At 38.1% G+C, this 144,179-nt stretch overlaps 1 protein-coding gene across 1 annotated transcript; it reads right to left on the minus strand.

The window, feature by feature from the left end:
• Positions 1-39,587: 39,587 nt before the first annotated feature.
• Positions 39,588-112,043, minus strand: C32H8orf48 (chromosome 32 C8orf48 homolog). The gene is made up of 3 exons (XM_043893744.1): positions 110,406-112,043; positions 43,644-43,739; positions 39,588-41,775 (listed from the first exon to the last, which is right to left on the minus strand). The coding sequence occupies exons 1-2, from the start codon at positions 111,187-111,189 to the stop codon at positions 43,672-43,674; spliced, it is 852 nt and encodes a 283-aa protein (XP_043749679.1). The 5' UTR covers positions 111,190-112,043; the 3' UTR covers positions 39,588-41,775; positions 43,644-43,671.
• Positions 112,044-144,179: the final 32,136 nt, after the last annotated feature.

Here is a 144,179-nt window from a genome sequence, read left to right on the forward strand (position 1 = left end):
TGGACTGAACTGAACTGAACTGTTTTAGATGTCAAGGCTCTCATACTTAAAAATAAACATATTATTTATACATATTATTTGCATATTTGTTATCTTGTGACTAATTCAAAGCTGAAATTATAAAAATTTTTTAATCAGCTATAAGTTAGATCAATAAATCTCATACACTAATTATTGAATATAAATATGTAGAGAAATTCATTTTTATGAAGTGAGTGACCAATTTTCCAAAGCTAAGGCTTGAAAACAGAAACTGTAATGTTATTATCCCTTTATTATGACAGATTAATATACAGGTATAAGTTTTCAATTTCTAAAGAAGAATACTAACATATTGTAAAGGTATTTATCACTTTTTTAAAAAATCTGTAATACAGATTTATGATTGAATTAAACTTTTTATGACATTATAGTGTATTGAAAAGTGAGTAAAAGAAGACTTTTAGTCTGCTTTTTTATTTCATTTCATAATTATGATTGAAAATAGTAATATGTTTTAGAGAAAATGTTAAGTACATTAGGAATGTTGTTTGTGAGGTCTATAACATGCTTTTAGTAAAATTCTTTTTCTCTTTAAAATAGAGTGGATTCTGTTATTTGCAATTAAGAACTCCAATCTATAAGAAAGGAGGATGAAAGGGATTGTTTTAAGAGATTTCAAAGGCCCAGAGGCCACACTGCAGAACTGACCTAAAATAAATACACAGAAGAATAACAAGAGTCTTGGGATTATTATGTCACGTCTCTAAGACTCAAATAATATTACAATTTCACGTCATATTTATTTTTAAATGATAGCAAATACTTCAGTGTCTACACCGTCCAATTTCCTTTTATTTGCAGGGCCTCCATTCAACACATATTGATAATAATGCTAAATGTATTGAGTCTCATTTATGTATCATATGTTAAAACAGCTACAGAAATGGAAATAAAGCCTACACTTTTGCCTTCAATGAATTTACTGTGTCATTTGATCAGGAAGACACATTAAAAAGGAAAGCTGCACAGCTCAAAAGTCAATAACACAAAAGATGATAGGACTGTTCTAAGCATATTAAAATACTGAGTTTTAAAAGTATGTATTATTAACTTTCCTACTGTTCAACATTTAGCATGCCATTAGGTACAAAGTGGTATGAATGCTTGTTTTGAGTTATAAGTAATAATAACAAAAAGAAGAGCTGACATTAGTGGTTTCTTTTGTGCTGGACACTTCTGGGTGCTGCATTTGCTTGAAATTATGAACTGAGATTTGGAAACTTGAGCTGGCTTTAAACCTTAAAAAAATCATGAAATAAATACAACTCAAACTTATGGGATTGTAATTTATCAGGGGTAAATAAAGTTATATTCTTGTGTTTTTTTTTATTTTTTTAATTGTTTAAAAATATAATGCATTTCACCTTTCTTGTGTTCTTGTTTCCTGTTCTCTTCTATGTACAATCAAAGGCTTCTTCCCTTCCACAGACATGGCATTCTAGATATGCACCACTGCACATGTGACCCTACAGAACCATGCACACGGCACGCTCCCCTGTGTCTCTGGGCTGTCTCCGTCATTAGTGAAAGTACATGCATTATCACACAGTGCAGAGGATATAAACTACCTTAGGTAGGAACGAGCTAAACTGCCATCTGCATCCTAAAAATCATTTTTACCAGGTGAAAGCACTTCTTTAGGTAACTGATGTTACTTAATTGTTCATTTGTTCTCCACTATGGTATATTAAATAAAGCAGCTCATAAAGTTTAAATAAAATGTATAAGTGTATTGACAGTCTTCTCAAATGCTTTTTAAAGGTAAAGCCTTTTGAAACCAGTATTATTAACTAATTTCTGTAAGAGCTTGATGCATTATGAATTCGTTTGATGTTAATATAGGTGCCATTTTCTTCTGGAGAGCAGTGATAAACAATAAGAAAATGAGCAGGGTATGTCTGAAGAGATAAACAGATTATAGCTTTAATAAAAACTATATGTCTCTTTAGTAGCACACTAAAGTGGAAAGATTGAAGGCAGGAGAAGGGAATGACAGGATGAGATGGTTGGATGGCATCAGCGACTCAATGGACTTGAGTTTGAGCAAGCTCCGGGAGTTGGTGATGGACAGGGAGGCCTGGCGTGCTGCAATTCATGGGGTCACAAAGAGCTGGACACGACTGAGTGACTGAACTGAACTGAAAGTGGAGATACTAAATGCTACCAGACACCAGAGGCTAAAATTTAGAAATAACTAAGAAGTAGAGAATAGCCAGTCTTTGAACACCTCTGCTCATTCTCTCACACCTAAAGCTTAACAGTCCTATGTAGAAGTAAATCATATCACACCTAAATGTGTGTTCAGCAATTCGGACGCCGCCTCCTGTAACATTCTACCACCTCACACTGGTCCTTCTCCACAAGGGGCCTAGTGCCTTTGAAATCCTAGTTCTGCTTGCCCCTAACCCCACCCCAAAGTCTTTCATCACAAAAGCAACAGATTACTGTATTAATTCAAAAGATAAAAATGATAATGATAATGGATTCCACCCTCATATAGAATATGTGCATTTTTTAATGTTAAAAAAATAAATCCATTAAGATTGTTCCAAACCCAAAATTACAGTCTTCAGACAAGGAGAAAAAGTGCAAAAAATTATAAAAACCTATCATTCGAATTTCAGAACACAGCAATTAGAGTCTTACTTCACTGACCATTACCTTTGCTTTACAGATTTAACCAGAATCTGATTCCCATGTTCACGCCCATTCTCAAAACTTTCAACTGCCTTGAAGCTTTTGCATCACCTGTATACAACAGGAACACCAACCACCTTTCCTGGCCAGTTACACCGAGCGTTAGTCCACCCCCACGCTGCTACTTTCAGACTCTTATTACTCACACAGTGCCCTTTACCCTCCTCAGCAATATCATCCTTTTACTGAGAACTCATGGGCTTTCTCTTTACCTAATTTCCAGCATCATCATCAGTGACTTCAATATCCAAATTTACTACTGATACATAAGCCTGACCTTATAGTCCTGTGATTTCATCTCCTCTAACCTTCAACTGTACTCCATCCAGTCACCTACTCACATGGTCACCCTCTCATTATATTTTTCTCCTTATCATAAAATTTGTGTCTCTATTAATTTATAGTCACTGACCTCAACAAAGGAACACTTTACAGCAACTCTTGTTTCCAACTCGAAATCCCTTCAAAGTTCTAATCCTCATCACCTTTCCAACCAGCCTCAAATTTTAAATAACTATTTTTCTCAAATAAAATCTTATATAAACACTAACACAGAAAACAGATGATGTATATTTACATATTTAATGGTATACATTTATTTTTTATAAGCTTATATTTACCATTTTGTCAACCTCAAATTTTATCTGACTTATTTTGATGCAAAATATGCAACGTATCAGAAGATAACTTCTACAGTTCTTGCAATAAGCATGCAAACCTATTTGTATCTATCCCTTCCTGCCTCTCTGCTTATGAGAGAAGGGTTTACCCTCTTCCCATCCAAAACTTTCATCTTGGGCTTATTATCCTATTTTCTCCAACTCCACATAAACCTATTCAATTCCGGAAGTGTCACTTTTCAACCATGCCTTCCCTCTTCTCCCTGCTGGTTTCTCCTCATTAGCATTTACATTGCCTCAATTCTTCCTCCAACCCAAAACAAAGTATATCCTCCCCATCTCTCCCCTCCTTTCATGATCAAAGCCTTTCAAGGATTTTTTTTACATGCAGTGATTGTAATTCCTCACTGCTCATGATTCCCCCATTCTGCCTCTCCTTCCAGGTTTCTCAGGGATATAAAGAAACAAGCAGGCATCCATTCAAGAGAGCCAACTATGTGCACCTTTCCCCAGCTTCACAAGGATGTAACACTGGTAGCTCAAAAGTAACAGCAGGGATGCCTACCCCATGCAAACTGGCAAATGCTACAACTCCATGAATCGGCTTGTTTCCTTATTTGCCAGCACACTGCTGCTTGTCTTCTGCGCCTGCTGCTGCTGAGTCGCTTCAGTCCTGTCTGACTCCCTGCAACCCTATGGACTGTAGCCCGCCAGGCTCCTCGGTCCATGGGATTCTGCAGGCAAGAATACCGGAGTGGGTTGCCATGCCCTCCTCCATATCTTCTCCTACAATTCCCCAGATGGCATGTTTTTAGCACTTCTTAGATGCTGCTATAGAAACACTAACTTCCCATTCTTCTTTTCTTTCTCAGCAATTCAAATATCACCAATGTACTGAGAATTCTCACATTATGCCACCAGCCCAAAACTCACTCCATAAATCTACCCAAATTCTCCATGTTCCTCTTCATTTAAACTGTCTCATGCTCATGTCAACCTTAAAGTTTCTTTCAAAAGCTGAGTGCCTCTGCAATTTTTCAATGAGTGACTCACTTGGTTGCTCAAGCAAGAAAACTGGGTATTATCCTTGACTCTTCAACCTTCCTGTACCAGTGCATTCTATCTCCTAAACATTTCTCAAAATCACAAACTTCTTTTCTTTTGTTGTTCTATAGCCACAAGCCATAATTTAAGTTACTTGAACACCCTTCTAACTCATTTCTTTGCATCCAGAATTGTTCCAGCTCAATCCATTAGCTTCACTACAACAAGAATAGTGTTTTTAAAAAAAACAAATATCAAGGTTATGTTATTCTCCTACTTAAAACCCTAAATGCTTCTGATAAAGTCCAAAATCTTTTCACAGTTCACTAAATACTTTCTAACCTGGCTCCTGTTGCCCTCCCCAGGCTCACCCCTCTCTTTTCTAGTTTTCTGTATGCTACAGCCATTTCAAATGACTTCAGTTTCCAAATTTTAGCATGCTTCCACCTTCTGCACCACTTTCTACCTCCCAAAGTTCTCTACTTCATCTTGGGCTATTAGTTGTTGCCTCTAACTTTTAATTCGGTAATGATTTCTCCTTCTACACCTTTACTTTTGAATTCTGTAGTCGTCCTTCCGTGTCCTTCAAGGACTGGCTCCAGGATCTCCCTCAGATACCACAATCTCCAGATGTTCAAGACTCTTGTATTAAATGGGATAGTATTTCCACATTTCATAACTGTTTTCAAAGAATTACATTACCACATAGTATGCCTCTCTCTCTTGTAAACAGAGACACTGCCTATCAGCACCGGTGTTTTGTCTTTAATGTAACAAAAATTTAATACATTTAGAGACATGACTATTAAACTACGTGCCATAAAAACTGTATGAAGGTTCACTCAGTGTATAGTTCAGACTACTGTGAAGCAATCTTATCCATTGAACTGGGCTACCATTAAGCAATCACATTGCTGCTTCTTTAACTATCAATGTACAAATCTTTATATCTCTAAGTAAACATGACTCCCTCTTTCACATTATCTTTTCACCTTTGATGTGAGATTAGCAATATGTATAACATCCACATTATAAGACAATACTGATGAAGGTACTAAGACACAAACGATTCACTTTCATCTTTAAACAGATGAAACAAAGTTAGGCTATTAGATAAATACAGTTCATACTATAAATGTATTTTCTCTTTATGATTTTCTTTTTTTTTTTTTTTTATGATTTTCTTAATAACATTTTCTTTTCCCTAAGCTTTATGTAAAGATATAAAATTGAATGTTGTTGCTGTTGTTTAGTCATGTCTGACTCTTTATGACCCCACGGACTCAAGTCTGCCAGGTTCCTCTGTCCATGGGATTTCCCAGGTAAGAACACTGCAGTGGATTGTCCCTTCCTTCTCCAGGGGATCTTTCTGACCCAGTGATCGAATCTGTGTCTCCCGCTCTGGCAGGCAAATTCTTTACCAGGGAGCCACCAGAGAAGGCCATATTATTGAACATATACACAATATATTGATATATTAGTATGTATCAATACACAATATATTAATACATAATAATGTATTAATAATAATACATGTGTGCTAAGTCGCTTCAGTCATGTCTGGCTCTGTGTGACCCCATGGACTGTAGCCCAGCAGGCTCCTCTGCCCATGGGTTTCTCCAGGCAAGAATACTGGCAAGGCTTGCCATGCCTTCCCTCCAGGGGATCTTACCAACCCAGGGATCAAACCCACGTCTCTTAAGTCTCCTGCACTGGCAGGCTGGTTCTTTACCACTGGCACCATCTGGGAAGCCCATACAACACATGAAAGTGAAAGTCGCTGTCGTGTCCAACTCTTTGTGACCCCATGGACTATACAGTCCACGGAACTCTCCAGGCCAGAATACTGGAGTGGGTAGCCTTTCCCTTCTCCAGGGGATCTTCCCAACCCAGGACCGAACCCAGGTCTCCTGCATTGCAGGCAGATTCTTTACCAGTTGAGCCATAAGGGAAGCCCATATAATACATATTACATACAAAATATGTGTTAATCAAATGTTTATCAGTAAGGTTTCTGGTCAACAGTAGATTACTGACAGTTACATTTTTGTGAACTAGTTAAAAGCTATATACTGATTTTCCACTGTGCAGGGGGAGCAGTGGTTATTGCCATTAACCCCGACATTGTTTAAAGATCAACTGTAATGTGAAGACTAGGAATATCATAAGAACAAAATTCTCTTTTGCAAAGTACAATAATCTGAGCCAATAGTCCCTGCTGCTGCTAAGTCGCTTCAGTCGTGTCCGACTCTGTGTGACCCCATACACGGCAGCCCACCAGGCTCCCCACCCCTGGGATTCTCCAGGCAAGAGTACTGGAGTGGGGTGCCATTGCCTTCTCCAAAAGACTTCAAACATATCTTATTTTATCTTATTTATGCATAATATAAAAATATCAAAGCACAAAGAAAGGTACATCACAGGTCTCTATCAAAGTCTGCTTACCCTGAATACATGCTAGATATATAAAGTTACAGATTTGTAGAAATCTGTGAGCATCTTCCTAAAGATAAGTGAATGATTCCCCTCTTCATTCAAAAAAAAAAAAAAAACTTTTCAAGTATCTGCACATATGAGGCCGTGTGCATCCCACACTGACCTGAGCAGACATGTGGAAAAATGAGACAACTGTTCAAGAAAGTTCTGCCCCCAGATGCTGTGTCCTGTGGTTTGCTGGCCAAATGCTGGTAATCTTCCACTTACTCATTGAGACTTCAAATGCCACAATTAAAAGTGCTTTTACTTTCAAAATGGAGAGTCACAAGAAACCATCGATTAACCACTGCTGCCCTTATTGGTCTCAGTTAAAACACTAAGCTACCTAGGAAGACATGCAAGACTAAGGACAATGAGAAGTTTCAGAGTGAAAAGTTTGGGAAAGAAATAGAGTGGAGTGAGAGCTGGTCAACGGGGCCAGACGAGGCCACAGAGACTGGAAGGGCAGGGAGCGCTTCCGAAAGGGAAGCAGAGGGAGCTGGTCGATGCCACAGTTCAGTCAAGAGCTGTTCCAGCCAGGGATCACTGTATTTTCTTTCCTCCTTTAACAGAGTCTAAAAAACATAAAGGATCTGGTCTGGCCCAGGCCTCTTTCAGGCAGCAATTTTTTTCCTAACAGAACACAGTGTGTGTGCAGTAGCCACCCCTGTAGAGAGTGTGAAATATCTCCAAAGGGGACAGTACACTCAGGGCTGCTCCATCTCTTCTTCTCCAGATTGGCCAGAGGAAGTGAAGAAAGGTCCTCTGAAAAATCTTTTAAAGTGGATAGTACTAGGGGTTTTTACTCAACTTTATTGAACTATAATTAACACACGCTGTGCTTACTTCCCATTTCAGACTTTTTCTTTTTTAAAGGAAAGAGTCAAGACAAGACATAAACTGAACATTTAAACCTAACAACATCTCTTTCCTTTAAAAAAAAAATTAACCAAATAAATTATTTTTTAAAAAACAGATACATTTTAACCTGCTTACTATGGCTTAATGAAGAATCATTTCCCTGTAATTCAAATATTTAAATGGTACATTTTTTTTTTCTAAGCAGTCCCAGAACAACTTAATATGAGTGGATTCAAGTGATTTTCAAATATCAGAATCCAAATGTTCACACACAGCTTTCTGGACCTTTTTTGGTAATGTTTTTAATGTTTATTGTTGTTGCTTAGTTGCTAAATCATATCCAACTCTTTTCGATCCCATGGACTGCAGCCTGCCAGCTCCTGTGTCCATGAGATTTTCCAGGCAAGAACACTGGAGTAAGTTGCCATTTCCTTCTCCAGGGGAAACTCCTAAATTTAATAGCTATATAAAGCCATATTTTATGTAACTAAAAATTTGTATTCAAATGCTATAGTAACTTTCAGTTCAGTTGCTCAGTCGTGTCTGACTCTTGGAGACCCCATGGATTGCAGCACGCCAGGCCTCCCTGTCCATCACCAACTCCTGGAGTTTACTCAAACTCACGTCCACTGAGTCGGTGACGCCATCCAACCATCTTATCCTCTGTCGTCCCCTTCTCCTTCTGCCTTCAATCTTTCCCAGCATCAGCATCTTTTCCATCAGGTGGCCAAAGTATTGGAGCTTCAGCTTCAACATCAGTCCTTCCAATGAATATTCAGGACTGATTTCCCTTAGGACAGACTGGTTTGATCTCCTCGTTGTCCAAGGGACTCTCAACAGTCTTCTCCAACACCACAGCTCAAAAGCATCAATTCTTCTGTGCTCAGCTTTCTTTATAGTCCAACTCTCACATCCATACATGATTACTGCAAAAACCGTAACTTTGACTACAAGCATCTTTGTTGGCAAAGTAACTTTAATGAGTATGAAATTCTCAAAGTGCTTTTATTTATTCTCCTAGAACTTCCATAGTTACTTTAGAATGCCATGAAAATATGGTTTTAAAATTCAGTCTCAAAAACTTTCAAAATACCCTGAAATATTTATGTATATTTATATGTACAGACTATATAAGCACATAAATATGTATGTGTGTGTGAGCTCAATAGCTCAGTCCTGTCTGATTCTTTGTGATCCCATGGACTCTAGCCTGCCAGGCTCTTCTGCCCATGGAATTCTCCAAGCAAGAATACTGGAGCGGGTCACCATTTCCTCATTCAGAGGATCTTCCCTACCCAGAGATCAAACCCACATCTTCAGAATCTCCTGCATTGGCAGGTGGATTCTTCACCGCTGAGCCACATGAGAAGCCTAGTATGTATGTATATATGTATAATATATGCATATACCTATAATATGTGTATATAAAATATATTGTGTGTGTGTATATATATACTTCAAGCTGTTTTGAAATTCTTTTTGAGACTGAGAATTTTAAAAACATATATACACATACATATACATATTTATATACACACATACTGTGGAAAACAGTTGTTTGATACTGAAATAAAGGACAGTCACTGAACTATTTACACACGATGTATACTTCTTTTCAAATTACCTAAGGACATGGTATTTCAAACACTGAGTCTAAAGGTAATCTGAGTGAGGAGATTAAGTCATTGTACTTAAGAAAAGCGAACAGATTGTACATCACTGTAAAATATTCAGATTCATTCAAATGACTCTTTCACATTCCCTTATCAATGATAAATGTTGTCTCTAAAGGAATGTTGTCTATATATTTTTTCTGATGACAGAATTGTCCAAATTAGAACAAAAGTTTGAATCTAGTCATAAGAGTCTATCATTTTCAGACTGCAAACAATGATTGGGAGATAGGACAATAGTGTTAGTGTTGATATCCCTTTGGCAAGTCTTTCTTTTTTGAGTATATTTTTTTTAGCTTTTTGTATTGAATGGTACAAACTTTAGAATAAATCATCTAAATAACGGCATCACTCTTTCACTTATTGCCTGACGTTTGTTGAAGTAGTCACAAGGCTGAAAATTCTGTAAGACTTATCAGGTCAATATATTACAAGATTCAAGAAGTGGTAAAATAATAATGTAAATCAAAAGTGAGGAAGAAAACATTATGAATTTTTTTTTAGGTATAATGTTAACATTATCAACTCATTAGACAACCTATAAATGGAAATACTAAATTTTGGTATTATTTGCAGAATGCTTCTTATAGAAGTGAGATCTCTTTACAATCTTTAACTTTAGTAAGGGAGAATAACTTGAGGTCTTTTTTCCTTTTTTTTTTTTTTTTTTACTGAATCTTCAAGTTTCTACTTTGTGATTTCTCCTCAAGTTATAAAACATTAATGAGCATTACAAGCACTATTTCACAAACTACAAATTAAAGTTCTAAAGCATTTAAAAAGGCTACATTTAAAGGCTTAAGAGCCTACATTTCTGATTACATAGACGTTATCCCATGGGAGGTTTCTAAGTAAGGGTTGGCCAAAAAGGTCACTCGGGTTTTTCCATAAGATCTTCTGGAAAACCTTGAACGAATTTTTTCAGTCAACCCAATAAAATCATAATGAAAACAAGGTAAAAAGTAACTGCATGATTCTAGCGTGGCCTGATGATAGCTGCTACTGTGTCCTGACAGCCATTGAAAACACCTCCAAGGAAAAGCAGACTTTAAGGTCTCCCAGCATTGAATTAGGTCCCCTTGTTTCTAAAATAATCTTTCAGAATCAATGAGCTATTAAAAGTGGGCACATATCCCCCCAGAAATTGGTAAGATTGTTTTTGGCAAAATTATATCAAATAATAAAAACAAAACTTTATTTTGCATTCTGCCTCCTTTCATGGAATTTGCAATCCAATAGGAAACATGCAAACAATATCTGAAATACCAAGTTACAGCAGGATATAACAGAGTTATGAAACTGGGTTGTTTTCTCTCCTCCTATGTTCCTCGTTTCTGACAATACAAATGGTAAACTGAGGATTTCTTAAAGTAAGGTCTACAGCAAGGCAGAAAAACAAAGGTGGCTTTGAAATATCTTCATTTCTAGCTATTTTCTCCAAAATCCTAATAGTTCAGGGAACTCAAAAGAATTCTCATTTTCATCAAAGGCAGTAGATTCAAGGAAAGGGGATTTTCCACTGTATAAAATAATTGCCCTAGCCTTTTGTTGATAAGGGGAGGGATGGTGAGGCAGGAATAAAAAACAAAAGAAAAAAAAGGAAAATCAAAATGACATTACAAATCACAGCAAGAATGTCCAGAGTAAATGGTGAACAGGTTCACATCAAGAAAAGACAACCATGAGAGACAGTTGTTCTTGATCAAGGACAAAGTTGTCCCACAGGACTACAGACAGTAGCGCACACAATCAAGTTTGGCTCAGCGAACAACCATTATCGTCTGATACCATCTACAGGAGATTTCAATTTATTATCAGCTAACACCTTGCCCAACAGCCAAGCAGGAGAGATGCCTGCGTCACAAATTGTATACACAGCACCTGAATCTCTTCCTGATACCATCTCTCCACACAAAGCTTTAGGATCTTTCACCTGAAGCCAATACAACTTTGTAACTCAACTATACTTCAATTAAAAAATCTTTTTAAAGCTGAAGGATTCTTTCAAGCCCAAGAAGAAATAGGTGATACACTGAAAACCAAGTAGGCACCATAAGGCTGGCAAAACTGAAATTTCAAGCCACCTTGAATCTGTGTTTAGACTCTTCCCCAAGAATACAGTCACTATGTATCTTAAGAGGGAATTTACACTTCTGGGGGAGTTTAGCCATGCACTAGGATGTAGAAAGTCACACTTAAAAGTCACTGCTTAAGAAAAAAAAATTACTGCAAATCATGTATGCCCTCCTAGGGCTTAAATATTAATGTCAGGAATTTTAAGGAAAATATTAAGCAATTTAATGGTAATTCAAAACATAATTTTTACACATTAAAACAGAATAGACTCATTATGGAACAGAACATAAAATTAACTAAAGTATTAAGTATTATAGCCTTTACCTTCTAATTTAAAAATATTCCCTTCGACTCTGCCCTAGAGTTTTAGCTCCCTCTCCTCTGGGAATAAGATTCTTCAGTAGTAAATGTAATAAACGCTGTTACACAATATCATATGAAATTCATTGTGAATCTTTAGGGTTATCTATATCTTCGGGGGTAAAAAAAAAAAAACTTTAAAAACGAGATTGCATCGACAAAGTATGTTACAAACTACATACTGAAAGAAGCAAATACTTATATAAACATAGGTTATTTAAATAGATATGTAGAAGGATTTCATACTTTGATGTGGTAAGCTGCCCCCTACATCTTCATTTAGGTAAAAAGGATTTTGGTTATTTTTTTCCTGACTCACCAGCTCTACGCAGCCGCATCCCTCACCCCTTGCGGCCTCTCACGGTTTCTTGGTTTTCCTCGCAGAAGAGGAGCTGGAGATGATTCCCATCGCTTCCTCGTGGACGATGGTGCGATGATGGTAGACGATGGTGACCTCGCTGGGATCAGGCCCCAGGCCAGGTTCAGGGTCCACCCGGGGCCGCACCGTCGCTGGGGTGGCGGCCTCGCAGCGCCCGGCCGGGGCCCGCACCCGGGGCTCGTCCTCACGGGCGGCGCCATCCCGCTCGAGCGGGTCCACCTGCACCAGCTCGGGCCGCGCCTCGCTGAGCCTGCGCACCAACCCCTCCTCCGGCCTCAGCTCCACACCCAGCACTGGTTCCAGGCCTTGATATTCTGTCCCACAGACCCTCACAGCTCCATCTGCTAGGGTAGTCATGCCGGTAGTCTCAGGAACAACCTGCTTCTTGGCCCCTTTTTTCTGACGGGACTGCGTCAAGAGGCCCTTGCTGGGCTGACGTGTCACTAGCCGTCAGAGGCTCCCTCGCTCCCGACGGCGCTGCTTCTGCCGGGACTAGATCTGGAGCAGCTTATATAGTGGGTACTCATCCGCTATCGCATGCTTACCGGCAACTTACAGCTCTGCTTCAGTTGTTCCTTCCGCCGTCGCCAGTGCCAAGCATCGAACACTGGTACCCCGAGGTCAGTGCATTGTCCAGACCTCGGCCTAGACGTTGCCCGGCTTGGCTCAGACGCGGTAATACCGCTCCTTCAAGTCCTCCACAGGCGGCTCCGTCAACTGCTGGCGATCATCCCAGGCATGGCGAACGACAAAAGGGAGACCAAAGCAGCGGCTGAGGTCAAAGAGGTGGTCAGTTTCTGCCTCTGTTCGAGTGTCGTGGTGAAGCTAGAGCTGGTACTCCTGCTCTGAATGCAGGGGCACCGACAGTCTCATTGAACGTGGGCGAGGGGGGCAGTCTTGCCCTCCTCAGCTGCCTGTCGCCAGTGGAAGAATGGGCTCCATCCTTGCAGGCTGGGTTGGTAAATGGCATCCGCTTCCAGGGCCACGTCTTCTTGGAGCCCAATTTGGCCCTCATGGTGCGGTGGCCTTGCCCAGTATCACTGGATAGCAGTGGGGCTAAATCCTTCTTGTCAGAGTAGAGCAGCGGATAGACTTCCTGGTGCACGTCTGCAGACTTCTGGAAGGCCAGGCCCTCGCAGGACTTCTTGGACATTTTCTTGTCTGGTTTGATAATGTCCTTTTTGCTGATGGTCCTGGAAGCCCCATGCCTCTCTGATCCCCAAGTTCTAGGATGTCCTACACATTTGCGCCCACAGCCATGGCGCCGGGGAGATGCGTGCCTGGATTTCCAAGCTGCAGCCAGGTGGCTCCTCCATAGCCGCAAAACCATGGACCATTTTTTTTGTGGGGAGGAGGAGGAAGGGATACAACAACCTTATTGAAATAAAATCTAATGAGAGCTTAAAAGGGAGCACTTAGACACCTCCTTTCAAGCTCAGGACCGAGTGCTAAGAATGGATTCTTTCAGGATATTGTGGTCACAGAGGGCGAACCCATCTTCCGGCTTTTTCCCAGTGCTTGTATGGTGTCTGTATCAGCCAGTGTCGGCTCGCAGGCAGTAATCAAACCAGTCGTTTGAACTGGAAAATTTGAATATGAAGAATTATCCATTCATTAGAGGGAATTTACTAATAAAAAGGGTAGAGAGAATCTAAAGAATACAGAAAAAGCAGGTGTAAGTGGCAGCCACTCCCGCTAGGACTAAAACAGTATTTAAGGAAGAGCATCTTGGAAGAAGGTCTCCCAGACTGAAGCTCAGAACCAGCTGGAGAAGGTGCAGCTGCCTCCCACTGCAGGGAGAGAATTTCCCTGCGGTGTTGAGCACCAGGCCTGGCCAGCCAGAAACTAGCTGCACTAGGGAATTCCTGCAGCACCACTAAGAAGCCACCAGCTGAAGAGAAAGGGGAGCAGGTCGCTGAAACTTGCTGGAAAGCCCCCTCTCAGGTGAGAACAAATCTCACTGAAAAGCTGCATCTGGAGTTCTGATAAAACTTTCTAAGAAGCCACCCACAGGGGGCGCACTTTTGAGTGTCCCCTCAAGAGAAGGGCAGTTCAGCTGCGTATCCCTGGAGCAAAAGAGGAAAACCATTGGGTTCAGGAAGAAGAGTGTCCTTTCTCCTGTGGGACCCTTCTAGAGCCTTCTACCATAATGCCAAACATTATCCCAAGTGTTAAGTGATGACAAGGTCCAGCTCTGATAGTACAAAGGAGAACAGTTTAGGGGCTGAGGCTATACCTTGAAAACAGACTCATTGTCCTTCCAGACAACTCCAATTATAATCCTTTAGCCATAAAAGAAGACCAGCATCCACTTCAAAACTCTGCATGTCCATCTCTCACCTATACATAAACATTTTGGGGTCTGTGTCAGGGGTTGGATTAATATCAAGAAACATTTGCTTCTGGCCGTTTCATTTCTTAGATAAAGCTGCAAATCAATAAGTAACAGTAGGTAATATATGAGCATTAACAAAAACATTTAAAAGGTAAAAGAATGGCTGCAAGCTCTTTTTCTGACATACTAGGACACTGATGGGGAAATCAGTCCTGAATATTCACTGGAAGGACTGATGCTGAAGCTGAAACTCCAATACTTTGGCCACCTGATGGGAAGAACTGACTCATTGGAAAAGACCCTGATGCTGGGAAATACTGAAGGCAGGAGGAAAAGGGGACAACAGCAGATGAGATGGTTGGATGGCATCGCTGAATCGATGGACATGAATTTGAGTAAGCTCCGGGAGTTAGTGATGGACAGGGAAGCCTGGTGTGCTGCAGTCTGTGGGGTTGCAAAGGATCAGACACAACTGAGCGACTGAACTGAACTGATTATCCTGTGCATGCATGCTAAGTTGCTTTAGTTGTCCAACTCTTTGTGACCCTATGGACTGTAGCCCACCATGCTCCTCTGTCCTTGGGATTCTCCAGACAAGAATACTGGAGTGGGTTGCCATGCCCTTTTCCAGGGGATCTTCCCAACCCAGGGATCAAACTCATGTCTCTTAGTCACCTGCATTGGCAGGCGGGTTCTTTACCACTAGCACCACCAGGGAAGCCCCTTATTATCCTGTATAGGTCATTGTATTGGTTTGGTACAGTTTGATATCTAACTAAGTACATATATAGATGGATAGATAGAAAGACAGTTAGATATAGATATATAAAGTGATTGGATTGTTTTCTTTATCTACATTTAATTATTTATTGATAGAGTTAGATTATATCTGGCACAGAGTTTTTGTTTTCTAAATTTTTTTATACCTCTGTTCCTCTACATTAAGTATTTTTGCACTAAGTACATTTTTAAATGTAACATTGTAGTTTCTTTAATATATTTTCACTTTTTTAAAAAAGGATTTTCTTAGTTGTTGTTCTGGGGATTTTTTTATATATTTTATTAGAATATACTCTAGATTTATATTGGAATAATTCCATTGAGATATAGAAACATTAATTCTGAAGAGCTTGAGTTTTTGTGGTATTATTGTTATTGACACTGCATCTATACATCATGCCAATCCAACAATAAATTGTTCTAATTTTATTAATTAAATTTTATTAATTAATAAATTTAGTGTTAATTTATATTAATAATTTAATTTTAATTTAATTAAATTAATTATTAATTAAATTAATAATTTAATATATTATTAATTAATGGTTTGATTTATATTTATAAATATATTATTAATTAAATTAATGATATAAATTTATTAATTAATTTTATTTTTTAAAAGGAGCTGAGAAAAGAAATGAGAGCAGGTATAGATTTATAGCACTTATCATATACATATTTATATCTCCTCATGTACCTTTTCTGGTTCTCTACACTTGTCCCTGTAGCTTTGAATGACCACCTGGTATCATTTCCTTAGCCCAATACAGCTTTGTTCCCACCCACCTCCTTTGTGATGTTGGCAAATAACATTTCTATATGTTCTTGACCAAACAGTACAATTATATACAATTATACTGCTTTATACAAGTTATTTTGTAGTCCTTTAAGAGAAGAGAAAATAATCACTTTGCCACTTTTATATTTCTCCAAAATTCAAGGGTGAAATCATTTTTTTGTATAAACCTTTAACTTTGAGTGACTTAGAAGCTGGAAATTCATAACTAGATCTTAATTAAGCAGGACTAACTTGAGCAATGAAGATTCAAAAGAAAATGTGCAAGTGTCTCCTTTGATTGCCCTCAAAGCATTAAGGAAATTACAATTTGAATGTGTTCAGGAGTTCTGCTCAGTTACTATTTTGTAGTCTTTTTTAAAAGTCCTATATGTGGAAAGTATATTCGAGAAGAGCTATTTAAAATTATAAAAGATGATACTGTTAAAGTGCTGCACTCAATATGTCAGCAAATTTGGAAAATTAAGCAGTGGACATAGGACTGGAAAAGGTCAGTTTTCATTTCCCATCTCAAAGAAGGGCAATGCCAAAGAATGTTCAAACTACCATGCAATTGCACTCATTTCACACGCTAAAGGGGCTTCCCAGGTGGTGCTAGTAGTGAAGAACTCTACTGCCAACAGAAGAGACGGTAAGAAATTTGGGTTTGATCCCTGACTTGGGAAGATCCCCCGGAAAAGGGCATAGCAATCCACTTCAGTATTCTTGCCTGGAAAATCTTATGGACAGAAGTGCCTAGCGGGCTACAGTCCATTGTGTCGCAAAAAGTCAGACATGATTGAAGCGGCTTAACACACACACACACACACACACACACACACACACACACACACACACACACTAGCAAGGTTATACTCAAAATCCTTCAAGCTAGACTTCAGCAGTATGTGAACTAAGAACTTCCAGATGTACAAGCTGCATTTAGAAAAGGCAGAGGAACAGAGATCAAATTGCCAACAATCACTGGATCATGGAGAAAGCAAGGGAATTCCAGAAAAATATCTACTGCTTCATTGACTATGCTAAAGCCTTTGACTGTGTGGATCACAACAAACTGGAAAATTCTTAAAGAGATAGGAATACCAGACCACCTTCCTGTTTCCTGAGAAAACTGTATGCAGGTCAAGAGGCCGCAGTTAGAACCGGACATGGAACAACAGACTGGTTCAAAATTGGGAAAGGAGTACATCAAAGCTGTATATTGTCACCCTGCTTATTTAACTTCTATGTGGAGAACATCATATGAAATGCCAGGCTGGATGAATCAAGGCTAGAATCAAGATTGCCAAGAGAAATATCATCAACCTCAGATATGCAGATTATACCAATATAATGGCAGAAATCGGAGAGGAATTAAAGAGCCTTTTGATGAAGCTGAAAAAGGAAGTGAAAAAGCTGGCTTAAAAACTCAGCTTTCAAATAACTAAGATCACGGTATCCAGTTTTATCACTTCATGGCAAATAGAATGGGAAACAAGGGAAACAGTGACAGATTTTCTTTTCTTAGGCTCCAAAATCACTGCAGATGGTAGACATGAATGTGAGCACACTTCAAGAGATAGTGAAGGACAAAGGAGCCTGGCTTGCTGCAGTCAATGGGGTCGCAACAAGTCAGACATGACTTAGCAACTGAACAACAATATGTGGGAGGTCCAATGACTGAAACATAATTAAAAGCCTAAATTGATGACTTAACAATGTTGAAAAAGAAGCCTTAGGCCTTGATGCTACAGTGCAGCATAAAAAGATTTTAGACCCATTTATCTGGTTAATTTAACAGCAGATTTCTCTGACAATGAAGGGAGTGAAATAAATGACCTGTTGCTATATCATCCAGCCATGCATTTGTGATTTCAGTAGTTACAAACATTATTACTCCATCTTCTCAGTTTTATTCTATTTTTTTTTTTACTGATCTGTAAAATTCAGGTATTATGCGTGAATAATACTTTCATGGAAAGTAAAAGAGGTCTTATCTGAAATAAGTACCACTTCTCATTTTACAACCATGATATCAAAAAAGACTTACACTCTGACCTTACATTTAAAAGACTGTTGTATGTAATGTGATAAAAAGTCATGGAAGGATTTAGTAGACTTGTAGGTTCAAGCACCCGAGTCCAAGGGTAAAGATGCAAAAGTAAAAATATTAAAAAAAATAAAACCTGCTAAAGTAGAATGACTCTTTCCCTCTGGCAAAATCACTGCCTCCCAGAAATAAAATGTAACATCCCAATTCTTTCAAGTGAGACCCTCTGATTTTCTCTCACCATTGCCCTTGGGCCATATCCAAAGCCATCTTCCTCTTAACTAAATAACAAGGTTACAATGAACCTGCAGGAGAAGCCAATATATAAATGGGAATGCCTCTACGTTAGAAAACACTGGTGAGGAAGAGCACAAAAGAAAACCTAGAAAGACAGAGAAGTAAATGTGGTATAATCTAGAAAGACAAGAAAGAACAACCTAAATTTAGTATATAAGGAAAAATAAAGTGAGTTTCCTTCTCTTTTGACACTTTCTAACCTAAAGCTGGAAGGAATCTGAGGGCTCATCTAATCTGGTTTCCTGGTTTTTCAGATAAACAAATTGTAGCCTAGAAAGGTCCAGCTCCAGATACATTCTTTGAGATTCTTCTGAACATACAGTTTTAGAAAAAACAATAACTTAAAAAAAAAACTATAAAGGGAGAACACAAAATTTTAAAAGTATACTTAAAATGAAACTAAATTTAAATATGTATTGCTTTGTAGATCTATCCCAATATACTAAAAGAAAAAACTGAAGTGCCACCTTTTCAATTTTTATGGTGATTTATAGTTCAGAAAAGATATTACTTTGGGGCTTCCCTGATAGCTCAGTTGGTAAAGAACCTGCCTGCAATGCAGGAGACCCAGGTTTCATCCCTGGGTCAGGAAGATCTCCTGGAGAAGGGAATGCTACCCACTCCAGTACTCTTGTCCAGAAAATTCCATGGACACAGGAGCCTGGAGGGCTATAGTCCATGGGGTTGTGAAGTGTTAGACTGAGAGATTAACACTTTCACTTTCACTTCACTTTGGGAAAGGACTAATTGATAAATGTAAAATTATTGCATTTTATATTTGATATGGCATGCATTGTTATTACAAGAAAATATCCACTAAAAAAGCTGGATTCTAAAAAAAAAAAAACATTTTAAAATGTTTTTTAAATGGGCAAATGAAAATATTTATTGCTGACAGCTAATATTGAAGAGGCCAGTGAAGAATTGGAAGATTTAACAATTTAAACATCTTAAAGGTGTACCCACTAACATGGATAAATCTATGATTATTCAACTTAAATAAAGGAAAGTGAAGTGAAGTGAAGTCACTCAGTTGTGTCCGATTCTTTGCAACCCCATGGACTGTAGCCTACCAGGCTCCTCTGTCAACGGGATTTTCCAGGCAAGAATACTGGAGTGGGTTGCCATTTCCTTCTCCAGATCTTCCTGACCAGAGATTGAACCCAGGTCTCCTGAATTGTAGGCAGACACTTTATCATCTGAGCCACCAGGGAAGTCCAAAGTAGTCTTCAATTTTATAAAGCATTTGTAAAAAATTAACAAACAGAAATCTCAATGAAAAAGACCAGAAGGGGGAACTCGCACACGCTGTGACAACAGCAGAGTCCAATAAGAAAAAGAAAGGTTCCTTTCCTTTCCATTCTTGGCAGGATTCAGCCAATGAAAAGCCATGTACTCTGTTCACGGTAGCTCCCCCAACCCCCCAACTTCCTTTTCTTCTCTATAAACGCATTCTCCTCCCTTTGCCTTGTGGGAATTTGCAGGGTTGAGTATCTCAAATTATAATTCTCTGCAAATCCAGAATGAACCCATCTTTGCTGGAGAAATGTCTGGCAGTCTATATGTTTCTGGTTAACAGGTTTCGTGAACCATGAACTTCCAGATGTTCAAGCTGGTTTTAGAAAAGGCAGAGGAACCAAAGATCACATTGCCAACATCTGCTGGATCATCAAAAAGCAAGAGAGTTCCAGAAAAATATCTATTTCTGCTTTATTGACTATACCAAAGCCTTTGACTGTGTAGATCACAATAAACTGCGGAAATTTCTGAAAGAGATGGGAATACCAGACCACCTGACCTGCTTCTTGAGAAATCTATATGCAGGTCAGGAAGCAACAGCTAGAACTGTACATAGGACAACAGACTGGTTCCAAATCAGAAAAGGAGTACATCAAGGCTGTATATTGTCATCCTACTTATTTAACTTATATGCAGAGTACATCATGAGAAATGCTGGGCTGAATGAAGCACAAGCTGGAATCAAGATTGCCAGAAGAAATATCATTAATTTCAGATATGCAGATAACACGATCTTTATGGCAGAAAGTGAAGAAAAACTAAGGAACCTTTTGATGAAAGTGAAAGAGGAGCGTGAGAAAGTTGGCTTAAAACTCAGCATTCAGAAAACTAAGATCTTGGCATCTGGTCCCATCACTTCATGGGAAATAGATAGAGAAACAATGGAAACAGAAACTTTATTTTCTTGGGCTCCAAAATCACTGCAGATGGTGACTGCAGCCATGAAATTTAAAGACACTTGCCTTGGAAGAAAAGTTATGACCAACCTAGACAGCATATTAAAAATCAGAGCCATTACTTTGCCAACAAAGGTCCGTCTAGTCAAAGCTATGGTTTTTCCAGTAATCACGTATGGATGTGAGAGTTGGACCATAAAGAAAGCTGAGTACCAAAAAATTGATGGTTTTGAACTGTGGTGTTGGAGAAGACTCTTGACAGTCCCTTGGACTGCAAGGAGATCCAACCAGTCAATTCCAAAGGAAATCAGTCCTGAATATTCATTGGAAGGACTGATGCTGAAGCTGAAACTCCAATAGTATAGTCACCTGGTACAAAGAACTGACTCATTTGAAAAGACCCTGATGCTGGGCAAGATTGAAGGCAGGAGTAGAGGGGGATGATGGAGGATGAGATGGTGGATGGCATCACCGACTCAGTGGACATGAGTTTGAGTAAGCTCTGGGAGTTGTTGATGGACAGGGAAGCCTAGTGTGCTACAGTCCATGGGGCTCCAAAGAGTGGGACACGACTGAGCAACTGTACTGAACTGGACTAGACCATCCGCCAGGCTCCTCTGTCCATAGGATTTCCCAGATAATAACACTGGAATGAGCTGCCATTTCCTCCTCAAAGGGAGTTCCCGACCCAGGGTTCAAACCCACATCTTCTACATTGCAGATGGATTATTTACTGCTGAGCCAATAATTCAAACATATTGCAAAATGGTGGTAAAGAGAATATTATAAAGTGTGTTGGCTTTTTACAAAGTGTTTTCCAAGGATAGCAATCAGCTGTAACAATGAGAAAATTTAAATTCATATTTAGAGTTTGACTGCCACCTACAGGGTTATTTTTAGCCTTGTTTTCTTCCATTTCCAAATGATCAATGTGACTAAAACTTTAAAAATTTGATAAAATTTTGAGGAAAAAATAAACTTGTGAATAACTTGTCTATTCCACTGACAAACTGCTTCAAAGAAAATTTAAATGATCCCTCTTGAAGCTCTATATATGACTTATTGTACATGAATTTCATTTCTTGTTGCGATTTAGACTAATCATTCTCTTTTTCATGATAAAATACCTAAAAGTGTATTTTCGGGCCACGATATAAAACCACATATAAAGTGATCCTAATTTAGTCCAATATATTCTTCTAAACAGTGGAAATCTTAATTTTAAGGGCATTACTAAATGTTTTAACCAAGTGGATTGAGAGGCAGAGGATGAAACAAATATGCCCCTCCAGGCTCCTCTGTCCATGGAAATTCTACAGGTAAGAATACTAAACTGGGTTGCCTCCGAGGGATCTTCCCAACCCAGGAATCAAACCAAGGTCTCCCGCTTTGCAGGCAGATTCTTTACCATCTGAGCCACCAGGGAAGCCCCATAACTATACAAGATAAACAGCAAATAATTTGAAGGGGAATGAGAAAAAAATATTTACTTGGAAATGTAGCAATATTACTATGACCTGAAGCCTAATATAAACTTCTAATAAATCAAGTCTGTTAAGGGTACTACAATACATTTGGCAAGGTACAAACTGAGATTCTCTTCAAACCACCAAAACATCAACATCCTTCCATCCTGGCTAACATGAATCATTGCCATGTCTTTGCCAGCTATAACTCTACACTCTGGCTTACTGGAGTCATCCTTTCTTCCAGATTAGGTTTATTAAGACACCCAGTTCCCCAACAGCATCCAATTCAGAGCTAAGCTTCCCTTTTATAAACTGTCACCCAAATCACCTAACACAAACCCGAATTCTATTATATATTTTTCTAACATCCTCTATTGGAACAACCCCCCCTAATCCCCATGGTGTGTGTTTCCCTTTCTGCCACTGCATAATAAAGCCAAAGCTGATTCCCGATCATGGAGGCATTTTTTCAATAACTCACACAACCTGATTTTTAAAAATTAAAAAAAAAATTTTTTTAATTCAGATTTCCCTTTTTTTCCAGTACTTTTTACTCATGCCCATTTTTAATGATTACACTATAACTGTCCACTGGATTGGGCTTCCCAGGAGGTGCTAGGGGTAAGGAACCCAAGGGCCATTGCAGGAGACATGAGAGACACAGATTTGATCCCTGGGTTGGGAAGATCCCCTGGAGGAGGGCATGGCAACCTAGATTAATTTTTCACTTAGTGAATTTTTTGCAAAAATAACCAAAATGATTCACCTGTCTGAATACAGACTCCTGTGCAATGTGATTTTTCATGTCCTCGCACCAAGGGTTAGAGTTTATTAAATGTCCACTGGCCTTGTGACTTGCTTCTATCACTAGAATATTTCGGAAGTGCTGCTGCCAGTCACGAACTTAGCCCCCAAGGGACATGCACTTTTGTCTTCTTGCTCTTGAACCCTCCACTGTCACATGACCAGTGCTGGCCCAGTGATGACTCAAAACCAGGAGGAAGAGAAACAAGCTAGGTAGCCAGCACCCAGTCAGACTGGCAGCTGACTGCAGACATGTGAACAAGCTCAACAGAGATCAGAAGTACCCAAACTCAGTGACCTCAACCCCAAATTCCAACTCTCAGACCTATGAAATAAAGGGTTGTTTTTAACCCGCTAAATTTTTTGGTGATATATTATCTAACAGAGGTGATTTTATATAGTTGGCAGCAGTCAGTTTCTATTTGCCAAATTTATCATTTCACTTTTATGAAATTCACAATTTATCTGCTTAGTCGTGTATTGCTCATTAGTTCAAACAGAGGCAACAACAAATAGTGAAGAAATAGTACAATGCATGTTGCAGGTTTATTAGTCTGTGTGGTATTAAATAGTCAAAGTGGAAAGTTAAAATTGGAATTAACTATGGAAATTATTTGTATAGAAAATAGATATTTCACACAAGTAGCCACTTGCAGTGGTAAAGAATCTGCCTGCAAATGCAGGAGAAATGAGTTTGATCCCTTGTCCAGGAAGATCCCCTGGAGGGCGACATGGCAACCCACTCCAATATTCTTGCCTGGAGAATCCCATGGACAGAGGAGCCTGGTGTGCTACAACCCATGGGATCACGAAGAGACATGATATAGCAAATGAACAACAAGAGCAAGCCACTTGCAGTAGTTTACTCATTTGATTGCTTAGAATAACCTATTACAGATGTTTCCTTTAGATGAATATATTGTGGTTTTCTTTAATGTCTTTTTTTGTTATTTGATTTTGACTTGCAAATGAAAATGGATGGGTTATAAATAGTAATAAGCAAAATGGTGCATTAGTAACATAGTGGTGCTACTTTTAACCTCAAAGTCTTAGTTAACCTGGAATTATCAAGCTTCATTTCAAAAAATGTCTGTACCTATGAAACATAACGTTATGATGCTGAGAACAACTCCTACTGGTTTTTGCAACCCGCTATGAAACCCAGAAACAGTGCAAAGCATGATGCAGAAACAATAATTATCCCCTACTCTAATGCTGAGTGGGTGGCAATGATGCAAAATGGGATATTACGAAGCCCAATGAATCTAAATGCTTAAATTTACCTAAAAAATACAATTACTGAGTTCAAAGCCAATGATTCATTGAAATCTGTTCTTTCTGTATCAGATGAACAAAAATGATGTGGTTGTTTTAGGAACACAAGTTTGTCTATTTGAGGGAATCAAATATTCCACTCTACCTTGACTTCCTCTCTCTTCCTCAAATATAAAACACCTCATCTGCTATCCTCATTCTCAAATGATGGCCTTACTACCTATTGAGGCTAGAAGACAGCTTCCATTTCCAGGAGGTCTCACTATGACATCTTATCTCCCCCGAGCCACGCCCAGCGCCTTGCCTTCTTTTCTGTTAAATGAATGAATTCCTATTCAAAGCCAACTCCTCTAATTTCCCCTGTATTTCTATGTTCCTTCTGCAAACTTCCTCAACCTCTTCCTCATTATCCAGAGCTAATTCTTCTAACAGTCTTATATAAAAATAGACAATCGGCTCCCACCTTCTCTGTAACAGTTATCCTCTCTCTGCTAGATCATACCTGTAATCTTGCTTTATTCTCTCCCATTTTTGCATTAAATAGTATCTCCCTTGACTCCATGGACTGCTCCTGCTATCCCCCTGTCATTTTTTCTTGTTTTATAGAAAAAAAAATCTCTTCAAAATTATGACCTGGAACTAATTTTTCTCCTCTCATATTCACAGAATTCACTCCAATAAAACTGCTGTTGATCCCATCCCATTGAAACAACATTGAACAAGATCTCCAGTGACCATTATGTAACCAAAGCAACTGTGTTAATCTCAGTCTTCACTTTATTTGGCTACAGCAAGATCTAACCCAGTTGAATAAACCCAACTGAACTCAAAAAACAAAACAAAACACTTTTCCCCACTTGGTTTACATGGCATTGATCCTGTTTCTTTCCATATCTCAGTATTCACTTTCTCTGTCTCCTTTGCTGGTTCCATATCAACTCATCAACCACTGAATATTTAAATGTCCCAGGCCTTAGTTCTAGGATAATTTTTCAGTGTAAATCACTTCCTATGTGATCCTACTTAGTTTCGTGGCTTTAAATGCTAGCAGTATGCTAACATCTCCCATATTTTTTTTCAATCCATATTTCTCACCTTTGAATGATAATCAAAGATTTGATTAATCTATTATACAATACACATGAACATTCTACTTAGTTTCTAAAAGCATGAAATATGTTGTGACTTAAAATATCATCAGTGAGATCTGATTTGTGACATGATGGAGTAAGCGGTCAACAAATCCTTTCCCCAAGAAAGCAAATAAAAAGTTGACTGGAAGTGTCCAAAACAAACATTTCAGCATTCAAGAAACAAACTTGCCCCCAGCAGAAGCACTTGTTCTTAAAGACTATGGAGCTTCCCATAAGAATGACCGGCCTGTGGAGTTCTTACCTATGGTTCCCAAACCCCTCACCCCACAAACGGTCAGGGCAAAGGATTTAATCAGAACAGGGCAGGTTATGGAAACCAACAGCTTTGCTACCTTTGCAGAGAGACCTTCCTTAACTTAGAATGTTATCTGTTAAAGTGCCAATCTCAGAAACAAGAGGACAAGAAGGCCCAATGGCTGGGCTAGCCTAAGGTAGCATTAAATTTGGGTCAAGAAGCTAACTGATGAACAAGCCTGTTAACAGAGATTTCCTTGAGGTGAGACAGCCATGTGGGGTTTTCTCTGAAAACAGCTGGTGGAGCAGAGAGAATTTTAGTCATTCTTCAGTTCTTTTTTCATCCCTATCTCCCCTCTGAAGCAAAAGTTTTGATGTCTGACCAGTTAAATCATAGAAAGTGAAAGTGTTAATCGTTCAGTCAGGTCTGACTCTTTGCAGCCCCATGGACTGCTCCCCTGTCCATGGAGTTCTCTAGGCAAGAATACTGGAGAGGGTTGCTATTCCTTTCTCCAGAGGATCAAACCTGGGTCTTCTGTATTGCAGGCAGATTCTTTACCATCTGAGTCACCAGGGAAGCCCTCAGTTAAATCACAAATGCTAACTAAGTTCTAACGCAGAAGATATGAGCGATGCATTTTAATACAGGGGAAATAATGTAAAGATGGGCGTGTAGTGTCAATGTCTGAGAACACTGAGTGGAAACCCTGGAAGTTCTGTAATCAGTATATCCATATGGGAAGTGAGAAAATGTATACATCAAATCATGTAAAAAATAATTCCAGATGAACTGTAGCTCTCAGTGAAAGTGAAAGGTGCTCAGTCGTGTCCAACTCTTTGTGACCCCATAGACTGTAGCCTGCCAGGCTTCTCTGTCCATGGAATCATGCAAGCAAGAATACTGGAGTGGGTAGCCATTCCCTCTTCCAGGAGATCTTCCCAACCCAGGGATTGAACCCAGGTCTCCTGCATTGCAGGCGGATTCTTTACCATCTGAGCCACCAGGGAAGCCTATAGCTCTCAGTAAGAAAAGCAAAAATGTAAGTTTCCAGAAGATAATATAGGAATGTATCTTTATACCTATAGGGGAAAATTTTTTTAAAACCATATGCAAAAAGCATCAACCTTAAAGGAAAACATCAAGAACACAAATCAGTTTAAAATTCAAATGTCTGTTCATCAAAATATATCATGCAAAGTACCATATGTAACACTTCTAAGTCAAGAAAAACCTCATATCCAGAATGTTATAACTCATGAATCAATAAGAAAATGTACAGCCAACACAGTGGGAAAATGGGGCAAGAATTACAAAGAAAAAACTAACAATTGAAAATGTGTTCAAACTTCATTAGTCATCAGTAAAATTTCAATTAAAACTTCAATGAGAAACTACTTATGCAGCAGAGGGGCTAAAACTTGAGAGAACGGCACCACCAATTGCTACTAACGTGGGGCAAAAGGAACTCAGTACTATTCGTAGGAGAGTATATAATAGAGGTGCAAATATTTAGGAACAGTTTTTATTCACTACTGATTTGAAGAAACATGTAACAAAAAGACCCCATAGACTACTCTTAGGTATGTCAGCAACAGAAGTTTACACGTCTACATTTACATCTTTATCTCTGCATCTATCTATCCATTTATAGATCATATATTATAGACAGATAGCATATGCATTGTTAAGTCACTCAGTCATGTATGACTCGTTGCATATAGATTAATGTATATAAATAATGATTCTAGTTAATTATATTTCCAAAATAGGGAAAAAACTAAACTACTATATTAGAAACTAAGAGTGGCCACATTTGGGTTTAATATTGGGAGGGGGACAATCAGAGCTGCTTCTGGAGTGCTGTCAACACATTTGATTTTGACCTGGGCAGTGGTTATATGAATGATCATTTTATAAGAATTTATTGAGCTGTACATTTATGTTTCATGTATATATTGATATTCTTCACAATTTGTTTAAAATTTCACAACTGTGTTTTTTTTTTTAATAAATATGGATATTTCTATTCCAAAATAAAGAGGAAATTTTGTAACCTGAACAAGCAGATTTCAGGCTCACAAAATATAGACATTTCTTCAGTGCCTGATGCAGATATAGGATCCCACGCCACCTCACAAAACACAGCTCTATCAACTGAATTTCATTGATCTAAAACTAAGAATAAGTGGGGCTCATTAACAAAACAGAGAAAAAGAATCCCATGCTGATTGAAGGTTGTCTAAGCCCTTACCCCTCTATCTTCTCCATAGAAATTTGTTGAATTCTATGAAGCCTGTTAAATAAAAAAATGGATATTAAAAAAGTTAAAACTCACTGTAGCATTGTTTTGGGAAATTTTTATTTGGAAAATTATTTTTCATTTGTATTGTTTGATAGAAATCCTGCTCTTAAAAAAAAAAATCTTAGGCAAAGTGAAACTTCCTTGAGAAAATACAAATTAATGTTATATTTTTCTTTGAGAAAAGTACAAATTAACATTAGGGGCTAAATTATTTTCATGTCAGAGCATGATGCTGATAAGCAGCATACAAGACATGAGAGATTGTATTTTTTTTTCAAAGTTTATATTTTGTATTGGGGTATAGTCAATCAACAACGTAGTAGTTTTAGGTGAGTAGAGAACAGACTCAGCTATATATATACATGTATCCATTCTCCCCCAAACTCGCCTTCCATCCAGACAGCCACATAACATTGATCAGAATTCCATGTACTATATCCATGTCCTTGCTGGTTATCCATTTTAAATATAGCAGTGTGTACATGATCTTCCCAAACTCCCTAACTACCTCTTCCCTCCGGCAACCATAAATTTGTTTTCTAAGTCTATGAGTCTCTGTTTTGTAAGGAAGTTCATTTGTATCATTTCTTTTTCTATTCCACATATAAAAGATGTAGAGATACAGTATTTCTCCTTCTCTGTTGGACTTAATTCACTCAGCTGAGAGATAGCATTTAGCAGATGAAGCAGAGTCCTCCAAATTACCATGCCTCTCAAGCTACTTGTGAGGTGAATTGAGAACTGCCAGGCTTCCAGAAAAGCAATTGGATGCATTGGGACCTATATTCATCTCTGAAGTAAGACCAAAGATGGAGTTCTGTTCTGAGCAAAGAAAATCAATCTCTTTATTTTTCATATCCTGTGAGTAATGGTAAAATGTAGAGTGAAAGAAATGATGAAAACCTTTCTAGGTTATTAAACTGCTTATACTGCCCTTGAAACATGGCACCCAAAGTCAGGTATTGCTGTTGGACTGAAAGGAAAAGTCTGGGCTTTGAATTCAGAACTTAATAGAGCATTAAGAATTAACCAGGTATGTGGAGAGCCTGACTGTCCATGAGTGTGTGCCAAGGTTCTTATTGGAAGAAATTAAGACCCTGTCTGTAGGAAGCAGTCAAACCAAAATGAAACCAAATGGACTACCTGGACTGGCCCAGCATTGCAAAGAAGCAGAATTCATTGTACTTTCCAGTGCAGGCCCCAACTAAAGCAGTAAATCAAAGAGATTCCATGACCTTTCTTTTTTGTCTATAAAATGCAGTTTGCTCGAGTACAAGAGCTGCATAAAACATGAAGAGAAATCTATTTCAATTAAAGAAAACCCCGAGGCAGAGGAAAGGAATCCTTGTTCTGGCTGGTAGTCCCTGATCTGAGTTATTATCATGTTAGCCACTCAGCATGCAAACCCCGTCTCTAATTTAGAAGTAGACTTCTCTACCAGCTGCCTGTCTGGGAAGAAAAGGTGTGTGGTTGGAAATAGAAACCCCTCTTGAGACTCCTCCCAAATAATCAGGAAAAGGAATCCCTTCAGTATCTCAACCCATCACCATCTTGTACCTTCCTGTCTGAAGGCAAAATAGAGTTTCACTTTTGCTGTAGGGATGCTAAGAAGAGGAAACTGCAAAATGTCAAGTACTTCTTTGGATACTGCGAATTGCATTAGATTTTTTCCCCCTGAATTACTCCCAGATAATTGCCTTAAATCTCTGCTACTGGAATACAAGCTTAGCCTCTCTGTGTGTGTTAGTCACTCAGGCATGTCCGATTCTTTGCAACCCCATGGACTGTAGCCTGCCAGGCTGCTCTGTCAGTGGAATTCTCCAGGCAAGATTACTTGAGTGGGTAGCCATTACTTTCTTCAGAGGATCTTCCCAAACCAGGGATCGAATCCAGGTCTCCTACACTGGGGGCAGATTCTTTACCGACTGAGCCACCAGGGAAGGCCAGCCTCTATATATGACCCCCAGACTGGGGGTATGCAGCAGGGTCTGGCAATGCTTTATTTTTTACCGTAACTTTTATACCCTAAGTTAGTAGATTTCTAAGGGGAAGATAGTTTAACATTATATCAGCTTGTCCTTCAGGAAACCAGGGTGTTTTCTGCGTACTTCTTTGTTTGTGAGAGTCTTGTACGGGTTATCTTCTGGCCTGGGGGCCTATTGACATTTTATGACCTAGGTGAATGCAAAGCTGTTTTCTATTCTTTAATGAACACAAAGGTCAGTCCTTTTGCAGAAGTTATCAGTTAAATTTATCTAAAAGGTTTACCACACAAAGACTCTGCAGCTCCGGTGAGGCAGCCCCTGTTTAGCATTCCTGGTTAAAATTAACAATTCTAAACTCTTATTTTTCTAAATCTTTAACTCTAACTACTTTTAGAATAATATTTTTGTGTTCTCTAATAGGGCTTCCTCACCCCCGGAGGGCTCTGTGCCTATTAGGGCCTTTTGTGTGATCAGGTTCTTTATGCTGTTTATGATTAAGATGTTGTGAGCGATCATGTGCAATAGTACGCATTTGTCAAGCAGACTAGAATGCCAGCAAAGGGGTCTAGATTGAAACACTCCTTTCATCCTGGATAATCTTATAGGATACCACCATCCGGGGGACATATTGATTAAAGTTCTAAGTTGATTCTGTTTGGAGAGAGATCGGGGAAGGCCTTCTACCTGTGTCACAGAAATTAGGGAGTAGTCTAATATAGCAAGCATCAGAAAGACAGAGATCATCTTTAAGGTGAGCACCGGGGCAGCTTTTCGAAATCCCTGAGGTCCTGATCTGCCCTGCTTGTCAGGTCTTCTCCTCACGACCTTGTCATGGGTGGGACCTCGTGTGCTGACTCCCAGCAGAAATAAACTCTCTCGGTTTTTATTTTGTCTAAAACTATAATATGTTTATTTCACCCTCATCCTTGAAACATTTTCCCAAGTCTATAATTCTAGGTTGATAGTTATTTTCTCTCACTCTTTTAAATCTATTATTCCAGGGTCTTCTGGCTTCCTTCATTGCAAACGAGAAAAAAGACATCAATTTAACTACTATTCATTTATGTGTAATCCATTTTTCATTCTGACAGATTTTAAAGTTTTTTATTTTTCTTGGATTCTTTTTCTTCAGTATCTGTTATACATAAATTGAATGTATCAATTTATTATTATTTTATATGTATTTTGTTTCCTCTATTATCAATATTATTCATCTTTAATCCATCCTGGATATTTATTCTTTTTTTTTGCTTTGTATTTTTATATATTGCATATTTTTCATTGTGCTTATCCTCTCATTTACTCATAGAATTCAGATTATACCCATATTAAACTATCCCACTGTGTCTTCCAGTTCTCTTTACACCAATAGACAATAAGAAATAAGCAAAAAACTCAGATTAGAAAAAAACTCATAGAGAAAGAGTTTGTACATAAAATATCTAAAATATGACACAAATGATTATATCTACAAAACAGAAAGAGACTCATACATAGAGAATATACTTGTGGTTGACAAGGGGGTGGTGTGGGGAAGGGAAGGATTGGGAGTCTGGGATTAGCAGATGCAAACTAGTATATATAGGATTTATAAACAACAAGGTCCTACTGTATAGCACAGGAAACTATATCTAATATCCTGTGATAAACCAGAATGGAAAGGAATATGAAAAAAGATATATACATAAATTTTACATACATATACTTACATAATATATATAGCTGAGCCACTTTGCTGGACAGCAGAAATTAACACAACATTGTAAATCAACTCTACTTCAATAAAATGAATAAGTAAATAAAAGTCAAAGAGATGAAGGGGAACCGTGACACATGCAGCGCCCAAATCCAACAGCCGTGACTCTGTTAACATCCCAGGTCCTAAGAAACAAGGAGGTGGAGTGGTTGCCGGAACTCAGACAGACAGACCTGTGAGCGGCAGGCCACCTTGGGATAAGCAATGATGCTCTGTGGAAGGACAAAGCCAGACTAAGGCAACTTGCAGGGGGATCAAGGATTGACCAGCCCCACTCCATCCATCTTCCTCCTTCCAGTCCTCTGCCAGGGCTCCTCACTGAATGGCTCCAACCAAAAGCAGAGGGGGTGGCATGTAGTCCATACAAGTCAGCCTATTGGATAGTCACAATGTTGGACTATCCTGAAATAGACAGGCGGTCAGAGTTGTTCCTTATTAACGCAAACTGCAAGAACACTGAAGCTCTCTCGATTTCATCCAAGGTCTGAGGCTTAGCTTTTTCAACAGCTCTGCCTTCTCTGTGGAGGTGACCTTCCAAGCATGATCAGGTGGGCCATCTCATTCGGAATCACCTGAGATCTTTACAAAAATGCACATTTAGGACCCTGAAATCGTACAAGGATCAACTATGCTTAGGAATGGGTCCAGAAATCATATTTAATCTCTCTATGATCACAAAAATCACTGAGTTATAAAATAAGAATTTTGTGCAAGCCCTTTCATTATCTTTCTTACTGGGTCCCTTAGAAAGGAGTTGAAATATTGCTAGGCAGAAATAATCATGACTTTCTATATGAAGTAGAAAGTTTACAGATTTCTGTGACTATTTTTGTTTAAAATTATCAAATGTAAGAGAAATCTGGGGCTTCCCTGATGGCTCAGACAGTAAAGAATTTGCCTGCAATGCAGGAGACCTGGGTTCATTCCCTGAGTTGGGAAGATCTTCTGGAGAATGCAACCCACTCCAGTATTCTTGCCTGAAGAATTCCATGGACAGAGGAGCCTGGCAGGCTATAGTCCATGAAGTCACAAAGAGTTAGATACGACTGAGCGACTGACACTTTCACTTCACTTCAAGAGAAGTTCCCATAGAATTCTTTTATTTTTTTCTATAAATCATATGGATATCATTCAGCTGTAAAATGAAAAAGATACAAAATCATCACTTATTTTAAATGTTACCTATAAGCACTTTTTGAAAATAATGTAGACTTTTGAAAACATAATGTAGACCTGTGAAGATTTCATGAAGCAAGTAAGATTTAAAGAAAGAATATCAGGGAGTTCCCTGGCAGTCCAGTGGTTAGGACTCCACACCGCCAATGCAGGGGGCACGGTTTCAATCCCTGTTAAGGCGACTAAGATCCCACATGGCTTGCAGCATGGCCAAATGTTAAAAAGCAACAACAATTATATATATATATATATATATATACAACAATAATATATATATATATACACACACACACACACACACACACATATGTGTGTATATATATGTGTGTGTGTGTGTGTGTATGCATATACAGGCTTCCCTGGTGGCTCAGCTGGTAAAGAATTAGCCTGCAATGCAGTAGACCTGGATTTGGTCTCTGGGTTGGGAAGATCCCCTGGAGAAGGGAATGGCTACCCATTCCAGTATTCTGGCCTAGAGAATTCCATGGACTGTATAGTCCACAGGGTCACAAAGAGTCGGACTTTCACTTTCACTTTTCATAGACAGATTTGGGAAGAAATATTTGTAATATATATAATAAAATTTTTTAAGGAGAGGGATCAGACCTGTGAAGTAGAAGCAAGGATACTAGCATCTGAAGAACCATGAAGGACTCCTGTGAAGGAATAAAGAGTCCCTGTTAGTTTAAACAGAAGATAAGTCAGATCAACCAGGGCTAGACTTGCAGGGCCTTCTGTACGAGCCAGATGACTTTGGAATTTCAGGGCATGGTAGATGCTGTGGATTTGCTGAACCACGCCCAACACCGGTGCCCTATTCCTTGCTTGCTGCCACTCTAGGCTATGCAAAAACACCTGCTTCCCAGCATCAGTCACGTGCGGTCAGGAGAAACAGTTCTCCGCAACAAGAAATCGCTGGTAGGTTTCAAGTACATATTTTGCTTTCCCATGAAAAGGACAAATGGAATTGGTACCGTCCCATTCCCTCTTGTTCTTGCCCTGAATGTGGACGTCTGTATCTATCATAAACCCAGCCTTTGACCCTAAGATTTAAAACATTAATAGGAGAATAGAGCCAACATGCTAATTGGGGCAGGTGGACACTAGCAATCAGCTGAACCAGTGCCCTCAGCTGACCTCGGAGTTGGTGTTTCTTGAGAAAAATATACCTTTATGTTTAAGTCACCTTTGGATGACTTTTCTGCTATTTGTAGCCAGCTGCATTCCTAACTCTGACTTTCTGGATAGAGAGAGTATGACTTAATTTTGCAACACTGTGCTGTACTTAGTTGCACGGTCATGTCTGACTCTGAGACCCCGTGGACTTTAGGCCGCCAGGCTCCTCTGTCCATGGGATTCTCCAAGCAATAATACTGGAGTGGGTTGCCATGTCCTCCTCCAGGGGATCCTCCCAACCCAGGGATCGAACCCAGGTCTCCTGCATTCCAGGCAGATTCTTTACCAGCTGAGTCACCTTGGAAGCCCAAGAATACTGGAGTGGGTAGCCTATCCCTTGTCCAGGGCATCTTCCTGACCCAGGGATCTAACTGGGATCTCCTACATTGCAGGAGGATTCTTTACCAGCTGAGCTAGCAATACTAGTGGGAAAGAAATGTCACTTTCTCTTTGTTTTTTCGAATGGAATATAAACTGCTTCAGTTTTCCAGTTGCCTGACTAGTGGAAAACCCTATATCAGTCATGTTTGCAGAATTCCAATTTCCACATTTAGGTGTTTTGAATGGTCACAGGAACTTCCCTGGTGGCCCAGTGGTTAAGAATTTACCTTCCAATGCAGGAGGTATGGTTTGGATTCCTGGGCCAGGAGCTAAGATACCACATGCCTGGTGGCCAAAAAAACAAACATAAACTGGAAGCAATATTGTAACAAATTCAATAAAAGACTTTAAAAATGGTCCTCATAAAAAAATTCTAAAAGAAAAAATGGTCATAAACTTTCAGTTCAATTCAGTTCAGTTGCTCAATCCTATCTGACTCTTTGCGACCCCATTGACTGCAGCACTCCAGGCCTCCCTGTTCATCACCAACTCCCGAGCTTACTCAAACTCATGTCCATTGAGTCAGAGGTGCCATCCAACCATCTTATCCTCTGTCATCCCCTTCTCCTCCTGCCCTCAATCTTTCCCAGCATCAGGATTTTTTCCAGTGAGTCAGTTCTTCCCATCAGGTAGACAAAGGAATGGAGTTTCAGCTTCAGCATCAGTCCTTCCAATGAACACTCAGGACTGATCTCCTTTAGAATGGACTGGTTGGATCTCCTTGCAGTCCAAGGGACTCTCAGTTTTCTCCAACACCACAGTTCAAAAGCATCAATTCTTTGGTGCTCAACTTTCTTTATTTTCCAACTCTCACCTCTATACATGACTACTGGAAAAACCATAGCTTTGACGAGATGGACCTTTGTTAGCAAAGTAATGGCTCTGCTTTTTAATATGCTGTCTAGGTTTGTCTTAGATTTTCCTCCAAGGAGCAAGAATCTTTTAATTTCATGGCTGCAGTCCCCATCTGCAGTGATTTTGGAGCCCAAGAAAATGAAGTCTGTCACTGTTCCCATTGTTTCCCCATCTATTTGCCATGAAGTGATGGGACCAGATGCCATGATCTTAGTTTATGAATGTTGAGTTTTAAACCAGCTTTCCACTCTCCTCTTTCCCTTTCATTAAGAGGTTCTTTAGTTTCTCTTCGCTTTCTGTCATAAGGGTGGTGTCATCTGCATATCTGTGGTTATTGATACTTCTCCTGGCAATCTTGATTCCAGCTTGTGCTTCATCCAGCCCAGCATTTTGCATGATGTACATGCATATAAGTTAAGTAAGCAGGGTGACAATATACAGCCTTGATGTACTCCTTTCCCGATTTGGAACCAGTCTCTGTTCCATGTCCATTTCTAACTGTTGCTTCTTGACCTGCATACAGATATCTCAGGAGGCAGGTCAGGTGGTCTGTTAAACCCAATTCTTTAAGAATTTTCCACAGTTTGTTGTGATCCACACAGTCAAAGGCTTTAGTGTAGTCAATGAAACAGAGGTTGATGTTTTTCTGGAATCCCTTGCTTTTTCTATGTTGGTTTTACAGTTGTTGGCAATTTGATCTATGGTTCCTCTGCCTTTTCTAAATCCAACTTGAACATATGGAAGTTCTTGGTTCACATAATGTTGAAGCCTAGCCATACAGTCTTTCTTCAGTAGTCATCCATAATATGCCTCTTATCTATGCTTCATTGGCAACCTTGGCCCTGAAGACTTCTGTCATAGACCCCAAGGCTACAGGTTTCCTCATCAGTCCTCTGACATGTTTCAACACCAGAAGCATTTTCATGATAGAGTCTGCAGGAAATCAGGTGCATGCGTGCGTGCTAAGTTGCTTCAGTCATGTCTAATTCTTTGTGACCCTATTGTTCTCAGATATTCACAAGACCCATAGCAATCTCATCTGATGTCTTGGCTGAGGAAATGTTTCCAGATAGCTCCAGCTCCAACTATCTCAGATCTCCAACAAAATAATCCTCACCTCCAATCCATTCCCTCTGGAATGACTATCCATAAAATCCCCTCAATATGCAGAAGCTTGAAAAACTGGAATATTGCTAGTATTTAATTTGCCTAGAAACTTCTCCTTGTGGCTCCACAACATAAAAATCTCCTAAAGCAGAGGAAAAACGAAACTTTGGTTACATTCTTGCCTTAAGAGAATTGTAGCAGGGAGAAAAATCACCCAGAGCAAAGAGGGAAAAATATACTTTACTACCTTATGAAGTTATCAAGTTTCACACAGGTGTAACATGATAACTCAGATATGCAGATGAAATCACCCTTTTGGCAGAAACCTAAGAGGAACTGAAGAGCCTCTCGATGAAAGTGAAAGAGGGGAGTGAAAAAGCTGGCTTAAAACTCAAAAAACAAAGATTCAAAAATTCAAAAAACAAAGATTATTGCATCCAGTCCCATCACTTCATGGCATATAGATGGGGAAACAATGGAAACAGAGACAGACTTTATTATCTTGGGCTCCAAAATCACTGCAGATGATGACTGCAGCCATGAAATTTAAAGATGCTTACCTTGGAAGAAAAGCTATGAGAAAACTAGACAGCATATTAAAAAGCAGAGCCATTACTTTGCCAACAAAGGTCCATCTAGTCAAAGCTATGGTTTTTCCAGTAGTCATATATGGATGTGAGAGTTGGACCATAAAGAAAGTTGAGCACCAAAGAATTGATGCTTTTGAACTATGGTGTTGGAGAAGACTCTTGAGAGTCCCTTGGACTGCAAGGAGATCCAACCAGTCAATCCTAAAGGAAATCAATCCTGAATATTCATTGGAAGGACTGATGCTGAAGCTAAAGCTTCAATACTTTGGCCACCTGATGCCACGAACTGAGTCACTGGAAAATACCCCGATGCTGGGAAAGATTGAAAGCAGGAGAAGGGGATGACAGAGGATGAGATGGTTGGATGGCATCACCAACTTGATGGACATGAGTTTGAGCAAGCTCCGGGAGTTGGTGATAGACAGGAGGCCTGGCATCCTGTAGTCCACGGGGTCACAAAGAGTCAGACACGACTGAGCGACTGAACTGAGCTGAACACAGGTGGTGGTGAGCCATCACAGCTTTTTAAGCAAGTCAAAACATTTTATGGATGATTAATCTGGATGATTAAACTTTTGGAGATGACAATATGTTCACCATCTTGAATTTGATTATGATTTCATGGGTGTATATGTAGGTAAAAATATATCACATTGTATACTTTAAAGGTGTGCAACATATTATATATTAACTATCTCAAAAATGCTGTTTAAGGTGTTTTATGTTTTTTTGTAAGTATACTCTAAATATTACTTCCCAGAGCCACTGTATCATAATAATTCCTAAATATATTTTTTATTTATTTATTGGCCATGCTACACAGCACAACACTCTTTCTGCCCCTTTATGTCTGTGTCAGAAGCTTCCTCTATCTCTTTTATACTTTAGTAAAACTTTATTACACAAAAGCTCTAGCGATCAAGCCTCCTCACTGGCCCCAGATTGAAGTCTTCTCCTCTGGAGGCCGCGAATCCCAGTGTCACTTGTGGTTCAGCAGCAACCTTTCATCTTGGGGGCTCGTCCGGAGTTCTTCAGGACAACGTAAGGATGCTTGGAGCTCTAGTTCTCTGTTCCCTAACGAACATGTTTTCTGCTGTACTTTACTAACTCTACAATGTGCTTGTGTGAATGAATGACATGCCCTGCACGAAGCAAGTGAGGAGCCCTGCTCTGTGGTCCCACAGTGACCTCATATGGCTGATGGCAGAAACCCTGTCAGGAGTTTATACCAACCTGCTGACAGATTTCCCTGGTGTCTCAGACAGTAAAGTGTCTGCCTACAGTGCAGGAGACCCAGGTTCAGTCCCTGAGTCGGGAAGATCCCCTGGAGAAGGAAATGGCAACCCACTCCAGTATTCTTGCCTGAAAAATTCCATGGACAGAGGAACCTGGTAGGTTACAGTCCATGGGGTCACCAAGAGACCGACGTGACTTCACTTTCTTTCTTTCTTTACACAGCATCTGGAATCTCAATTCCCTGACCAGGGATCGAACCTGTGCCCCCTGCAGTGGAAGCACAGAATCCTTACGACTAGGCTACCTGGAAATTCCAGTTCCTAAATATATTTCAAGTTACAGCTCACATATATATTTTTAATGTGTTTGATATGAAGATTTTTCCTTTTCCTTTTAGCACTTTGTTTCTCAATTCATAGGCTATAACAGACCCCATTCTTGCTTTATTTTACCATGACCTCTTTTTTGCCCCTTCATTCCAAGTTAATTTGATTTCTCCATGTATCTATAAAAGGGGAAAAGGGAATTTTATAAAACTTACTGAAGTTACAAGTTGTTGTACTTAGGAATTACATATAAATGGAGTGCTTCTATTCTGATCAGTATATTAGATGCTGGAGATGTAAAGATAAATAAGCCAGTCCCCGCCCTAGTAGACAATACCCAGTCACACTGCAACATCAATAAGTGGTGGGAATTTTTGTATTCAGGTACAAAGTTAGTGCATGCAAAGTCTTGCTGTTTACAGGTGGGGAAGGTAATAATATACACATAGTAAAACCTTCCAATAAATCCCATTGGAAGGATTGAATAATTATTTAGCAAAAATCACTAAATAAATAAAACTTTAGGTCAAAAGATGACATACGTAGTAAAATACACAGAGTCAAAAGTTCAGATTTTTCTCTTCCACCCAAAGTAAACACTGTAAAGATTAAAAATGTCAACATGTATAATGCTTTCTATTAAATTTACTCAAATATATATATATTTAAAACACAATCTATATTTGAATTAAAGCAATAATAACACACACGGTTCTGCACTTTTAGATTTTCTAATAAATCTTGAAACTACTCTCATTTTAGAGTTATTGTTTAAATACCACATAGTATTTTGTTACATGCGAAAGAAATACGAAGGAAATGAATCATTATTTCAAAGTTCGAACTGTCTTTAGTGTCAACCTCTTCAATTTCCAGCAGATGGCGCCATAACAACACTCCAGGAAATGTGAACTGCCTAACAGGATGCCAAGCTGTTTAAGGTCAGGAGTAAAGGGCTGTTTGCTTACTAAACGAAAAATCAATTTGACAAATGCCATTCTGTCACGATATAAGGATGATTTTGACCAAAATGTCTCGAAGCTTTATTTGTGTCAATGGTTTAAGTCTTCATTTTAAAACTTTTCAAAACAGTTACAGTGGAAATGGGTCAGATGAAGTGTCTCATCACCTGCAGTGAAAGTAATAGTATTTTTTACAGGCTTGTCATTAGTGACATGTCACTTCCATTTCCAATATCCAAACTGGTCCTTACAATGACCCTGTGAGTTTAAAAGGTCAAAATGTTTCTTCATCATACAGGTAGGAAAGCTGAGCTTCTCGTGTTCTGCAAAAGTTCAGTCTAGACTCTGGTTTCAAAGCTGGTCTTTTGACCCCGAAACACTGAGCTAGTCCCAATCCACCCATTCATTTGCTGGATCTATTCTTGTTTTTGTTGTTGGTTTGACTAACTTCTTTGTGCATGAGAACGATAGGTTATAATATTTTAAAGATGAAATAGTGCATTTGGAAGCAGCGAGTACCAACAATATGTTCACCCAGTTGAGAGAACAAGAAGGAAAAGAAAGAAGGACGGATAAAGGCGAATTAGAAGCGGGTACAGGGAAAAGGCAGTGAAGATGTAGGAGGCGAGAAATACGGAAGGACTGAGGAATGAGGAAAGGAGATGCATATAGCACTAGACAGACTCTCACTTGGTGTGAGACTCAGCCCTAAACACTGATTACACACTCCGCTGCTCACGTGTGAACCTGTTATCCACAGCCCGTGGACGTATTTCAATTGCTTTGATTCTTGAATATATTTATTTGGTGGATGTGTGTGTAAAATGTTTGGCAAGTAAATATTTCACTATTTCATGTTAAAGTCACCTAAAGAGATGCACATAGGACTGGATTCTTCACCATGCTTTGCCACACATTTTCTGGTGAATTTGAGCATTTAATCCTCTTAAGTAGGATTTAATCCTGTTAAATCCTACTTCTCATCTATACAACTGAGCATTTGAAAATAGTTGTTGTGAGTCTTTAATGAAATTGTCACACAGCAGGTGTGCAAATGTTCATTTTGTTTGGCTGATACACAATGCCTGTATGTTTTGGCATTAGGGCGCTAAGCCTGCGTGATCTGACCCATGTTTATTTCTCCAGCCTTATCTTGTTCCAGGTTTCTCTTCAGTCACAGCAAGGACAATGGCCTTCCTTCGGGGTTTTGTTTATTTGTGTGTGTGTGTGTTTTACTTCACTTTGCTCTTTTCCTCTTTAAGCCCCTTTTTATCTTTTTTTTTTCTTTTTTTGTCTGTTTGTCTTGTGTGTACACTAGACTGTAAATAGCAAGGCAGAGATCATGCTTGGTTCACCTCCATTGTGAGGAACACAGCTCAGAGCACAGAGCAGATTGTGGCAGAAATTGAATTAAATTATGTGATGCTCATTACTTCAGACAAATTAGGATGGCAGCATCTCTAATTGCTAATGAGGAGATCAATTTTTCTTCCAGCCTAGGACCAGCCAGAACTGGGTACCACATCTCTGTGGGAGACCGGGTCTTACTTAGTGTGTTTATTCCACAATGCCTTGGAAATTTCAGGACACCAAGAAAGTGATCAATCAATCTCTGTCAATACAGTATCATTAGGGGTGCTGGTGTTGCCCACAGAGCCTCCAGGACTCTGCCTAGGGCAGGCCTCTTCTCTCTCCAGGACTCCCACGTTTCCAAGGCTCACTTGGTCACGTGAGGAACGGCTGGCACAGACAGCAGCTAACTTTTGTGTCGGGAAATAAGGTAACCGCTTCAAAGAGAAATGTTTTCTGATTCCTTTTGTTACCTTCTTTAACGCTGAAATCCGATGTACAAGGTGTTACCTATTACTCTCACCTTAAGACATCCAATCACACTCATTTTCAGGCACTCAATGGGCAGGCTTTTCCTTAGACACAGAAAACAAGACAGAATAATTAGCAGACAACAAGCTTAGAACAGGATCTTCCTTAGCTATACAGATTTCCCCGTCCCAACATGATTCACATTCCTGGAAATGATCTTCACAGAGCTTGATGGACCTCATTTGAGAACAATAGACAACAGTCACAATCAGATAATCCCATATTCTCCACAACAAAAGAAAAAGCATCACAGATTAAGTGGCCAAGTATTCTTTTCTGCAAGAGGCGATCAGACTGAGCATCTTGTAACTTATTTCAAACTTGAATACCAATTCTTGGTTGAATTTGAGAAAAGTCCCGAAGCTTGCTTTTAGTAAATGAGAATGTCATTTTGTGATTAGATTCTTATTTCTATTCAATATGAAGCTCATGTCATGGTCTTTGATCTGGGAAAGAAAAAGAATCAGCAATTGTGATGAAGCCTCTATCTCGATTATCATTTTCTTTTTCATCCCAAAACTCTCCCTAAAGTTTTCACCTCATTTCCAACAGTAGATAAGACATAGACCTAAAACGTATTTACTTTACTTTTCTGTAAGTTAAATCAGAAAAATAACGAGTACCTACTAAAGTAGAAGACAGGTTTTTGTTGCCCTGAAAGACAAGGGGATCCTAATTATGAGTAGTATTTCAAGCTTGTATATTTCTCTATCTTCATAGAATGTTATTTTATGTTGGGTGTCTGTAAATTTCAAAGATGCACAATGGATAAAATGCAAACGTATCAGCACACTTTCATAAAATTTTTCTGAGAAGGCAGTGGTACCCCCGGTATAAAAATGAACACAAGGTGGCACTCTTTCTTAATGTTAACCTCTTTAAAAAACTAGATTATGCTGAAAAGTAAGATTTCCAGCCGAGGACTGGAAGATTTACTGTATGTTCCATCTCTCCAATAATTCCATTAGTTTAGTAGTTTGGTAAATTAATTGATTCATTCCTAAGTGACCCAGACGATTTATCTAACCGCAAATTTTAATAAATGTATTTTGTGGAAGTGATGCTATTGTGAAGAGGTGTTTCTGAATATGGAGGCTGCTGACTAAGGAAGTGTCTCCGTCGAAAGAGTAGGGGTTCTGGAACCAGAAGATCTGGGTTTGAATTACAGCTCAACTGATTTATTCTCTGAATAAACTGAAAACCTGCTAAACTTAATGAGTCTGAATTTCCTCCTCTAGAAAATGAGCGTCATTGTTTATTCCCAAGGTGGCTACTTTGATTTTTGAATAAGATAATGTACATAAGCACTGAACATAATAGTCTTCCAGAAAGGTGCCCCCTCCTGCACATACACATACACTTAAAAGCCAACCTGTGCTTAACCTGTCTAGATTTCATAATGATTTCCTATCTTATAAATAAAGCTAATATTTATTAACTTATTAAGGAAAAATCTGTATCATATTAAAGATATTAGGGAACTTTATTTCATATTTAGTCTAATATTTATCGAGTGCCCACTATATGCCAGTTGGCTATCTTATATGCATAAGACATAGCGGTGAACAGAGAGCAACATCTTCCCTGAAGGAGTCAGACAGCAGACATGTAATCAGAGAAGATGGGGTAGCAAAGGAACCAGCGAGATAGCATAGAGCTGCCAAGTAGCCTTCTTGAGTAAGTGATATTTGAGTTAAATCGTAATGGTGAGAAAAAGACAGCCTTGGAGCAAAGGAGCAGCAGAGGTCCTGACACTGTAATTCTCTTGGACTGAAGATAGAAAAGAAAGCTAGCGAGACAAATGTGCAGTGACTCAGTGAGACATGTAGGGAGAAAAGCTGGAAATGTAGGTAAGGACTAGGTCATGCAGTGTTAGTCCCTGAAAGTGGCTTAGATGTTTTGCTGAGATGAAATATCCCTGGCGTTTTAAGCTACAGAGTGACTTATTATTATTGCATGCATTTTTCAGATTCACAAAATGATGTAAACAATAAATGATGGCGACATAGTTTAGTTATATTGTTTAATAATTCCCAAACTGATGCTTGTTTACAACCAAGGACACTGTACTTTCTGAATATTTGAGAAGAATAAACACTTGATCCTTGGTTGCAACATCATTTAAGAATCGCTTATGAGAGAATGATTTTCTGACCACCATGAAAACACTGAAGTTATTTCTTAATGGCATTAACCATGTAGTCATATATACTTCCTCCTGCCTCAAAGACTCTAAAAAATGTGTGCTTTCCCTTCCAGAGGGCTTGGCACAACCCACCTTGAAACCAGGTGTAGCCAAGTGACAAGTACTCACCTTAGATTATGAGCAAACGTGATGTTTGTCACTTTCGGGCCAAGGTTGTCAGGAAGCTGGTGAGGTTTCTCCATTCTGCTTTTCCCTTTTCTTCCACTAGAAAACAAAGGTCTACTAGAAGCGAGGCACTGGGGGAGCCATAAATGGAACAAATCAGTTCTCTGAGTTACTGGGTGGAAGAAAGCGGCCCACTAAACTGAAACACCCTATCTTTCCCTCTCTCCTTATCTAGATAGTTTTCTTTCATGAAGCTCTATTCATTCCCTGCAAGATAAGCAACACTCTGAACAAGACCATCCTACTCTGTCAAATCTCAGATTGCTTATGTGTTCTGCACTTCACCCCAAAGAACCTCCTGCCTCTCTTGCCTGCCCTGGAGAATTTGGGGTATTAGGGATCTAAGAGTTTATTGATCATTTTCCCTGAGGGATTTGTTTCCTACTCAGTTCTTATATTCATTAAATGACATTCATGTAGCCTAGGGACTACAAACCTTCCCACCCATGTGTTGTTTTCCTGCTAGCGATAAAGACATATCATACTTGTCATGGAGAAAATCGTTAGATCTGACTATAAGCTGTAGAGAATCAGGGAGCTGATAAAAATTCCATCAATTTTTCTGGTATTTATCCCCTAAAATTGTTAAGGCAGGAGGTCAGGTAGAGAGAGTCACAGAGTTATCAAAACCGAGGTGGCTATTCTCTTACGTCTTGGAAGAGCTATTCATATCAGGAAAGCCAGTCTTGAGTCAGATATTTAACAAGGACACCAGACAAGCAGCTGAGGATTTAGGAATAAAATGACATCGTTTCCTGAAGAATCCAAGCATTTGACCACAAACTGAAGTGATTAAAGGAAATTGTCCAGATCTCATAAAGATGCTGGCAGCATAGACTGGGATACAGCTGCTGTTGAAAAAAGATGCTCCATGTTTCCCACATATCCTCACTAGAAGGTGTCTATCCAAACTTATGGGCCTAGACTGAATCTTCTGATGAAGATCTCTACTCGTGGTCTCACATGTTCAAGGGAGAAGAGACTAAGAGAAAGAACAAGGAAGACATTAGAGGGAAACAGCGGGGGTGGGAGTACTTCACCAGCAATTAGTAATACTAAATGGTAAGGTCTGTGAGCGTAACAATCCCTGATGTCAAGTTTAGCACTCCACTTAAATCATGTCTGGCATGTAATAGAGGCTGAATGCACGGTGCTATGTGAGTAAATGGAAGAATGGATAAACAGAATGAATGAGTGATGGCTGGATGAATCTTAGCTTTCTGGTTATCATATCAACTTGGCATATGGAGATGGAACTGTTCACATTAACCAATGATCCTCACTCAAGGATATGAATATGTGCCCTGTCCTCCTACACGAACCTCCTCCCTGTAAGAATTATTTCAAGAATCACCTAAAGATGTTAGGGAGTAAGCATGAAGCAATGACAAGCTCATGATTCCTAAAGTGAAAGAAAACAACAAAGGCGTGGAGTAGGGTGTCAAGTCCCCTGGAGCAAAGGTTCTAGATAAGCAATAAGGACTAGATACAAAGCAAGAAAAGAAATCCAGTATTAGCCTCAAAGTTTTGAAAGAAAGAAGAATGACATTTTGGGGGTAAAAAAAGATCAAATGCAAGATCTGATGTTAAAATAAAAGCCTATTTCTCATACAGTGCCTACCCCACTCCCTTTTGTAGACTACTGATACATCAAGATTGTATTCTTTTTTCCCCATGGGAAATATTAAATATTTCAACACAACTGTATGGTAAATAAATTGGCTTGTGACTTCCCATTTAGAATAGCTGTCTTTCCAAAAAAAGCATGTGCCTACAACCACTTAATTTCTGGAATACAGCCAATAACTGGGAAATTGAAAAATGGCCTGGAAATGTTTGCCTTTGCTTAACAAATGCAAAACAACACAAGTTGGAGAATGAAGATTTTTAAAAAGAAAGAAAACAAGTTAATAACTTTTAAATGTTATAAAAATATTTAATCCTTTTGTTAACAGTGAATCTAAAGAATGATTAACAGTATCTACAGGCAAGTTTTGGCCACCTCATGCAAAGAGTTGACTCATTGGAAAAGACCGTGATGCTGGGAGGGATTGGGGGCAGGAGGAGAAGGGGACGACAGAGGATGAGATGGCTGGATGGCATCACAAACTTGATGGACATGAGTTTGAGTAAACTCCGGGAGTTGGTGATGGACAGGGAAGCCTGGCGTGCTGCGATTCATGGGTTGTAGAGTCGGACACGACTGAGCGACTGAACTGAACTGAATAATAGGCAAGTTGTCTGCTGTATGTTAAGTACAGAAATGTCCTTAAAGTATATATTTTTTAACATCTGACTTTCAAATGTCTACCCCAAGTCAAATCTTGCTATGGCAATGCCAGATCAGCTCTCTAGGTTACCTCTAGATGGCAATGTCTCTTTAAAATCATAATTGAAGACACTGTCAGTTCTATTTACAGTGGACCGTGTCAAGCAAATCCTACTGAATGGAAGTGCCAGGTATACATAACCTCGGGGCTTCCCTGGTGGCTCAGATGGTAAAGAATCTGCCTGCAACGTGGGAGACCCAGCTTTGATCCCTGGGTCGGGAAAAACCCCTGGAGAAGAGAATGGCAACCCACCTCAGTATTCTTGCCTGGAGAATTCCATGGACAGAGAAGCCTGGCAGTCCATGGGGTCACAAAGAGTCAGACACGACTGAGCGAGGAACACTTTCACACTTCATATATAACCTCTGTCTATATAACTTATTACTTAACAGACTAAAAAACAAACAAAAAATGTAGTCACCCTAACCAGTAAGTTCAAAATGAAAGACTCACTCTGAGTCCACATTGACAAGCTGTGGATAGTTTGCATGAAAGGGATTCTCAAAGTCATTGATTTGACCACTTTTGGACTCACCTAGCTTTAAGTTGTTTTGTGTGTGTGTGTGTGTGTGTTCTCTTCAATAAAAGCTGTATGTCCATTCTGAAGGTTATTTTTCAGTTTGGCTCTCCAAGGCAGATTTTAGGTTTTCTGATAGTAGCCATGAAATCAAAAGACGCTTACTCCTTGGAAGGAAAGTTATGACCAACCTAGAAAGCATATTAAAAAGCAGAGACATTACTTTGCCAACAAAGGTCCGTCTAGTCAAGGCTATGGTTTTTCTGGTGGTGCGAGTTGGACTATAAAGAAAACTGAGCACTGAAGAATTGATGCTTTTGAACTGTGGTGTTGGAGAAGACTCTTGAGTCCCTTGGACTGCAAGGAGATCCAACCAGTCCATCCTAAAGGAGATCAGTCCTGGGTGTTCATTGGAAGGACTGATGCTGAAGCTGAAACTCCAATACTTTGGCCACCTCATGCGAAGAGTTGACTCATTGGAAAAGACCCTGATGCTGGGAGGGATTGGGGGCAGGAGAAGGGGATGACAGAGGATGAGATGGCTGGATGGCATCACCAACTCGATGGGCATGAGTCTGGGTAAACTCCGGGAGTTTGTGATGGACAGGGAGGCCTGGTGTGCTGCAATTCATGGGGTCGCAAAGAGTCAGACACGACTGAGTGACTGAACTGAACTGAACTGAAAGACTATTTATTTATTTATTTATTTTCCTAGCTTGCTCGATCATGTCCAACTCTTTGCAACCCTGTGGACTGTAGCCCGCCAGGCTCCTTTGTCCATGGAATTTTATAGGCAAGAATACTGGAGTGGGTTGCCAATTCCTATTCCAGGGGATTTTCCTGACCCAGGGATCAAGCTCACATCTCCTGCATTGGCAGGTGGATTCTTCACCACTGCACCACCTGGGAAGCCCAAAAATATCGTATGAATGAGCTTGGTGGTCACAGAGCACCAGACAAATGTGTATTTGAATCCTTTTTGACCTTAAGGTAGTTACTTAAACTTTCTGTGTTTGGTTTCCTTATTAGTAAGATGGGGACGATAACATCTAACTTGAAACAGTTGTGGTGAAAATAATGAGTTAATACATGTAAAACAGTATGCACATGGGGTCTGATAAGGTAGAAACTAAACGGTAGCTGTCATGATGTTTCTTTCTCGTTTTCATTGTGAGCCCCACCAAGTTGCCACCCAGGGTCTAATCTACTTGAATAACTTCCTCCATCATTTTACCTGTCATTTTGCAATCTCCACTCATTCTTCAGGAGCCAGGTACCAGTTTTTCTGCTTAATTTCCCAAATTACATAATAAAACTGAGTTGCCCATTTCCCTGGCTCCCAGCAAACTTGGTGTTACAACCTTGCCATGTGATTTTATAACTTACCTCTTTGCACCCATCAGCTTCTTTTAAATAACTATGAACTTCGTGTGGCCACCTCTGTGCTATTCACCTCTGCCTTCCCAGTGCATAATACAGAGCACACCACGTAGTAGGTTCTCAGTAAAATTTGCATCAGTGAATGAATGAATGACCCTTCATAGATTCACCTTGACAGCATTTCAAATCTCATAATTCCCACAGTCTTTTCTGAGTGGATTGCAAAATTGGTCTGCTCTACACTTTTCCCAGGATGGTGGGAGGAATTGCTTATCTAGTCCCTTTGATTTGGGGCCAAAAGGAATTATTTTTGGGAAGATTGCCCTGCTGGAAACAGCAAACCTTTCACTCTTTTTTTTCCCTCTCAATTTCCCTTTTCAAGCTCCCTTTGTCGTATCAGGCTATAAAGGACTTAAGCCATGTTTCTATGCCCACGAAAAGCTCCTGCCAAAGATAAGAAAGAAATCGGCAAAATTGGAATAGTCTTGTTCAATATCTGGCATTATGGATAATTGAGTTTTTATGGTAAAAAAAAAAAAAAAACTTTTATAATTAAAACACAGAAAAAGAATTGCTGTGGTTGAGAAAAGTCCCATTGCTCTGTTAAAACATATTTTCTACTCTACCAAAAATAATCAGACCAATAATGTGTTTAAAAAGTTATGGCAGATTCAAGGCATTTTAGAGACTAAAGAACAGATTAGCTGAGTATTTCATTTGGGGTTTTTCTTTCACCCACTTTTTAACTGGAAGTTGTGTGTTTGCCTGACAAAGTTCAGTCATCTGGCTAAGTAAAGAAATGTAATCTATCTTCCTATGTTCAAATAAGATTTTTAGTCACACCTTTTTAACTGACTGAGATGGTAATTACTTCCTGTACCTCATACCTGTTCTAAATGAAATCCAAATCCATTACTTAAGTGGAAAGGGTCATACTATAGTCCATCTTTGCCATAATTTAACAGTGCTGTAGCTTCATGGGAATTTCCTATGTCGAAAAGGCTTGAAAAAATAATTTATTCAAAGAATTTTCAAAAATTGGAATTAACTACCAACTGGAAAAAAAAATTAAGAATAATGTAGTCAGAGACTTCCCTGGCAGTCCAGTGTTTAAGACTCCAAGCTCCCAAAGCTGGAGGAATGGTTTTGATCCCTGGTTCCTTGCTTGGGGTATTAAGATCCCACATGCTGCAAGGTTTGGCCAAAAAAAAATAAAAAAAAGAATAACATAGTAAGCCATAATAAAATCTCCCAAGTTCATAAAGGGTTACCGGTCTACAGGTGTTGGCAACCAGCTTTGTTTCCAAGGGAATGGCACCTGACTGCAGATCTTCATAACCTAGGCAAAGCCAGGGAGCACACCCCCCTGTAAGACCTGGGGAGAAAGAGCAACGCTCTCAGGCGGCCTGCATAAGGATGCCCATGGGGCAGTGATTTGACCTTTTAGAGACTAGATTCTAAATGTTTTTAAAATTGAGTCCAAGTGCTTTAGGGGTACCTCTCCATGAACCCACATACCTACAGCACTTTCCAAGTTACATTCACGCACGTCATGCATGGGAAAAAAATCCTGTGAAGGAACAGCTGATCTTCAAATACAAAGTTAACGTCTAAGAATAACCTTTAAGGATTTCAGGAATTATTGCACTCTCAGATGGCTGTTTTGGGCCATATTTGATCATTTAAGCAGATTATCGTCATTCTCATTTATCTTTCCCCCTCCCCCTCCTCTTCTTCCTTCTTTCTCAATTCTCAGTATTTTTTCCTTCTATGTATCTTATGATTTGGAGATTGCTAGTATGTAGTTCAGAGAAGGCAATGGCACCCCACTCCAGTGCTCTTACCTGGAAAATCCCATGGACGGAGGAGCCTGGTAGGCTGCAGTCCGTGAGGTCGCTAAGAGTCGGACACGATTGAGCGACTTCACTTTCATGCTCTGGAGAAGGAAATGGCAACCCACTCCAGTATGCTTGCCTGGAGAATCCCAGGGATGGGGGAGCCTGGTGGGCTGTCTGTGGGGTCGCACAGAGTCGGACATGACTGAAGTGACTTAGCAGCAGCAGCAGCAGTATGTAGTTATATGGGAAAGGAAACATATGCCACAGTAATTGGCTCTAATAGATATCATTCTAAATTGTGCTTCTCCCCAACACATGTAAATTGGGAATTCAAAACAACTTAAAGAGACACGGACGGCAGTTAATAAAAGTTGGTCTAAGCCAACTCCCTGGAGTACTTCATTCTTTTCTTTTCACCCCAACCATCACCATAAGTTATGTGACATTTGCAAATCTGGGGGGCGGGATCATATACAATTATCTCTTGTGTAATAAAAGTGGGTTGTATTAAACACGGGATGGTAAACCGAAGGGCTTCCCAGGTGGCTCAGTAGGTAAAGAATCCACCTGCCAATGCAGGACATAAGAGACACAACTTCAACCCCTGGGTCAGGAAGATCCACTGGAGAAGGGTGTGGCAACCCCCTCCAGTATTCTTGCCTGGAGAATCCCATGGACAGAGGAACCTGGCAGACCACAGTCCATGGGGTGGCAAAGAGTCAGACAATAAACACGGCACAATAAACCAAATAGGGAACTTAATCAAAATGTACCTTTGAGTAAGTACAAGGTGGTATGTATTTTGTAGTTGGCCATTAAGAAAATTATTCAAGACTTACATAATTGTGGTAGATCAAAAATAGAAATTGTGTGACAAGTCAGAGAAAAAAACAGGGAGTCGAAATAGAAGTCAACCTGAGGATTCTGGATTTCTCAGCACCTACCCAAGGCACAGTGACCATGATAAATTTCAAAGTAAAGCATCCTGATTCCAGGGCGTGTTTTAAATGTCCAGTAACTGGATCAAAGTAAACATTTAATAAAAATATACTTTAAAAAGAAGTAACTTGCTCTGGTCAGAGTGTGCGTGTTCCTTTCTGAGGTCGCTTAGAGATGTGAAAGTTCTTGGATTGCTTTCAAGCTCATGCCTTCACGGTCACATGCCATGAAAGTTATAATTAGCCAAGAAATAAGAACATGCCAATCCAGTCTGTGCAATATTAGTGCTCCAGAATATAAAGACTGCTAACCATATGAACATACTGCTACAAATGACCTCAAATAATAAAGATCATATTCTTCTAACATATATACAAGTTATTTCAATGAAAAATCATTCAGAGGTTAATGGATAATCTGACATCAAGAAATGGCAACACATCAAACATAATTGATTAGTACACTTGATTTATGCTGCTATGTGATTTATCACTAACAACTATTGAGTATCCCTAATATATAGTGAATTGAAACCTCATGCTACTGAATAATTATTTGATGTTAACAAAGAACAGATTATACTCAGATCTTGTGCAACTTATAGTGCATCTGATTTTTATTAGTGCTTGGCTGGTTGCTTCCTTAATTCTTCCAATTTTTTTTAAACTAAAATTGTTCTCAATTGAGTTTAGTGGGCAAGATGAGCTCTCCTTTTATTATCAAAGTTTCCAGCACATAATAATAAAAAGCTGTGATGTAATTGTATAAATATCTCAATTGCCTAGCAATGAAAAAAGGACACACAAATAAGATAAACAATTATCAACTGAGGCATACTCTAGAGAATTATCAGTGTTTTTCTTTTATCAATTATAAATCTATTGCTTTTTTCATCAAAGTTAATAGCACTATTTTCAACTATTTGGATACAAATACACTTTTTAATCACATTCAAAATTTTTAATATTGTCGATTAGTTTATTGATGGACATATTAAGTAGGTATTTTAAGAAAAGCAGTATCATAACAATTAAAAATTTTCCAACATAGCTAAAGTTTCAGAAATTCTATCACTATTTAGCAATAACAGGCCATCTTAACATGCTTATACGAGAAATACATGAAACATACACATAGCTCAAAAACTTAAATATTTCTGGAAAATGTTGGATTAAAAACATATTTCTCCTAATAACTATATTTCATCCTAATAACTTTATTTCTCTGTTTCAATTTCAGAGACAAAAGTCATTTGTTGTTCTCAATTCTTCTAGTGGTTATATCCTCACATATGAATCATGTATTTATATTGACTTTTAAAATTTATTGACTTTAGATACTGTTTATTGAATTTCTGATAAGAGAGAGGAGAATTCAGCTCACTTAAGCTTTATTTTTCCTGCTCTTTCCTTCTAATGATGATGTCATTGCTTGTAGATGCTTTCCTGGTTACTGCGGCAACTTTAAATAATCAAATTAAACTACTTACTATTGATCTATTAGTGATAGTGTCAATTCTTGCTTTGTGAAATGACGAACTTCTCACTCCTCCTTTCCTTCCAATCTCCTATCCCACCCACATACAGTCAACTATGCATTTAACTTTTATATCAGCAGGGTTGATGATAGAGTGAAAAGTTAAAGTGTTAGTCACTTAGTCATGTCCAACTCTTTGTGACTCCATGGACTATAGCCCTCCAGGCTCCTCTGTCCATGGGATTCTCTAGGCAAGAATATTGGAGTGGGTACACATTCCCTTCTTCAGGGGATCTTCCTGACCCAGGGATCGAACCTGGGTCTCCCACATTGCAGATTATTTACTGTCTGAGCCATAGTTATTAATAATTCTGTGGTATCTAGTTAATCTCTGGAATAAGGCAATCAGTGAAGTTTAACAACAATGAAAACTATTTAAAATCTCTACTTAATTATATTCTCAAGCTTTTCTAAAATTTCATATTTTAGACCACTCTTTTCTCCCCCAGAGAGTTGAGTCCCAGGTAATTCCATTAACTCTTCTCATTCTGACTTTCTGGGCCTACAACCTAACTGATCATCTAGGAAGTCCTTTTATTATTACTTTGGGTTAAATCTACTATTTCCTGAATCCCAAAGATCTTAAAAGTCATTCTCAAAAAGAAATGGTATATAGAAAGGAAATTTTATGAGATGATGCATATCTTAAAGTGAGTTTATTTTACTCTTGTATTTGATTAGTAGTTTGGCTGGGTATTGAATTTTTTCTAAAATTTTTCTTTTCAGAATTTTAAGGGCTTTGCTGCATTGTCTATGAATAATTAGTTCTACTGATGGGACTAATATTGCCTGGGTTTTGTTCCTTTCAGAAGTACTTGGATTTTCCTTCATGAAACCATAGGGAATATCATTTCTTATCAGTTATATTCTTCATGTTTCAAAATCTCTTCATAGTTTTAGATCACAGTGATCCTCTGTGTCTTTTTTCTGTCAATATATCTAGTCTCTTTGCCCTATACTCTGGAACTTTCACCTCAATATATTTTCCAAGACTTCATTTTTATTTTAAAAAATTGTATTTTTATTATCCAAGAGACTTCAATATTTCCTGCCCACAAGTCTCCTCTGTCCATGGAATTCTCCAAGCAAAACTACTAGAGTGGGTTGCCACTTCCTTCTCCAGGGGATCTTGCTGACCCAGGGATCATACCTGCATCTTCTGCATTGGCAGGTGAATTCTTTACCCCTGAGCTACCTGGAAGCCTCCTGATGTTCCCTCAAAAATGTAGCTAGATTACATATATGTGTCAAAACTCAGCAAACTTCATAATTGTATATTTTATTTTATGTAGATTATACTTCAGTAAATTTGACTTTATAAGCTGGAAATGATTCCTTTATCTCATTTCCACTGTTAGCCACCATTACTTTCTAATTCTTCTGCAATATTTTTCATAATGATTTCTTTGCTTCTACTCTTCTTCTTTCAATACTGAAAATATCCGTCCCCCCCCCCCGCCAGCTAATACTAAACAACTTTAAGCATGTGATCCACATCATATAAGAGTTTCCACTGGATGAATTGTATCTAGACACCTGGGCATATCAGAAGGTCTATCTGGCATCTGACCTTCTATCTGATGTCATGTCATGAATTACCTCGGTTTTCACCAAGTTTTTATAATAGAAGCTTTTTGTTTGTTTGTTGTGTTTTTTGTAGCTTATGTTTACCTCATGGTTTTCTGTTACTTCAGCCTGGAACTCTTTCCCTGTGGATGCTTGCAACCTGACTCCTTTCATCACTTAGGCCCCAGATATATCTCACCCCTTCAAAGAGGTCTTACCTGACCACCTCATGGCAAGATCTTTATGGTGCTTCGTGGTTGTTGTGGTTTAGTTGATAAGTCCTGTCCAACTCTTTTGTGACCCCACGGACTGTAGCCCACCAGGCTCTCCACCCATGGGATTCTCCAGGCAAGAATACTGGAGTGGGTTGTCATTTCCTTCTCCAGGGGATCTTTCCAACCCTAGAATTAGACCTGTGTCCCCTGAATTGCAGAAGGATTCTTTACTACTGAGCCAGCTGGGAAGCCCCCTTTATAGTGCTTAACCCTATCTAACATAATCTTGTTTTGTTTTCTGTATCCCCTCAGGAGAAATAAGCTTCCTGATATGTTTGATTGACAGGTTTTCTATTTACAGGTGACTAATATTTTGTAACATGCTCATTTATCTGCATTTCAACAGTCTCCACCCCAATATTATCTATATTTACCAACGGATTATACAATCTTGATTCTTTTTTTTTTTACTTTTTTTTTTTAATTTATTTTTTCAGTGGGTTTTGTCATACATTGATATGAATCAGCCATAGATTTACACTTATTCCCCATCCCGATCCCCCCTCCCACCTCCCTCTCCACCCGATTCCCCTGGGTCTTCCCAGTGCACCAGGCCAGAGCACTTGTCTCATGCATCCCACCTGGGCTGGTGATCTGTTTCACCATTGATAATATACATGCTGTTCTTTCAAAACATCCCACCCTCACCTTCTCCTACAGAGTTCAAAAGTCTGTTCTGTACTTCTGTGTCTCTTTTTCTGTTTTGCATATAGGGTTATCGTTACCATCTTTCCAAATTCCATATATATGTGTTAGTATGCTGTAATGTTCTTTATCTTTCTGGCTTACTTCACTCTGTATAATGGGCTCCAGTTTCATCCATCTCATTAGAACTGGTTCAAATGAATTCTTTTTAATGGCTGAGTAATAGTCCATGGTGTATATGTACCACAGCTTCCTTATCCATTCATCTACTGATGGGCATCTAGGTTGCTTCCATGTCCTGGCTATTATAAACAGTGCTGCGATGAACATTGGGGTGCACGTGTCTCTTTCAGATCTGGTTTCCTCAGTGTGTATGCCCAGAAGTGGGATTGCTGGATCATATGGCAGTTCTATTTCCAGTTTTTTAAGAAATCTCCACACTGTTTTCCATAGCGGCTGTACTAGTTTGCATTCCCACCAACAGTGTAAGAGGGTTCCCTTTTCTCCACACCCTCTCCAGCATTTATTGCTTGTAGACTTTTGGATAGCAGCCATCCTGACTGGCGTGTAATGGTACCTCATTGTGGTTTTGATTTGCATTTCTCTGATAATGAGTGATGTTGAGCATCTTTTCATGTGTTTGTTAGCCATCTGTATGTCTTCTTTGGAGAAATGTCTGTTTAGTTCTTTGGCCCATTTTTTGATTGGGTCATTTATTTTTCTGGAATTGAGCTTCAAGAGTTGCATACCATGCTCATGGATTGGAAGAATCAATATTGTCAAAATGGCTATTCTACCCAAAGCAATCTATAGATTCAATGCAATCCCTATCAAGCTACCAACGGTATTTTTCACAGAACTAGAACAAATAATTTCACAATTTGTATGGAAATACAAAAAACCTCGAATAGCCAAAGTAATCTTGAGCAAGAAGAATGGAACTGGAGGAATCAACCTGCCTGACTTCAGACTATACTACAAAGCCACAGTCATCAAGACAGTATGGTACTGGCACAAAGACAGAAATATGGATCAATGGAACAGAATAGAAAGCCCAGAGATAAATCCACGAACCTATGGACACCTTATCTTTGACAAAGGAGGCAAGGATATACAATGGAAAAAAGACAACCTTTTTAACAAGTGGTGCTGGGAAAGCTGGTCAACCACTTGTAAAAGAATGAAACTAGAACACTTTCTAACACCATACACAAAAATAAACTCAAAATGGATTAAAGATCTAAATGTAAGACCAGAAACTATAAAACTCCTAGAGGAGAACATAGGCAAAACACTCTCCGACATAAACCACAGCAAGATCCTCTACGACCCACCTCCCAGAATATTGGAAATAAAAGCAAAACTAAACAAATGGGACCTAATGAAACTTAAAAGCTTTTGCACAACAAAGGAAACTATAAGTAAGGTGAAAAGACAGCCCTCAGATTGGAAGAAAATAATAGCAAATGAAGAAACAAAGGATTAATCTCAATCTTGATTCTTTAAAAAAAAAAAAAAACTCAACCTAGATAGACCATGCATAGATTGGAGGCAAAAAGGTCTTTAGAGGAATACTGGGTCTCCACTTGTTTTGTGATCTTTGTTAAGTTGGCTCCTGGGCTTCAGCTGTGTAATCAGTAAATTGAAGACAATATTTGCAGTAGAAGCAATTATTGAATAAATTATATGACTGTTTTCAGACAGGAACAAAGTAGGTGCTCAATAAATTTAAGCTATCTTCTCTATTTTCACATATTCAGTCCAAAATATTGATAGAACATCTGCTATCTGACTTTTCAGTTTCAGGTCTGCATGAACATCCCTAGGGCTGGAAACTTACAACCCTCCAAGAAAAGATCCATTTTGAATTGAATCAATGCTAATGTTAGGATGTTATAGTTTATGTTAATGAGGAACTTGCCCTCTATCATTTTCACAAATTCTTCCATGTGGCAGGCTTGCGATAGTGCTTTGCCTCTTCTAAGTTTTCTTTGCTTCAACTAAATAGTTCCATTTGTAATAAGCATACCCCATATGACACAGCTATTATTTTCTGGGTGAATTCCTATTTGTCATTGTCCATGTAGTGCTTATTGCCTGGAACTTCACAAAATTCCCCATGTGTTTTCATGCTAGGACATACTGGAAGAAGATTGTCATCTCCTGAATTTATCTTCCTCGTCATCACATTAACTTCTATTATTTCAAAAGGCATCCCATGAAGTTCTATGTTGAGGCTTCTAAATCTTTCCACATATGTTTCTGTTAAGTAAAGTCATCTTACTGTTGCACTTACGCAGATGAGTTTTTGTACCTTAATTCAGTATTTACAATTATCTGTAATATATTTCAGGCAAAAAAATTTTACCTATATTCCATCCTATCTCATTTTCCATGATTTCTTATGGACAGAGAATATTATAGCAGAGAACATTCTCAACTTTTCCCACAAAATTTGAATACTATTGAATGCTAACCAGTACATAATGCATGTTTGTGTTCATCCAACACATTAAAAATGAAGTTTTGAAAATATTGACATCTGGGCTTTATGTGTGTGTACTTATACCATCTGGTGGATATTTCTGCCTTGTGAAATAAAAGAATTACATAGTATTCTAGGAAGGCAAATTGGGCACAAATAGCCATAAATCTAGAATGAAATGTGAACAGCAAATTTGTCAGTTAATTCCAAATCTGTATTTATTAACCAGCAAGAAATAAATGTAAACATCTGGAATGTGCAACCACTGGAACAAACTTAAATTTAATTCTTAATACATCCTTATTTTCACTAAAATTGATATTTAAGTGGTATGGGTTCTTGTGTCTTATGTCCATGTTACAAATTCAGAGTATTCATTTATCAGGATAGCTTTATATTCCAAAGAGGTTATTTTCATCAGCGTCGTTAAAAAAGAGAATTTTCTCTAAGTGCTTGATAAGCATCCTTTGAGGACAGGAATATTGTTAGAAACTGATATTCAGTTAAAAATATCAGTTTTTAACGGAATCAGATTTTGTGTTGATCCTAAGTATCCTTTAGGGCTTGAGGGCTTCCCAGGTGGTGCTAGTGGTAAAGAATTCACCTTCTAATGCAGGAGACATAAAAGACACAGGTTTGATTCCTGGGTCAGGAAGATTCCCTGGAATAGAAAATGGCAGCCTGCTCCAGTATTCTTGCCTTGAAAGTTCCATGGACAGAGGAACCTGGTGGGCTGCATCCATGGGGCCACAGAGAGTTTGACACACCCGAGCATACTTCTGTGCCTTGGCTTGATCTTTAGGGCTTGAACTCAACTGCATAATATCTTTGTGGTTTTCCTTATTCTCTCCCCCAGAGCAATCATACATGAGGCTTTTAAAAATATATATACACTTAATGTTTATTGAGAAAGCCATGAATAATAAATATATTAAATTATGGATGGTACCTGTTGGTTTTGATCTCCTTTTATGTGTTCCCCCAGTTTCTGATGTAACAGTTTGAGTTTCTTTTAGTTAACTTCATCCACCTCTTTTTTAATCCATATGATTTTGTTGGGACCCAAAGATTATCCCCAAAGATTGGGAATGGGATGCATGCTTAAAAGTTATCCCATCCTTTTACTTATCAGGTATAAGGAATGAGCACTTGATTTAAATTAGAACAATAAGCCTTATCTGTAAAACGTTTGCTGAATTAGGAAAAGAGGACCCATGTATTTACTGAATGTTAATCACTCAGTCACATCTGACAACCCCATGGACTATATTGTCCATAGAATTCTCCAGGCAAGAATACGGGAATAGGTATTTACTGAGATTACTAAGCAAGTAGGATAGAAGCCCAGAGATGTTAGAGACTATTTTTGGAATTGCTTGGAAATAACTAACCTAAAAGTGAAAGAACACAGAGAGAACTAAATACAGCTACAAGATAGAGATATATTTTTAAAGGTATTGCTTAATCATTTGGATCTTGCTATATACCTGAAGATGTGTTTCTTGACTCTTTATTTACATGATCCAAAAAACAAACAAGTAAATTGATTGAAGACTATCTTGAGTTTATACACAAGATTACAAAAGCTAGAACTTACCATACACTTTTAAGCAGGAAAAAAAAGAGACTGAAAATAACTTTCTTATAAAGGTATCAAGAAACTTAGATCATTGCAAATTTTGACCCAGGATTCAATTCATCTGCTTTCAATGTTTTTGCCAGTAAAATCTATGGTTGCAAAAAGACATTATGATCATTACTGCGTCATACGTCTATTTTCAGATGTCTCTTCCCAAGGATTCTGATTCAGTGAGATGTAACCTAGGCATCTACATTCCAAAATGCACACTAAAGTGATTCTGACAGGAGATGGAATGGCTCTTTTAAAAAGCACTTCATAAACTTTTGTTTCCAATGGAATGAATTTTCCTATCAGATAACAGCAAAAAGCAAAATATCAGTAGCGTATAACAATGAGTAGGTAATGTTCAAATGGCTAAAATCAGCTGGGTGTCCCTAAGCAGCTCCGTGTCTGAAGGCTGGGCTTCTTACTTGGCTGGGGATGAGCCAGCAGACCTGCTTATCTGGATTGGACCCCACTGACTTGCCCCAGGCACTTCTCAGCCTCCAGCAAACCAGCCCAGATGTGTCCCTAAAGTGATGGCAGACATGTAGAAGAGCAAGGAGATGCACTCTGGGACTCCAGAGCCTTGGGCTCAGCACAGACCTGCTGCCACTTCCACCGGCCTCTAGTGAACAAAGCAAGCCACATAGTCAAACGCATAGTTTCAGGCTGAAAAAATAGTTTCTAACAGTTTAATCATATCCAACTCTTTGCGACCCCATGGACTATACAGTCCATGGAATTCTTCAGAGCTGTGGTGTTGGAGAAGATTCTTGAGAGTCCCTTGGACAGCAAGGAGATCCAACCAGTCCATCCTAAAGGAAATCAATCCTGAATATTCCTTGGAAGGACTGATGCAGAAGCTGAAACTCCAATCTTTGGCCACCTGATGCAAAGAACTGACTCATTGGAAAAGACCCTGATGCTGGGAAAGATTGAAGGCAGGAAAAGAAGGGGACAACAGAGGAGGAGATGGCTGGATGGTGTCACCAATTCAATGGACATGAGTTTGAGAAAGCTCCAGGAGTTGGTGATGGACGGGGAAGCCTGGCGGGCTGCAGTCCATGGGGTCACAAAAAATCAGACATGACCGAGCGACTGAACTGAATGGTTTAGTGGGAGGAACCACAAAGCAGCCTGACAAAGGGCGTGGAAACAGGGCGTTATTTCAGTCCACACTTGAGTAGTGAAAGGGCAAGTGCTCAGGATGGAAGGTGAGTTGTGAGTCACAGATTTTATTTGAGGGAACACAGATTTGTAGATATGCTGATTCAAGGGAATTTCTAGGATTTATATACAATGGGAAAGGAGCTGAGCACCAAAGAATTGATGCTTTTGAATGTGATGCTGCAGTCCATGGGGTCGCAAAGAGTCGGACACAACTGAGCGACTGAACTGAACTGGGAAAGGAACAGAACACTCTCTTCCTATCAAGATACTTATCTAAAGCCGATACTATCTTTTCTTCTGCCACACAGGAATGTATGTATAAAGAGTTGTGAAAGTTCATGTTTCGCGTAAATACAATTTGAGATGTGCTAATGTAATATACTGCCAGATATCACAAACATTTCAGTTTGTGAAGCTGTCCAAGGAATTGATGCAAATAAACAAAATGATTTTGTATGAAGTTTTAAGAGTTCCAAACAACAGTTGTAAACATTAAAAAGTGTCATCCAGTTGAAAATCAACAAACTGAGAAAAACTGAAAAAATCTCACATTTTGCAACGCATGATTTTTTGGGATGTGATGTTCTCAAGCTTAAAGTTCCCATAGCTTTGATAAAATGCATTTTTGATCATGAGAGAACATACATTTTCAAAGCAGAACTTGAACTGCTGACAAAACCTTATTTTACAATTTTTTCTTGAATTATTTTAATATTCTGGATGGATATCAACTCTAGTTCATTCCTACCTGTTTATTAAACTACATAATCTCAAGACTTTGATCAGTAACAACTGTATCCCTATAAGGTATATGTGTGTGGAAGTAATAAAACTGGGTTCCTTTAAACATTTTCTAAAACTGAAACATCTCGATTCAGCCTGGTTTTTGTTTCAATTTAATGTGGATTTGTGGGATTTCACATGATAAAAAATATCAATATATCTTTGTGTTAATAGATTACTGGTACTCTGAAAATTGAAGTTTCTGTGTATACAACATGTAAATATTTACCAGAAATCACATTTGACACATACATAAATCAGTGCTGGAAGAGTTACTGTTTTCAAAGTAAAAGCAGAGAGTGAACAGATAAGTTATTAGTCTTGTGCCTCTTCTTGCCATGGGAGAGCGAAGAATCTCACTTTAACAAATAGACAACTGTGTCTTATAAACTCACATGATCTCGCATTTACAAAAATAGAAATTAGTGTTGATAAATACCATTGCTTTGTAACACCAAAGAGACGTCCTGCTTAGAATGATTTTTGCCCAAAATCTTTACTAAATCCTAATATTCAGCTAAATTTCTAAGGACAAACATGAGAAGGAAGGCAAGAGTTAGTGGGACTTGAGTATAAAAAATCAAAATCCTCAGTTTTAAGAACCCCTTCGTTGTTAATTAGAATGAAGAGTCATTAGTTTATTTGTTACCTGGCTGGAGTTTCTGCTAGCCTTTGAAAAATGCCAATGGCACTTTTAATGGCATTCAAATATGGCAGGAGTACAAAAGACTTACCGATTCAATGTCACAGACTCAGTAACATCAAAACAAACTGAACACTGGGAGAAGGTTCCTGCTAATTCTGAGCTATTTGATGACACATTAACTAAGGCAGGTCCTTAAGCCAAAAATATCTACCATACACCGCCTGTCAAAAGATCACCTTACTCAATTTCTTGTCATTTTGAAAGGTTAAAAAAAAAATTTGTCTTCATCTTGAAAAGTTACTTTAAAAATGTAATAGGTCCAGGACTTCCCTGGTGGCCCAATGGCTAACGCCCTTCCAATGCATGGGGAACAAGTTCAATCCCTGCTTTTGGAGAACTAAGGTCCCACATGCCTCATAGTGCAGCCAGAAAGTGTGTGTGTGTGTGTGTGTGTGTGTGTGTGTGTGTGTGTGTGTGTTGGACGCTCTGTTGTGTCTGACTCTTTGTGACTCCATGGACGATAGCCCACCAGGCTCCTCCATCCATGGAATTCTCTAGGCAAAAATACTCGAGTGGGTAGCCATGTCCTTCTCCAGGAGATTTTCCTGAACTGGGAGTCGAACCCTGGTTTCCTACATTGCAGGCAGATTTTTTACCGTCTGAACCACCAAGATACAAGTAAAATAAAAAAAAAAATTTTTTTAATGCAACAGCTCCAGAAGGATCTGTCCCTGAAGCTTTTTATGGAATTACAGTTGATGCTTAAGTTAACATCCTTAAGTTCAGGATAGACTCTAGATTCGAAGGAAAAGACTTCCAAAGTGGGATGTGAGAATAACAAAGAAACGCTTTTCCTACATCCAATGCCAACTGGAAACAAGTGGGGACTTTTCAACAGAAGGCACTTCTGCACTATTGTTCAGGCAGTTAAGAGCTGATCTCTATGTGCCAATTGTGTTGGCAATCCTTGAGGTAAAAATTTCTTGAGAAAAACTGAAAAGGTAGCACTAGGCCACCAATTAGTGTATTACTAAGCAGCCAGTCAGTAAGCTCCATGAGCCCAAGGAATTTGGTTGCTTGCTTCTGTATAAGTAAGACCCCAAATCCTCTTGGCAAATAGTCTGCGCATTCAGTTGACTGAACGAACTACAAACTTTAGGTATTTTCTTAAGTTTCCTGTAAGACTGGTGACTCAATTACAAATGCATGTTCTCATGTAGATGTGTGTTACAATTACATAGTTGTTGGTCTGAGACAAGACCTAAAGCATCCATGGTAGGATATTTTGGAGAGTTTTCACAATCCGGACAACAGTGAACATTCATTCCTATTCCATCCACCACCAAGAAAAATGTTCTCCAGTTTTTATATCGCTGTTGATGAGAAGTAAAACAAATCGAAGCTATCTTCCCTGTTTAATAACAGAGTTGCCTGATATTCTCTACCGAGTCTGTACATGGGTGTAAGTGATGAAGCTCAAGAAGCATAAACATATTCTGTAATCGATTCTTCATTAAAGCAAGAATGAGTATACACTGAGGGTTAAGACTTGCCAGAGAAAATTCTCATAGTCATGTAGATTATGACAGAAGTCAATGCTTCTAGAAATCCCTTCACACTCCTAGACCATATCCCTCAAAAGCAAATAAGAACCTTAAGAGGGCCATTCCCAGGTGAAGCAGCTTCACTGATCACTTCAGAGGAAAAACCCTTGAAGGTCACCTCAGCCTTTTATTGATTGATCAGTCTGTGGTGCAGACCCCACATCTGTTTATCTGTACTTTCGGAAGGGCTCTATTTTTCTATAATGTCAAGTGAGCCGCCAGCTGATAAAGACCCAGTGGACTTCCCCCAGGTTCCTTCTCCACACTCCTGGTCTTCACCCCTCCTTGCCCCATACAACCTAGGCTTTCCTACCAACTTTTTCTTCACTAGGCAAGCAAAACTCAGCAGAGGGAAAACAGTAAAACTCCTTTGAAAGAGTTTACTTCTTCCTCTAAAGCCTGCTTTATTACTAAATGGCCCCAAGCAAAACACCTCCATTGCCAAAGCAACAACAGCCAATTAGTGACTTTAATTAAGATTTTATAACTCAAACTGAACATTTTTAAGGCCACTTTTTAAAAATATAGTTGCCAAATTAAAAGTTGTACATATTTAATGTAGACAACTCGATCAGTTTGGAGATAAGTATGCACCCATGAAACCATCACCACAACCGTGCCATAAACATATCCATCACCTTCAAAGGTTTTCTCCTGCCCTATTAATTTATTATCGTAACTATTTTATTATTAAAGCAGAGACTAGCATGGTCATTTTCAGAGACTGAGAGTAGGGGAATACGGGGAGGGATTAGTCAAAAGGCACAAAGTTTCAGTTATGTAAGATGAGTCCTAGAGATCTACTGAACAGCTTGGAGCCTCTTGGTTAACAATATCATATCATACACTTAAATGTTTGATAAAGGGGCAGATCTTACATTGTGTGCTTACCATGCAAAAAACACAAACAGACAATCCTGTGATTTTTATTCCTTCGTACAGCTCTATCATGATTTTTAAACGAACAAACTGAAATGAGTAATACTAGAACTGTTTGTCTTAAATAATGCTAAGAAATGCTGGTCCATTATCATTCCTTTTTATTTGGTTGTTTCTTCAAGAGAATTGTGTACTTATTTAGACAGGGAATTTGACTCACAGAGGAAATGCATCAGGACGCTGAGGGAGAAAGGAACCAGGCACTTGGATTAACTTAGCAAAATCTAAAAAATCTGTAGTGTGGGAAAACTAACAAGCAAAGAAAAACACATGCTCCAAATATTTTGCAAGTTTAAGAGCCAATTGTTGACCGTGAAAGACTCAGTCCTGGTAAAACTCCAAGCTTCTCTGCTTTCCATTTTTTCAGAACAACAACAAAATGGGATGGTTTTTAAAACTCTGACATCATGTTATTTTTTCTTTAATTGAGTATCATCATCATAGCCTACACATCGTTAATAATGTACAGTTTTTATGGCACGTTTTACTATGGATTATAGCATGTTCACGTCCTTGAACTTTTCCAGTATTATAAATGGAAATGTGTTTATATTTTTCATTGTCATGGGAATATGTCTAGTCTTACAGATCAAATTCTTCATTCCTGTTGTCTGGAGAGCTGACTGATTCCATTAGTTTTCCTTGAATGGAGAAACTTATCTTTACACGTGAGGGGGAAAAAGAGCACAGGTCCACTTGGGTCATGAAACTGCCCCTCCATTTGTTGGCAGTTCTATTTGTCTGCTCAGATCCACCCTCCATTCTTCTTCTTCGGCCAATATGGACACCATCAAAAGATTTCTTACCCTCTGACTTCTTATGAATGGGGAACACTAGTAAGAGAAGAAAGGGAGGGAGGAGAATGGGAGCACGGCCTCCCTGGAGGAGCACCGTCTCCATGGAGGATCACCTGCTCCCTGGAGGATCATCTTGGATACTGGCAGCATCCCTCAACCATCAAGGTTATAGGTAATGTCAGATCACCCTCTTCACACAATCCTCTCTCTCTCTCTTTCGATGCCATTTTACTTATTGCCCTGGGACCCTTAGATCCTCTCTCTTAGGTTCTCTTGGTTTCCTTACACCTAATGGATACCTTTATTAGACTTTATTTAACAAACCTCTTCTGCAGGTTTATTAAACTTACCTCTATTATTACACTTATCCCTATTATTCAACTTAACCTTTTTTGTGGTTCTCCAACCACTATCCCTCTTCTTGCCTTAACGATCAGTGAGAGCACTTTACTTATTAAAACAGGAACCTACCTCTTCTACCTACAAGTCCTCACTGCCCATCACTCCACTGAACCTGCTGCCACTGAAGCCACTGGTTGGCATCTGTGAGCCAAATCCGGTAGCAATAGATTTATATTATTTGTGCCCTTCAAAGTCCTGGAGAGTATTATTCAAGTGCTTTTTAACTGTATTTTGGCTCAACTTTTGCCATATCACTTTCTTTTCTATCTCCTTTAAAGTTTCTATTTGATAATCCCAAATTAAATTATGTTTTTTTCAAGTTTCTGTATTCATAGTTCTAATTTTACATGATTTCTGCAATAACTATAGTTTCAGTGACCATTCACACGCTGAAGCTTCCTAAATCCATGGTTCTGGATCTTTTTGCTAATTCAAGGCCCATATAGTCAACAGCTTCAATACTGGTTCTAAGTTGAGGTGCCTTTCCTGTTGGATACATATAGGACTCTAGACATATCCTAGACAGTGGCCAATGGAGGGGGACCAGCAAGTGAAGCAAGGAATTTTCTGACTGCTTTCTTCTTTGTATTTATACCACCTATTACATGTAAATTTCCAATGTTCTCCTTAAAAGTTATAGGTTGTCCTTCTTAGGCAGAGACCCATTTATCTTTTCAGCACAGATGATGTCATAACTACTGCTGGCATGATCCTTCTATACCATTACTCTTCACTTTCTCTACTGGACTAAGCCTAGGAGGTTTTCTCTACAGACTAGTAAGGGACCTAAGGGCCAACTGATATGTTTCTAGCTATCAGTTCAGTTCAGTTCAGTTCAGTCGCTCAGTTGTGTCCAACTCTTTTCGATTCAATGAATCGCAGCACGCCAGGCCTCCCTGTCCATCACCAACTCCCGGAGTTTACTCAAAGTCATGTCCATCGAGTCGGTGATGCCATCCAGCCATCTCATCCTCTGTCGTCCCCTTCTCCTCCTGCCCCCAATCCCTCCCAGCATCAGGGTCTTTTCCAATAAGTCAACTCTTTGCATGAGGTGGCCAAAGTACTGGAGTTTCAGCTTCAGCATCAGTCCTTCCAATGAACACCCAGGACTGATTTCCTTTAGGATGGACTGGTTGGATCTCCTTGCAGTCCAAGGGACTCTCAAGAGTCTTCTCCAACACCACAGTTCAAAAGCATCAATTTTTCGGCGCTCAGCTTTCTTCACAGTCCATATAGTGGGGTATAATTGCCAAATAAAATTGTATAAATTTAAAGTGTACAGAGTGATGATTTGATATATACATATATTGTGAAATCAGTACTACATAACAGCTAGTTACATATCCATCACCTCACATCATTACCTTTTTGTGTTTGTGTGCTGAGAACATTTAAGATCTATTCTCTTAGCAAATTTAAAGTATGCAATACTGTATTTTTAACTATAGTCATCATGCTGTACATTCGATCCTCAGAACTGATTTATCTCATAAGTGGAAATTTGTATGCTTTGAGCAACATTTCCCCGCTTCCCCCATGCCTTCTGCCCTGCCAGCCCAGGCAACCACTGTTCCACTTTTTTTCTGAGTTGAACTTTTTTAGATTACACATGAAAGTAAGAGACCGTAAGCATTTGTCTTTCTGCATTCTGACTTTTTTCCACTTAGCACGATGCTCTTAAGTTCCATACATGGTGTCACAAATGGAAGAATTGCCTCCTTTTTATGGCATATATATAATATATATATATATGCTTTATATATATGATATTTCCTTTATCTTTTCATCTGTTAAAGTACAGATGTTTCCATTTCTTAGCTATTTATGAGTCAAGTTGCAGTGAACATTGGGGTGAGAGATATTCCTTCAAAATAGTGATTTTGTTACACACTCAGAGGTGACATTTTCCCAAAGAAGACATGCAAATGACCAACAGATACATAAAAGGGTGCTCAACAAACTAATCATCAGGAAAATGCAAATCAAAACCACAGTGAGATATTACCTCACATCTGCTAAAAGGACTATGATGAAAAATACAAGAAATAGCAACCGTTGCTGAGGATGTGGCAAAAAGGGAACACTTGTGCAATGTTTCTGGGAATGCAAATTGGTGCAACAACTATGGAAAACAGTATGGAGGACCTTCAAAAAAGTAAAATACAAGCATCGAATTGATTATTTGCCTTCCATGTTTGTTCTATTCATTCTAGAGTTCATGCTAGGGTTACTGACTTGGAGGAATTTTAAATTTTTAAAAAATTTAACTAAGCCCTAATTTCTTCTATCTCTATAATTTTGCCTGAGAGCTTCAAAGAACCCCAAATCATGTGTGGTTATTGCCTATCCATATTAACCCCTATTTATCAAAACAAAACAAGGCAGGTAGCTGTCCTGATACAGTTGAACGAAGAAAATCTCTCAGACATCCAGACAAATCTGACTAGCTTTCCTGGATTCGTAAGAAGATTCAAAATTATCTGCAACATCTGAAAACTTAATAAAGTGAAAGGGAACTTGGTGAAATTGCTCGATTCCTAAAAGTTGTATTCTGTCACCAGGTCATTGTTTGATGCATGAAATAACAGAAAAGTGCCAGGACAACTTTAAGTATGAATCCACACAATGGGAGATCCATTCTCTCATCTACCTGCGGGGCTGTGCTGAAATCCACTTCTGCCTTGACAGGTAGATTTTACTTAACATTATATATTTGCCAACCTCTGTGCTTTTAAATTGCATATTTATAGCTAATGCCTTTCTCTGCCATCAACGTAGAAAATCTATATTCAGGCAAGCATACACACACACACACACACACACACACACACACACTCACTTTATACATACGTAACAACAACAAAAGTATTTGTTCAGTTTTTCTGAACTGAAGGTGAAATTATTCTTCAATTACATGGGTAGAAATAGTCCCCTTAAGCTTTCCTCCACTAGAGGGAAATAATATATCAGAATCTCCTAGTGGGCATTTTCAGATAATATACATTTTATCTGGAAATCCTGACACATCATGCTTAACCTTTACCTGATTTAAAAATCATGGTCACATAAGTTACCTTTTTGGCTAAATGTACTTATTGACTATATTAGGGTAGAGAAACTACTGTGCTATTTTCTGATTCTGTAACCCTAAAATAGTCAATTAACTGTCTCTCACAATCAATTCTCCTAATTGCAGAAAGGAGCTAAGCATTTTATTCTCTATTGTTGCTTAGCAATAGGAATTATTAAGGCACTGGAGTTTGAATCAGATATATGGTTTCTAGTCTTAATTCTGTTATTAACTAACTAGATATCATTGATTAAGTTATTTCCTCACCCTGGACCCTACTTACCACTCAGTCAATTAATGAATCAATCAATGAAATACACAGGAGTTCCTCTCTATCCACATCTTTGGGGGTTGGTTCCAGGGCACCCTCCCTTGGATTCCAAAATGCAGATGACCAAATCCCATATATGAAATGGCATAGTATTTGCATATAAACTATGACATGCAATCTCTATACTTTAAATCATCTCTAGATTACTCATAATACCAAATAGAATATAAATATTATATAAATAGTTTATGAAACAGGGCAAATTCAGGTTTTGCTTGTTAGTACTTTATAGAATATTTTTCCACATATTTTCAATCTGCAGTTGGTTGAATCTTGGGATGAGGAACCCACGAATACAGAGAGCCAACTGTACATCCATAAAAGCATCAAATTAGACTAGATTTAGTTAACAATCTGTATCCTTTGGAGAAAAAAGTTAGGAAATCATTCTGACACACAAAAAAAGGTATAAACAATAATATCAACAAATGTGTACTCAACATCCATGTTACAAATACAATTAAGGCTTTCTTAACTCCAAAAAGACATTCCCCAACCTCCATCATGGGCTTTCCTGGTGGCTGAGAAGGTAAAGAATCTGCCTGCAATGTGGAAGACCTGGGTTCAATCCCTGGGTTGGGAAGATGCCCTGGAAGAGGGCATGGCAACCCACTCCAGTATTTTCACCTGGAGAATCCCCACGAACAGAGGAGCCTGGCGAGCTTTGGTCCATGGGGTTGCAGAGTCAGACACAACTGAGTGACTAAGCACACAGCACAACCTCCAAAATAGAGTTATCCCTATGTTGGATTTGGTTTTTATCCTTATTAAGAATTTCTTTGTATGTTACTACATATGTATGTATCCTAAATCCTATCTATAGCACACTATTTAGGGCTACTAAACTTTCTATGACTCACAGCAGACTGGTAAATTCCTTGACAGCTTTCTGTTTCCCCCTCAACGTAATATTTGTGAGAATCATCCGAGAGTGTATATTAACTCACGTTGACTCATTCTTCACTGAAATTTATGTTACTTTTGGTAGACATACCACAGTTCACCCACTATTCTCTTATTGATAGCATTTCATTTTCCCGGTGTTTGCTACAACACCCAATGCTGCCATGATGTTTATCGTACAAATCTTTTAAATCTGTAGGATATAGGTTGAGAAATGCAACTGCCGAGACAAACTATACACAACCTCGTATCTACAGATAATAGCAAACTACTCTCCAGCATTATTCTTCATCTGTGAAAAGAAATTCTGTCACTCCCTATCTTCACTAGTGTTTGTTATTCTTGGACTATGTACATTTTTCCCAGTCTGAAGACAGAGAAATGGTATCTCTTTGTGACTCTAATTTGCATTTTCCTGATTTCTAGTGAGACTGAGCATTTTTTTCATGTGTTTATTGGCCATTTGTGTTTCCTCTTCTATGAATTGCCTTTTCATATCTTTTTTCTATTTTTCTACTTGGTTGTTTTCCTTTACTTTTTGATTTGTGGCTTCAAAAGTCTGTTTTGAATACTAATCTTGGTTAATTTTTTGCATTCCGAATATCTTCTTCCAGACTGCCACAGTCTTTTCATTTTTATTGTGTCTTTTGCTACCAGACATTTTTAGTTTTAACAGTCAAGTGTATTAATCATTTCCTTTGGCATTTTTGTTCTCACTCCAAAATTTTATAAATATTCTTACTTTCTTTCATTCCAAATGATTTTAAAGCTTCCTTTTTGCTTTTCTCTCTCTCTGGCTTATCTATAATGCCACACTTGTCATCTATAAAATTTCTAAATATACCAGAGTCAATCATGGTTTTCACTAATTTTAAGTTCTTCATATATGCTTACTTTCTTTCACATTTATTGACAAAATTTATAGACTTTTCTCCACATAGTTTCTGACCTTATGATTGATTTATTCCTAGGCATTTTTTATTTTTTGTTGTTATTATGAGTTGAATACTTTGAAATTTGTATTTTCTAATTTTCTTTCTGGAATGTAGTAAATTAAACTGTTTCTGTAGATTGTGTATCTAGCAAATTTGATATATACATTAACATGTGAAAAATGAAAGTGTTAGTCACTCAGTTGTGTCTGACTCTTTGGGACTCCATGGACTATAGTCCATCAGGCTTCTCTGTCCATGGAATTCTCCAGGGAAGAACACTGGAGTAGTCATTTCCTTCTCTAGGGACTCTTCCCAACCCAGGGACTGAACTCAGGCCTGCTGCATTGCAGGCAGATTCCTTACCATCTGAGACACTAATTATATTCCATTTTAAAATACCTAATATTATTTATTTGTGAATTCCTTTTTTTTTTTTAAAGGTCTTTCAGATCTGACTAGTTTATTAGTCTCTTCAAAGAATCAGGTTTGAGTTTATTGGTCTTCTCTATAGTAACTTTTTCAATTTTACTAATTTCACACTCTTTTTATTATTATCTCTATCATCTCCAGGTCTATTTTGTTTCTCCTATAATTTCTTGACTTGAATTTTTATGTCATTTATGTCTTTAAGTTTTTCCTCATTCCTAATATCTACATTTATGGAAACATATTTTGTTTCTCCTATAATTTCTTGGCTTGAATTTTTATGTTACATATGTCTTTAAGTTTTTCGTCATTCATAATATCTACTCTTATGGAAATATATTTTTCTAAGTATTACTACATTGAATATGTAACAATTTATCATTATTTAATCATAAGTATGTTACATAAATATATTTATAGTGATATTTTATTGGCAAGTAGTTTGAGAATATGCCTTTATATTTCTTCTATATAACTGTTATATAAGCTTTTTGTGTTGTTCAAATCATCTTTATGAATTTTTATCTTCAGAGTCAATCAATTATTAAGATATTTACATTAAAATTTTCCCTTACAAAAAGAACTTTTCAATTGTTTCTTATAGTTCTAGCAATTTTTGCTCACAAATATTTGTTATATGATAACAGCATTCTAGTTAAGAATTGTTACATTTCTTAGTGAAACTGGACCTTTTTCATTATGCAATAACCCCTTTAAAACCTGTTTTTCTTTTTTTGAACTAAAGCCAATTTCTTTACACTAGTAGTCACTTCAGTTTTCATTTGTGAGTGTTTGCCTAGTTTATTATTCTTTTTCTGTTAATTTTTTTCATCTTTACTTTTAGATATACCTTGAAGTGGAGCGTATGTATTCACTGTAATAATCTCTCTCTCCTAACTGACAAATTAAATTCATTTATATTTATGAAATTATTGATATTTTTGAATTTATTTCTGTCATTAGAACTAACTTAATTGTTTTCTCTATTCTCATTTATCTTTTCTTGACATATTTTTGCTGACTGGGTTTTTAAATTTCATTTTCTTTATTATTGGGAAATCTTATGTTCCATCTTGTTCCTAGCCCAGTACTTTTTGAGCCTTACAAGCTTCATCTACTTCATTTATAGCTTCTACAGACCCATCTTACTCTGTGTGTGTGAACTCAGCTAGCATTTGACTTTGTCAATTATTATTTTATCCACCTTAGTTTAGCTTGTCTTTTCTCATTGAGAAGGATTTTCCGTCTTACCAATTCATGACATTAGCTGAAATGAAAATCTCTACCATGAACTCTGTTTCCTGTTAAAGTCCCCTTCTAACAGATCATTTTAATAATGAAGAAGGTAGATTTCACCCAAAGATAATGGAAATTTCTAATGATTATTAATAGACAGAATACGCCTGATCTCACCTGATTTGGGAAGCTAAACAGGGTTGGGCCTGGTTAGTACTTGGATGGGATACCAACTGGGAATACTGGGTGCTGTAGGATTGTTTTGGAGAAGAAAATGGAAACCCACTCCAGTATTCCTGCCTGGCGAATCCCATGGACAGAAGAGCCTGGCAGGCTACAGTCCATGAGGTCGTAACAGTCAGACACGACTTAGCAACTAAACTACCACCACCAATAGACAAAAGGGAGAAACTCACTTTTCTTCCTTTCTGACTGTCCATGCTGATGTCAATAATCAAAATCTATGTGGAGGAGTAGTTCTCTAAAACATGTTCTACTAAATTTTCTTCAATAACTTTGGTCACAATACCCTCTTATAGACATGTCTATAATATAATACATATATTATATATAATAATATATATATTATGTATATAATAATATCATACATGTCTCTATTGTCAATAAAGGCATGTTCTGTATAACTTTAAAAGTCTCCCATCTCTCAGTTAAGGGGGAGAAATGGAATCATTATACGTATATCTTTGAAAAAAATCATCTTTAGGAATGTCATTAGGTGCCAGGGCAGAGATGGTATTTTCTTCAATCCATAGCCACTTACCATATGTCAGACTCCCTACTGTCTTTCTAAGAGTTTGACATCTATAACAGGAGAGTTGAGGATGATGGCAGAGCCAGCTGACCATCAAGGTCTCATGCTCCCCTTCTGTGGTATAGAGTGAGTTCTTGGAAGTGACTGAGCAACAGGGAACTACATTCCTAGGTTCTCTTCCTTATGTGTAGGTCAGATCATATATCTATTTCTTGCCAACTGAATATGAGTGAAAGTGATATATATCTTCTTCTGGACTAAGGTAGTTAAGTATCCAGTGTGTGAGACTCCTCACTGTTTTTCCCTCATAGAAACTTGATGCTGCCAGGAGTATCTTGAAATTATAAGACAGTAGGCTCATAAGAGGAAATTCTGAGTTATTGCCTGCTCTTTCTAGACTCTGATATGAGCAAATAATGACATTTCTATATGAATCCATTGAGATTATGGAGTTATTTGTAATATCTTTTGCCTAACCTAGCTTATTCAGCAACACCCTCTTTCAACAAGCACCTTGCACCTTAAATTTCCCCAATTCATTGTCTTTGCTGGTCTCCTTCATAGTAAATGTCTCCACACTGTAGGTATAATGGGCTTCCCCAGTGGCTCATTGGTAAAGAGTCTGCCTGCAATGCAGGAGACTCGGGAGATTCAGGTTCAGATCCTTAGGTCGGGAAGAGCCCCTGGAGGAGGAAATGGCAGCCCACTCCAGTATTTTTGCCTGGAGAATCCCCATGGATGGAGGAACCTGGCGGACTGTAGTCCATGAGGTCACAAAAAGTCAGACATCACTGAGCATGCATGCATGCATGTAGGTATAATAGTGAGATGTGCTTTCAAGGAAATGTGTTATTTATCTTTTTAAATTTTCATTCTTTTGATGAAATCTCCTTATACTAAAATTTTACTGTGAACATACACTTTTTTTGGAGAAAGCTGTGTTTAGCGTTAGAAGCACTTTGTAATGTATCTGGATAGTGAGGGAAGTAAATGTGTTATTTGCATTAAATTTGCTCTGAGTTATCAATAGAGTAAATTAAGTTATTATTCAAAGTGGTGGTAAGGACAGCCAATTTCATTATTTTAAGTGGCACTTAAAATTCTTCTAAGTCTCTACTCATTTATTATCTTAAGGCATTAGATGAAAAATGTGCTAGCTCCACTTTTCTGAAAATGCTTATAAAAGTATGAGAACGCTGTGTAAGAAAAGAGCTTTCAAATATCTAGCCCACTAACCGTAATTTTATTTCTTAAAAGGTAGATAAAACTTAACTTCACCTTTAAATAAACACATGAAAATTTACTCAGTTGTCTAATTACACTCTAATTGTTCTATAATTAGAATTTTACATAAAAGCAAAGAAACCATAAAGACTTTTTTGAAAAGAATAATGATTAGTCCACTAAGCTACTGATGAAAGCCTTCAGCAGCTAAGAATGAATACGTTTTCTGCCGTCCTAGACTAAGTAAGAGCGCATCTTACAACGCATGTCACTCAAAATGAAACTGTTTACCTCTGTACCAAAGTCATGATTAGAAGCTGTATTTTCCTATCAAATTTGAGCTTTTTTTTCCAATATTGGGGTACAATATCCACAGCATTTAATTCCATGACACTTTGTAAGTGAACCTGCGAGAATGGTAAGTGTGCCAGTTGCTTTAGAAATCCTTGTTTTAATAGTAAACAAATATATGGTTCAGTTAGTCTGTTAATAGTCATATTGTTAACCCCATTTAACTGATGATTTGACTGTTTGACTGTATTCCCAAGAGTATTACAATGGAAACATATACATTTTCCAGATGGAATATATATATATATATATATATACACACATCCCTAAAACATGTCAAGATCATAAGTTTTTGTTATGATCAAATTAATATGTTAGGGCATAGCCCCCATAAACTATAATAGTCACTACTATTTATGAAGAAGTGGTATGTGCCAAGAATTGTGATAAGTGTTTTCCATACCTAACCTCATCTGATGTTCACAGCATCCTGCATGTTGAATTCCTATTTTGTATGAATAAACTGAGTCTCTAAAAGGATAGATAAATTGAATACTGCTTCCAAATCTGGTACAGTTTCTACAAGAACATACTGCCTGGTTTCCCAACTATTTGATAAATTTCTATTATAAATTGCACTTTTCTATTTTATTTGCACAGAATTTAAGTACTTTTTGTCAATGTACTGATTCTATCCCAAATCGATGGAAAAGAGAAATGTCATTATTGTTATCATTTCAGAGATTATATATCAAACTACTGCAAGAAAAAAAATACAAATCTGCTTCCTAGCAAGAAGAATCTTGAGCAAGGAATGCCGTCTGCTGTGACAGTCTCTGACATTGGCTAATGCAATCCAATGTCAATTTCCTTCCCTTTCCCAGATCACAGTAGCAATGGTGGAGATCCCTTGGTTTTCGAGACAGAAGGGGTTACTATTCAAATCCCAAGGGATGAAACATGAGTACTGTATGCCAATTACAGTAACTTCTTTCCCCTTAAGAAGTGACTGGTCTGAATGGGGCTTCTAGAAAACCTTTGCTTTCATAATTCAGACATAGTCTCTTGAGATGCTGCAGTCATACTATGTATGCAGAAGGTGGAAAGAACAGCTTAAAACTGCTTGATAATATTGTTTAATCTTTTTCAGATCCAGTGCTAAGATAAATAAATCAAAATGGAAGCACCATTTTATCCTACATGTATGGTGGCACTAGTGTTAAAGAATCCTCCTGCCAATGCGGGAGATGCAAGAATTGTGGGTTCAAGCCCTGGGTTGGGAAGATCTCCTGGAGAGGGCATGACAATTCACTCCAGTATTCTTGCCTGGAGAATCCCAGGAAAAACTGAGCCTGGTCAACTACAGACCATGGAGTCTCAAAGAGTCGGAAACAACTGAGCAACTTAACACATACACAGATATCACACACCCCTGGAGCTAGTTGTTCAGAAGATAAAATTTGAAAATAATGTATAAATAATCATTAAAGAATTTCAAAATGCACACTTGATGTTTCAAACTAACAAAATCAGTAAAATTAAATGAAATTTTCCTGTGCCCATGTTAGAATACTAGGATTAAAAACAAAATTTTGCATTCACTCTTCTAGCTTAGAGTTATCTAAATATGCCCCTGAGGGGCCTCGATAAAGTAGAATTTAGTCTGTTTTCACACATAATGGTCCTTTCTTCTTGAGTGAGTGAGTGAAGTTGCTCAGTCATGTCCAGTGCTTTGCGATCCCATGGCCATAGCCCACCAGGCTCCTTTGTCTGTGGAATTTTCTAGGCAAGAATACTGGAGTGGGTTTCCCTTTCCTTCCCCAGGGGATCTTCCTGACCCAGGGATCGAACCTGGGTCTCCAGCATAGTGGGAAGTTTCCTTACCACCTGAGCCACCAGGGAAGCATGCACCTTTCTGCTTGCTGAGATCCAAGCCCATGTATATGTCATCTGTCCCCTCCCTCTTATAATCCAACCTTGCCCCTGTGCACTTGGGGAAACCAGACTATTATAGGATTGGGGAGGATGACTGGATAACAAGGTGTAAAGAAAAGGAGGTTTCTTAAGACCTAGGCTATAGAAATTAGGGTAATGGAAACATACTTTCAACATGCAGATAACTCCATAAATCCAATTTTTTAAAAAAAATATCATTAATCCTCTGGCTTAGTCCAGAAGAGGCAGAGACAATCACTAAGATAATAGGCTTTAATCCAGCCTTTTGACACAGAGGGCTTCTAACAGCCCCAGCAACATGTGGAGAGTGGTTTATAGCGCTCTTCCTCGTGAAGAAAAGCTAAAGACACAATAGCACGCTTATAAGTCTAGAGCTGTGAAATGCAAATTGTCATCTCTCATTTCTCAGCACTCAAACAGAAGGGTTTGATTTTCAATCATCAAACAATGTTTATTTTCAAATGTAAAATGAGCTTCTCCCAGATGTATACGTGACTGCAATCTCCTCTGAGACACTGTCTTGATTACGAAGTACTTCTTCTTTTCCATCACATTACGCACAGCATCAAAAGGTAGAATGGCAGCTGCTAACCATGCAAAAAGGTTTTTCATTTCCAAGGGAAAAAATTCTTCTACGAATTTAATTTTCTCTAAAGAGAACACAATCTACCCACAAAATGGAGTAAGATAATTTAGTTAACATCTAACTGTACCTTGGTCACTAATGGATACAGTGTTTCTCAGCCAGTGTTAAATTCAGAAAATGCTGCTGCCAGATTAAACCTCCCTAACGGAGCACTAAGAAAATATTTGTATTTAATCCATTTATATCAGGAGAAATGACCTGGGGCAGTAATGTTATTTTCTATTAAGGTAATCCGGAAAGTGGATGGAAACCAGTTAGACAGTAATTTAATTGAAGCACAACACAGAACTCAGAAAATGAACAAATTTGTTCCTTTGCTGAAGAACAGTTAAATGGATTGTTAAGCTTGTATTTGATCTAAAAAAAGTGGTTTGCAAAGCCAGGAATTACTGATTTTATGAACATTATTTCAAATGTTGTGGAGAAATATTTTCCAAAACAAACATAAAGGACATAGTTCCTCTTTAGTGATTATAAAAGTTGTTAGAAAACCATCATCCCAACTTCTATATTTACAGTAAAAATTCTTTTTTACACTGAGAAATCTTTACTAAGAATCAAATGTCTGTCCAGTATCATGGTAACACCATAGATCCCAGGATAGAGTCTCCAAATAGACTATTTAAACATATTTACATTTTGTTATTACATATTTACATTTAATCCTTGCTTATCAGAAAATAAATACCATCCTCATAAATCTGATGTTTAGAAAACAACTTATACTTCCTTTTATAAAATGTTTCTGCGTGTGTGTGTTTAATGTTCAAAGCTACTTCTATATCTATTGTCTATGTAAGAACTGGTGTAAGCTGAAGTGGCATTTCTCTGTGACCCTGTTCTAATTTTCTATTCACCCCTCAGCCTAGGGAAGTACTGGCAGAAACGGCAGAATGAACTGGGCAATCAAATTGATAGGAAAACTGGTCAAGTTTCTTGTTGGAAAAGAATTACCATACTGCTCTATTCAGATTTGACCCCTAGAGTTCCTAATATTTCAATGTTGAGAACTTATTATGTCAGTGAAATGTTCTTCATTCAAACACAAACTGTCTGCATTTGAAGACAACTTATTGTAAAATACCTTTCCAGTAATGTTTTTTTCCAAAGAAAAATGTTAAATATCCACTTTTAAGCAACCAAAATAGTTTTGCATTAGTAACTATATTTCATCTGTCTTAGTAACTGAATGTCTTCTTCAGTATCAGAAAGGAAGTCTGAGTATAAACTGTCTTCCAACCCAGAGAATAAAGCACCAACCTTTTTTGTTTTTCCTAATAAAGATTTTTCTGAATTTCTTGCTTTCTTCAGCAGTTGAGTTTGTGTGTGTGTGTGTGTGTGTGTGTGTGTGTGTGTGTGTGAGAGAGAGAGAGAGAGAGAGAGATGTCTGATTCTTTGTGATTTCATAGGACATAGCCCGCCAAGCTCCTCTGTCCATAGAATTTTCCAGGCAAGAATACTGGGGTGGATTGTCATTTCCTATGCCAGGGGATCTTCCCAACCGAGGGATCAAACTCACATCTCTTGTGTCTCCTGCATTGGCAGGCAGATTCTTTACCACTAATGCCATCTATACCTGGTGGCAAAGTCACATCTTACTTTTGATAGATTTTGCCCATGATCTTGACTTCTTTAGCATATAAATGATACAAAGCTTTTTCTCAAATTTCCTATGGCTAAATCCATGGTTTCACTTTTCCTTGGTTAATATATCTCTGAAAGTGAAACAACCTCCACGGAAGTCAGTTGTAAAGTTTCACTGGAGAAATATTCAGTATTTGCTTGACAGTTCACATGGATGCATACATTTGCAGCACCAACCTTTTTTGTTTTTCCTAAAACAATGATGGATTCTAAGAGAACATTTGTAAATACCTAAAAAATAAATAAATAAATAAAAATTGGGCTTCCCTGATAGCTCAGTTGGTAAATAATCTGACTGCAATGCAGGAGGCTTGGGTTCATTCCTGGGTCAGGAAGATCCCCTGGAGAAGGGATCAGCTACCCACTCCAGTATTCTTGGGCTTCCCTTGTGGCTTAGCTGGTAAAGTAGCCGTCTGCAATGTGGGAGACCTGGGTTTGATCCCTGGGTTGGGAAGATCCCCTGGAGAAGGGAAAGGCTACCCACTCCAGTATTTTGGCCTGGAAAATTCCATGGAGTATTCATGGGGTCCCAAAGAGTTGGAGACGACTCAGTGACTTTCACTTTCACTTTTTTCCCGTCTTAAAATTATCAAATTATTCAATTGCATAAGCATACATGTGTTTTCATCATATATAGTTCAAATAATGTGAATATAACTCAGATTCCATTCCCTGGTCTTCACCTAATAGCTAGTTGCACATATATTTTGGGCTTCCCAGGTCGCTCTAGGAGTAAAGAACTTGCTGCCACTATAGGAGACACAAGAGATGTGGGTTCGATCCCTGAGTTGGGAGGATGGCATGGCAACCCACTACAATATTTTTGCCTCGAGAATCCCATGGACAGAGGAGCCTGGTGGGCTATAATCCATAGGGCTGCAAAAAGTTGGAAAAAACTAAGTGACTGAGCACACACACACATATTTTACCATAATTTATCTGTAGCAGTCTGTCACAACCGTTGCAATGATACTATGCCTGGATAGTAATTTCAGGTCTCCATTATAAATAATCCTGCACTGATAGTTAACAAAATAATTTAGGGAAAAACTTGCATAGACTGCCAAACACTTTTAAAAACTATGTTATGTTTTTCTTTTCCTTATTTTTAATGATGAAACAACAGAAGCTGTTTTGGAGTTTGTGTTACTTTTATCACCCATCCATCACTTCAACTGATTTGTTTGTTTATTTATCATTTGATAGTTTATTCTAGTTTATCACAGGACAGGAAATCCTTAGAAGGCAAGTTTATATTTATATCTGTACTTATCTCCAGTATCTCCTACCATACCTGGTGACACAGATTAGGAAATATAAACTGTGCTCAAGAAAGGGTCATTAAGGATGCATACAGCTCAAGATTTACAAAGACTGGGGAAATACAGCAATGGCTAAAATGACTCTTTTTCCTGAGGAGCTCTTTATATGGTTTAGAGTTCTCACATTTAAATGAAAACCTCCTGTCCTCAACTCCAGAAAAGAGTCTAGTAGTCAAATCTGGCAAGTAGCACAAGAAATAATCACAGGTGAAGTAATAAAGGCTTCAATAGTGGCACAAATTTTAGTGAGGGTAGAAGAAGCAATCTAATTTTTTTCCAATGAGAAACATTATTTTTTCTTCTCAATTCTCAGTACTGACCTTCGTGGTCAATTACCATCTATATATTGGATTTAATACTAATAATAAGAAGAATGCAAATGAAAATAGCAATAAGAAGTTTGCAGAGCTGAGAGGTTTCCCTCTATTATGTGTTGTTCACCAGCAAATATACAAAGTAAAATCTGACAAGGCCAGCAAAAATTTTTGAAGCTTATTTGTAATATCAATTTCCATCCACTAACAGATAATCATAAAGGTGTGATCACTCACACTCACCTAGAGCCGTACATCCTGGAATGTGAAGTCAGGTGGGCCTTAGGAAGCATCACTATGAACAAAGCTAGCGGAGGTGATGGAATTCCAGTTGAGCTATTTCAAATCCTAAAAGATGATGCTGTGAAAGTGTTGCACTCAACATGTCAGCAAATTTGGAAAACTCAGCAGTGGCCACAGGACTGGAAAAGATCAATTTTCATTTCAATTGCAAAGAAATGCCAAAGAATGCTCAAACTCCTGGAAATGGCATTCATCTCACATGCTAGTAAAGTAATGTTCAAAATTCTCCAAGCCAGGCTTCAGCAATACATGAACCGTGAACTTCCAGATGTTCAAGCTGGTTTTAGAAAAGGCAGAGGAACCAGAGATCCAGTTGCCAACATCCGCTGGATCATCAAAAAAGCAAGAGAGTTCCAGAAAAACATCTATTTCTGCTTTATTGACTATGCCAAAGCCTTTGACTGTGTGGATCACAATAAACTGTGGAAAATTCTGAAAGAGATGGGAATACCAGACCACCTGATCTGCCTCTTGAGAAACCTGTATGCAGGTTAGGAAGCAACAGTTAGAACTGGACATGGAACAACAGACTGGTTCCAAATAGGAAACGGAGTACATCAAGGCTGTATATTGTCACCCTGCTTATTTAACTTATATGCAGAGTATCATGAGAAATGCTGGGCTGGAAGAAGCACAAGCTGAAATCAAGATTACTTTAAGAAATATCAGTAACCTCAGATATGCAGATGACACCACCTTTATAGTAGAAAGTGAAGAAGAACTAAAGACCTCTTGTTGAAAGTGAAAGAGGAGAGTGAAAAAGTTGGCTTAAAGCTCAACATTTAGAAAACTAAGATCATAGCATCTGGTCCCATTACTTCATGGCAAATAGATGGGGAAACAGTGGGAACAGTGGCTTACTTTATTTTGGGGGCTCCAAAATCACTGCAGATGGTGATTGCAGCCATGAAATTAAAAGACGCTTACTCCTTGGAAGGAAAGTTATGACCAACCTAGATAGCATATTAAAAAGCAGAGACATTACTTTGACAACAAAGGTCTGTCTAGTCAAGGCTATGGTTTTTCCAGTGGTCATGTATGGATGTGAGAGTTGGACTATAAAGAAAGCTGAGCGCTGAAGAATTGATGCTTTTGAACTGTGGTGTTGGAGAAGACTCTTCAGAGTCCCTGCAAGGAGATCCAACCAGTCCATCCTAAAGGAGATCAGTCTTGGGTGTTCACTGGAAGGACTGATGCTGAAGCTGAAACTCCAATAATTTGGCCACCTGATGAGAAGAGCTGACTCATTTGAAAAGACTCTGATGCTGGGAAAGATTGAGGGCAAGAGGAGAAGGGGACGATGGAGGGTGAGATGGTTGGATGGCATCACCAACACAATGCACGTGGGTTTGGGTGGACTCCAGGAGCTGGTGTTGGACAGGGAGGCCTGGCCTGCTGTGTTTCATGGAGTCGCAAAGAGTCGGACACAATTGAGCAACTGAACTGAACTGAACATTAACAAGAAACCTTGCTCTTAGAATTGATTGTGGTTAGTAATTAACTAGTAACTGTGCACAGATACCACAATTTTTGTTTTATTTTTACTCCATCTTTTAAATTTGTTTTGTGTGTGCATGTATAATTTTAAAAGGCAGAGATTACATAATTTAAGAAACCCCACCACTCGTTAAGTAGCAAAACACTTCCCAACCAATTGGTCATTAGCTAGCTGGTCGTTAGTTGGTCGCTGTATCAAGTGTCCTGAACACCGTTACGGAACTCAGCACCTACTTTGGGGCCCTGTCTCTGTAACCCAACAAATCAGTGATGCTTAGCAAAGTAAGGAGCCACTGGGACTCCGCTCCAAGGATTATGGCCAGATTTCATTCCATTTCGTTATTGCCTCAGGTAAGGCTGTTGTTAAATGTTCTGAGTATCTTTCTTGTGCGTGGCTAAATAAAGATAGCTAGATAGGTTAAGTAGATAAACAGACAGAGAATAGAGACACAGACAGACAAACTCGGTCCTTGGTAAAATCCTAAAAGAACTATCCAGTAAAAAATATTTGGGGGACTTCCTTCACGGTTCATGGGTTAAGAAACTGCCTTGCAATGCAGGGGGTGTGGGTTTGATCACTGGTCACAGAACTAAGACCCCACACACCCGCAGAACAGCTGAGCCCAAGCCCTGTAACTACTGAGCCCAAGCACCACAACTACTGAGCCCAAGCACCACAACCAGGCGTCTGTGCGGCACAAGGAAAGACCCCACGTGACACGGTGATGACGCCACGTGCCGCAACCAAGGCCTGATGCAGCCAGATAAATAAATAAACAGTTTTAAAATATGTGGAAACATTTTAAAACCATCAGACCAGGACTGCTCTGGCATTGTCCAGTCTCCAATGCTTTACCACATTTATAGCTACCGCAAATGCACTGCTATATATATGTTAACCAAACTAATGAAACATCTAAACATTTCAACCGTTCTGAAACCACCCCAGTCCTATGCATTCTACATCCCCTGAGTTCTAACACATTTGCTCTCTCACATTACCACCCGTATCTTATCGATGACCCGGCAGAAACTTTAAAACTGTTACAAATTGATAGAGGCCTTTCACAAATTGAAATTCACATGTTGGTTGCACCATTTTCCCTCTCATTGTCTGGAAATAACCACTGGGGCAAACAAGAGCTAAAATGTGAAAGTTAATTCTCGCTTTAAAGGAGGGTAAAGCTATCCTTACTTGTATGCTGTTTCACAAAACTGACACCTCATATGTTAATCTCTAGTAAATAGATGTTTTAATACAGATGTACAGATTTTGCTAAAATGAACATGGAAATAAATTTTCACTGTGAAAGAATAAATTAAGACCTATAGTAAATTAGTGCTTCAAAGAAGCTTCACATATTTTAAGGTAGAAAAAAAGTCTATTAAAAGCTTTCAGAATCTTCTTAGATTATTTGTGGAAAGAAACCAGTTTTCATGCAGAAAAGATTTTCTTATAATAAAGGTAGTTAAGCCAATTGAGCAGATATAAAAGAAATCAGGAAAAAAAACTGTCCATAGGCTCAGACTAAAATGCAGTCCAGCCTGGTATCAGAAGATGAATCACAATGAATGTTAAGGGGTTTTCAGGTTCTGAGATTTTAAGATACATTAGATAGTTATGCTGTCATAACTATCACCGTAACATAAGCTATCATTAGAATAGACTGATATTTCATTTATTCTATTACATTCTATTGGTTAGAATACTCTATAAAATGGGGAAGAAAAAGCAAAGCTTAATCATTCATTCATTTAAAAGCATTTATTCAATACCTATTCTGCAAAGCCTTATTCAAGATGCTAAGATAAATCAAAGTCCCCTTTCTCTGGGAGTTTATATTCTTTTGGATGAGATAACTGGTAAACAAAAATGCACAAATAACTAAATGCTATGACGGAAAAAAGAAAACAAGGTCAGGAGAGTGTGATGAAGGTGTACTTGCTATTTCCACAGGCAGTTAAGGAGGATCCCTTAGTTAAGCTGACATTTGAACTGAAAAATTAAAAGCAGAGGAAGCCATGTGGAGCAGAGTATCCCAGGAGAGTAATCAGCCCATCCAAGTTCCTGAGGCAGGAATGCCCTTGACAGTTCTGCGGAAGGGCGGGAAGGCGTGGGTGCCTAGAGTGCGTGGAGCAAGAGAGACAGTGCAGGAGAAGGTGTAAGAGTGTGAAGGGAGCTCAGAGGGCTGGGGAGAGGGGCCAGGCTACGGCAGACCATCACTAAGAGTTTTTATTTTATTCTGAATGAGGTTGGAAGATACTACAGAATTTCAAGATCACTTATGCGTAGGACCTTATAGGAGAAGCAGGAGAATGGCATGATCTGACAGGTTTTTACAAGATCAGCCAGGCTGTTGTAAGGAGAATAGACTGTGGGTCTAAGGTGCAGCAAAGGACAAGCTGGTTAGGAAGTGAGTTCCCGGTCAGCTCCGCCAGGGCAGGAGAGGTGAGAGTGGGGGGAGTTCTTGGAATCTAGATACATCCTTAAAAGAACTGACAGAAGTGTCAAAACAAACTAGAAGGGCTACACAATACTTCCAGAAAATGCATCTCTCAGACGGATAGTCAAATAAAGCTACATGTGATGCAGAAATTAAGTGTATGACTGTATGCAATGATGGTGACAATACTATGCATAAATAACCATCAGATACAGAGATGTCTAACATGTTAATACCATCCTGAACTGGGTAAGTGTATTAGTCGCTCAGTCGTGTCTCTTTGAGACCCCACAGACTAGCTCACCAGGCTCCTCTGTCCATGGGATTTCCCAGGCAAGAATACTGAGTGGGTTGCCATTTCCTGCTCCAGAATTGAATAAGGAGGCTCCAAAAATAGGGAGATTCCACTCCCCTCCCATCATCCAAATTTTCATGGGCAGAGACGGTGCGTATCCATCCATGAGCTTTGTTTCAGAGGGCTTCCCAGTATCATCATGTGAGAGATTATACTGCTTGGAGTTAAGCCTTTTTGTGCTGTATGTCCCAACAGGGGGAAATTAGAAGAAATTAACACACAGTGGAAAAACTTCCAAGAAATGACAGATCAGTCTCATTTTCATGTAATCCTTATTTCAAAATATTCTGCATGCTATAAACTTCAGTGAAATATATGTCAGTCCCTCCACTGATGCTTGAATACACCCACAGCAGATCATACTTACAAAACTAGGGTCAACAAATGGAGAATGGTTTCATTGTCTGCGACAGCATTCCCTGATTGGAAGCACTCCCTTGGGAATTCATTGCTGAAGACAAGTCCCACCCCTTCAAACTGCGGCCACACTCACTCAGGATCATCCGACAAGACATTGCCTGGGAATCCATCTGTTCTAGCCAGCTTCAGACAGACCAACACAGGTGATTAACCAGGTAAAATTCTTACTCTTCCTTTTATATTTAATATTATATATAACAATATATGTGCATCATCATGTAAGCAGTTTGCATGTTGAAGTGTTTCTGAAAACACAATCATAATACTTTGCTCATGAAATGAAGTTTTAGAAGTAAAGAAAAATGCTTAAGGTTATATATACTTAAAAAAAAAACATAAGATGCATGCTTGGTGTCAGTTTCTGGCATTGATGGAAATTATATTCATCTAAAAATGTAAAATGTTTTCTTATGGAAGTATGAATTTTTAACAGTAAGTGATAACTGCAATGCTATGTCATGTAATTGTTTGGAAAAATGATTTCCTCTACAAAGTCTAAAGTGAAAACGTTTGCTTTGTTTAAAGCAGATGATACTATTCAGGATTTACACTTTCATAATAACTTCAATACAGATTGAACATTATGCTTTGAAATAATGTTTATTTATGTTTAAACTTATTTTGACTAGAAAAATTAATTTTACAGCGTTCTTTTTATCATAAACTTTTTCATAAAATTGATCAAGATCTGTTAGATAAAACACTTACCTCTTCTGACAATTGACTAATGTACCAAATTGATCAAAGCAATTCTAGAGAAACATAGTGCAAAGGTGTTATTGTTTAAAGACATGGCTTTTTTTTTTTTAATTCAGAGCTGCTTAATCAACAATGTTACTAATGAAATGATTGGTTGCTTTGAGGTTGAGAGTTAATCGAATGAACAGACAGCCTGTTTTTCCCTTACAGCAACCTATAATGCTAATGGATAAGCTAATTTTCTCTTCCCTAAAGTAATTGCGCAGTCTCCTTAATTTAAAATCACTTGCATTTACTCACTTGGTTGTTTTCTAACAGGGCAAAGGTCCTGAACATTTAGATTGGGAAGATTTAAATAGTCAATATGATGTAGAGTATAGGACCTTTCAGCATAAGTAATTAAAACTTACTATGCATCTTTTTTTATCTTATGTTGAATACATTGTCTGTTTTAATTTGCAGGAAGATAATATTACTACAAATTAATCTTATAAATTCCTGATATGATTCTGTTACTTCTCTGTTGATTCAATAATCTTTCTTCTGTTTAAAGAAGAAAACTTCTGATTCTCATCAGTAAAACTCTGTCTAGATCAGTGAACTGTATATATTAATTTCTGTTTTAATATTGCTAGGACTGTTATAAACCAATGAATGATGTTAGAATCATTACATTGAAATAGAGATGGGTGACAGTTAAAGTCAGCATCCTAGTGAGAAAAATCAGGTTCATATTTCCAATAGCATCTTTAATGCACAAGAACAAATCACTGCAAGTATTAGCCTGCATGTTTTTCATATTTCTTTATTACAGAGTTTTCAGAGTAAGACATTTTTTAAAATTTTTTTAAAATTGCTCATACTTTTGATGGTTTAATTTACTCATTATCTTTAATTATCTTAAAATTTAGCATGTTCACTTTACATTATATTAACAGCTGTATTATCTAATGTACTGTCACCTAAAATCCTTAAGAAATCTTAATTTCTGATATCTTAAAATAAGTCCTCAACCTAGCAAACCTCTTAAAGTTCAGTTACATTATTAGTACATGTGGAAGTGATCTGATGGCAGATAAAAAATTATATTAGCTACAGATTAGCTAATCTTGTTTAGCTTTTATCTAAACAAATTTTAAAAATAAGGGGGAAAATACAGTTCTTTCCTAGAAACCTTCACAATTGGAAAGTTTATAGCCAAAATTTTGGAAATACAGGAATTTGAATTTGATTTAGTTTAGCTTGTTCAATAGCCCGGAAATGCCTTTATTTTACCCTAACTTTAAAAAGAAATCTATGAAGAATTTTAGCCATATATAAAAACAGAGCAGGGTAATAATTTCTAGGTCCCTAGGACCAAGCATTAACGATCAACACATATGGCCATTCTCGTTTCATACATAGTCCCTTCCATTTGTCCTAGTTCCCTTATTACGTAGAAGTAATTTTTAGACAACATGTAATTTCACATGCTTATATCAGAAAGCTTGTTTTAAAAATAAGCTATCTTCTTTAAAACATTACTGTACCATGATCACACAAATAAAGGCCCTTGTTGATCTGTTGATGCTTATTAGCTATACATGTGCACAACATGGAAATAAAATTAATGAGAACAAACTTAATTTTAGATGCTATTTATCACAATTTCAATATTTTATGTTAAAATAAGTTTAAATAAAAAAGAAACATTTAAATGACCTATAATTAAGAAAGGCATAAAAATTAAAAATCTCTATTAGGAATAAAAGTAATCATGTCCAAGAATACTGTGGTATATTTTTATATTGCTGCTTTCTCTTCATTTTAACTATGTCTATTCTACTTTCTTATTTGAGTGAAGATGATTGCTTGAGGGTTACGCTAGTAATTGACAGAAAATGCAACATTTCTTTGATGTTGAGTTTTATTTTAAAACTTCCTTGGACACTCCAGTTGTAGTTAATTTTCTGGGGTTGAGATAATAGGATGAACTATGTATATATTTGAGAAGGAATGTTGACTACTAAGCCTCATTGGAATATTTTAATTACTTTATGTCTTAATTTCCCCAAGGAATTCTTTAATTCATTTCTTCTTACTAGGTTTCAATCATGGAATTTTATACAACCCATGACCTAAGAGAGTTTATAAATTAGATGAAAGATTATCAGAGACACAGGTATGTCTCCTCACAGTGCACTTAATTCAATACAAATCCATTAAAAAATAATTGAGAATTATATAAGGTGGGATCCCAAATAGTCTGAACAGCTGGCACAACTTCTAGAAGAAGAAAAGCATACTTTCTATTGATTTTTCAGATTTCAGGTTCCGGTACAGCTTCTCCAAATAATAACATCAGGTAATGCTTCTGATTTAGGCAAGGCTCGGTGGAGAATGGGCTTCCCTGGTAGCTCAGCTGGTAAAGAATCTGCCTGCAATGTAGGAAACCGCTCCCCCCGCCCCCGCCCCGGCCCCCGGTTCAATTCCTGGGTCAGGAAGATCCACTGGAGAACGGATAGACTACCCACTCCAGGATTCTTGGACTTGCCTGGTGGCTCAGCTAGTAAAGAATCCACCTGCAATGTGGGAGACCTGGGTTCAATTCCTGAGGTGGGAAGATCCCCTGGAGAAGGGAATGGCTACTTATGCCAGTATTCTGTCCTGGAGAATTCCACGGACTGTGTAGTCCATGGGGTCGCAAAAAGTTGAACACGACTGAGTGACTTTCAGAGGAGAATAGTGAACCAATTGAGGATGTTAAACTTGAATCAGATTGTCTATATGCTCATAGGTCATGCAAACTGATATATACATAGTTAGAGATTCACTTTCCTTTCTCAACTGTACATTTTACTTATTAGATAAGATTTTTCTAATGATTTTTCTTCCTTCAGAATTATCTTGACTATTTAAGAAACTTTGCATCTCCCAATTTAGAATTACTTTGTCAATTTCTACCAAAAGAGAGAGATTTTAATTTGGATTAAATTTATGTATTAAACATGGCTAGAATTGATATTTCAATTTTGAGTCTTCTAATCTATATATTTGGTATACATGTCCATTTATTTAGATGTTTGTTAGTGTCTTTTAATAATGTTTAATAATTCCCTGAGAGAACGATTCCACAGGTTTTGTAGTTTATTCCTAGATGTTTATATTCTTGGTTAAACTTTTATTTCTGCCTTCTTCATCAGTATTTGGTAATAAAATCATTATAAAAGTAAGACTTTCCATTCTTCTGTCATGAGAATATTTCAACTAATTAAAAAAACAGAAAAAAAACCACCTGCCCCTAGTTTCTATTTTAATAATAAACAAAAATTTTCCCACCCAAAGATCTTGATTTGTTCAAGTTTTCTTCTTCTATTTAAGTCACTTTGAGTTATTTATTATTGTTCTATAACACTACTCATTTTATTGAATATGCAAAATCAGCAACATGAGGTCAACATAATGATCTTTATAATTTTCTAATGGCTCCCACTAATGTGACTATATCTACTTTATAATTTCTAATGGCATATATATTTTTTTCCTTTTGTCTTAATCACACATGAGAGGGATGTTTTTATTATTGCTCTTGCCATAGAAGCAGATTTTTTCAATCAGTATACTTGTTTTCTTTCTAATTCACAATTTTCAGGTTTCATCTGTTTCATTTAATTTTCTTCTGCTGCTTCTGTTAGCCCTATTTTTTTGTATTAAAGTTAAATGTTTAATGTATTTTCAGTTCTTTTTCAGTTACAGAAGCAATGAAGGCTATAATTTTTTAGAGTATAACTACAGACGTAGATCACTTTTACATTTATATTTTATACAGAATCTCATATTTTCCTATTTGAAAAATGAAATAATAGTTTTGCAATGATAACATTCCAAATGGCAAAATATTTCTTAATTGTTTTTCAAACTTTTAGCTCATTCATGGAATGTGGCAATGTTAACATAACAACATGCACTAGGGAACTGACTTCAGGCTGATTCGTTTTTTACTAACGCCATTGTGTGAATTGACTTATCTAATACTGATTATTAAAGCAAGGTAATAAAAGTAATACAATGGTAATAAATTTAGCATTGAGTAATTTAAGGAAAAATCCAGTGCATGTAAATGCAAATATGTTAATATCAGCTTGTAAACTGAAGTATAATAAAGATAACTAGGGAAGTTTTATCATACTTTTAGGCTTATAATAGAGGAAATATGAAAAATAGCAGATTGGTTCTAAAAGGGATCTTAGGAAGCATTTGGCAGTCACTCTTATATTTTATTTAGTCAAAAAACTTTTCAAAGAAAATATTTCTTGGGTATGTAAATAATGAAACTGACCAAAGCAGATCCACTCTGGGCTCAGCAGTCCCGCATCCCCCAGCCTGCTCAGTGCAGGGCAACCCCTAAAAGGGCTCGAATCAGCATCATGCACTGATCACTGTGTGTTTGTGCTAAGCTGCTTCAATCCTGACTCTTTGCGACCCTATGGACTGTAGCCCACCAGGCTCCTCCGTCCATGAGATTCTCCAGGCCAGAATGCTGGAGTGAGTCACCATGCCCTCCTCCAGGGGATCTTCCTGACCCAGGGATCAAACCGGAGTCTGCTGCTGGCAGGCAGGTTCTTTACTGCTGAGCCACCAAGGAAGCCCAACAGTTCAGCTTTTTAAGTAAAATTAGAATTATTAAAATGTCAAAAAAAAACTTCAGAAAGGTATGACAAAGAAAATAAAATCAGACTAAAATTTCACCTTGGCTTCCCTGGTGATTTAGTGGTAAAGAATCCACCTGCCAACGCAGTAGGCATGGGTTCGATCCTTGGTCCAGGAAGATCCCACATGCCCCGGAAAAACTAAGCCCAAGGGCCACAACTATTAAACCTGTTCCCTGGAGCTCATGGTCCACAACAATAATAGAAGCCATTGCAATAAGAAGTCCATGAACTACAACTAGAGAGTAGCCCTTACTCTCTGCCACTAGAGAAAAGCCTGTGCAGCAACAAAGACCAGCACAGTCAAAAATAAATAAATTTGTTAATTTTAAAACATTTTACAAATCACCTGTTAATTCAGATACTCTAGAAAATAAGCTTCTCAATTAGATGAGAAAATTGACACCTGGAAGGACCTTTTTTTTTAAGACAAAAGCAGAACATTACTAGTGCCAGAGAAAAACTAGTAATCAGACTCCTGATAACACTTTTTTAAAATATAAATTTCCTTAGCTCACAATAATTTATTCAAGTCTACATTCCTCACAAAAGGGGCTAAATTTAGTTGTCTGGTAGCTCTCTTATTCTATATATGATGTAATTTCAAATCTTGGATAGAGTAATTAAAGTTAAAAACAGATGAGAATATGTCTACAAGGCTTTTTTTTTTTTAAACTTAGTCATTCTATGCAGCTATGAAAGGTATTTTCAATGGTGATCTTCAAGAGAGCACGATGTTGACTTTGAATAAGAATATCTTCTAAAGATACTAAATATATATCTGTATACATACACACACATTTCATGTATCATAATATCATTTGCTATAGCCTGGTCAATGCCGCTTATGTTTGCGTACACTGTAATTCTATTAGTGCTTTTATCCTCCATCATATACATGCGCACGTGCATACACACACACACATACACACTATGACCTTTATCCTAGTGTAGATACATTAAATAAAATTTGCTTATTTTAACTAAAAAGAGCAAAATATCTAAATTTATCAATATGCTGAGAAGGATAACCCGATTAATGCGGATAGTGTTTCAGGCAAATTTTTTTTACTAGTTTTAACATGGTATTAAAACTCATTCAAGTGGATAAAATTAGCAGTCTCAACAAAGATTGGATGATTAATTGGCATGAGAAATGGGAGAAGCAAAGCAGATGGCCCAGTCACTTTTTATGTTATTCCTCTAGTTTGAAAATGGTCCAATGTCAGCTATAATAAAAGCTTGAGATATAAGCTGGAAATGCATCCATCTTTCAGCTGAAATTTTTTTCCAAATTAAATGTGGATAATCTGATTCAAAATGTTAAAATAATATCAATAAATGTGATAAGAACTTTTGGCTCCAGTAGTGCAAAAGTAATACTATTGATATCTGTCCAATAAAAGTTCAAGTGGGCATAGTCAGATGAAAAATCTAAATTTTTCTTGCTCTTGCTGGACTTCTTATGAGGAACAGGATGGCACCACTGTTTTAATCTCTCCTTCAAACAACTGAACACTGAAGAATAGGAGAGTGTGTTTATGTCATTCACGGTTCGGAGTACTGATCTACACCCCACAACCCCTGCACTGGGTGCGTAGGCATTTACCAGGATAGAACAATTACCATTCTAAAATAATTGCCTCTTTCAGGATTTGCCTACGACAAGTGTTTGATAAGAAAGTGTTCCTGAGGTTTAACTTCTTAGCAAAACTGTGGTTTATGTGAAGTGTTACATGTGATTATTGTCAGTTCTATGAAGCCAGGGTTTTGGAAGGAAAACCTTGAGGTTCCTTGGAAAATTTACAAAGAAAGTAAAAACTTCATTGGAAAGTATGTATCCGTATGTAACCCAGTGAGCTTCCCTGTTCTCTTTCTGCCTCCTTCTTCAGATCACAGGCTCATTCAAAATGTACGTAATCCTGAACACCCAAATTCTGCTCTTCGGTGAGTTTCCTAAGCAGTCCAAGCGCTAGCTTTTCCATAAAGATATCAAGTACATTTAGAGAAAGTCCTCTAGATATCTGGTTATCAGAATGTGTGAAGAGGGTTGGGAAATTCCACAGAGCCTCTGTGGCAGAACCTGAAATAAGAGACACTTGAGGCTGAAGGCTGTTGCTTCCAGGTATTGTGAGCCATAAGAGCTGGAGGGCTTTGCCAAGAAGGCCACCCTTCGATCCTCCAACTGTCTCCAATCTCACCATCCTGCTACTTCCAGAAGACAACGTAATCATGAAATCAGAGGCCACTCTTGAGAGATCCCTTATGTTTTTTGTGCTGAGGCAGCCACAGGTAAATGACTTTAAGATGAAGAAGTGACACTACTGGAATCCATTTATTCATCCTTTTCACTCTCTCCATGATTAAACAGAATTAAATCATTTTCATCTCAAAAGAACATACCCAAAGTAAATCATTTGGTATAGGTATACTAAAAACGATTTAATTCAGGGAATTGTTAAGCTCACCACATATAGTTCTAAAATAGTGGTCTCCAACCTTTTTGGCACCAGGAACCGGTTTTGTGGAAGAGAAGTTTTTCACAGACCAGGGGGCTAGAAGGATGGTTTTAGGATGATTCAAGAACATTACATTTATTGTGCACTCTATTTATATTATTAATACATCAGCTTCACCTCAGATCATCAGGCATTAATTAGATCCTAGAGGTTGGGGATCCCTGTTTTAGAAGACATATGCATATATAATGGTTGCTCTATAAAAAGAGGACTTCTTACTATCTTATTTTTCTAGATCATTTTCAAGTGACATATTTAGAAACAAAAATTCCAATACCATAGCATGCAGTGATCACAGATTTCCCACAAAATTTATTGAAACCATTTTACTAAGGTTGATTTAACATTTGTGGGTCTACAGGGGGAAAAAATGTGCCTTTCTATTTAAAGATCTTTTTAAAGATATTAGTGTAATAAACCAGAGGCAACTTTTGGCACTGTATTAATGATACATATTTTCACAATTAGTAATCTTTCTCTACTTGAGAGTATGTTTATGTTTAAATATGTATCTCTAGTAGTTACCAGCATATCTGTCACCCGGGTTTTTTTTCTTTAACTCAGAGTCATAGCTCCAACAAATTTGGTGCATGCTTACTTCTTTTTCCTAAATTGCTTCTTTGATGAATGTAAAATATCTTTGAAGACTTCAAGATTAAAAATAAATTAAAAAATAAATAAATAAATAAATAAATAAATTTTAATATTTACTCAGAACTCATGTCATTTTGATGAATTTCTCTTTGGCAAAATTCCAAAAACCCAGAAGACGTTTGAATACTGAAAGATATGTTGTTTCTGTTTACCCAATTGTTTTTTTATTATTCCAAGATGCTATACTCTTGGTTTGATAGTTAGTGTACATTCATGAAAATAAACACACTCATCATAGAATAGTCAGGAGAATTGTCACCTGACATTTAGAACACTACCCTCATTCAAAAGGAACATGCTTGTGATTTTTATTAGCCAAAAAATTTGAAAGTAACTAAATGTGCCTTTGATTTGGGAAGAAGGATAGGAAGCATCTCCAACCTTTCTTTTTCAGTGATCTTAATGCTTGTGACTGTGTAAAACAATCACGACTACAACTTCACAAATGACCTTTAGCCATTCCGGTCAGATTCTCTAGATGTCTGAAGAGAAAAATGGTGTCTGTGATTCAGACTATCCCTTTCTTTTTTTTTCCTCAGTGAATAAAGACAACTGTACAATAATCTATAGAAACTCACAGTAAAATAGAAATCAAAGAGTGAGAGTCAATCAGTTGTCAAATCTTAGAGGAGCTTCCACAGTCTATAAGACTGACTGAGAGGGAAGATGAAATAAATCAGCTTAAACATGCATTGTAAGAAACTTTAAAATAAAAACAACCAAAATGAGGTCATCACTCAACTTGCTTGAAAACTTTCTGCAACAATCCCTACATTGCAAGTATATATCTTGAAGGTGGTCTGCAGATTTTTTTGAGGACTTCCCTGATAGCTCAGCTGGTAAGAATTTGCATGCAATGCAGGAGACCCTGGTTCAATCCCTGGGTCAAGGAGATCTGCTGGAGAAGGGATGGGCTACCCCCTCCAGTATTCTTGGGCTTCCTGGTGGCTCAGCTGGTAAAGAATATGCCTGCAGTGCAGGAGACCTGAGTTCGATCCCTGGGTTGGGAAGATCCCCTGGAGAAGGGAAAGGCTACCCACTCCAGTATTCTGGCCTGGAGAATTCCATGGACTGGATAGTCCATGGAGTAGCTTGGATATGCTTTTAACTTACTTGAAAAGTTTCTGCAACAATCCCTACATTGCAAGTATATGTCTTAAAGGTGGTCAGCAGATTGTTTTAAAAAGACAACAATGTGAGAAGTAAAGAAATTGGCTTTAAGAGAAAGGGAATGATATCTGCACAATTAAAACAAGGGCTTAAGATACCAAGGAGAAGAGAAAATTGAAGAACTGATGTAAAAATCATAAATTTGTGAAATATCTCAGAATGCAGGCAAATACTGAAAGTAATTTGGGAGAATTTGGCATAAATGTTAGTATAGATAGTGAAAGAATAAGGAAATAGCTTGTTGCTAAAAAATGAAAATAAACTCTATAGAATCAACAATTATAGAAAACTGCTCTAAACTAAACACAGACCTAAGTAGGTTACATGGGTGGCCTTCCCTGGTGGTTCAGATGGTAAAGAATCTGCCTGGAATGCAGGAGAACCCGGGCTTGATCCCTCGGCCGGAAAGATTACCCTGGAGGAGGAAATGACAAGCCATTCCAGTATTCTTGCCTGGAAAATTCCATGGACAGAGGAGCCTGGCAGGCTACAGTCCATGGGGTTGCAAAGAGTCAGACACAAGTGAGCAATTAACACACACACATACAGCTAGGCCACGCAGAAAGGTCTTACACTGTCCCAGGCAATGTCAATAAGGCACCTATACTTCAGAAGATCAGGAAGTTTTTTGTTTAAATAAGGAGGCCTTATATTTAGGCTTTATGTTTATTTTATTTTAGCGTTTTCATTTTCATATGATGAGAAGATCCTTACATGAACATTTTCTCTCAATTTCTTGGCCTGCGCTTTGCCACAATATGATGGTTTCACCCTGGTGTACAGCCGAGTACCAGTTATGAGCACAGCCACAAGGATGAAGGTCTGCCCACACCAAAGCCTTCCCTCAAGGGTGTGCACAACTGATTTCCTAATCCATTTTTACTGTATCACTTCTGGATGTGACTAATATCAAAGTCTTCTTTCACAGAATGTTGTCCAGTCAGGCCAGTCCCAGTGAAAGTGAAAGTGAAAGTCGCTCAGTCGTGTCCGACTCTTTGCTGCCCCATGGACTATACCGTCCATGGAATTCCCTAGGCCAGAATACTAGAGTGAGTAGCCTTTCTCTTCTCTAGGGGATCTTCCCAACCCAGGGATCGAACCCAGGTCTCCTGCATTGCAGGCGATTCTTTACCAGCTGAGCCACAAGTGAAGTCCAATCCCAGTAACCTACTTTAAACTACCAATTCTATATTTGTCAGGAGGCACTCCGTTAGACTGTAACAATGACCCGGTGAGGTAAGAGATTTGAAACAGTTCGGGTTTGTTTCTCAGTCAAAGCTTGTGGCTGCTTCTCTCTCATGATGGGCCGCGTCCAGCACCCCGGCTGCCAGGGCAGCTACTCTGTAGAACTGACAGGTTGGTGAACAGTGAATTGACCCTTAGGGCTTCCATCAGAGAGACACGCATCACCTCCACTCAACATCTCCCCGAGCAGACCAGCTCAGGTGAGACACTTAGTTTTAGAGGAGCAAAGAATTGCCATCCCACATGGACCCAGAAGACGGCAATATCTGCTGAATAGAGCTCACATGTTCTAATAGAACTGCCACATGTTCCCAGTTGAATTGAGGTAGTTAAATTCTCTGATGTTCCTAAAGTTGGTGTGATGATTAAAAAAAAAAAGTAACCCCAAGGGATCAAGGCAATGGAATTAGACATGCCAGACTCCCTCTCCAAAACACCTCCTCTTGGCCTGTTGCTAACAAGACTGATGATGGTGCTTATTAAAAATTCCTTGCAACTGGGACACTGATTGGGTGAGGTGCAGTGGGGAATACAGGAGTGCAGAGACAGAAGAAATGTGAACAGCCGTGCTACCTTAGATCGTAATATCTTATTCCTACACCGAAGCTAAGTCCCTTAAAAAGAAATAAAAAGGAAATAGCGCCCAAACTTGGAATATTTGGAGGAAAAAAAGGGAGGAGGACATAAGGGTGTGAACCTGTTTAAAGAGCATGACTCAATAAGATTTCTGGGATTAATTACAAAGCAACAGATTCAAATAGAATAGTTGGGAAGCTAACATGACCAAACGTGTTTAACAGAGATTAATCATTGCTTAGTCACTAAAAAGTAGTCAGGCTTACAGATGTGTACCAAAATGAACTTGTTGGCTCAGGGGGTAGGGTCTTCTTTTGAGCTCTGCTCTTAATGCCCTTCTTAGGGGTAGGACTCAGGATACTGAGGGAAACCCTCTCAGTGGGAAGAACCTTGGCAGCAAGATTGACTACCCAAGGTTCACTCCAAAGTTTCAAGAAATGTCTGCTCAGTTACCAAAATACATTCCACATGAATTAGAGAGTGAGAGTTTTTTTTAAGACTTCATAAAAACTGAAAGAAATATAGTGGTCCATGTTTAGTAACTTTGGGTTGGACGAGAACACTTGAAGAAAAAAAAGCAATGCATTATCTTGTACACTAAAAAATCAATTGATTTGGCTACAAAAAGCAGAGATATCAAAAGATAAATGAAATCAAAGACAAATGGGGTGCATGGAATTTAAGCATTTTGTTATATATAACAAAGAGTCCATGTTTTTGGTGCATGAAAAAAGTTCAACGATAAGTCACAAATATCCTAATAGAAAAAATAGGGGTAATGGGCAGAACAGTTGAATTTAAAACTTCTAAAGTCATTTCAAAAAGTCAATAAATATAAGATCTTTTGCCCCAATGTAGCTACTGTTTTTCATTCTACTTGCTTGATCCTCTTTCTCTGTTTGGTTTCTGGGTGCTGGATTGCCCAGGAACCTCATCCTTCTTGGCATGTTTCTTTATAAGCAGGTGCTCCCTAGGTGATGTCACCCAATTCTAAGCCTCTAAAGCCCATATACCAATGAAGAAATATCTGATCTCTAGGGGCTTCCCAGGTGGCGCAGTAGTAAAGAATCCACCAGCCAATGCAGGAGATGCAGTTTCGATTGCTGGGTCAGGAAGATCCCCTGGAGTAGGAAATGGCAACTCACTCCAGTATTCTTGCCTGGAAAATCCTGTGGACAGAGGAGCCTGGCAGGCTCCAGTCCTTGGCGTCGCAAAAGAGTCAGACACGACTGAGCGACTGAGCAGGAGCACTCTACCCACCAACTCCAGGTATTTATTTCCAACTGCTGATTTTAAATTCCCACAATGTGGAAAAGTTTCACTCACTACACTTCCCAAGGTCAAAGAGAATCTTGGCTTTCTCTCCCTGCTTCGTAAATCTAATCTTCCCTTAGTTGTCTTCACGTTAGTGTATTTCACCACCATCCATCTCACTTGTCCAAGTCAAAATTTATTTATCACCAATAATCCACTCTCTCCTTTTATCTGTGAGAAAAAAAAAATTGAACATTTCATATAGAACTGGTAGGAAAGAGACAAAGAATAAGCCATAAGATAAGAAACAGGGAAGTAGCTAATCAACATGAAAAAAGATTCTCAAGGTCACTAAAATAAGATAAATGCAAATTAAAATGCTTCTCCGTGATCCAATAGCTGAGCTTCTGAACAGCAGAAAATCAACTCGACAGAGGGTCACAAGCACCTGAATGTGACTGCACATGTCATCTACCCAACAGAGGAAGGTCTGCTAAAATTTCCCCAGAAGAAATGGAGAGCCATTGCCCTTGACTATTGCAACAGCAAATGTTGTTCCTTTAGACCTTCCCAAACATTCTTACAAAGATTTGATTTTGCTTTTTTGTTTTTCCATTAGCTTTTTCTGTAATTATATGAACTGCAAAAATCTCCATTTGTTGTAAATTTAAAGAAGCTTGTCCGGGCTAAGAATGGTTAAGTTTCGTAAACTAACAACAGCCTGTTGTTTAGACAGATGAAGGATAGTGTAATGAGGAATATGGATCATGTGGTTAAAATACAAAGAAAAACTTGGCAAGGACTGGCTTTGGTATTTGACTTCTCACTGTGCACTAGCAACTCATAATTGTTATCAGATTCTGTTTTATGTTAAGTGGATATGGTCCAGAACTGTGAAAAATATCTTCTCTTATAGGAATGTGAGGGCAATCTGACTCCATCTGTCACCTGGTCAACTGCCCTGGGGTGATCTAGCTCGTTAGCCAGGTGACCCTCTGCTTTCTCTCTTATCTCAGAGCTGTATGCTTGGTCACGGAATAAAGGAATTTCCCTAAATGCGGAGCAAAAGGGTAGCCATGACCTCTCCCAGCCCCCATACTTCTCCTAGTCTAATAAATATCACTTAACCATGAATTCCAAGTCTGTATCTTTAGTCTTTGTGAAAACAGCTGCCGAGATAGTAAAGTAGCTATAATTTCTGAATCATCTTATATTGAGCCAAAAGTTCAAGGTAAATGGTACCAAGATTTTTATTTGAACTTTTGTTTAATACTCTTTCTGTCATTTTTATGGAATACACTTTTATTGCATTATTATCCAGTAAAATTGGGGATTTTAAATATGCAATACACTTAGGCTATATTTTTTCTGTAGTGGAGTGGATTTATATTTAATGGTCTTATGTTGGATGAACATGGTGATTATAATTTTCTGCTGCCTCCAAAATTTTTATCTTTGCCTCTCTTTCTCTGGCCCTTAACTGCTGTGGAGTAAATATATTCACCTACTTGTCATATACCAAATTCAAAATAATGATTTCCTCCTCATTCTGCCAAACCTCTTTCCTGGACTCTCTCTTAGGTAATACATACTATAGCTTAAGGAAAACATCAGGCTTGATACCCTTTTCTCTTTTTCAATCAATTTGTCACCAAGGCTGATCCATTTTATTATCTCCAATCTTTTTTTTTTTTTTTTTCAATTTTCCATCTGTTGGCTCTGCCATTATTTCACACCCTCAAAATGCATCAGTTGGGTTAGGACAATGGACTCTTTGCAAAATGTGCTTGCAGTTGGAAGAACTAGAATTTGAACCAAAGACTTTTTAGAACCTAGGCCTCAATACCTGCTGAAAAGTGAAGTAGGACCTACAAAATAAAAGCCAACGATTTGTGATTTTAGTCTATACACAGTGGAAGTGATGTTACCAAAAGTGTTTTTAAGAGATTAATTTTGAGTTATTATTTAGGGTGTATTAGCATAAAAGCATACTGCCTTCAATGAAACAGAGAAAATTATTATAGTAATTGGAGCATGACATGACAAGGGTCTAGCAATAGTAATTTTGGAGGGGAGATTAAAGGGAAAAGATAAAGTACTGACAGAAACTTGAAAGACTGGTTAGCACACTGTTTCAGTCTTCCAAATATCAACATATAAAAAAAGACTTCATTTTTACTTCCCAGATAAATACACCTACTGGTTAGAGACCCAACATTCAAGTTGACAACATCACCCAATTTCAAATGTAAATTAATGTCATATTACCCACTGAAAACTGTATTTGTGATGTTTAAAGTTTTAGTTTTATGTTTGAAAAGCACACCAGTACTTTTCATTCTATAAAGCTCTTCAAAGAAAAAGGGAATCATACATGTCTCTTCCACATTTATCATTTTGTTCAGCAGAGTTTTGTTTGGAAAATGTCTGTGATATCCAAAAACAAAGTTCCAGCAGATGGAGGAGGTGAAAATAGACACATGTTCCAGCTGTTTTTAATCTTTTTTTCTGGGGCGGGGGGTGGGGGCTGCAGTTAAAATGAAAGTACACCCTTTAAAAGACAGAATTGTCACTCTCTTCGAATATGAGTTCATCTAAGTGGTCACTCACAAAATTGTGTGTCTTCTAATAGAAGTTGCACCTGTGTGTAAACATGCTTGTGGGGAACATGTGCATGCATGTCTGGATGTGCATGCACAACTAAGTGTGTGTTTAAAGAATTACCCCAAGTAGATCTTATGCTATAGGTGAAGTGGTTGCCTATGTGTACTCCCAAGTCACTACTAGATATTCATTATGTAAATCCAAAGTTTAAAAAAATTTCTTATTCTATATTATTGCTTTGAGGTACTGAAGTAGGTTGATCTTAGTTTTGGCAGATTTCTGGTACTTTTAGAGTGATCAGTACCAGATAAGAGCACTTCTTATAGCATACCACCGTAACAAATCTCATTTAATCACTATCTATAGGCACCTCAAGCTCATTATATCCCAGTTTGATGGAACTGTTCTATATCTCGATTGTATCAGTGTCAACATCTTGCTGTGATGTTGGACTATAGCTTTGCAAGATGTTACCCTAGAAAGAAACTGTGTGAATGATATATGGGATTTTTTTGGTATTATTTCTTAGAACTGCATGTCAATCTACAGTGATCTCAAAAAGAGCAAGTTAATTGCTAAAAAAAAAATACCTCAATTATCATGCTTTCTCCAAAGAAAACAAACTTTAATTTTTAACATCTTCTGACAATACCAACATACACCTGATGGAAACTTACTTGTTATCTCTTGTTCTTCCTTACTGCACCCGTCCCCTCCAGTTCAGTTCAGTTCAATTCAGTCACTCAGTCGTGTCCGACTCTTTGAGACCCCATGGACTACAGCACACTGGTTGTCCATCACCAACTTCTGAAGCTCGCTCAAACTCATGTCCATTGAGTTGGTGATGCCATCCAACCATCTCATCCTCGGTCACCCCCTTCTCCTGCCCTCAATCTTTCTCAGCATCAGGGTCTTTTCTAATTAGTCAGCTCTTGGCATCAAGTGGCCAAAGTATTGGAGTTTCAGCTTCTGCATCAGTCCTTCCAACGACTATTCAGGACTGATTCCCTTTAGGATGGACTGGTTTGATCCCTCCAATTCAATGAGTCATCAAGTCCTGCTGATTTACTTCCTGTTTCTACAAAACATCTATTTCTTCCTCTTTTCCAGTGCTGACGCCATGTTTCAGAGTCTTGTTATCTTTCCTTGATTAACAAAACAGCCTTCAAATTGGTCTTCCTGCTTCGAGCTTTAGCGTCCCAAAACAGTTGCTCTAAACGCAGCTGTATATTATACTCTTAGGAAATTTTTTGAAAATACTGCCAGATCTCCACTCAGCAACATTTAAATCAGAATATACAGAAGGACGGCCCAGGCATGGGTATATTTTGAAGGCTTCTCAGATAATTCTAACGTGCAGCCATGGTTGAAAATTGTTAACTTGAGCCTCTCTCTTTAATTAAGATTCTAGAACAAGTTCACTGAGATGAAATTCTGGGTGTTTCCTTCTTCTGCTTTAGAGCTCTCTCTGTTACAGCTAGAGTATGTTTCTCTCCAAATACACATGTTGAAGTTCTAACTCATATTCCCTCAGAAAGTGACTTTATTTGGAGAATCTTTAAAGAGGTGATCAGGTGAGGTCATTGGAGTGAGCTCAAATCCTAATGACCGGTGTCCTTCTCAGAAGGAGCTGTTGGACACGGATATGTGTACACGGTGAATGCAGTGTGAGCATGAAGGCAAAGACTGGGGTGATGTTTCTATAGGCCAAAGAGCATCAGAAATTGTGAGCAAACCACCAGAAACTAAGCAAGGGGCATAGCACAGATTCTTCCTCACAGCCTTACTTCCTTTTGCCCTGAAGAATCAATATATGGCTAAATATTTAATTACTTTATCGGTGTGGCCAATACTGTGAAATGAAAATATCATATTTATGACGTTGTCTTGAAAAGTGGTTGCAGAATTTTTTTTTTCCCTCAACACTTACTTCATTGTGAGAGAAAATCTCTCTGGGGTGTGTACTGACACATCCTGACTTTTGGAAAATCTGTTGACCCAGAGCTCTGTGTGATTACTTCCATGGGTTATAGAAATAGTCTCTTGTATGAGAGATGAAGTTATTCTCCAGAGAGAGTGGATGGGGTGTTATTTTCCGAAACTTTCTCTCCCAGGGACCCTATGAGACTAGAATTTTTTTCCATCTGCTCTACCTCCTTCATACACAGACACACACACACGTTTTTATTTTATTTTTTAATGCATTAAAAATTTTTCCTCGGTGACTTTGATGTGGATACTTTAAGTTGAATGAAATACAATAAAACTCTTTCTAGGTATGAAGATAAAACTGAAAAAAAAGAGAGAAGATGAGGGAGAATAAAGTAAGAGTGTTAATCGCTCAGTCATGTCCAACTCTTTGCAACCCCATGGACTGTAACCCGCCAGGCTCCTCTGTCCTTGGAATTCTCCAGGCAAGGATACTGGAGTGGGTTGCCATTCCCTTCTACAAGGGATCTTCCTAACCCAGGCAGATTCTTTACCATCTGAGCCACAAGGGAGAGGAGGGGAGCTCAAACAAGGGGGTGGTTGGGGTGAGAGGGTATTTCCTTTATTTAGTACAAAGCCCTACAACCCTGGTGAAATTTCTGAAAGTATTTGGTAACCCGAGGACCCTGGGATCTCTAACACTGTCAAGAAGAAGCAGTTGACCTTCTCTGCACTCACGACATTAAACAAGCCTAGTATCTTTTAGGCCTTTGGGGAATCTGGAGGCAACATATTCTTCATTTACAAGTTTTATTAAGCTTTTTTATGCTGTTATTCACAATTTGTCCCATCTTGAATTGGGGCTCCCCTCCAACAAAGGACTCTGGAATGTCTGAGAGTCCCCCTTTAGTGTTCCCATTCCCTGCCCCCAGAGAGCCAATCACTGCAGAAACTGGAGCAAAGGCCTCCCACAGCTCCTGAAACCTCTGCACCACCCGTGATGACTGTAAGCTGCTCGTGGATTTCTGGTATGAGAAACTGCCTCCTGAGCCTCATACCGTATATACTAGAGTGGTTACTGGAGACTGCCTATTGGTCCCCTGGAAACACGTATCCACTCCTACGGTCCCTGAGCCTCTGCAGCTCCATACCTTTCTGTGGGGCAGGGAGGCAGCCTTCTATGAGCTCAGCTCAGCCCAGCCATCAAGACCCCCTTGCGAAGCAGAAGTGTTAGCTGCAGGCTGGACCTAAGTTGGGGTCCTCTGGAGTATCCCACCTGTAGGAAAGGGTGGCCGCCTCTAACCTCAGACCCTTGCCAGTTGAAAGTTAACTTCTCTCTTGTGCCCTTGGCATTTGACTCCTTGGAGTCCAATGAGTGCAAAGGAGTAGGAGTTTGTACACTTTTTGGACAAAACTGCATGTTATAGAGCTTTCTGGAGAGCTACTACTTTGAATTCCCTAATCCAGACATCCTTGACAAAGGATGGGCTTCAAGGATCAGCAAAATTAGCTGGATTTCATGCAGTCAACAGCTTTACTCTGCCCAACAACTACCTGCATTAGTGTTTGTTTACAGACTCTCAGGCCATTGCAGTGTTCCAGCCACCTAGTTCCACCGATGGTAACCACAGCAATTATTTATCCAAGTTTTCCATCCTTGGGGAAAATAACTATGGGAGTCTCTTGCCTCACGAATACCCAAAATATAAATCAAGGTGACATATTAAAGCTATAATACAGGCCTCACTTTATCCACGTTGAGATGTCAGATGTTAAGGCTGACCATTTCAGTTCTAAAAATATACAGTGTTGAGCTCTTGAACAAGGTGTTTAATGGAACTTTCCCCACCCCTGTCTGTCTCAGGCTACAAGCCTCATAGAGTTCTCTTACTCAAGCATACTCAAGAAAGATAAATTTTAATTAAATGAAATATGACATTTTTTATCAGCAGTCAAACTTAAGGATGACCGGTAATAAAGAGTCTGATTCCAATTTTGATGTTTGACGGTCAAAAACGTGCACACCCACCTTTCACTCCCACTCCACCTTTGCAACAGCTGATAAAAGCCCAGGGCTCCCTTTGGTACTGGCAGGAAGTTCAGACCATGTAAGCCTAGCCCACAGGTGTGCATCCTCACCTCAGCCCCACTCCCTGATCACAGTAAAAGCCAAACCGGTATCTTTCCTCTCTCTCCAGCCATTTTTAGATCAGCTTGGGAGCTTGCCCTGTGTCCCTCAGAAGCAACTCTCAATATGTGAGCAATAGACCTTTTCAGACCTTCTCAGACTTCATGCGGGGTCATCAGTCTTGACATTCAAAGCAAATATGGGGTGGAATGACCATAACATACTTTCTCCTAAACCCCAATTAATACCTCAACAGTGGGCTCGTCAAAGCTAGGCTCTGGGATTATTGGAGCTACCCTGATAGAATCTTGTAATATCCATTGTAATTTGAGTTTACAGAAAATTGGAGAATTTGAAATTCTCTATTGCAGAGGGCATTGTCAACTGAGAATTCAGCTGTCTTTTTTCTGTCTCAGATTAACTATTTGTGTATGAACTTTTCCTCTGTCAATTCCAGAAAAAAATTGAAGGAGAGCCCACACCCTTGTAGAACCACAATTCTCATTTTCTTCGCAGCCTGTTTAACTATGTTGCTGCAGAAACAGCTATGTTACTATATTAGGCTTCATCATGAAATAAACTAACATGTTTAAAACTGGAGGTATTCTGAGCTGAGTGTCCCAAACATTCCTAAACAGTTCTGAGACTGGAATTTGAATGACTCAGAGGTTCAGGACTGAACTTTCTTTTCTCTCAATCTGGCACATCACTTACTTCTGTTCCAAGGATTTTGTTTTTCTAATACTCATTAAATGCATAGATTTGTTTCTCAGTGCAGAATTTTTTTTCATTAAAAATCTAGATAAAAATCATAAACTACATGGATGCATATTTATATATTGTCTATATTACAGTTATATAAGCTGCATTTATTTAATCCTGCATCAAGTTGCCAGATACATTTTTAGTGCATTGGGGAAATATGTGGTTTCTTAGCATCTGATCTGATAGATTTTCCTTTCCAGCCTTACTGGAATCTCTTGGGTGCCACTATAAAGGGTTTGGATAAAAGATATTCATTCCTTTTGAATCTGTTCAGAAGAATTAAAAACTATTTTCGAGTTTGAGCATCAAGAACTTCCACCTCATTTCAAAACTGCAAAAAGTCATGAATTATCTTTGAAGTTAACAAGTCACATAAATGTTTTTCTATCTCAAAACATGAATTCCAGAGAGATATTTTTATATTATTTTAAATGAATACTGTATTAATTGGCTGCATATGGAAAGATATCAAAAAGCGCTGCACTAATTTGCCACTGAGAAAAAGTATGAATGTATATGATAAAAAGGAATCCAAGCCATGGAGAGAAAGAGAACAATTATAAAAAACAGCTACACAAAGACAAAACACTAGCAGATTATTTTCTTGTTCTGATGCAAAAGACATATTAAATCTCATTATTTGGATGTACTTATATTTCCATCATTTAAACTTTTCTTGAACACCATCCTGTGTCAGGCATTGTGCTAAGTGCCGTGGATACTGTATAAGATGGAACCTCTAAGTGTATAAGATGGAACAACCTCCAGTTGTTCAAATCAAGTAAGAAAGAAAAGATTATTAAGACACAAGTGTTATAAATTTATATTAGCGCTTTAGCATACAGACTACAACATTTAATTCTGATTAGTCAGTGTTTCAAGGTTATGGGCTAAGTGCAAAGAAGGTGAGGCATGAGAATGGGTTAAAGAGTACATCAAACTACATGATCATCTCAACTGATGAAATACCCCTTTATGATACAAAAACATTCAATAAACTAAGAATAGAAAGGAACTTACTCCAAATGAAAAAGGCCATTTATGAAAAACCCACAAACATACTCAGTGGTTAAAAACTGAAAGCTCTTCCCCTAAGATCAGAAATAAGATGTTCACTTCACTACTGGAAATTAGAGCCAGGGCAATTAGGCAAGAAAAAAAAATGTCTAAATCAAAAGCAAGAAGTAAAATTATCTCTGTTTACAAATGACAAAATCTTCTAGCTCTAAAACCCTAAAGAATCCATTTTCTTAAAAACTGTTAATGCAAATCAATAAATTCAGCAGTTTCAAGATACAAAATCAACAGGCAAAAATCAGTTGTATTTCTACACACTAGCAATGAACACCCAAAAAGAAAATGAATTGGAAAAAATTCCATTTACTATAGCAAACAATGGAGTAAAATACTTAGGAATAAAGGAAGCACACAACTTGTATGCACAAAACTATGAAACACTTCTTTCAAAATTAAAGACCTAAACAAAATTTAAAATCTCTTATGCATGGATTGGAAGACTTAATTGACTGAAGGGATGAATTATGACCCTCAATGGGAAAATAATTCAGAATTTTTTATACTAATATGGCAAAGATAAAGCATGACATAGTGTGGATTTCAAATAAAATGTTACTATGAAAATGGTAATGATTTCATTTCCCATTTTATCTAGGAATGACTAAGAGAAATACAATAAATTTTATAGAAAAAAAGGAACATGTTTATACATAAATGAAGGTCTAAAGGCAAAGACTAGTATTGAAGTATTGAAATAAGATACAAAGGCTATTTTTTGCTGATTTTTACAAATTTTTGATTATTATAGGTTAAGTGTAAAGACATGTAGAAAAATTATCTCCGCTCTCCTTCCACAGCTAAACTTCAAGAAGTCTACATACCACTTCCTTTGAAAATAAGACTAGTATCAATTTTTAAGTCATCTAGAAAACTGGTGACATTTACTCAGAATGTAAGAAATTACTCAGAATTTAAGAAATAAGCAGCATTCATAACATAATTGGGCTGTTGTTAATCATGATTTGGACAAAATACAAGGGGGCACTAGATCAGTCCTTTATGCTACCTGATATTTTAACTGTACTAAAAATAAAGGAGCTTTTCAAGTTGTTGTTTTTTTTTTTGAAAAGGTCTGTACCCATATTCCTCATGTCCTTAGCTTACATTTATTCCTCAATCTGCTTTGTCAGTCTGCCCAGATTCTAAGAGTGAAGGGACTGCTGTTAAGGCCAAGAGGCCAATATGTGACTAAACTATCTCCCGTGAACTCTGTTGGGTTGGCATGCTTCGACAGCCCATCCTTGAAATCTCTTTCTTTGCTCTCTGACACGACACTTTGCTGTTTTCCTTTATTCTTCTAGGATGACTCCTCCTCAATCTCCTTTGCTGGCTTATTCTCCTCTGTTGTTGCTGTTGCTCAGTTGCTAAGTTGTGTCCAACTCTTTTGCAACCCCATGGACTGTACCCTGCCAGGCTCCTGTGTCCATGGGATTTCCCAGGCAAAAATACTGGAGTGGACTGGCATTTCCTACTCCAGGGGATCTTCTCGACCTAAGAATCAAACCCACATCTCCTGCATTGGCAGACGGGTTCTTTACCACTGAGCCATCAGGGAAACCTTATTCTCCTCTACCCAGCCACTAATTGGTAAATTTCTCAAGAGTTGGTCATAGCCTTTCTTCTCTTCTCATTCTATTTTCTTCGAGAAGAGCTCACCACATCTATGACTTCAATTTCTAACTACAGTATCTTCCAGTGATCCCCTCCCCCTCAACCCTTTACTTCAATCTCTAGGTTAGACCTTGTCTTCAGATCACAAGCACAAATAACCAAATGTTCGTCAACCTCTCAATGTGAATGTCCTAAATATTTCTCAAACTAACCACGTCCAAATAATTGCCTTCTTAATCAAACATCATCCTCTTCCACTGTTCCTATCTCAATGAAATTATCATATCATACAAATGTACAAGTCAGAAACTTAGTCACATTCTTAACATTTACCTTTTACTAAACACCTATACAGCCCTGGGTGTTCATTGGAAGGACTGATGCTGAAGCTGAAAGTCCAGTCCTTTGGCCACCTCATGCAAAGAGTTGACTCATTGGAAAAGACCCTGATGCTGGGAGGGATTGGGGGCAAGACGAGAAGGGGACAACAGAGGATGAGATGGCTGAATGGCATCACCAACTCAATGGGCATGAGTTTGAGTGAACTCCGGGAGTCGGTGATGGACAGGGTGGCCTGGCGTGCTGCGATTCATGGGGTCGCAAAGAGTCGGACACGACGTAGCGACTGAACTGAACTGAAACCCCTATATTCATTTCTTCACCAAAGAATGCCCGTTATTACCTTCTAAATCTTTGTTAGATCTCTGTTTTTCTTTCTACCTGTATAGTCAAAATCCTAATCCAAAATGCTAGTATCTCTCTCCTGGATTGTTATAAAAACTTCGTAACTCTTTCAACTAAAATGTTGCCTTCTATAATATGAAAAAACACTGGGTGGAAAGCTTTAGTCCTTAAATCTGTGAGGGAAGAATAGTAAACTCTTGTTTCCAAAGTGACTGTAGAAATGTTATAGAATGCAGGTCCATGTGCCCACACACAGTGAGGCCAAAGGATATTAAAACATTAAGAGTTTGGCGCATAGAATGGTTTATTGTAGGGCCATGCCTTAAGAACCCCATAATGCCCCCAAAGCTTTCAACAAATCCCTTTAATAGGAAAGGTGAGGGAGGGTGTGTTAGTTGTTACAAACTTGTTAGTGGCAGATCCTTTGTTCCTGAGGTCTGGTCCATGGCTCAAGGTGTTCCCCATAAACCTTCACCAAAATAAATGTTATTCTCAGTTCAGACAAGAAAAGGCAAGATTCCAAAGCTCAACTTTCACCCACTGAGGTCCAGGCTTGGCTAAAAGGAGGGTGATCCTTGCAGATGCCAATAATTGCCTTACGCACTTGTCCTGCACCCAGTCTGGGTCCTCCCGCAGGGCCCAGGCCCAGTTAAGGAGGCAGATCTTAGCTGACAGGCACCCTCTTGGCTAAGTCCCTGGTCCCTGCCCAGCTGGGAACCCAGGGCCCAACTGGTTCTCAGGCCTCTCATTTAAATTGGAGAGAATCATTTGTTTAGAATCGACAGGAATATGTGCTGTAGCAATTACCAATCATGTGAATTCCTAGCTCACAACAATTGCCCTTCTTTGAAACGAGACCCAACCACAGCAGTGGACCTGAAGGAGATGTTCCATGTCTGTGCAAATTATCCCTGACCTCTGGCCACTTCCTCAGAATAGACAACTGATCTAAGCTAGACCAGTTTCTGAAACTTGAACAGAGAGACTGAAGCTGGTTGAAGCTGTTACCTGAGTGGCAGAATTCCCCATTTACTCCAGTTGCTGAGGCCTCCTTGAACTGCCAGGCATGGAGACCACAGTTCCAGAGGTGGGGATGGAGAAGAGGTTCACTGCTCCTTTAAGGCCTGGGCCTGGCCAGTTAGGAGGCCATGCGAGGCTTCTGGGGCTCTACAGGGCAGCCCTCAGCCTGTCCCCAGGCACACCCCGTGACTGCTTCGCACCCCACACTCTGCCGCGATGGGCACTGGGGTGTGACCACAGGCAGAGAGGGACCTTATAACTGCTCTTCTCAGGGTCTCCCAATAATGGTGGCGATGCTAAGGACTGGGTGCTTATAGGCTGCATGCCCGCTCCACCCCTATTATAGAGATGATAATTATTCAAATACACAACAGAAACATTTACCCACATGACGCATTATCATTAATAAACACCACCCCCTGTCTGGTTAAGAATAAGAGGTTTGCCAATAAGCAGACAAAAAGGTAAATAACAAGCACTAGTTCCATCCTGCTACATTTTCTGCTTTATATCTGACCTTTCAAAAAACCAGAGTATCCAATTTTACGTTTCTCATTCAGCCTTTCCCAGATTCTTCTGGGGTCATCTGAAAGCCTGGGAAGGCTCTGGTGTGCTTCTCTGATGAGGGTAGGGAAGTCTTTCATATGAAGATGTTCATCTATTTTCTCTTGGAGTAGAAGTGACTCCAGCAAAGTCTTCTTCTGTCTCAGGAAGGCAGCTTGGGCCAGTTCTGCCCTTTTTCTGATACAGTCGGGACACCGAGAAGAAATGTGTTGCTTAGCTGTTCCCACCTGTTTGGATGTTGTCCTCATGTTTTTAAAATAGATTCTATTCAAAAGCTCGTCAGGGACAGTACACTTTAAGGCATCTACCTCTGGAGCCTCGGCCTCGGGTCCAAGCTGCAGCTTTTTGTGTCTGCTGCTCTTTTTCCCTTTAGAGTTCGCTCTGTGATGGATCAGGTTTACCTTAATGGTGCAAAAAGACTGCAGGGCATTCAATTCTTCAAGGGATACCTGAGTGATGTCTGTTTGACGTTTAGTGTCTGGTCGGTACTGTTCAGAGTTCGTTTCCTTGCCCTTGAGGTTACGGATCCATTTTCTGCTCAATTTCTTTACATTAGCTTTGAAGTCCGAAAGCTCAGATTGGTTGTCTCCATATTCGGAGCGTGAAGGCAGCGATCCACTCTCAGACTTGCTCCCAGAGGCGTAAGACCAGGGCTGCAGTCCTCCAGAGGAACTGAATGAACCGGAACTCTTTACCTCATCAGTCAAGGACTCCAAGGTCTCAGAAAAGTCTGCCATAGTCCCGGTGTCCGCTGGGGCCAATTCCCCCTGTTCATCTGAATCCTTCGGCTTCTAGGCGGATGGCCATCACATTGCATCAGGCTCTGCGCCTCATCTGCTTTGCCGTGGTCAAGACTGCCTCAGGAACCGGTCAGTCCCGAGCCCCTCGGGGATGAGATTTAGGCGCCGGCAGTTCCTTAAGGGAAGCTCTTCCGGGCGACTCCGTCCCGCTGCCTAGGCAACCAGAGGCGGTCATGCGCAGAGGGTCGCTGGGGCGCCGCGCTCCTTCCTTCCCCCGCGCTCCTCGGAGCCGACTCCGCCCGCACAGTTCGTGTAGGTTTTCGGAGCCTCCCTCTCTGCTGGCTCTCCCGAGTCTCCGCCTCCTCGGTGCTATTTTAGTACAAAATCCAATAACGATCGAGAAAAGGTTGCAAACTCTCCTTCCCCAGGAGTCAAAAAAGTATACACGCCTCTTTCCCAACAGGAATAGACGGCCTCTGACTAATCCGATAATGCACACGCCGGCTAAATGCATCCAAACAAACACAAAAAAAAGCCCCCAAAAAACAAAAACACACCTCCTCCTGCTGGCCAGAAAAACACAAGCAGAAACGTATCTGCCAATCAGATAGCTAAGAGCTCATCTAGTCGCAGAGCACATCTTTGGATGAAAATCTAAAGACTGAAACCAGCCTGTGAGACTCCTGCGTGGCCGGGCTCCGACTCGACCGTTTGCTCCGGCCTCGTCTTGCACAGCTTTTTGTGCTCCGGCATTTTTGGACGACTTTGCAGTTTTCCCAGATCTCAGTTTCTCAGGCCTTTGTTCCGGCAGAGCTCCTCTGAATGGCATTTCAACTGCTACTCTTCCCTCTTGGTTAATTACTGCTCCTCTTTCAAGTCCACCCCCACCCCTCCTTTTTTCTTTTTTCTGGAAGAGCTTCGTATCCACCACTGCCCCCAACTGTTTACCGCACAGCCTTTCTTTCTGGGTTTGAACTCTGTATTCAATACACATTTGATAATACCTCCCACACCGCCGCCTCCAGATTAAAAACCCCATGGAAGCAGAAATCCTGTCAGTCTTGTCCTGCAGTCAGCAGGGACCTGATACATAGAAGGTGCTCAATAAATCGTTACAGAGTAAATGTGGTGAATGACTATGCAAACAGAAATAAATATTGCCTCACACAGGTACGCTCCTGGATATTGAGGCATAAGTACTACAAGGTCGAGGAACTACAGTCTTTTTTTTTTCTTTCCTGAGCCCTTCAAATTAGGCCGCTACTCACAATACAGTCTTTTACAACAGAGTTTTTAAAAATAAGATAGGGCTTTATTAACAGCTATTCTCAGAAATTATAAAATGTTAATTCTGAAGATTGAATATTTCTAGATCTTAATATCCGAGTCTGGGTCTTAGTAAATACCTGAGATAATTTCAAATGGGTTCCCTCTCTCAGTTCTCTCGGCATGTGGGTGGGTAGGGGATGGGGGCGGTTATTCAAGTCTGGCCAGATATATTTAAGGTTATTACAAAAGTGCTCACTTTGGCAGTGAGTCAAAAATCTGCAGTGTTCGACAAGCATCTCTCAAATATGAGCCAGCTTCATATTGATGATGAAGAGATCTCAGCTTCATTCATTCCACCCAAATCATATTTTATCATATAATATTAATCTTTAAAAAGAGGTAATATATAATTTGTGGTTAAATCCAAGTAATCTCCAGTTCAAGGACTCAAGATTTTCATTTTTCATTTTTGTTTCAAAAGTCTCCCTCATTCCCTGAAATTCACATTCATGTGAAAAATGGGAAAGTGTTAGTCGCTCAGTCTGTCTGACTCTTTGCCACCCCATGGACTGTAGCCCACCAGGCTCCTCTGTCCATGGGTTTCTCCAGGCAAGAATACTGGAGTGGGTTGCCATGCCGACCTCCAGGGGATCTTCCCGACCCAGGGACTGAACCTAGGACTCTCTCTTTCTTTGCATATGAGCATGGTCAGTGATACACATGTGAAAACAAAATCTCAGCAGTCCATGAGCAGTACTGGCAAGAAATATATATATATTCTGAATTCTTAACAGAATTGTGAACAAGTGTGTTGTCTTAAACTAATCTTTTTCCTTAGATGTTTCAAGTGAGAGCAAAAAATAAAAAGTTAAAAAAAAAATTTTAAGAACAGGAATATATAAAGAAGAAAAGGGAGTGAGAGTTGCAACTTTCCATCTTATCTAAAATCATTTTACTGTCCCAATGGATTCAAGTCACTCCTACTCACTCTACTGAAAGCAGATTTTATCAAGCTTTTCAGGGGGGGAAAAAAAACAAAGTATGTCATTAAAAAAATTTTTTTTTGTTTTTATCAGGAAAAGAAACATCGAGGAATTAACAGGAAACATTTGTAGCTGTCCCAGAAAATTCATAGAAACAGTTCAGCGTTTCAGTAACTGTTATATAATTACTTATTTATTTATCAAATATCTGTGAAGTTCAGAATAATTTTTGCAAAAACTGAAATTAAAACTAAAAAAAAAAAAATTGGTTATCAGTATTCAAATATGCCAAGAGCATGCTGTATTTTAACTTTCTGTTTTAATGTCATCTTTACAAGTTCTCACTCATTTTGATAGCTATGAAAAACTATTAACCTGATAATTAGAGATGTCCCGATAGTCTCATATCAGTCAGTCTCATTTTGGCAAATCTTCAGTCAATGTTAATACCACTTCTAACAGAGCCGTTTCTTCTTTCACACTCCTTCCTTCCTTCACTTTCTGCCTTCCCACAATGGTGCTTTGCAGAGGGAAAATCCTTATTATCTTTGGGACATTTGGTGTAGGGGGCCCTAACTTTCTGCCAGTCTCTTTGTTGGTCTCCACCGCAAATTACAGGTGATACTTAGATGTGTGTTGTTTCCCACCAACGCACAGTTATTCTGGTCCCTTCCAGTATCCTGACAAAATCCTAGGCTACTGGACCTTGTCAAACCCTCTCCCTGCTATCTTGCCTGCGTCTTGACACCCACAGGTACTGCGTTTCTTTCAAAAACTTCTGAGAAGTGGTGGAGAAAAGGGAGAATGTTTTCTGGGAGACACAGCATAGCCTAAAGCCGTTGCAACCCCCTCATCACTCAGACAACTTCCTGTGGCAAGTCCTCCTCCAGAAATCTCCAGCATCCTAACATCTCTTAGGGGCTACTTGTAACACTGGGTCCTTTAGAAACCACATCGTGACTGAAAGTTGCCTGAGGTGGAGGTGGAAAGTCCTAAGAGGGAAGGAGACAAATCAGGTGCTCAGGGCCGACTTATGCCCCGGCACTATTTTTATTATCTCCTTGTCACGTCTCTTCCCTCATAGTCCTTAAGGACAGCAAAAGCTCTCCTTCCAGCTTTTCCTGAACAGTCAAATATGCTTTGCCGCTACGGGACTTAACCCCAGAGACAGGAGGTCAAAACATATTCGTCTTCCTGTCAGATTCTTTCTCTCTCTCATTTCTCTTTCCTCGGAGGCAGAAGGGCAAGCCTTCAGCGTCTTCCTGTCAGGCAAGCACTTCTCCTCCAAGGAATCTCAGCGGCCTCCTCGCCAAGGTGGCATTCTGTACCCTTTCCGGGAGCCACTGGGGTGGACCCGGGGTACTAAGGGGGAATCTAGTTTATGAATAAGAGAAATTAAGTGGACAGATCCTTTACAAACAGTCTACCCTCTGCATAAACTTCACAAAACTGTGCTTGGTTCTGAGATCAAGCAAAATGAAGAATTACTTCCTCTCCTAAGGGGTTAGGTTGAATGTATCAGAAATCTCATTGTGAGAAACCATTTTTGTGGAGAAAGGAATCTTACATCATTCGTGATAAAAAATGACTTCAATTTACAGTGCGGTGGCTGTTCTTCATATTTGAAAAATGTTTTACCAGACAAATATCTCAATCTTTACATTATTTTTTTCTATGTCTTCAGTGTTATTATTTTTCTGAAATTGATGGATTGCTTGATGACGAACTCTCTTTTAATAGCTATTATATTTTGCAAAGATAACATATGTTGATTGTCAGTAGTTTAAAAGATAAAAATAAACTACTACCATCCCCATTGGCTCAGTGGTAAAGAATTTGCCTGCCTGTGAAGGAGACACAGGAGATGAGGGTTCGATCCCTGGGTCGGGAAGATCCCTGGGAGGAGGAAATGGCAACCCACTCCAGTATTCCTGCCTGGGAAATCCCATGGACAGAGGAGCCTGGCAGACTACAGTCCTTAGGGTTGCAAAGAGTTGGACACAACTTTGTCACTAAACAACGAATTTAAATAAATGTTGCCTGGATTCTGATCTCCCTGAAATAGTCACTAAAAACACTTGCAGAATATCTTAATATTTTCCCTTGAAGAATTTTTTTCTTAATAAAATCTAAATTATATTGGATTACGGTTTTATGAATTCTTCCTTAGCAATAATATGAACACTTTTCCATTCAATTTATAAAAATTATTTTTCAACATAATTTTAAAGGTGGTATTGCATTATTTGATTTATTTAACTAATACAGTTATTTAAACACAAGGCATTTCCATGTTTTTGCCCCTAAAAACTTTTGGAATAAGTATTTCTCTAGCTAAATCTTTATACACATTCATAACTATATATTTAGGATAAATTCTAGAAATTGTAATTGAAAGGTCAAAATGTATGTATAATGTTTGAGATCTCTAACCCCCTCCGTCCTGCAGTATTTAAAAATCCAAGTTATAATATTATTTTGTCTGTAATACCTGAGTTTGTATCTCTAGTACGTAAGGCCTTTTTAAAAAATAACCACATTATTCTGATTATCACATTGAAAACATAACATTATAATAATTCCTTCATATCACCTAATAATTATGCTGTATTTATATTTTTCTGGTTGTTTCAAAAATCTGTTTTGGCAATTGCAGTTTTTGAATCAAAATCCAAACAAGGTCCATTCACTGCATTTGGCTGACCTGGTTCTCATATCTCGTACTCCACATCACTTACAATGTAAAACAATTTAAAAAACTGAAAAGAGAAAAATGGAGCAGGCGGAACTTTCTTCTGTTTACTGTAATGTTTCCTATATCGTTATTTTAACATTTTTGATGTATCCTTCCAAGTTTATTTTTTAAAATCAATGTATATTTGAATCCCCTTTCTTGTGAAAAAAATATATTCAGCATATTCTACACAGTGGTCCACATCTTTTTTGTTCTTTTTTCCCTTAAAACTATATTCTGGATATTGCTTTACATCATCCTATAGGTATCTTCCTCATTTCTCTCTATGGCTGCATGGTATTCCATTGTGGAAATGTTTTTCACACAGTTACTTCTACAAGTTGATGGATTTTCTGTGATTGTAAAAAAATTTAATTTTTCTGTGCATTTTTGGAGGTGTAACTCAAGCAAGACTTCTAGTAGTCAGATTGCTGGATCCAAGAATCAATGTATATGTAGTTTCTTTGAGTATTTCCAAATTTCCCATTATAAGGAGTGTACATTTTGCATTCTTGCCAGCAAACTGCATGAAAGTGGCTATTCTCGAGAGCCTGGCCAACAGGAGTTGCACTTAAATTTAAATTTTTGTGATTCTAAGGGAAGAGAAATGATATTGCAGTGTAATTTTACATTGAATTCCTCTTATTTTAAGTGAAATTAAACACCTTCCATGTGTATAAGGGACATCTACATTTATTCTTATGTGTACTGTCTATTCATTTATTTTACCCATTTTCCATAAGATTCTTGTTTTATCCTTCTCAATTCTTGAAAACCACTTAAGAATCAAAATATTATTATTCATTTTTCTGTGACATAAGCTGTAAATGATTTCCCCAGTTTTTCTTTTTACTTGCTTATGCTGTTTTCCATGCAAAATTTTTTATTTCATAGAGCAAATTTATCAATAATTTTCCTTATTGTTCTTGGATTATTAGTCACACTTAGAAAAATCTCCTATGCCCATATTATAAAGAAATTTACTCATGTTTCCTTATAGTACTTGTGATTCTTTTTATTCCCTTGCTTTATAACTCTGATTTTTTTTATGGTTACTTCTCTAGTACAGTATGAAGAATGAGTTTAATTTTATATTCTTCCATATGGCTAGTCAGTGAGCCTAACAATATTTTATATCCTTTAGGTGCTGCCTTTTGTCATAAATTCCCATATGCACTTAGTCTTTTTTTTTCCTTGACTTTCAAGTCTAGTATATTGGTCTGTTTTTCTATTCACATATGAATATCATAGAGTTTTAAAGGGCTTTATAATGTTTTAGGGCTTCCCAGGTGGCTCAGTGGTAAAGGATCCACCTGCCAATGCAGGAACCACAGGAGGTGTGGGTTCGATCCCTGGGTCAGGGAGATTCCCTGGAGAAGAAAATGACCATCCACTCCAGTATTCTTTCCTGGAGAATTCCATGGACAGAGGATCCTGGTGGGCTATAGTCCATGGGGTCACAGAAGAGTTGGACATGACTGAGCATACATGCATAATGTTTTAATTCTTATTGGGCCAGACTCCTCTCATCCATTTCAACAACTTTTTGGATGTTCTTGTTTATTATTCCAGATGAACTTTGTAACCAACTTGTCTTGATCTAGGATAAAAGTAAGAAACATATGGTATTTTATTGAAATGCACCGAACTTATAAACACTGAGGATTTTTTAAAAATTGGATCTTCCTAACCAGAAATACAGGATTCCCAGGTGGTTCAGTGGATAAAGAATCCACTTGCAATGCAGGAGATGCAAGAGACATGGGTTTGATCCATGGTGGGAAAGATCCCCTGGAGTAGGAAGTGGCAACTCACTCTAGTATTCTTGCCTGGAGTATCTCATGAACAGAGGAGCCTGACGGACTACAGTTCATAGGGTTGCAAAGAGTCAGACACAGCTGAGCAACTGAGCACACATCCCACCCTAATGACCTCATTTTAACTTATCTCTGTAAAGACCCTATCTCCAAATAAAGACACTCTGAGTCACTGTCGGTTAGGACTTCAACATAAGAATTGGAGGGTGGGGAGATAATTCAACCTATATAATATGTGATTTATATGAAAACCAGATTAAGGACTGACTGTGATTTGCTAAGTGAGAAAAATAAAATAGAATTAAGTACAAGAACTTAAGACAAACTGCTTTATAGGTGAGCCTAAGGCTACATTACAGTGTGCTTAGTCATTAAGTTGTGTCCAACTCTTCCGTGACCCCATGGCCCGCCAGGCTCCTCTGTCCATAGAATTCTCCAGGCAAGCATACTGAAGTGGGTTGCCATTTTCTTCTTCAGGAAATCTTCTCCACCCAGGTACCAAACCCGAGTCTCCTGCATTGGCAGGCAGATTCTTTACCACTGGGCCTCCTGGGAAGCCCAAGAAAAATTCATACAGGGAGACAAGAGAGGGGGAAAGACTTTTGGGTTCCCCAGTAGCTGGAACATTAACAGAATAGGATGAGATTTTAACAGAAAACTCCCCTCCCCTCCCTCTTTGTGTTATTCTTTATGCAGGTCATCATGGCAGTGTTCTCTGTTAATTCCAATATGCTGCTTCTTAATTGCAAGCGGCACAGCCCTAAGTCCTATAATTCTTGTCATTGTATTGGGACAAACCCTGTAACAGTCAGCAGGGTTAAAAAAAAAAAAAAAAGAGATTACAGAAAGGAAAACCTCCTACCAAATTTATTGGGTGAAAGGGACTACAGAAGGGAGAAACTCCCACCCACTTTACTGGGAGAAGTGGGAAAAATATCAATTGCAGTGAGTATCACTTATTTCTCTGTGAATTAAGAAGCATAATTGTTTTAGATGGCAACCCATGGGCGCCTTTGTGAATGCAAGTCATACTTTCTGACACTCTCTCGAACTTGAGTGGCTAGACTGTAGATTGCTTATATCTAGTATTTTAGGTTAGAAATTATTGTTCTTATTGAAAAACAAGCAATTTTAAATTTTAATGTTATGCAGTTTTTAAAGATATTTTGATTGGTGTGTTTCAGTATTTTTAATGTTTGCAGCCATTGAACAATGACTTCCCACAGCTTCACCATACTATCTAGTCAAATTTCAAAGAAGTATAGATCATAAATTACTCAATTATTTTAGAAACAAATATCTTCAATATTTTAAGGGCAGTGATGATGATATTCTTCACAAGGAAGAGAGTTAAGTGTGAACTTGAATTGTATGGTATATTTCACGATTTTATTTTGAAAATTCTGTAATAACAACATAATATATAGGTTTTCTACCCTTATTTATTTTTCCTTCATTGTAGTTTAATTTTGGAGCTGTTCTCAGCATCTTTATGCAATTTCATGCGGTTAGGTCCCTGAGCCTTCCGGCAACACGATTTAAGATTGACCTTGGCATTGAGCAAATTATTATAAATTTGAACCCAAATATAATGTGTTTCTCTTCAAAGATACATGAAATGAATTCAATGATGTTGCCGTTGATTTGAATTTGAGTTAAATAGTTTTGTTTTCCTTGAGGGAGAGAGGTCTGTTGCTCTAAATGACTGGGTAAAAGATCAAGATTCACAGTGGTTTTCCTGAAAAACTACTGCATAGAATTATTTTCCTTCTACTCAATATCACTGTAATTTTCCTACTTACAAAGTCAGCTTTCACTGTACAATGAATATTCATATGATTGCATAGGGTTGAATGACGTAGAAATTGCAAATGATTTCATCTGAGACCAATCGTTCTGTAGAAGTATTCTATTGAAGTCGTCACAGTCATCATAAAAATATCACTGTGCTCTGGAAAGACATCTAATGCAATAAATTGAGCTCACAGTCTTAACTTGTTTTATCTCTTTATTTTAGATAGGCATTTTCCAAAAACAAACTCTATCACTGAAGAATGTAGGACTGTTTCTTTAGAGCCTTCCATGCTTAACTTGAAAGCTGTCAACCCAGGAGGCTGAAACAGAGCAAGATTATGAAACCTGAGTGAATAGCTCATTCTTTGCGCCCTTGCCCTTGCTGCCTGCTGCCGCATGGTACAGGCCTGGGAGGTATGCACTATGATAGCTAATGAAGCACTTCCTTTATGTCCCGCTGACCAGAACTCTTATTTGAAGCCCACATATTATGCCACTGAAATCGCACAATGTCAGCCTTTGTTCCGGCTAGTAGAAGCTGTTTCTTGTCCTTTCTGTGGCTAAATTTTATGCATCAAACTTGTGAGACCCTTTCCTCTCTGTCATTAAGCTGCTCTGCTGTTTGTGAAGTCGGTTTTGTTTGTTTTGTTTTCTTCTCCCCTCTTTTATTAGAGCATCTCCTCAAAGTCACAAATTTATGATGTGGCAATCACTTGGAGATAAAGGCTTAGGAGTGAAAACGCTCTATGTTACATATAGTGATAACAACTAACACTATAAAAATGAGAACAAGAATATAGTTCATCCAGAATGAAGAGAAAGGCATCAAAGAGATCAGAATTACTTGGACTGCCTAATCCTAAATGTAGTTGGAAAGATTTGAAAGTGGTCTGCTTGTTATATTTTAACAGGCTATTCTCATACTGTGTGATTGGATTAGGCATCTTCCTTCCTCAGCTGTTATTATATAGATATGTCCCAATGCAAGCTTTGGTAAAGTGACCTATAAAACAATAGTGATTGCCATGAAAGTGAAAGTGTCAGCCAATCACTTGTGTCTGACTCTTCTGCGACCCTGTGGTCTGTAGCCCACCAGGCTTCTTTGTCCAGGGAATTCTCCAGGCAAGAATACTGAAGTTTGGGTTTCCATTCCCTTCTCCAGGCAATCTTCCCCACCCAGGGATCAAACCTGGGTCTCCCACATTGCAGGCAGATTTTTTACCATCTGAGTCACCAGGGAAGCCCCAGTCATTGCCATAGGGCTCTATAAAATATGGACTTCAGTTAACTAGATATACACAATAAACATTGAAAGGTTTGTCAGAGCACATGAATTTTAAAAAGAACAAAGTTATGAAAGAGTTGCATCAATTCCTTCATCTTTGTCTCTTATAATATGACAGGGACAGCAGCCATCTTTTGGGGGTGGTATTAAGTATAAAGTGAGATAATATGGAGAACTTGTTACTCAATACATGACACTGTGGTCACCACCATCATTACAGTTCTGGAGTAGATTTCATAATGAACCTGAAGACCGAGATCTTTCTAATACTGGCTCTTCATGGTGAATTATCTAATTTTTAAGAAGTGATTTACTTTTCTGATTATTTCCCATTTTTATCTTAGCTACCCAATAAAATGGTCCAAAGCACTCTTCTGATCTTAAAAGCAACTTTGAACAGCAAATAACTACAAGTTGCTTGCTGGAATTTAAAAAAAAAAAAAAAAAGCAATTAAATCATGTGAGTTCCTTGGGTTCTTCTAGTTCAACATTGCTACCACCTTCATATTTTTTATGATTTTCTAATCTCCCAACTTTAGTGAGATGATCAAAGTGTTCAGGTAAATAGAATACAAATGTCAGAAAAATAAACTTCACAAAGCCAGCCTCTGTTCTAACTAGCAGAGGTTAAGTTCTGTCCTCTTCCTTGCTAAAATGCATGCACCGAACTTGTTAAATTCTTTGCATATAGATTCATATCCCTGCACAGAATTTGTTTTTGTGCTTTCACTTCATATTTTTATATTAAAAAATGTTTTCTATCAAATATCCTGGTTTTTTATTAATGAACATGCTATAAGTAACCCAAAGCTATAATCTTAATTAGCTTTAGATTTGTGTTTAATGTTAGAACATATGTAATAACATTAGAATATATTCATGTATTGTAATACTAGTAATAGCATTAATGCATTCGTGTCTGACTTTTACTTTTCCCAATAATTGCTGAATCACCTCTCTATATCACGTATTAAGGTATTTTTTAAAGTATACTTTAAAAAGCTATTGGATTCTCATAATTTTTCAAAAAATGATTATTTTTTAAAATAATTCTCCGTTCTTCACCTAATACTTGTATTGCTTAGAAGTATGTTAGAGATCAAAATCAACTTTGAAGTGGGAATCATTTGGAGTAGGAGTTTAAAACTACAAATACAGTTTCTGCCAACCTTTAAAATATTTATATGCAGATTTTTTTTTCTAAGTATTTCACTTTATCTTTGTGGCTCAACTGGTAAAGAATCCACCTGTACAAAAAGAAAAAAAAAAAAATCCACCTGTAATGCGGGAGACCTGGGTTTGATTCCTGGGTTGGAAAGATCCTTTGGAGAAGGGAAAGACTACCCACTCCAGTATTCTGGCCTGGAGAATTCCATGGACTGTATAGACGTTCACGGGGTTGCAGAGTCAGACACAACTGAGTGACTTTCATTTTCACTTTCAGAAAAAGATTTCTCAGTTAAGTATCGATTTTGTATTCGATGAGTGTATCTGAAGTGAAGTGTGAAGTGAAAGTTGCTCAGTCATGTCTGACTCCTTGCAATCCCATGGACTATAGTGTATCAGAACAACATGATTAACCAAAGTAGACAAATTCCATGTGACATTATCATGCTATTTTGTCAATATTCTTGGCAATTTCTGTTTGAGTTCCAAATTATCATCTTGATTGGATGTTATCAGGGTAGGTAATATTTTTTTCCATCTCTTTGGCATGCCCACCCTCCACCCCTCAGCATAAAACTGTCTCACCATCAAATCTCCCTTAGCCCAGTAACTCCAAAATATCGTATTTTAAGAATCTCAGGACAAAAGGAATTCAAACGAAATGCTCAGCAACATGCTTCCACTTAGATAGTATTCCATTCCTCACAAAAGAAGTGGCAATTTTTAAAAATTTTCTATGTAATTTGGTTTCCTACTGTTTTTCATACTAAGTACTTGAAGATACTTATGTCATTGCAAATCTAGAATTATTAGATATTAAAAGTAATCAGATAATAAAAGAGACTGGATACTTTGAATATAGTTAAGAGATTATGGTTATGAGGTTAAAAACACACGTAACGCAGAGCAGAAACCCACAAATGAGCACAGGCGTCTAAACTCTAAGAGTCATCTGTAGGTCCGTCCTCTCCTCTGTCACACCTCCAATCAGTCACACAGCCCTGCAGTAACACCTCTACAAACTGGCTGCTTCCCTTTAGTAACTTCTTAAATGTCCTAGTCAAGGACACCACCATTTTTCACTGGACTCAATGCACCTGTCTTCAAGTTGCCTTCACAAGCTCTAGACTCCTCACGTTCTTCACTTCATCTCTTCCTCCCTTCCACTGCAACTCCTTTTTTAAATAATTATCTCCACTCAGCTCAAACTCTGTCCCTCCTTTCCATGTTGCTTATAGCTTCTCCTCATTTTGTCTTGTCTGAAACCACTGGTTTCAAATTACTTCCTTGGATATGGACTGGCTTTTCCAAATTGCAAAAGAAACCGAAAACAAAGTGAAGCATTCAGGATAATGCCGTTACTAAAGATTTTCTGTAAAAACACATTGGGGAAAAAGATAAATAAAATTGTTTAAGCATCTGAAAACTATCCTGAGAAATAGACTGACACTTTGTATTCAACAGCACTTCCCCTCTGCTTCCGACCCAGTTCTCGTGATGACCACTCACCCTTCAGACCTCAGTTTATCTGTCATTTCTTCAGACAAGGTTTGCCCTCCACTCCCTACTACTCATGATTTCAGTACCCAGAATGTGCATAGAACAATTACCACATTATCAATAATTCACAATTGGATAACAATTTTCTGTCCCTCATAACTAAAAGCTTGAAAGCCCTACCAAGCCTGGGAAAACTCTGTCTTCTCCACCATTAAATTATATGCCTTACACATATCAATACATTTGGAAAATAATAAATGAATGAAGTAATTAATTGATTGATTTGATGGCCTGGCAACAGCTCTGACAAGTTAGCAGTATCTCTGATAGCTTTCTTCTCCGAAGTTGGCCTGTGTTTTCCCTACTGTTGCATTGCTCATAAAGGTGATTCAGGCTCCTGAAACAGTTGACCAGCCAGGCCTCCTTCAGAAGAAGCACGCCTGTCAGGTAAGCAGCATAGGTCTGCATTTGTGTCCTAATCCCTGGCCCATCAGTTGGTACAGTTCAGTGACCTCTGCCACAAAAGCCCCAGCAGACGGCAGGAAGTTGACATCTCGAAGGAGTCCTCACAAGAGGCAACGAGTCAGGAAGGCACCTGGCCTTGATCCCTTAGAGTAGTTCTTAGGGTCTGCTGTGGTTTACAGTCACTTCTGGGGTGGGGGCCAGACCACATCCAAGAGCAGTTAAATCAGAGTCTCCGGGGTTGGACCCCGTATTTTCTTCCACTCTCTCAGGGATTCTACCCGCGATCTAGGACCAGTGCTGGGCATCACCTGGGAGAGTCCCACAGGGGCAGAACTACAGCCCCTCCCAGACCAACTGACTTGGAATTTGCTTATTAAAACAAAATCCCTCTGTGATTCCCATGCAGGTTGAGGTTGAGGAGCACTGCACTATAATGCTTGTTCAAAATATCCTTTCATAAAATGACCACACTTAGTACCACCGTTACTACCTTATATCTTGCCACTGTGTTTCTTTTCTTTGCCTTTTTTTCTCTCCTGCTATCTGTCCCTCTCCCCCACCCACACTCCAGCCATTCAGATGTGCTCCATTTCTGATGTGCTCACTCCTTTCACAGCAAACTGTTCTTTTAAAACATTATAAGATGTTTTAAACATTCAGAAATTTCAAAGGAAAAATACAACTAAAACCCTTGCATGCACTATTGATATGTTACCAGAATGATCTCTTACCATAATTGGGTCCTTTATTATTAAGAAAAATAACATGTTACAAATAATAAAACTAAATAATAAAAATAAAACTTTATCTGCATCAAGTTTTATTCCATACCATCCCTCCCTAAATATACTCACTATTCCAAAGTTGGTATGCTGTACATATTTTATCTTTTCAAACACTCTTTTTTTTCCATTTGAAATACCATGGTGAATAAAGCACATAAGAAAGCTTGTCTTCTCAGAGTTCATATTCTACTGTGTGGAGACACATAATAAGTAGAACAATAGGTAAGTTCCATTAGAAGGTGCTAGATGATATGAAGAAAAATAAAGCACCAAAGAGTGTGAGGAAGTTCTGAAGACAGTTGTTATTTTAAACACAGTGGTCAGAGAAGATCTGGCTGAAGAGATGAAATCTGAACAGACAAGAAAGAGATGAGAAAATGAGCCATGAGGTTGCTGAGGAAAAGTGTTACAGATGGAGGGAACAGCAAGAATAAATATCCTCCTCTGAGAGGGCTGGGCACGTACAAAGAATACCACAGTTACTTGGCTTGAGCAGATTAAAGGAACTGGAGGTTAATAATGGAGAGTAAGAACCCAATCAGATAGGGTCTTGTAGGCTATTGTGAACTCTTCGGGATTTTCTTTAAGAAAAATAGCCATGGGATATTCAAGCAGATATTTTAACAGGACATTTCTGGCTGCTGTGACAGACTTTGGATAAGGGTGGGAAAGCAAGATGGGGGTTGGTCCACAAAGATAAAAATCTGAGCAAGACATGATAGTTTCTGGAACCAGAAGGACAGCAGTGGAGGTGATAAGAAATGGTCTTATTTGGAGACATTTTGAATTTTGAGCTTAAAAGATTTCTCAATGGCATTGGGCATATGAGATATGAGGAAAGAGATGCGTCAAGGACAAGAAACTGGAAAGACTGAGCTATCATTAGTGGAAACAGATTAAATGCAAGAAAAACAATTGGAAAGGAAGAATGGAAATGGGGTGTTCAGAAATTCTGAGATGTCTTTTAGCCACCTAAGTACAGATATCAAGTAGGTATCACAGTATACAAATCTGGAGACCAAGAAAAAAAACACAGAGATGGCAGTGTAGAAGGCTGAAAGTCATAAGCATGGAGATTGTGTTTAAAGCCGAGAGGCTAAAGGAAGTCATGTGAGAAGTGACTATAGATAAGAAGAGAAACAAGTAAGCCCTATGTCCAAAGGCTGGGACTGTCAAGGGCCCAGAAAAGGACCCCGAGGAGTGGCAAGGGGCATACAAAAAAAAAAAAAAAAATACAGGAAAATGTGGTGTCCTGGAAGCTCAGGGAAGAAAGTATTTCAAAGAGAAGGAAGTGATCAACCATATCCAATGCCCTGAAGTAAGACAAGGGTTGAGAATTAACCATTAGATTTATTAATGGGGGAGACTGGGATGACCTTGACAAGAGTGGCTTTGAAGTGATAGGGATCAAAGACACAAGGCAATTAGTTTTGTAGAGGATTGGAAGAGAGAAAACAGAGACAATGAATATAGATAACTCTGGGAATTTATTACTATAAAGGGCAATAGAAAAAGGGGAAAGAGCTGGAGGAACCAGCAGAATCAAAAGAGCATTGTGGGTTTTTTTCATTTTTAATTTTTTAAATTATAAAAGTTGGAGGTGATTGTTTTTAATATGAAAGAGAATAGCACAATACAGAGATTCAAGAGACAGAGAGAGGAAGGCTTAAGTGATACCTATAGCAGGCGAGAGAGGAGGGACTTTAGTACACGGATGGAAGGACTAGTCTCAGACATGCACACAGATTCATCTAAAATAATAGGAATAAAGGTAGTAGATACATACACGAAATCCAATGGGTATTGAGTTTGCAGTATAATGACTTATACAGGTTGCTTCATTGATCATTAATAATTCATGGCACATTAGTGGCGAATGCCATCAAAATGTAAAGATGTTTATGTTCTGTGGGTGTTAATAACTATTACATTGATGAGATCGATATTATGTAAGCTGAAGTAACAAGCTTTTATCTGTGGATAGCCAAAGACAGCCAGGTAAATTTCTTAAAAGCATATGGCTTTTCTATAAACATAAATCATTTTTCCCAGTGTATCATATGAAAAGAAAAGGTATCTTGGAAGACGTTATAGGAAAGATGAAAGCAATCTGCCCCGATGATCAACTCAACTCACAGGCTTGTTCTTAAGACAAATCAATTTTAAGAAACAGATATGGCACTAGATAACCTTAAAACTATCTACTCCAACATACATCAGGAAAATCCATAAGTTCTCTGAGAGTTATGTGTATGCAAATTGAAGACCACAGTTTAAAAGAATGAGTGCTAATTGAAAATCTAAAAGCAAGATTCTTAATCTCGGCTCACTATAAATGATTTTTGACTGTGTAAATCTTTTCACCCACTGAATCTTAATTCTGTCTCTGCAGAATAAGGGAGCTGGGCAAAAGCCATATCTCCCAAAGGGTTTTCCAGTGCATATTCCATGAAGTGTTCATATTCTTGCATGTTCCCATTAAGTATGTGCATAGTCAGAGTACTTTGGTAAATACTATAAGCTGTGCTGTCTCTCTCTCTTTTTTTTTTTTTTTTGCATCCAGAATGTATTTTGAAAACTTCTATACTGATACCAAAGTCAGGCAAAGATACCACAAGAATATCACAAATATTCTGTACAAATATTGACATAAAAATCCCGAACAAAATACGAGCAAACAAAAGCAGTACATTAAAAGGGTTATACACCATGACCAAGTGGAATCCACTCCTGGAATTTCAGAATGGGTCAACAGACAAAAGTCAATCAATGTGATATGTCACCTTAATAGAATGAAGGAAAAAAGACCCAAATCATCTCAATTGATGCAAAAGAACTTGACAAAATTCCACACCTTTTCACAACAAAAACACTTAACGAACCAGAAATAGAAGGAAATCTACCATGACAAAGGCGATATATGAAAAACCCATGGCCAGGAACACACCCAGTGGTGAAAAACTAAAATCCTTTCCCCCAGAACAAGGAACACTGCCCACTTTTGCCACTTCCAGTTAACATTATGTTAGACTTTCTACGTGCTGTCTATGTGGGGAAAAAACAAAACACATTGGGAGAGTAGATTCACTGAAATTTCCTTAAGAAGAAAACCCAGTTTCACTTCATTTAGCCCATTAACTTCTAAACATTGGACCATAAAAACTTTTATTTTGTATTATAAAACACACTTCAAGAATCTTAGAACTATAGTCTGTGATTCTTTCTAGCTTATGATTCTATGATTAAACACAAATCATGCGGCTAGATTCAAGTGATAACTGCTGTCACCAATCTAATTACATTATTTATCTGTTCAATAAGATTTAAGCCTATTTTAAGAGAGTCGAAGTTGCTTTACAAATAACTAAAAAATGTACAAAATGACATTTTGCTTTAGGATTCTGGTTATATAATTTCTTTTCTATTTCTACAAAGTGCTTCTGCAGAACACCATATGCCTTCCTGTATATTTCATCATCATTAGATGGGAATGAGGACTATCCTTAGCTTTAATTTTAAAATTCAAATTTCCCTTAAATATCTCAAGCAGATCATGTAAAATCTGTCCGGATTAGTGTTTGTCTATTGTGTTGTGAAAATAGTTTCCTGGCTTCCAGACCAGACATCTTAGAATGAAGATACATCACTCTAATATTAGTCATAGCCCAGCACGTAGTAGGCACAATGACTGTAAAATGTTCCTGCCTGTCCCTATGTATCTCTAAAACAAGCCAGAGCTCCATCTTTAAAAACAATGGGAAGGATAAAAGGATAACTCATTGCTAGACTGACCCTTTAAGCTCCAACATTTTCGTATGATCCTTGAAAATCCAAATGTATTACATCCTTGAACTGCCTTTGTCTATGTTGGCAGTAATACTCTCAGAGTTCTTTTGGAGATTAGTTTAATGTGATCTTCCATTTCTGAAACCATGCAGGCCTATTTCAATCAACCTGTTCTTTTCCAGATGTTTTCTTTTCCACCACATCCTTTAACATGGCTTAAAAATTAATTCCTCTGCTGTTTAATGTATCAACCTTTTTTAGACCAGTTGTGTCACATACATGAGTTATGCTGTGAGTATTAGCTACAAAGCAATGTTTCTGTGTAATTTCACCGGGATGTCTTAGGGAAATGTGGAAGCACAGACAGTGGAGATGTAATTGTAGGGTTGAAACCGTTAAATTTGCTTACCTCATGAGTGCTCCATAGAGAGTTTTTGAAGCAATTTTCAACTCAGATAGAAGCATTTTCTAATACAGTTTATAATTTTCTTCAGGATAATGAGTTGCTAAAGAAAAGGCTTTTTAAAAAGCTATTAAGTCTCTTGTAATCATTTTTACCTGTTCTTCAGTGTTTTGTCCTATGACTCCCACACCTGTCGCCTCATGTAGATGTAACTGTCTTTAGAAGACTTAACTTAAGTAATCTCTACTTAACATGCTTATTTTTCTCCTGTAATTTTACTGCTAATTTTTGCCAGCCCTAGAGTGAGAAAATGTCTTTTTAATGGGTGGATACTCATTTCTTGATTTTTAACATAATTGGTCGATTATAACTATTAAGTTTAAAGGAAGGGGAGGAGTCCAGAAATTGGATAAACTTCTTCTATTTTATGAATTGAGTGGATAAAGTACAAAAAGAGAGAAGAAAGATTTCACTGAAATTCAGTCATTATAATTGTCTTCTCACGTGACATATTTCAACATTTTTACGGAGGCCCTAAAAAGTATTTTCTAAAAAGAGAAATTCTGTTGTCAAAAACAATATGAGAGGCTTCCTATGACTCAGCTAAAAATATAATCAGTAATAATATCAATCCATGGAAACTAGATCGTATTGATGACTGGCGATCTTGTTTATTTACCTATGCGTGCTCAGTTGCGTTCAACTCTCTTTGATCCGTGGACTGTAGTCCACCAGGTTCCTCTCTCCATGGTAATTTCCAAGCAAGAATATTGGAGAAAGTTGCCATTTCCTACTCCAGGGGATCTTCTCAACAAGGATTGAACCTGTGTCTCCTGAGTCTCCTGTATTGGCAGGCAGATTTTTTTACCACTGAGTCACCTGGGAAGCCTTGTTTATCTGTATGTTGTCATAGAAATAGTTCATATTTCTATGCTATCAAGAGGTGGTGTGCTGTTAAGATATGAGGTAAACTGAAGCTACTGCTTTACTAATTCCATATGAGAGCTGACCAGGGTTAAGAATAGTATCCTGAACCTCCGTGAAAATTTTTATATCAAACTTCTTTTTCCAGAAGTGATTATATGTATGCATATTTTTACAGTTATATTATTGTTCAGAAGAGCAATACTCTACACTATTTGTTAAACACCTATTATATGCCAGATATAGACAATAAAAAGAATTATTTCAGGATTAAATGGGAGTTTTTTGTTTTTTTTTCTTGAAGAAGATATAAACAAGGCACATTGACTTTGAAGAAGATGTTTTGGCAGTTGATATAAGGCAGCTGAGTATCTCTAATGGAACCAGAGTAAAAGGATAAGGGAGTAAACTCATTCATTTAACAATTCCCTACCATTTCCAGATAAATAACCCCTTGGAGTATCAAAGAAAATGCCTCAAATGTCCCTTCTTTTATTTTTGTAAATATTTATTGTACATTCCTCATAGCTTTTAAATTTTATTTTAAAATCCTGTAATGTTATCCATTGTATCCAGTTCTACTTCTGTATTTCAGACCCTCACTGCTGCTGCTGCTGCTGCTAAGTCACTTCAGTCCTGTCCGACTCTGTGTGACCCCATAGATGGCAGCCCACCAGGCTCCCCCATCCCTGGGATTCTCCAGGCAAGAACACTGGAGTGGGTTGCCATTTCCTTCTCCAACCAGACCCTCACATATCTCTGCAAATACCATCTCCTATTTTCCCTCTGGAAACTTAATTTGTTAATTCAGCTTAATACTGGATTCTTGGTTTAAAAGAATGAATGAGACATACACAGAAAGACAAATACTAGTTGAGTATATGAGTGTTAAAAATCCAACATGGCAGTACAGAATGCTTTGGAAACATAGTGTTAACTAATCTAGTTAACTAACCTAGTATGGTGGGGGGAGGGTGAGATGAGGGTAAGAAGAGAATAATTCAACTTAACAAGAAGAACTAATTCTAAAAAGAAACATTGAGTTCTTGCTCTGTGCCAGGCCCCATGCCTATGTATGCATATGTCTCCAATACAAGAGACTCAAGAGATGCAGGTTCGATCCCTGGGTTGGGAAGATCCCCTAGAAGAGGGCATGGCAACCCACTCCAGTATTCTTGCCTGGAGAATCCTATGGACAGAGGAGACTGGAGGGCTATGGTTCATGGGATGACAAAGAGTTGGACATGACTGACGTAACTAAGCACTGAGAACATATACATGCCTATATATATTTGCCTAATATATTAAAATATATAAGCACTTAGTATTTTAGGACTTAGCACTTAAAGTTAGCAGTTCATATTTTAACTATTATTTTAGATCAATCCATGTTGAAGTGGGGTTTCTTGAGAAAATTTCAAAGAAGTATTAACTCAAATAGATTCTTGAAGATGAAAATTTTTCACCCACAAGACAAGAAAGAGTGATTCCAAGGAAGGAACAACCAGTGAAAACTGAATGAAAGACAAAGGTTGTTGTAGATAAAGCGTTTAGAGAGAGGCAGGCTCTGAGAGAAGAAATTGGCAAGAGAGGAGGAGTCAGATATATGAAGGCGGGAGCTGAGGCAGACAAAGTACAAACAGAGGCTAACCATTTAACTTATAATTCAAGCTACCAAACACCTACATAAAGTCTGTGGTATTTTCCAGCCTTGACAAATATGCCTTCTAAATGCATGAGCTGTGTCTGTCTCTGCTGCCAGCAGAGGCAAAACCCATAAACCTTGACAACATTCATAGCAATACGATGTACCCACCTTTCTTTTTCATACAAAGAACAAGAGATGGAGAGAAATATTTCCCTGCAGCCTGAACAGGATTAAGTCAAGGGAATGATATCTACGGTTCCACTTCTGCTTTGTCACAGACAGATGTACCCATTTTCTTCTTCAATAAATTTAATAAATGTGACTTACTATGGAACGATCGGAGCTTTATGCAGTGGCTCAGCAGTAAAGAATCTGTCTGCAATGCAGGAGATGCAGGAGATGCGGGTTTGATCCCCAGGTTGGGAAGATCCCCTGGAGGAGGGCATGGCAACCCATTCCAGTATTCTGGCCTGGAGAATCCCATGGACAGAGGAGCCCGGTGGGGTCCATGGGGTCACAAAGAGTCAGACATGACAGAGCAACTGTGCACACACTCACCAGGAAAGATCAATAATTAATCAATAATGACTATTAAGAATTACCCAAAGCTTATACAAATAGCTCTCTTACTTATAAGTTCTGAATTGAAATATTATTAATTTCCCAAATAAACTGCTTTGATATAAGGTGATGCTGTATTTTCATTATGTCATCAACCTTCTGTCAGATAATGTGAAATTTTCCTCATTATTTTCCTGAAACAGTTCACATGCAATGAAAGTAGTTGATTCAAAAGATTTTAAGGAATTATTGGTCATAGATATTTAGCATATGATTATTACTAAGAGTATTTTTTTATATACAACTTAATTCAAGAAGAAAGAACTTCTCCAAAGATTTCTTCACCCTTGGACACATAGAATGTCTATTTCAGGAAATGTATGATTGTTTTAACAATATACAGCATTCTAGAGACTCTTGCCAAGTTATGACAGAAAACCATGATTGATGAATACAATACGGACTATGGAAAGAAGCCTAAACCTGGGATATAATATTCCAGAGTAATTAGGGCCAATTACTAAGATTCTGACCCCGTTGGAAGCATGGCCTATCTTCTAATGCTGGCTTTCATTATCAAGAGGCAGTACAGACTGAGTGGATCCTATAATAAAAGACCCAAGAGAACAGAGGACTCTGGTATTTCCTTAGTTTGCAGGAAACTTCAATGCGGAAGAAGAATGACATGTTGGTGATTCATGGATGAACTAGTCATAATCTATTAATGAGACATCTGGAAGGTGATTTCAAGTTGCACCTTAAACATAATCTTGCAAAACTTTGCAGCTAAATATGACTTTTTAAAAAGTTCCTCTGTTGATTCCACTATAAAGGATGTAATTCAATCCTGTCAAGGCTTTTTAAAGTGTTCCAAAGTATTTCATCATATTAAAATAGTTTTTCAAGATTGAGATTCATAAACATTTTACATTGCAACTGATTAAAAGAAAACAAATTCTCAAATTCTTGGTCTATTTTTAATTCTTGGGCATTAAATTGCAGAATAATATCCGACCAGGAAACTCCATGGGTATTTAGAATTTATGGTGGTCTGTGATTATTGCTGAAATAAAGATTAATGACCAATATGAGAAAACCATTACATCTGACAAACTGACCATCAGCCCTACAAATAGCATATCCTTTATAGGATTTTTCAAAACTGTTTTTGACTTTATAACAGATAAGAGTTCCAAGATGCCATAAAAATGTTTTCTTAATCTGCTCTCTTATTCTCGTCAACATACCTTTGAAGCCAATGCACATATCTAATGACTATGTATGAATTCTTGTGCTTGGCTGGTATCCCAATGTACCTTTAAAGAAATCAATAAACTTAAAAATTGCAAAAATGGTTAATGTTTAATATGTCTCTAGAGTGGGTGGCATTTTATTCATCATGAAGTATGAAAACACTTGACTCTAAATTGCTTAATTGCTATCCATAACAGTATAATAATGCTGAAGTTTTACTAACCTTGTAGATAAACAAAAGATAGAAGGCAAATACAAAGTTTTTTCCAAATACAATATCATTTATGTTAGCATTGATGGTTTAGCCAGATGTAGAATTTTAATCCCCAGATTTCAAATGCAACTTGTTGTCATCATTAGTATCATCATCTGGCTAAATGCTCTGTATATAGGGTAGGAAACTAGAACTGACAAAGTAAATTAAACACAGTTCAACATCGCCACAGAATCGGTTTACAATAGACTGAGATTTTAGGAGCAGAGAATGAGAAGGGTAAATCTTGTCCATATGATGCTCCATGATCCAATCCTGGGAATGCAGAGAGCCACGCTGGGCTCCACTTTTGGCCAGTAAAGACAGGGCCAATCCTAGAAGGCAAAAGTGAACTTAGAGAAAACCATAAGCTTTCCTCCAAGACATTCATGAAGTTGAAGTTTTCCCAGTTCTTTCCTTCTCTTTATAGACACTTCCCTATTACCTTTATTTTTTTTTTTAAATTGTTTATTTTTGGCTGTGCTGGGTCTTCGTTACTGCATGGATTTATTTCTCTGTTGCAGCAAGCAGGGGCTTCTCTCTAGTTGCAGTGCACTGGTCTGTCATTGCAGAGGCTTCTCTTGTTATGGAGCATGGGCTCCAGGGATTGTGGGCTTCAGTAGTTGTGGCTTCTGGGCTCTGGAGCACAGACTCAATAGTTGTGGTGCACAGGCTTACTTGCTCCATGACATGTGGACTCTTTCCCAATCAGGGATTAGACCCATGTCTCCTGCATTGGCAGGTGGACTCTTTACCACTGAGCCCTCAGGGAAGCCCCTTATTACTTTTCAATCACATGTTCTGCTCTCACTTACATAGGATGTCCTGAATGTTTTGGTCATTTAATAAATGAGTATTTAATCAAGTATTTGTTCTTCTGATAACTACTTCTTCAAACATTCTGTTTCTAAATGTTATGGTTTAAATTTAGTTACCTTTGTATCTATCCATAATTAATTCTTTTAAGTGCTATTAAATATCTACTGTGAGCCATGCACTGTGTCCTGGCACTGAGGATACTGGAAGGAAACAAAACAGAAATATTCAATTCTGGCCCCTATAAACAGGGCTGCAATACTGCACAGTTCTGGAGGGGGGAGTACTAACTGGAAGTTTATGTGAAGAGCATCCTCAGGTTGGCAGTGTATGGACTGTGTGACCCTTACCCTGAGTGGTGGTGACTGCTCCAGAATATATCAAACTCCTCATTTAAGCAGCATAACTGAACAAAGAGATGTTGAAGTCTATTTCCAAGTGAATTTCCCAAGAGAAAGAAAGCTTACTCCAAAAAGTGCCAAAATATTTTTAACTATTTTAACGGACAGCTTTTTAAAATGGATTATACACTGCTATGCCTTGTTGAGCAGAATATACTGATCAGACTTAACTTATTCTTAATGGCTCCATTTCATCATCTTGAACATAGGCTATTAGACTGTGCTAAAATTCTGTGATTATACTCAGGAGCATGAATCATGCACAATAGTATGCAATCACTGAGCAGCCCCAGCTGCTACACTTTTCAGTTCTTTTGTCTGCTTTTTGTAATCTTTTGCTTCATCCTGTCTCACTCAGATCCTCCCATCTCTGCACCTATGGCTGAGTTTCACTTCCTCATGCTAAATTACGTTGTTTAACCCACGATGCAAAGATTAGACACATAGCAAAACTTGCTCCAAACAATTATATCACATTGTCTCCTCTATATGTAAAGGTTATATATGTTATATTAGAGCATGAGGAAAAACATAAAAAGGAAAATCACTGACAAAATTTAATTCAGTTTGGTGGCTCTGAGATCTTTGCTTGGCCTCTAGTTTGCAGGTTGTTGGGTTCGTCATTTAAGTGACCAATATATTAGAGCTTCCCTGGTCGCGCAGACTGTCAAGAATCCCCCTGGAGTGCAGGAGTCTAGGTTTGATCCCTGGGTCAGGAAGATCCCCTGCAGAAGGAAATGACAAACCTCTCCAGTATTCTTGTCTGGGAAATCCCATTGACAGAGAAGCTGACCAATAGATTAAGGTAGTTTTTATTTGCCTATATGTGTGTGCTTGTGAGTATGTGTTAGTGAACATGTTGAGGCAGGCAATGTGCTTGTGTATGTGACAGAAAGAGAGAATGACAGAGAGGAGAGATCAGTTGACTTATTTGTGTGCATATATACAATTCATGTACATATCTGTTATACATGGAATGAAAATGATAAAAAATAATGAATAGTAAAATTGTCATCTTTGTCTTTCCATATTTGTTTGATGGGTGCATAGGCTATTTGGTCTAAATTATCTATTTCTGAATTTAAGGAAATTTACAACACAAAAAAACCTGCATGATTCTGCAAAAAGGCACTACTTCAGGAAAGCCTGAAAAGTTATACTTTCTCTAAGTCTAACACTTCAAAAATTTCTCTCCTAGTTTGCATTCCTTCTTTTAATTGACTATATTTAAAAGTAAATATTTGCTAAGTGAAAATCACATACAAGGCACAGAATCATTAAAACAAGCAATAGCTTCTTCCTCTTCAATTTAACACATCATTGCCAAGTAGAGTTTGTTCACATGCAAAGCTAGTTTATGATTATAAAATCAATGTAATTTATGATATGAAAAAGAAAAAAATCCTATCATAATTAAAGTATAATAATGACAAGTATATGTTTGTTAAATAAACATTTGACAAATTTCTTTTGACATTAATTACAGTGTATAATAAGAACATGTTTGTTAAGTAGACATTGACAAGTTTATAATTGACTTTTTACAAATATGTATTAAATAAAACTGCATTTATTAGTAGACAACATAATTATCTAAGTAGATAACTTTAAGAAATCCATAGAAAAGCTATTAGATCTAATAAGTTATGTAATCATATCACAAATCACAGTTCAATATACAAAAATTATGTTATTATTCTTTCAGTTTAGTTCAGTCGATCAGTCGTGTACGACTCTTTGCAACCCCATGGACTGCAGCTCGCCAGGCTTCCCTGTCCATCAACAACTCCTGAAATTTGCTCAAACTCATGTCCATCGAGTCACTGATGCCATCCAACCATCTCATCCTCTGTCATCCCCTTCTCCTCCTGCCTTCAATCTTTCCCAGCTTCAGGGTCTTTTCCAATGAGTCAGTTCCTCGCATCAGGTGGCCAAAGTATTGGAGTTCAGTAACCAACAATTAAAACTATTAAGAATAACATCAAAAATAGAAAATATTTCTGAGTAAATTTAACCAAAAAATGCAAAACTTGAAAACTATTAACTGAAAACTGAAAACTATAAAACCTTGTTGAATGTTTAAAAGACCTAAATAAATCTAGAGATATCTCCTGTTTACTGATCTGGAAATCAGTAGTGTTAAAAGGTGTATTTTCCTCAAATTGATCTACAGATTCAACTCAATCTCAATCAAGATTTCAGAAGACTTTCTTTTGGAGAAATTAATAAACTGTTTCTTAAAATTATATGAAAATTCAAAGCACCTAAAATAACCAAACTAAGTAAAAAAAAATAAAAACTTCATATAAGTTTACAGTAGTCAAGAGAGTATCACATTATCAAAAGATAGACTTATGACCACTAGAACAGAAGAAAGACTTCAGAAAGACATCCACACATACATAGGTAATTTAATAGGTACTTTAATATCAACTAAAGTACAAAGTCAATTCAGTAGTTAAAATATTGTCTTTTCAACAAAGGTTACAAAAAAACATGTATATCCATATGCAATATACTTGGGGCTTCTCAGGTGGCACCAGAGGTAAAGAATCCACCTGCCAATGCAAAAAACACAAGAGACATGGGTTCAACCGCTAGGTCAGGAAGATCCCCTGGAGGAGGGCATGGCAACCTACTTAAATATTCTTGCCTGGAAAATCCCATGGACAAAGGAACCTGGCGAGCTGAAGTCCATTGGGTCAAGAAGAGTCAGACACAGCTGAAGTGACTTAGCACACACACACACAAGAGATATATGTATACATGTATACACACATGTATACATGTATACACACATGTATACACACATGCATATACATATATATGTATAAACATGTACACATACATATATATATGCACACTATATATATATATGTATATATATCTTGGTTCTCACTTCATACCATATACAATTATCTCTACATAGATCACTTACCCAAATATAAAAGCTATAAAAAAATAAATATAAAAACTGAAAAAAAATATAAAAGCTAAAACTATAAGCCATCTTAGACAAAACATAGGGGGAAATGTTTGTGATATTAAGCTATGTAAATGTTTATTAAATAAGACAGAAAAATCTCAAACCACAGAGCAATGAAAAAACGAACTTCATCATGATTAAAAACATTTTCCCACCAAAAGACACTCTTAATAAAATGAAAGTCACAGACTGGGAGAAAATATTAGTAAAATGTGTAGTGACAAAGGACTTATATTCAGAATTTATTAGAGATCTTACAACTCACTAATTAGAAAACAAAACCCAAGTGAAAAATTAGCCAAAGATTTAAATGACACCTCACCAAAGGCAATGCATAAATGTCAAATAAGTACATGAAAAAATATTCAATATTATTATGAAAATTAAAATAATATCATGATTAGATACCACTACACACCCACTAGAATGGCTAAAATTTAAAAATTTGACCATACCAAGTATATTCAAGCTATAAAGCAACTGGACCTCCCAGAAGTTCCTGGATATCAAAAAAGTTCATCTAGGGAAACATGCTCAATATTTTGTAATAACTTATAAAGGAAAGGAATCTGAAAAATATATATGTATAAAAGAATATGCATATAAAATGGAATCATTTTGCTATATGCTTTAAGTTAACACAACATTGTAGATCCATTTTTTTAGAAGTTCAGCTACACTAGAGAACAGTTTAGCAGCTTTTTCTATAACTAGATATACATTTAGCACATGACCCAAGAATTACATTCTTAGGTACTTACCGAAGAGAAAGAAAAACATGTCTCAACCCAAAGCATTGCCCTTGACTATTTGTATCAACTTTATCTGCTATAACCCCAAACAGGAAATAATCCACTTGTCCATAAACTTGTGAATAAGCACATAATGGTACATCCATGTGGCTTTCCTGGTGGCTCAGTCAGTAAAGAGTCCACCTGCAATATGGGAGACCTGGGTTTGGTCCCTGGGTCGGGAAGATCCCCTGGTACATCCATACAGTGGAATCCCACTCAGAAAAAAAGGGTTGAATTACTGCCACACACAATGGTCTGGATGAATATCAAAACCATTATCCCGAATGAAAAAAGTCAGATCCAAAAGAAAATATAACGCATGATTTCACTTGTATGAAATTCTAGAAAAAGAAAAAACTATAGTGTTAGAAAGATCAATGGTTGCCAACGCCAAGGGTTAAGAGAAAGGAATTGTTGCAAAGGATACAGGGAAATTTCTGGTGTGAATGTGATGCTCCATAGTGTAGTTTTGGTGGTGATTACAAGACTCTGTATATTTATCAAAACTCATCAAGTTGTAAACTTGAAATTGGTGACTTTACTGTGTGTAAATTATAATTCAATGAAGACAGTAATAATAATAAAGAATTACTCTATTAAATTGTTTATTTGATAGCATAGTAATTTGAAGTATGTTCCATGTCTCTCAAAGAGAATTCTAAACAGTTAAGATCCTGCATTTATTGTATAAAAACAAATAACATAGATTTGCTAACTCCTGAGAGGATAGTCTCAACCCTTTCTGGCCCTGCTTTTCTTCTATAGTCAGGGTCTGTTCTGACATTTAGAACCGTGTTTATAGATGGCTATTTGAACAAATCCCCAGATGAGTGATGTCCTGAGGCTTCATTAACAAACTGAGGTTTCTTATCTTGTTTTAACAACCTCATTACCAACTTCAGGAATAATTAATATTAAGCCTAGCAAACATTTTTGTGATAACATAAGTTAATTGAGTCAAATGCATACTTTTTGAACAATACTTAAGGAGAAAATGTGTGATATAGCCAAAGCCAGAATTTGTCCAGACACGATTTTGTAGGGGAAAGTATTTATTTGGTGTACCCAGTTCAAGAATTGGAATATTGAGTGGAATTTTCTGTCAAGTACCAGCCTTCAATCACCTCACTTTAATCATATCTGGAAAGACTCATTAAACCTGGGATTTCATAAAGACCACAAAAATCATTCACGAAGTAAGGACATTTTACTGTGGAGTGGAGTATATGAATGGTTGATTTAAGTTTAGACCTATTTTTAATCATAGAAATACTTTAAGGGAGTAGAGAAATGCTTATCTGGAGTGACAGAACTGACCATAGTGGAATTTTGACTGGGTCTTCTCCAGCTCTTGCTGTTTCTGAACTGCCTATTTGTTCACTTATTTTTGATGTCTGTGTTTCTCAATATCCCATATCTACCGTTATATTTCCATTATACCTTCCTTTTATCAGGACTGATATACTGAGGTCAGCATGCCCTCAGAATCTATGTGATTATCAAAAATTCAAAGTCCCCTGTGACTAAATTTATAAAGCTCTATTCATACTTCTCTGTGAACCAGGTTTTCTCTCAAGCTTTTCAAAAAAAATATACCTGTGGCTAGTGTTAATCTTCCCTCTCTTCATTGCTGCATTGGAGAAGATTTTCAAGTTTATCCCAGGTTTGGTCAAGAAAACTAAAGCAGTCATTTAAATCACCACTACTCAAAATATTTTTTTTCTTTCTCATCACTCCATCCTACCCCACTACTTAGAAATCATTCACTCTACAGATTCTTTCAATGTTCAGTATAGAACACCTCCCCCTCTCCCCCCCCTTCCCCTCTCCTTACAACTCTCCAATGCCTCATCTCCAAGAACAGAAGCAAAGAATAAAAGCTATTAACTTGCTGACCTGTAGAGGATTTGATATTTAACCTGAAAGACATTTCCTGGGCACCCACTCTGCTAAGGGCAGAAGGCATCCAGCCACAAGGGGTAAATTGGAGGGAGGTCAGTAAACATGCAGGAAGTAGCTCTCAGCTTCCTAATCTCATCTGAGCTTTTACCAAGATACAATTAGTAGATCTAGCAAACAAAAGCATAATTAAATGTCACCAATACTTTATATAAATAATGACTATGATCTAATGTGACAGTAGGATGTGAAATTATTCAAAAGAATAATATTTTAAAAGATTTAAGAGTAAAGACTTATCTATGAAAAACAGAAGAATATAAATGACTAAATAGAAAAGAAATGACAGGTGTTTAAATGGCCATGTATTTTCAGAGTGAGAGAAAAATGTGAAAATAGGAAAACTTTATGAAATGAAATTATTGCTTGTGGGCAAAGGAAAAAAAATGTCAGTAATGTTGCTATCCACTTAGCTGGGGGGCAGGGAAGGGACTATTTTGTCAACCAGTACTTTATGAAAACAGAATGAGGGGATAATAAGTGAGGAGTTGATGTTGAAACCTGCCTCCACCACTTATCACTTGAATGACTGTGGACAAGATACAGAGTGACACTAAGCTTCTGATTCTCCATCTGTAAAATGGGGACATTCATCTCACCCTGGTTCAATGTGCCAGAGAAGAACCAATAGAAGCAATGACAACATGTCACACCCATGGAAACACCACGCGTGGAAGCATTAGAGTCAGTTCCTCATTTGAACAGCCAAGTGAAAGTCGCTCAGTCGTGTCTGACTCTTTGCTACCCCATGGTCTATATAGTATATGGAATTCTCCAGGCTAGAATATGGGAGTGGGTAGCCTTTCCCTTCTCCAGGGGATCTTCCCAACCCAGGGATTGAACCCAGGTCTCCCTCATTGCAGGCAGATTCTTTACCAGCTGAGCCACAAGAGAAGCCCAAGTACACACTCAAAACATCTCTGAAGCAAAAGGGCCACACAGCATGAGAATAAATGTAACCCGGCATTGTGTCCTGTTGAATTTTTCATCCTTACCAAGGCACACAGCTGCCCTTGACACCATCTGCCACCTGCAGAGTAGGGTGTCACCAGATCAGGAAACTCTAATTCTGGATATTCTGCTATACTTTCATACTTAGTACCTACATCATCATTCCGGAAGGGCCTGTCCAACATAAATATATTCCCATTTTCAAGAATGTTTACAAACTGGTTTCTCTGGGTTCTGGATTCACATTCAACCTCACAAGTCCCCTTCCTCAGTTGGAGGGAAAAGGTGGTATCCACGCTCAGGAGACCCTAGTAATGATCTCTGCTCCCACTTGCCAGCATTTGAGACTGTATTTAATAATACTGTATTGCGTATTTGAAAATTGTTGACTAAGTAAATCTTGAAAGTTCTTATCACACAAAAAAATTGTTTTAATTATGTGTGGTGACAGATATTAACTAAACTTGTGGTGATCATTTCGCAATTTATACAAATATGAAATCATTCTGTTGTGCAACAGAAACTAATATAAGGTTATGTGTCAATTATGTCAAACTGATTTTTTTTAAAAAAAAGCCTATTTCCCTGCAGAACTTTGGAGGGTTTTGTGAAATTAAATGATATAATCCTACAAAGTCTTAGGCACATAGTGAGTGCTCAATTATTTAATAATTATTTAAATTATTTCAAAAATAATATTAATTATTTTTCTTATACTTCATGGATATACTCACATATACTTTAAATGTGGTCACTGATGTCAAATGCCTAGTTTAGAGCCTAGGACATACTAAGCTTTCAAGAGTTGGCCATTACTGCTATTACGGTTAGTAGCAGTGATAGTTGCTCAGTCGTGTCTGACTCTTTGCGACCCCATGGACTGCAGCCTGCCAGGCTCCTCTGTCCACGGACTTCTCCAGGCAAGAATAGTAGGGTGGGTTGCCACTGCCTTCTCCAGGGAATCTTCCTGAGCCCAGGTGTCCTTCATTGCAGTCAGATTCTTTACCATCTGAGATACAGGGAAGCCCTGTACTGTTAGAAGCAATTAATTCTTCTTGCTGTTGTTGTCATTATTGTCATTATTATCCATAGTTGCTCTCACTCTACACTAGTGTTGTGCCTAAACAGGTCAAAATCTCATAGCTTGTGTCTACTTTTTTAACTGAAACCTTGGCTCATGACGTTTCATAGCTTGAACAGCTTGCATTATTTCTGATAAAGAAATAGCGTGGGATCTTGCACTTTGCAGACATTATCCATGGTGTGTTATGCTCCAAATGACAAAAGAGCAATCAGTGAGATTCACCGTTGCCATTCACACTGTTGGACAACAATATGTGTTAGAATGATTAAGCCTAGATAACATTAAACAGACCAAATGGTCACGATTTTTTGTGGAGGGTATAAGAAACAGAACCAGAACACAACTACAAAAAGTGATTCTTGCTGTGTTAATGGAAAAACAGAACCTTCATCATCCTTGATTATGTTTTCTTGATCCAAAAACAAGTAAGATCTTTCTAGCCTGTGTTTGTGCTCATATATAGCAGACTAGTGTGTTTTTACTTACTGTTCAGGTTTTTAACTAAATGTATGATGTGCTTAAAGGAGAAACATCAAGATTCAGAAACATACCACCTTATCAATTGCATCACTCTTATCTTTTATAAATCTTATAGAAGTATAGTGGCTGTTCCACAAAAAGATATTAATAATTTTGGAACTTTAACATAAAATTCCCTTACATCTTATAACACATAATAATAACATGCTTTCCAAAAATATGGTAATTTTGGAACAGATTCCTGGATGCACTGAGACATTTTTGAAATGCAGATGGTCTAATACTTCATAGTTACAAAGAAGCAAAGAGAACATGATTGAAAATTCTGTAAATATATGGCTATGTCATCATGTCATACGGATATATAATATCTCTTCTCTCAAATTCACTACTGGCTTACAGCTAGAGGTCCCTGAGCAAGGCTGGCCCATGATTTTGAAATCAAGAGGTACTTGGGACAGTGGATGGAGACTGTGACTATGGATAATGTAACTTGGGTTTGTCCTGCCCTGAAGCTCACTAACCACCTGCCGGGGAGTAAGGCAGTTAAACCATCTGAGCATTTGTAAAACAGAGCTAGGTGTAATTTCCTTGCTGCTTCATATAGTTAAAGTTCCAATTAAGTTTTGAATATAGAGAAACTTGTTCCTTAGGACTTTTGTTCCTCCTTCATTGGACCACTCTTAAAAATACGCACATCTCTTACCTATCACTCTAAATAATATTAAATCAAAGCTTTGAACTCTGTAATTCCCTGTGATTATAACCTGTAATCTTTAGAAATCCTCTCTGTCTGTCCAACTTCACCTTGTCACCTCCCAGGATGAAAACTCTTAACTTCCTTTGCCTTTCTATGGAATCAGGTCAGCCTCCTCTCTGTGTTTTGTA

The sequence above is a fragment of the Cervus elaphus genome, chromosome 32 (assembly GCF_910594005.1).
Source record: "Cervus elaphus chromosome 32, mCerEla1.1, whole genome shotgun sequence".
Taxonomy (NCBI): Eukaryota; Metazoa; Chordata; class Mammalia; order Artiodactyla; family Cervidae; genus Cervus; species Cervus elaphus.

Coding starts and splice junctions, on each gene's coding strand:
- C32H8orf48 (XM_043893744.1), bottom strand. CDS start 111,189: ATGGCAGACTTTTCTGAGACCTTGGAGTCCTTGACTGATGAGGTAAAG. Junction 43,740..110,405: donor ATACTCTGGTTTTTTGAAAG/GTCAGATATAAA, acceptor TTTGTTTTCTAG/TGGAAGAAAAGGGAAAAGCA.